Below are 144,179 nucleotides of genomic sequence, written 5' to 3' on the forward strand. Positions count from 1 at the left end.
AAGGAAGAAGGTGTGAAATAAGTTGTGTGGGATCTGTGGATAGGCATGGACAAATTATTGAAAGTTGCAGGGGTCAATTGGGATGCTGGGCTTATAATGCAAAGAGGTTCTGATATAACACTAGCTAGGTCTTAACTATAGTGTTCAGTTCTGGACACCACACTTTATGAAGGATGTGAAGACATACAAAGGAGGCACAGAATGTGCATAAGAATGATTCCAGAGATGAGGAACTTTAGTTACCTGGTTACCTAGAGGTCACCCTGTTGGGAGTTTTCTATAGGCCTCTGAATAGTTCCAGAGATGTAGAAGAAAGGATAGCAAAGATGATTCTCGATAGGAGTGAGAGAGACAGGGTAGTTGTCATGGGGGGCCTCAACTTTCCAAACGTTGACTGGGAACACTATTGTACGAGTACTATAGATGGGTTAGTTTTTGTCCAGTGTGTGCAGGAGGGTTTCCTGACATAGTATGGAGACAGGCCAACAAGGGGTGAAGCCACATTAGATTTGGTACTGGGTAATGAGCCCGGACAGGCGTTAGACTTGGAAGTAGGTGAGCATTTTGGTGATAGCGATCACAATTCTGTTATGTTTTCTTTAGTGATAAAAAGGGATAGGTGTATACCACTAAGCAAGAGTTACAGCTGGGGGAAAGGCAATTACGACGCGATTAGGCAAGATTTAAGAAGCATAGGATAGGGAAGGAAACAGCAGGGGATGGGCACATTAGAAATGTGGAGCTTATTCAAGGAAAAGCTCCTGAGTGTCCTAGATAAGTATGTACCTGTCAGGCGGGGAGTAAGCTGTAGAGCGTGGGAGCCGTGGTTTACGAAGGAAGTGGAATCTCTGGTCGAGAGGAAGAAGAAGGCTTATGTTAGGATGAGATGTGAAGGCTCAGTTAGGGCACTTAAGGGTTACAAGGTTGCCAGGAAAGACCTGAAGAGAGAGCTCAGAAGAGCCAGGAGGAGACATGAGAAGTTGTTGGCGGAAAGGATCAGGGTAAACCCCAAGGCTTTCTCTAGGTATTTAAGGAATAAAAGAATGACAAGAGTAAGATTAGAGCCAATCAAGGATAGTAGTGGGAAGTTGTGTGGAGTCAGAGGAGATAGGGGAAGCACTAAATGAATATTTTTCGACAGTATTCACTATAGAAAACAACAATGTTGTTGAGGAGAATACTGAGATACAGGCTACTAGACTAGGTGGGATTGAGGTTCACAAGGAAGAGGTATTAGAAATCCTGCAGAGTGTGAAAATAGATAAGTCCCCTGGGCCAGATGGGATTAATCCTAGGATCCTCTGGGAAGCCAGGGAGGAGATTGCCGAGCCTTTGACATTAAATCATCATTGTCTACAGGAATAGTGCCAGAAGACTGGAGGATAGCAAATGTGGTTCCCCTGTTCAAGGAGGGGAGTAGAGACAACCCTGGTAATTATAGACCAGTGAGCCTTACTTCAGTTGTTGGTAAAGTGTTGGAAAAGGTTACAGGAGATATGATTTATAATCATCTAGAAAAGAATAATTTGATTAGGGATAGTCAGCACGGTTTTGTGAAGGGTAGGTTGTGCCTCACAAACCTTATTGAGTTCTTTGAGAAGGTGACCAAACAGGTAGATGAGAGTAAACCGGTTGATGTGGTGTATATGGATTTCAGCAAGGTGTTCGATAAGGTTCCCCACAGCAGGCTATTGTACAAAATGCTGAGGAATGGGATTGTGGGAGATATAGCAGTTTGGATCAGTAATTGGCTTGCTGAAAGAAGACAGGGGGTGGTGGTTGATGGGAAATGTTCATCCTGGAGTCCAGTTACTAGTGGTGTTGGGTCCACTGCTGTTCGCCATTTTTATAAATGACCTGGGTGAGGGTGTAGAAGGGTGGGTTAGTAAATTTGCAGACGACATTAAGATCGGTGGAATTGTGGATAGTGACGAAGGATGTTGTAGGTTACAGAGAGACATAGATAAGCTGCAGAGCTGGGCTGAGAGGTGGCAAATGAAGTTTAATGCAGACAAGTGTGTGGTGATTCACTTTGGTCGGAGTAACCAGAATGCAAAGCACTGGGCTAATGGTAAGATTCTTGGTAGTGTAGATGAGCAGAGAGATCTCGGTGTCCAGGTACACAGATCCTTGAAAGTTGCCACCCAGGTTGACAGGGTTGTTAAGAATGCATACAGTGTTTTAGCTTTTATTAATAGAGGGATCGAGTTCTGGAACCACGAGGTTATGTTGCAGCTGTACAAAGCTCTGGTACGGCCACACTTGGAGTATCGTGTACAGTTCTGGTCACCACATTATAAGAAGAATGTAGAAGCTTTGGAAAGAGTGCAGAGGAGATTTACTAGGATGTTGCCTGGTATGGAGGGGAGGTCTTACGAGGAAAGGCTGAGGGACTTGAGGCTGTTTTCGTTAGAGAGAAGAAGGTTGAGAGGTGACTTAATAGAGACATATAAGATAATCAGAGGGTTCAATAGAGTGGACAGGGAGAGCCTTTTTCCAAGTATGGTGACGGCGAGCACGAGGGGGCATAGCTTTAAATTGAGGGGTGATAGATATAGGACAGATGTCAGAGGTAGTTTCTTTACTCAGAGAGTAGTAAGGGTATGAAATGCTTTGTCTGCAATGGTAGTAGATTCACCAACTTTAAGTGCATTTAAGTCATCATTGGACAAACATATGGATGTACATGGAATAGTGTAGGTTAGATGGGCCTGAGATTGGTATGACAGGTCGGTGCAACATCAAGGGCTGAAGGGCCTGTACTGCGCTGTAATGTTCTATGTTCTATGGATGAATAAGAGAAGCTGGAGCTGTTCTTGGAGAAGAGGATAAACCAGAGGAAGTTTGACAGAGGCATTCAAAATTACAAGGGAGGTCGGGACAGGGAGAAACATTCTTTTGGTGGCAAAACCAATATGCAGGGAGGTAATAGAAAGTGATTGAAAAACATGGTGATGGCTACTTGAGGAAAGCTTCTTCTTATGCAGCAAGTGGTTAGGATCTGGATTACCTGAGGGTGTGGTGGAGACAGATTCAAGAGCATAGGATAATTATCTGAAGAGAAACATTTGAAGACGCCAAAGGAGAGTAAGGGAGTGGATCTCGGCAGGTTGTTTTTGCAGAGTTGCTATGGCCACAGTTGGTCAATGGCCTCCTCCTGTGCTGAAAGCATTCTAGAATTCTCTCATGTTTTGGACATCCTACATGCACAAAGCATTCATTTCTGAGGCAGAGAAAGGCAGATTGGTAGTAAGTTTTTCTGCAATTTTGAAACAGTTCAGAGACAGCTGAAACATCTTAGCTAATGAAAATCAATCAATGAAAGTGACGACAAACTATGAATAGCCACCAGTTCGAGTTTTCCTCATTTTCCATGACGTCCAGTTTTCCAAATCCTCAGAATGTAAAGAGAGAGAGAGAGAGAGAAAGAGCGCACCAAGGTGATAGTCAAGAAACAAATCCCTGAATCACATTAGGTCATATCACATGATCATCACAGATGAGTCCTGATTGGTTTGGGAATGGCCTTGACTTAACTCATATTGTGGTGAAAATCTCAGTTGGATACTGATATTCATTTGTAAAGAGTTCTTTTAATGAAATAGAAATTGTAGATGTGTATTGAGTTCCAGAGAGGGAGGAGCTTATCTCCAGCTATGCACTTCAATATACTTCGAAGGGGATTCAGTTTGTAAAGATGTTCTTCAGTAGAGGTTAACTGGTGTCTATCTGATCTTAGTGCTTTCTCAAATTGTAACACTGTAAGAGCTTCTGGAGGTTATGGGAACGAACTCCAGACCTGAATTCTCCAAATGAGAAAATGCAAACTAGGAAGATATTCCTTATTGGGATCACGTTGAGAAGCTCCTTGGAACCTCCTTCTGATTTGGGCTATGGATCTGAGTTAATGTATGCAAAGGAACATTGAATCACACCCAAGATTAATGCCACTCTTGCTCTGTTGCTTGCTCCCTTTGCTATTTTTAAATTCCTTCTTGGGCTTACCATTCTCTATCTCTGTAATTTCTTCTTCCAGCCCCACAGCTTAAGATATTTGCACTATTCCAGTTCTGGCCTATTATTTGATTTGATTTGGTTTATAGTAGTCACATGTAGCTCAGTACAGTGAGAGCTTTGTTTTGCGAGTAGTACAGGCAGATCATAGCAAAAAAGGACATACAGATCATAGGGTGCTCAGACAGTGAGCACACAAGATTTACGGCTCTACAGAAGGTGTGTAAAGCAAGATCAACATTGTTTGAAGTTAGAAAGTCCATTCAGCAGTCTAATAACGGCAGGTAAGAAGCTGTTCTTGAACCTGTTGGTGCATGGGGTTCAAGCTTCTGTATCTTCTACCTGATGGAAGAGGTTGGAAGAGAGCATTACTGGGGTGAGAGACGTTTTTGATGATGTCAGCAGCCTTTCTGTGGTAACGAGAAGTGTAAATGGAGTCCAGGAATGGGCGGTTGGTTTCTGTGATGGTCTGTGCTGTGCACTCAACCTTCCGTTATTTGTTACGGTCCTGGGCAGGGCAGTTGATGTACCAGGCCGTTATGCACCCAGACAGAATGCTACTTCATATTAATTTGCTCCATTCTTGACTATGCTTTCTACTGCCATGGACCTAAACAACTGAATTCCTCCCCAAAAACTCTCACCTCTTCCTATCCTTCTTTCGATAAGATACTCCTTAAAACCCTGAATGTTTGAACAGGTTTCTGGTCATCGACCCTAACATTGTGTTATGTAAGGAGATATCCCAAGGCTGTGTTACCTTAAAAGTCGTGCAATAAGCAGAAGTTCTTGTTCTATGTTCCAAAACCAAGTGTCTGTCAATGATATGATTTTAACCGAGGGCACACGTCCATCTTTCATTCTGCATGGCATCCAAGTGCCCACATTTAATATCTGCTCTCCCCCAGATAAGCTCATGAAATTAGACTTTTTATTGACCTAAAAAGTAATGGTCTAACTGAACAAAACATTCCAAACATTCTTCCAAAGGTGCCAGCTATCCCATTGTTCTGATTAAATTATTACGAAGAGATAAACATCTCTGAATCCAGTTTTTGGCTTCCTGCATGGTTGGGATATCAAGGTTCTTGAAGGTTTTAGAGGAAGGAAGGTCAACTGGTATCAGGTCAGTGTTGGGGGAATGGGGAGTTTTACTTTGGAAAAGTGTGGGCACTGAGGAAACTACTGAAATTAAGTTAAATCCAAGCAGATGCATTTTCTTTTCATTATGGGATGCAGACATTTTAGATCCTGGCTGATCATCTACCTTAACAGTATTTCCAAAGCACTCACCATATCCTTTGATGCCTTTAATATTAAAAAATCTATGGACCTGTGCCCTGAACATATCCAATGACTGAACTCCCACAGTTCTTCAAGAATTCCAAACCTTCATTTGCTCTGAAGAGAAGAAATTCTTCCTCAGCTCAGTCTTAAATGGTCTGCCTATTAATCTGAGAATGTCTATCGGGTACTACCTGGTTGGCACAGTGGCTAGCACTGCTGCTTCACAGCGCCAGGGACCTGGGTTCCATTCCAGCTTTGAAGCTTTGACTAACTGTCTGTGTGGAGATTGCACATTCTCCTCCTGTCCCAAAATGTGCAGTTTGTGTGGATTGTCTGTGGGAAATTGCCCGATATAGTGTGGATATGGGGTGAAGACTGGGACTGGGTGGGATGTTCTTTGGCGGGTCGGTGCAGTCTTGATGGGCTGAATGGCCTCTTCCTGCATTGTAGGGTTCTATACTAAACCTTTTACCCATTGGAAGCCTCTTTCCTACATTCACCCTGTCTAGCCACATAATTCCCGTAAATTTCAATGAGATCGCATTTCATTAATCTCTTAAAAGGTCGATTGGTTACAAGATGGAAATATCATGTGAACACACATTTGAGAAATTATAACACATTGATGGACATTGGCAAGGAATGGGAGGCTGCAGGTGTTTTGCAAGATGAAGGGGTGAGCATGGACTTTTTCAGAGGCGTGGTAGTGGTAGATTTGAAGGGAGTGGGAGCCATCAACAATCTCAGTTAACCTGGGGGTCAGAAAGGGAACTGAGATGGTCTTTTATTTGGTGGGAGTAAAGTTTCATGAAATATATGCCAATGAAGTTTGTTCATGTGGTCACTTTTGCAGTCTAAGAACTTCAGTCAAATAATGCAAAAAGACCACATGGCAGACCTCTATAAGCAACTGTGACAATGACAAGTTATTTTTTGTTTCAGTAATGCAGGTAAATATTTGCTAGGACACCAGGGATAATTCTCCTGCTCTTCTTCAAACCTGGGGCTTCAGTTTAAACTGAAAAACCAGGACTTCTGCCAGTGCAACATTCCCTCAGTACCACAGTGCAGTGTTAGTTTGGATTGTGTGCTCAAATCTCATGAGTGGCCTTTGATCCCATGACCTTCTGACTGGGAAATGGAGTCAGCAACTGGGGCACAGCTGCCACCCATCTCGTGCATGTTTCCATGACCACAATTAACATTCAGTAATGGAAGTTAAATTACAGTGCTTTTTTTTCTTCCCACCCCCCCCCCAGATTATGTTGTTGAGACTAAAGTTTGTTTGCACAGTTTTAATGAGCAGAATTGTAAAGTTTCACAGCTTTGTGCAGCTGCTTACTGACTGCTCGTTTAGGCAAGACCTCATTTTTGGAACTTATGATAAAATCTAACTTTCAAAAGACCTGCTATTCTCAAACGATTCAATATTTGTCAACGAACAAAGGGAGATTTGTTATGCCAGCCTTTCTGAAAATAAAACCCTCATTATTGTGTCAAACACACACAGCTGACATTGTGTATTGTGGAAATACGGTATCCTTGAGTACATTATGGACTGGCAAATATTCAGTGCATGAAAGTGGTGAACACATTTTTTCAATATTGCTGTAATTAATAGTGCATTGAGCAATGTGTCATTCGTTCACATCTGGTGTTGTCTGCCAACTTATGAACATATGCAACCTGCACCGGGTTAAAAAAAACATTGATTTCAAAGCTGAGTTTGAGAGACCCAAGACACTCTGTAAATTCTGCTGGACTATGTGCTCTGTGCGGCTGTTCCTCCATTGCATCAGGAATCCTTAGCATTTCCTTAATGGACTTCAGTCCATGTTAACAACAAATACTCTGACGTTCTGCAGCAGGCTGAAATTATGACTCACCTGGGCTATTGTAACACGGTCTTTATAACAGCTTGAAAGAGCAATTAAATGCAGTAAGAACTGGAGAAACTCAATAAGTCTGGCAACATCTGTGGTGGGTGAAATGAAGCTAATGTTTGGAGGCCAAAGATTCTTTTTTTACTGTTGGAATCGGAGAGATTCTCCAATAGATATTGCTGGACAGCCTACATCCAGAAAAAGGTAACAGAGAAGTCTTAAGAGGCATTTGGATGGGTATATGAATAGGAAGGGTTTGGAGGGATATGGGCCGGGTGCTGGCAGGTGGGACTAGATTGGGTTGGGATATCTGGTCGGCATGGACGGGTTGGACCGAAGGGTCTGTTTCCATGCTGTACATCTCTATGACTCTATGACTCTATGTATCAGTGAAAGGGATGTAAGTTAGGGCCTGACTAGGATTGGAACCAGGAATACTCTACAAACAGACAGACACAACCCATATGATTACCCACAGCCACACTTTTGTCTTGAGGAAAGTTAAAGGAGAAACTGTTCAAAGTGAGATCGAGCTCAGCCAGGCCGAGGAGGATGGTAGGTGGATGGGGACTGTTCAGGCCTTCTTTCACAGGAGAAGCAGAGAGCCTCAAGACTGTCCTGTTGGGGGCAGATGTGTAGAGGGGTTGCACATTCATGGTAATGCAGTGGTGGCTAGGACCAGAAAACTAGACATTGTGCAACCAATGAAGAGTCACAAACGTAAGACTGAACAAGCGGGGAATAAAATAGAGTCAAGATAGGAAGAATTGGCACCTGGTGAGGACAGTGCAGGAGAGAGAGAGAGAGAGAACCTGCATATTTACTGCCTTTGCTGTTTTTGAATTCATGTGTCGCTGGACATCGGCATGCATCTGGGAAAATTAACAAACAGTGAATTTCACAACTAATCTTGGAGGAACCGGTTTGGACGAAGTTCACAACACAAAATCAGATAAGTTCCAAGAGAAAGGCTATATTAGTGAGTACAGTGGGTTCTTTCTTGATTATATGTTTTTGGAGATAAGTCTCTTGACTAAACTGAAAATATAAGCCATCACTATTAATTTAACCTGGGAGCAGTGTTTTGTAGAGGAACAAGACGGTGTTATTTTCTGGGTCTGTAGATTGTGAAGGAGCTAGGATGGCCTTTACAGTGATATGTACTACTTGTCAGATGTGGGAGTTTAAAGAGAGTTTCAGGGTTACTGCAGATTATATCTGCCATAAATGCTATTGGATGTGAATCTTATCAGATCGAGTGGATCGGTTGGAGAGACAGATAGAAGCAATGAGGAATCTGCAACAGCAACAGTACGTGATGGATGGCAGTTATAGGAAGGGGGGAAGTCTCAGATACATTCACATAGATGGGTTAACTCCAGGAAGGGTAAGAGAGGTAGGCACCTCGTGCAGGAGCCTTCTGTGGCTATACCCATTTCAAACAGGTATGCTGTTTTGGAAAATGTAGGGGGTGATGGATTCTCAGGGGAACGTAGCACAAACAGCCAAGTTTCTGGTATTGAGACTGGCTCTAATGCAACGAGGGGTATGTCGGCTTCCTAGAGATCAGTTGTGTTAGAGGATTCTGTAGTCAGAGGTACAGACAGACGTTTCTGTGGCCAGCAGAGAAAAAGCAGAATGGTGTGTTGTTTCCCTGGTGCCAGGATCAAGGATGTCTCAGAGAGGGTGCAGAATGTTCTCACGGGGGAGAGGGGCCAGCAGGAGGTCATTGTCCACATTGGAACCGATGATATAGGAAGGGAAAAGGTTGAGATTCTAAAGGGAGATTACAGAGAGTTAGGCAGAAATTTAAAAAGGAGGTTCTCAAGGTTAGTAATATCTGGATTACTCCCAGTGCTACGAGCTAGTGAGGGCAGGAATAGGAGGATAGAACAGATGAATGCATGGCTGAGGAGCTGGTGTATGAGAGAAGGATTCACATTTTTGGATCATTGGAATCTCTTTTGGGGTAGAAGTGACCTGTACAAGAAGGACAGATTGCACCTAAATTAGAAGGGGACTAATATACTGGCAGGGAAAGTTGCAAGAACTGTTTGGGGGAATTTAAACTAGTAAGGTGGGGGGTGGGACCCAGGGAGATAGTGAGGAAAGAGTTCAATCTGAGACTGGTTCAGTTGAGAACAGAAGTGAGTCAAACAGTCAGGGCAGGCAGGGACAAGGTAGGACTAATAAATTAAACTGCATTTATTTCAATGCAAGGAGCCTAACAGGGAAGGCAGATGAACTCAGGGCATGGGTAGGAACATGGGACTGGGATATCATAGCAATTACAGAAACATGGCTCAGGGATGGGCAGGACTGGCAGCTTAATGTTCCAGGATACAAATGCTACAGGAAGGATAGAAAGGGAGGCAAGAGAGGAGGGGGAGTGGCATTTTTGATAAGGGATAGCATTACAGCTGTGCTGAGGGAGGATATTCCCAGAAATAGATCCAGGAAGGTTATTTGGGTCGAACTGAGAAATAAGAAAGGGGTGATCACCTTATTGGGATTGTATTATAGGCCCCCCAAAAGTCAGAGGGAAATTGAGAAACAAATTTGTAAGGAGATCTCAGCTATCTGTAAGAATAATAGGGTAGTTATGGTAGGGGATTTTAACTTTCCAAACATCAACTGGGACTGCCATAATGTTAAAGATTTAGATGGAGAGGAATTTCTTAAGTGCGTACAAGACAATTTTCTGATTCAGTATGTGGATGTACCTATTAGAGAAGGTGCAAAACTTGACTTACTCTTGGGAAATAAGGCAGGGCAGGTGACTGAGGTGTCAGTGGGGGAGCACTTTGACCAGCAAACATGATTCTATTCATTTTAAAATAAGTCCTTATGAGCATAGATGTTAACCCATCTATGTGCCTGTATCTGAGACTTCCCCCCTTCCTATAACTGCCATCCATCACATACTGTTGCTGTTGCAAATTCCTCATCGCTTCTATCTGTCTCTCCAACCGATCCACTCGATCTGATAAGATTCACATCCAACAGCATTTATAGTAGATATAATCTGCAGTAACCCTTAAACTCTCTTTAAACTCCCACATCTGACAAGACGTACATATCACTGTAAAGGCCATCTTAGCAGGACTTATACACTTAATGATAAGGTCCTAGGGAGTGTTGCTGAACAAAGAGACCTTGGAGTGCAGGTTCATAGCTCCTTGAAAGTGGAGTCGCAGGGAGATACGATGGTGAAAAGGATAGACCAGATCGAAAGGTTGAAGTTATAATTTGGAGAAAGGCCAATTTTGACGGTTTTAGGCAAGAACTTTCGAAAGCTGATTGGAGGCAGATGTTCGCAGCTAAAGGGACGGCTGGAAAGTGGGAAACTTTCAGAAATGAGATAACAAAAATCCAGAGAAAGTGTATTCCTGTCAGGGTGAAATGGAAAGCTGGTAGGTATAGGGGATGCTGGATGACTAAAGAAATTGAGGGTTTGGTTAAGAAAAAGAAGGAAGCATATGTAAGGTATAGACAGGATAGATCGAGTGAATCCTTAGAAGAGTATAAAGGAAGTAGGAGTATACTTAAGAGGGAAATCAGGAAGGCATAAAGGGGACATGTGATAGCTTTGGCAAATAGAATTAAGGAGAATCCAAAGGGTTTTTACAAATATATTAAGGACCAAAGGGTAACTAGGGAGAGAATAGGGCCCCTCAAAGATCAGCAAGGCGGCCATTGTGTGGAGCCGCAGAAAATGGGGGAGATACTAAATAAATATTTTGCATCAGTATTTACTGTGGAAAAGGATATGGAGGATATAGACTGTAGGGAAATAGATGGTGACATCTTGAAAAATGTCCAGATTACAGGGGAGGAAATGCTGGATGTCTTGAAACGCATAAAAGCGGATAAATCCCCAGGACCTGATCATGTGTACCCAAGAACTCTGTGGGAAGCTAGAGAAGTGATTGCTGGGCCTCTTGCTGAGATATTTGTGTCATTGATAGCCACAGGTGAGGTGCCGGAACACTGGAGGTTGGCAAACGTGGTGCCACTGTTTAAGAAAGGTGGTAAAGACAAGCCAGGGAACTATAGACCGGTGAGCCTGACCTCGGTGGTGGGCAAGTTGTTGGAGGGAATCCTGAGGGACAGGATGTACATGTATTTAGAAAGGCAAGGACTGATTCAGGATAGTCAACATGGCTTTGTGAGTGGGAAATCATGTCTCACAAACTTGATTGAGTTTTTTGAAGAGGTAACAAAGAAGATTTCTGAGGGCAGAGCAATCGATGTGATCGATATGGACTTCAGTAAGGCGATTGACAAGGTTCCCCATGGGAGACTGATTAGCAAGGTTAGATCTCATGGAATACAGGGAGAACTAGCCATTTGGATATAGAACTGGTTCAAAGGTAGAAGGCAGAGGTTGGTGGTGGAAGGTTGTTTTTCAGACTGGAGGCCTGTGAACAGTGGAGTGCCACAAGGATCCTTTTTGTCATTTACATAAATGATTTAGATGCGAGCATAAGAGATGCAGTTAGTACGTTTGCAGATGACACCAAAATTGGAGGTGTAGTGGACAGCGAAGAGGGTTACCTCAGATTACAACAGGATCTGGACCAGATAGGCCAATGGGCTAAGAAGTGGCAGATGGAGTTTAGTTCAGATAAATGCGAGGTGCAGCATTTTGGGAAAGCAAATCTTAGCAGGACTTATACACTTAATGGTAAGGTCCTAGGGAGTGTTGCTGAACAAAGAGACCTTGGAGTGCAGGTTCATAGCTCCTTGAAAGTGGAGTCGCAGGGAGATACGATGGTGAAGAAGGCATTTGGTATGCTTTCCTTTATTGGTCAGAGTATTGAGTACAGGAGTTGGGAGGTCATTTTGCAACTGTACAGGACATTGGTTAGGCCACTGTTGGAATATTGCATGCAATTCTGGTCTCCTTCCTATCAGAAAGATGTTGTGAAACTTGAAAGGGTTCAGAAAAGATTTACAAGGATGTTGCCAGGGTTGGAGGATTTGAGCTATAGGGAGAGGCTGAACAGGCTGGGGCTGTTTTCCCTGGAGCATTGGAGGCTGAGGGGTGACCTTATAGAGGTTTACAAAATTATGAGGGGCATGGATAGGATAAATAGTCAAAATCTTTTCCTGGGGTGGCGGAGTCCAGAACTAGAGGGTATAGGTTTAGGGTGAGAGGGGAAAGATATAAAAGAGAGCTAAGGGGCAACCTTTTCACACAGAGGGTGGTACGAGTATGGAATGAGCTGCCAGAGGACGTGGTGGAGGCTGGTACAATTACAAGATTTAAGAGGCATTTGAATGGGTATATGAATAGGAAGGTTTTGGAGGAATATGGGCTGGGTACTGGCAGGTGGGACTAGATGGGGTTGGGATATCTGGTCAGCATGGACAGGTTGGACCGAAGGGTCTGTTTCCATGCTGTACATCTCTATGACTCTAAATCAGTTCAATGGGACAGGAGCAGGCTGGAGTGATGGGTCTGCAAAGATAGTCCCATTATGTAGATTTTGGGAAGGAATTAGAAGCAAACTGTGGGACAATGAGGTGGGAAGATCTCGGGTGGAGATGAGGTCAATGAGAGTCTGAGAAAGGATGGCTTAATGTTGAGTGGTGGGCTCAGCGTTCAGTGGGAGGTAGGAGAAGCTGTCTGAGAGTTGACATCAGCCTCTGCAAGGTTGGGTTCACACACAACCCTTGTCATAGAAACCATCATACAGTATGGAAGCAGGCCCTTCAGTCCATTAAGTCCACACCAATCCTCTGAAGAGCATCCCACCCAGACCAACCCACCTACCCTATCCTGATAACTCCACATTTCTCGTGGCCGATCCACCTAACCTGCCCACCTTTGGACTGTGGAAGGAAACTGGAGCACCCAGAGGAAACCCACGCAGACATGGGGAGAAGGTCCACACAGACAGTCACCTGAGGATGAAATCGAACCTGGGTCCCTGGTGCTGTGAGGCAGCAGTGCTAACCACTGAGCCACCATGTTGGATAACAAAGTCAGGATTAGATCTGAGAGAAAAGTGTGTAGCAAATTTAGAGGGAGACAGAGTGGGGGAGAGGCGCAAATAAATTAAGGCAGTCCATGTCATGTTAAAAGCCAGAATGAGGGTCCAAGTGGGGTGTTTGCTGGTGTGAGTGGGGGAAGACTAGTGTGGATGGGTGAAAGGATCTGTGTGGAAGCCAAAGAAGCAAATATGGAGGCCAGGGCGATGGAAGGAAAGCTTGATGTTCAGATCTAAAACTAAGTACTTTGCTGTGTGTTGGTCATTCAGCGTCAGAAAGATCAGAGGAATACACGAATACATGACAAAAGGTGAGATTAGAAGATGGGATGGAATCAGAAGAAAAGGGGAGTGTTGTAAGAATCCAGAGATGTATCAATGCCTGCGAATGGTTGGAGCTTGTGTTCTTTAAGCCATTAAAGGTTGAGAACATGTTTCTTATTAAAGCATTGAACGAGATGATGAATAAAATAGGGGACCGGGACAGCATAGAGACAGCACTGATGGGGAGAGAGGCTCGGAATGTGCATGTGGTGGCTCATAGTATACAGTGTAGATCTCAGGTTAGCAAGGGAGCAGCTGTCTCAGACAGGCACTGGCTGTGAAACCAAATTTTGGCAAATACTTTACCAAACACCAGGAGGGAAGTGGAAAGCAATGAACATGAACAAACTGAAAGATTAAAAAAGAAATCCATTGGAGAGAAGAACAGACATTCTACAAGATAGACATACCTGGAAAAGAAGTATGAATGCTTAGATTACTTACAGTGTGGAAACAGGCCCTTCAACCCAACAAGTCCACACCGAAGCTCAACCCACCCAGACCCATTCCCCTATTTTACCCCTTCGCCTAACACTATGGGCAATTTAGCCTGGCCAATTCACCTAACCTGCACATTTTTGGACTGTGGGAGGAAACCGGAGCACCCGGAGGAAACCCACGCAGACACGGGGAGAATGTGCAAACTCCACACAGTCAGTCGCCTGAGGCAGGAATTGAACCCGGGTCTCAGGCGCTGTGAGGCAGCAGTGAATGTGATGAATTAAACAAAGGCATAATAGGCAATTCGGGATGGGCAATAAATGCTGGCCATGACCCAATCCGTGAACAAATACAAGAATCTTGCAGAGGCTGGAGATCTGAAATAGAAGCAAAGAATGTTCATTTAGGTCAATGCTAGTATTGGAAGGATCTATTGACACGCTGGTTCAGCGGTTAGCACTGCTGCCTCACAGTGCTAGGGATGCAGGTTTGATTCCAGCTCAAGTGACTGCCTATGTGGCGTTTGCATGTTCTTCCTGTATATGTGTGGGTTCCCTTCGGATGCTCTAGTTTCCTCCCATAGTACAAAGATGTGCGGGTTAGGTGAATTGGCCATTCTAAATTGCCCACAGTGTATAGGGATGTGCAGGCTAGGTGGGTTAGCATGGGAAATGCAGAGTTATACGGTAGGGGGCTGGCTCTGGGTGGGATGCTCTTTAGAGGGTTGGTCTGGACACAATAGGCTGAATAGCCTCTTTCCGCACTGTCGGGATTCTATGATTGCCCTTTTCAAATGGGCACCAACTTAAGGGATTTAAACTATTAAATGTCAGAAGTCACAAATGATTGACTGCTCTAGTTTATATATTATTCAAAAATTATCTGGAGAAGACACTGCTTTCCTAGATTATAGGATTATCACAAGAATGATGATGGATGAGCAAGTAATGCAAATTGTTCCTGTTCAGTTGCTTCCATGGGAATGTTGCCTGTGGGATTTGACTTTTCAGTGTTGAATAATGCAGATAATATTACAGCAAGACCCTGAAGTTTTCATTCAATCATTTTGGCAAGTCAGAAATCAGTTACAAACGCTCTATCCTCTGCTTGTGTCTAGAATGCTAAGGGATTCGGACAGTTAGCGTGACTTGCATTGAGGGTTGTATTTTGTATTAACAGAGATTCAAAGATGTATTAATAGACACTGCAACAGCATTGTTAGCATTGCCTGTCGTAGTTGTGGACTGTTAGACACAGTGAATCAGTTCGATCCTCAAACTATTGTGAGCTCCCGCATTCGTAAGAAAAATTGAGATTACATTTGTATAACTACTTTCACTCGAACAGTACAGCCCAAAGAGTTGCTCAAATAAGAAAATACTTTGCAAATGCAAGTCAGTGCTGCACTGTAGGAAATGGGCAGTCAAATTGCACACAGCATGTTTCCATGAACAGTTATGAGATAATGATCAGGTCAGAAGTTACTGGAGAAACGTAGCAGATCGGGCTGGATCTGTGGAGAGAAACAAGGTTAATATTTTGAGTCCAAAGACCCTTCTTCAGAATTAATAGGAGTTGGGAAAAGGAGGTATTTATGCTGATGACAGTGACTTATTATCAGTCTGCCTTTCTCTCTCTTTCTAGGCTCTGTGTCCAACTACCTATTTACTCCTTTACCACCCTTCCCCTCAGCTCCTTGCCATCTGCATAAATACCACAGTTGCCCATCTGCTATCAGTTCTGAAGAAGGGGCACTGCACTCAAAACGTTAACCCTGTTTTCTCTCTGCGGATGCTGCCAGACCTGCTGAGTTTCTCCAGCAATTTCAGTTTGTATTTCAGATTTCCAGCGTCTGCAGTTTTGTTTTTTGTTTTCTGTGAGCCAGGGTGTCTGTTTTACCTGGCGGCTGAGGGATCAATAATGTGAAGGACACAGGGAGAACTCTGCAGCCCTTTATCAAAAGATGAGGATGTTTTACATCTAACAGAGAGGAAAATCAGGGACCCAACTTAAAAATGGCATCTCTGGTAGTGATGCAGTTCATCAATACTACACCGGCAGTGCCGGCCTTGGTTTTTGTGCCCAAGCCTGTGAGGTGGGATTTGAAAGTGTCACTGAGCCCCATCTGACAGCTGTGATTGTATTATTGGTTTAGTACCACCCAACAGGTTGATGCTGGGACAATAGAAACTAACTTCCACTCCACTTCATCAAATCCTATCACCATTTCCTTCTATTCCTTTTTCTGTCATAAACAAAACTTGCTTTCCAGGAAATAGATAAACCCCAACCATTCCACGTTCCATATTCTCAGCACTCTCTATGTTAAAAAAAACAAGGTTTCTCCTGAATTCTCCACTGGATTTATTTGTGAGTATCTTATATTTTTATGGCTATTGGTTTCCAGAAGATCATTGTTTTTTTGTATCGATCCTAACGAAGCCCTTCATTATTTAGAGAGGTCCATCAGGTTATCTGTCAGCCCTCTCTTTCCTACGGCGAATTCACAAAGTACAAGCTTAATAAGTACGGGGTCAGAACACCCGACCAGAGAGCAACAATGGTCGGAGAGGAGTTCGGGAAATGTTTGTTATGGACGTGCTCGATGATGGTCGTCACAGCAGCCATGGTTTCCTCACAGGTTGGCTGGATCTGATCCTCTGGGAGCAGAAACTGGTAGGTCCCATTGTCTCGGAGCTCAAACGTATAGGAAAAGTCAATCCCGACTTCCCCTGCCCAGTCCCGTGAGGAGCCAGACGAATAATCTGAAAGGGGAGATGTTTCAATACATGAGCCGACCGGATGTACCATCCTCCAATGATTAAACACCAACTTATACAACCTCCTTTAATGAGTACCATCATTCCAAAGACAGCACCTGCCTAGGCCCCAAACTCTGGAACAAAAGCAAACATTGCTAGAAAAAAAATTCAGCAAGTCTGGCAGCATTTGTGGAGAGAAAGCAGAGTTAAATTTTCCCATCAGAACCCTGAATCTGAAATGTTAACTCTGATTTCTCTCCACATATGCTGCCAGACTTGCTGAGCTTTTCCAGCAATTTGTTTCTGGTTTTCAGCATCCGCTGTTCATTGGTTTTTTTGTTATTTAGTCCCAAACTCTGGAAGCTCTCTCTCCCAACACTTGTTTCCCCTCTAGATCATGCTCCCCCTTTAAGTTAACGATTAAAACCTCGGGGTTTTTGACCAAGTGTTTCACCTCTGTTCTGACATCATCTTTGTGGTCCCATGTTAAATTACCGCCTTTCTGAAAACTGCCTTGGAACCAGGGCCAGGAAGAGAAGTCTTGGGTCCTGGTTCTTCTCCAGTTTCCAGGTCCCCTTATCCCACCCTTCTTCTTTTACCCCTTGACAGACCATCTGGTCTGTGCTCATTCTTTCCAAGAGAAATCCAGTCAGTCCTACCCTCTCCAAGATGTGCAAATTGTGGTGGATTGGCCATGCTAAATTGCCCGTAGTGCCTAGGGATGTGCAGTTGGGTAGATTAACCATACAAGATTACAAACATAGGGTAAGGTCTGGGTAGGATGTTCTTCAGAGGGTTGGTGCGGACTCGATGGGCTGAATGGCTTGCTTCCACACCGTAGGGATCCTAAAATTCTCTCCTCACCACCGTCCCACCCATTCTTTCCTTTTTTTTATCTCAAAGTATTTATCCATAAAGCCATCAAATCTCCTCAGGCTTCTTGGCTTTGAGCCCTAGGTACTTGTACCTAAAATGGCATCATAAGAGGGAGACATTGTAAAAGATTTTCACTGTTCTTCAACAATGGCATGCACGTGAAAGTAAAAGGATATTCCATATTCAAGCCAACCCAGCTTCTCTGCACTTGCTCATCCCTACTCAATTTCTAGTCAATTCCTTCTGTGGCCTTAACAAAGCCTTTGGCACCTCCTGGTCAAAGCCCTGAATATTTTCTTTTGTCTGAAGGGTCCTCATCAAAATCCTCAATCGTTGTCAATCTTCCATTGAAATTTAAAGCACAATACACATTAATTTCCTAGACAGCACAGTTTTCAAATTGGCACAGGACTACAGACATAAATTAACACTAGAATTTTCTTTTATACATGCACTTCTATATACAAAAACTATCACCACAAACACACCTTCTGGATTGATGAGGTTCAAGTTAAAGTGGTTGTATCCCATAGTCACAGTGCTGGAATATTTAAATCAGATACTTACTGCCCTTTTTACTGTATTGCATTTTGTGGTCTCAGATTTAAATCGAACAATGTGCTAATGTTCATTACAATAGCATCCACTGGACTTTCCCATATAGTAGCTCCTGAACGTTTGTAGCGTTAAGGAAGCAACTCCACATCCTTTTGTAACTAGTTATTTACCTGAGTGATCTCTCAAACCCAGTGAGCAGTTTGTTATTTTTTTGTCAGGTTTGAAATTGTTCTTTCCTTTTTGTACAAAGTTAAAAATCACACAACACCAGGTTATAGTCCAACAGGTTTAATTGGAAGCACACTAGCTTTCGGAGCATCACTCCTTCATCAGGTGACAGTGGAGGGCTCAATCCTAACACACAGAATTTATAGCAAAAATTTACAGTGTGATGTAACTGAAATTATACATTGAAAAATTGATTGTCTGTTAAGCCTTTCATCTGTTAGAATACAGTGATAGTTTCGCTTCTTTCATGTGTAAACCACAAAACCTTTTTTAAAAAAGTTGCATTCTCAGGTTAGCTGTTAACAATGGTGATAGCTAGACAATATGTTGAAGGTGTTAGCCCCCTGTGTTCTCTGTTTATGCCATGATGTTTAGATTGATTCTAATCTAAAAAGTGAGATAACGGAGTTTTACATGAACTCATGCAGTTTTAGAGCTCAGAGTTCTACATGAATGTATGCAGTTTTTGAGCAAAGTATAATGCAAGTACAAATTCACCACACAAAATATATGTGTGCACGTCGGTCTTTGTCTGTGTGTGTCTGTTTGGGTTGGGGGTTTTGAGTGTGAGAAAGTGTACGTGTGTGTGTGTTTGTGTGTGTTTATCTGTGTATAGTGCAATGGTGGTCACATGTAATGTGACATGAACCCCAAGGTCCTGGTTGAGGCCCTCACTATGGGTACTGAATTTAGCTATCGGCCTCTGTGCACCCTCATCCCACGTACTTCATGTGTAGGCGACTTTTACTGCCTTCCAAAGGTATACAAAGCCAACACACCAGGCCGTCCCATCATGTTGGACAATGGGACCCTATGTGAGAATTTCTCCAGCTATGTTGAAGGCATCTTGAAACCTATTGTACAGGGGATCCCCAGCTTTTGTCGCAACACTACGGATTTCTTACAAAAACTCAGCACCCACGGACCAGTCGAACCGGGAACATTCTTCGTCACAATGGACATTTCCGCACTCTACACCAGCATCCCTCACACTGATGGCATCACGGCAACAGCCTCAGTACTCAACACCAACCACTGCCAATCTCCAAACACCATCCTACAACTCATCTTCTTTATCCTCGATCACAACATCTTCACCTTTGACAACCAGTTCTTCATCCAGACACACAGAGCAGCCATGGGGACCAAATTTGCGCCCCAATATACCAACATTTTTATGCACAGGTTCGAATAAAACTTCTTCTCTATGCAGGATCTCCAACCAATGTTATACACCAGGTACATTGACGACATTTTCTTCCTCTGGACCCACGGCGAGGAGTCACTGATAAAACTACACAGTGACATCAACAAGTTTCATCCCACCATCAAACTCACCATGGACTACTCTCAACTATCTGTCTCATTCTTGGACATGTGCGTCTCCATCAAGGATGGATGTCTCAGCACCACAATCTACCGCAAACCCACAGACAACCTCACAATGCTACACTTCTCCAGCTTCCACCCAAAACATATTGAAGCAACCATCCCCTATGGACAAGCCCTGCGTGTACACTGGATCTGCTCAGATGAGGAGGAATGTGCCGGGCATCTGGAAGTACTCAGGGATGCCCTCACAAGAACGGGGTACGATGCCCAACTCATCAACCGCCAGTTCCGACGTGCCACAGCAAGGAACTGTAATGACCTCCTCAGGAGACAGACACGTGCTGCAACTGACAGGGTACCCTTCGTTGTTCAGTATTTCCCAGGGGCTGAAAAACTACGCCATGTTCTTCGTGACCTGCAATGCATTATCAATGAGGATGAGCACCTCACCAAGACCTTCCCCACACCTCCACTACTTGCCTTTAAACAACCTCCAAACCTCAAACAGATCATTGTTCGTAGCAAGCTGTCTGGCTCTCAGGATAACTCCATACAACCCTGTCATGGTGGACGCTGCAAGACGTGTTAGATTGTGGACATAGATACCACTATTACGCGTGGGAACACCTCCCACCTTGTACATGGCAGGTACTCATGTGACTCAGCCAACGTTGTCTATCTTATACGCTGCAGGCAAGGATGCCCGGAGGCATGGTACATTGGGGAAACCGAGCAAAGACTACGACAACGGATGAATGGGCACCGCACAACAATCAACAGACAGGAGAGTTCCCTCCCAGTTGGGGAACACTTCAGTGGTCCAGGACATTCGACCTTGGACCTTTGGGTGACCATCCTCCAAGGTGCACTTCGGGACAGGCAGCAGAGAAAAGTGGCCGAGCAGAGGCTGATAGCTAAGTCCGGTATGGACAGGGAGGGCCTCAACAGGGACCTTGGGTTCATGTCACATTACAGGTGATCACCATTGCACTACACACACACAGATACTCCTACACACACACACTCTCACACACACAAAGACACTCCTATATACACATACACACGGACACACATATACACAGATGTGCACACAGACACCCACACACACCCTTACAGACACACACAGTCCCACACTCACACATGCATACCTTCACGGACTTAAGACACTCTACACTCACTACACACACACACACACACACACACACATACACTTTCTCACACTCATAATCCCCACCCCAGATAGACACACACACACACACACACACAGACAAAGCCCCACATACACACATATATTTTGTGGGGTGAATTTGCACTTTCAGAGTTACATTGTACTTTGCTCAAAACCTGCATACATTCATGTAGAACTCTGAGCTCAAAAACTGCATGAATTTATGTAAAACTCCGTTATCTCACTTTTTAGATTAGAATCAATCTAAACATCAGGTCATAGACAGAGAACACAGGGGGCTAACACCTTCAACATATTGTCCAGCTATCACCATTGTTAACAGCTAACCCGAGAATGCAACTTTAAAAAAAAGGGTTTGTGATTTACACATGAAAGAAGTGAAACTATCACTGTATTCTAACAGATGAAAGGCTTAACAGACAATCATTTTTTCAATGTATAATTTCAGTTACATTCACACTGTAAATTTTTGCTATAAATTCTGTGTGTTAGGATTGAGCCCTCCACTATCACCTGATGAAGGAACAGCGCTCTGAAAGCTAGTGTGCTTCCAATTAAACCTGTTGGACTATAACCTGGTGTTGTGTGATTTTTAACTTTGTACACCCCAGTCCAAGATCGGCATCTCCAAATCATTCCTTTTTGTAGTTTCCCTTTTATGCTCTTCCCTCCACTTGAGGTTCTCTCTGTCTCTCTCTCTCTCCCCCCCCCCCATATCTTCTGCATTCTTCCAATCTCCTTGTTGCGTGCCTCACTCACCACCCTTGTGCCCCCCCCCCCCCCCAGTCTCCACCCCCTCTGCCTCCCCATCTATATGCCACTCCTGCCTCTCCTAGGCCCCTTGTGGACCCCTTCTTCACCCTGGTTCCCACGTCTCTCCCCAGCCCTTTTGCAATTCCTTGTCACATCTCAGTCCCTTTGCTGTTCTGTGTGTCACCCCACCATCTCCCTTGTGGCCCTAACCCTCCAGCACACTGCTCCACTGACCCCTTTGTTCAGCTCCCCCCCCCCACCATCCTACCCAGTCCATTATCACTCCAAAACCCAATTACATCCTCCCTGTCCTTCCCACCACTCGTAATCTCCATTGCTCCCCACTCAACCCACCCCAGACCTAACGGGCACCTTTGCAAAAGGACTCGCAACACCCCAACCCAGCTTCAGCAAAATGGCATCTGGTACCTGACCTTTGCTCCAGGGAATTCCTACCCTAAGCTCTCAGGCACTCAATCTTGACTCACGGCCTGTGATCTAATCCTCAAGGCCTCATGTGTGGCCTCATCTTCAGCACCCCAGTTCTCAGTCTCCATTTCCTGGTCTTTCCCTTGGTACAACAATCCCAGCCCTCCCCACCTAACTAACCACCCCACGAGCATTTAGAGATCATAATTCTTTACTGCCTTTCACATCTCATCTTTGCTTACTCATTTTACAATTTTCTTTTCTATTAAATGTACACAGTGGACTTTGCTTCACTGCCTGGTTTAGATTTGCCAGGTATTATCACCTCACGTTACAGCTTTCCTTAATGCACAACACTGCACTCTTAAAGTTACGAACATTTTATAACCTGACTCAATGTCTTTGGTGCCCCATTAGTATTTGCTGGACTATTTGCACTTCCCGCAAGAGTTTTCAAATGAATAATCATTTCAATCTGGGGCTTGCCTTCAAGGGGGAGTTCACCCTTCTAAATGATATTGACCATTGTAATGCAAAACAGCTCTTTCCTTTGTGATAAAATAAGCTGAATTGCTTTGTAGTTCAGCTTCAGAGAAGCTTATATTGGGAGAGGCTCTAGATCTGAGCTGATCAAAGCGAGATGCACAAGGAGCAAACAGCCAGGTCAATAGGATAAATGGTGAAACCTACAGAGGATCCAGGAGGAAGGCCCCACTTTGAACTTGGTCCCATGTTTCCGTTCCAAAGCATCGGCTGCTTTTTCTCCAACTCTCATCTGCAAAATAACAGGACAGCGTTGCTCAAACAGGAGGCCCTTGCAGAGAAGAACTCAAGAATTCAGAACAAGTTCAGCTCTGGTCAATATACAGTCTCAGGGGAAGGCATCTCCAGTTCTATTGTGAGCTGACCGTGCATATTTATAACAATGATTTGAACCATTTTCCCTTTTCTCTCCCGTTGAGACCTCTCTTACCCATGCAGGTCTCCTTCTTTTCGACACAGGTACTAATGCAAGAAACTGTCTTCTCACAAAAGAAGGTAGACAGGGTGGTTAACAAGGCATTTAGCACACATGCTTTCATCGCTCAAACATTTGAGTATATGAGTTGCAATGTCATATTGAGGTTACGCAGAACATTGGTGAGTCCTCTTCTGGAGTACTGTGTGCAGTTCTAGTTGCCCTTTTATAGGAAAGATGCTATTAAACTGGAAAGATTTACTATATTTACTATACTACAGTTGCTGGGACTGGAGGGTTTGAGATATAAAAATAGACTGGAAATACTGGGACTTTTTTCCCTGGAGTGTAGGAGGTTGAGGGGTGACATTGTAGAGATTTATAAAATCATGAGGGGCACGGACAAGGTGGATGGCAAGGGCCTTTTCCCTTGGATGAGGGAGTTCAAAACTAGGGGGCATATTTTTAAGATGAGAGGAGAATGATTGAAAACGGACACGAGGGGCAACTTTTTTAACACAGAGAGTGGTTTGTGCGTGGAATGAACTGCCAGAGAAATTAATGGATTTGGGTACATTTACAACATCTAAAAGACATTTGGATAAGTTCATGAATAGGAAAGGTTTGGAGGGATATGGACCAATCGCAGTCAGACTAGTTTAGATTGGGAACATGGCATGGACTGGTTGGACCAAAGAATCGGTTTCTTGTGCTGTACGACTCTATTATTTTATGACTCTATTACCTGCATTGTGAGTGTGAGTCCTGCAGCTAGGTGGAAGAAGCCTTTCTTGATATGACTGGGTCTTTGCAATGTTGGCACAACTTTGTGAATGGCACATGAAAGCAGCAAGCTCTGACCCTGGCAGTGAAAGTGTCCATGCAATTCAGGAATGGTCCCTGCTAGTCATGTAAGAGAAGGGCTGGATTTGGAACATGGGTACCCCGGATTTCCTTCTGGGACCTGGACATACAAGCCCACCTCCCACTATCACTTCCCCAAAGAAAACTATCCCACAGGAAAAACTAGTGAAACAGCAATTGAAAACTCTCCTGCCAGGATCTCCTTCAGTCCCATGACTTTGCTGATTGGCTCCCAAAGAGGTGATCAGATCCTGGCAGGAAGGCATTGGAGATAGTGAGAATTGCAGATCCTGCAGAGTCAGAGTGGGTAAAGAGTGGAGCGGGAAAAAGCACAGCAGGTCAGGCAGCATCAGAGGAGGAGGGGAGTTGCCGTTTCAGGTCGGAACCTTTCATCAGCACTCATGGAAGGTTCCGGCCTGAAACATTGACTCCCCTCCTTCTCTGATGCCATCTGATTTGCTGTGCTTTTTCAGGCTCCATTTTTTACCCACATTCCCCTGCCAGCTCTGGTGAATGGCCTTGCTAGCAGCAATTTATCATTGCAGATCAGGGATGAAGCAAAGTGAATATGTTGTCTCCATTTCACTTTAACTGTTCTCCCTTTTCCCAAAGCACACATACCCCTGCAATCACCAACTCACTGCTGGTCTACCTCAACCTGAATCAAGTCCTATATCTCCAAATACTTGCTATCTGGAGATAGGGTGAAATAAAATGCTTTACTGCTTCTCTCATTCCCTGTGTCTTGGTCATCAGAATTTTATTCCTGATGAAGGGCTTTTGCCCGAAACGTTGATTTCGCTGCTCGTTGGATGCTGCCTGAACTGCTGTGCTCTTCCAGCACCACTAATCCAGATGTTTCAATGAACAAAGACTTGCAAATGGTCACAGTCTAACTCTTTTTGAAGCCCTGGTCCCTGATACCAGAATATTTTCAAGAAGATTTAAAATTATCCTGGAAATGGGTCACTAGATTGTTTTAAAATGGACAGTTTTTGTAAATGATCCAATATGGATTGTAATTATAACCTGCTTTGGACTAGATACTGAGTGAGCTTGTGTCCCGTCTCTCGATACAACACAAATTGTCCAAGTGATTGACTGTCAGTCGCTACATCTGAATGGAGCTGAAGATCAAGAAGTGCTAGTCATAGCTCAACATTGTGGGCTCAAAGTCTATTCTGGAGACCTGGATGGGTAATCTCTGCTGACACCTCAGTGCAGTGTGAGACAGGCAATGTCTTTCAGGTGAGCTGTGGACCTGAGGATCCACCTCTCCCTCAAGTTCTGGTCAGCATTCATCCCTCAATCCACTTCACCAGAACAGATGACCTGCTGGTTAATGTTTTGCCTTTTGTTGGATCCCAATCAGTCACCTTATTTCCTGCAGTTGTGATTACACTTTCAAAAGCACATCACTGGCTGTAAAGCACTTTCAGGTATCTGGAGGTCAGAGTAGATTCTACACATATGCAAGTCATTTTATTTCTTATTATGAATGTACTCAGTTATTATATGACGTAGGAGCCGACATTAAACTGTGTGTTAACTCATCCCTTAATCTGCATTACAGTTTGGAATATCCATCATTCCCAGGGTTTGATGGTTTCTGGACTATGCTGACTACAAATAAGGTTCCTTTGTCCCAGATAATCTACAGAGCGACTGGGTAGTTGCAAAATCCAAAGTTTAGACTGCCAATCCACGCTGCCTAGTGAAAAGGTCTCACCATTTCCTCGTGGTTGTTAGCTGTTGTATTTGTGTACCCATAGGGGGTAAGAATCAGCTGTCCGTAGGAGTGAATGGTCAGGTAGCACAAAATATCGTGCAGATGGTCCCGAAGAAAAGTAGCAACTGCAACAGTCTCTGGTTCAGACTCTGGTGCTGAGCCGCAGTGGGTGTTCGAACAGCAGTTTCTTGAAGCGCCAATACCTGAAGCAAAGATTGAAATGCACAGTTTCAAAGGAAAGCATAAATCGATGTATCCATCCCTTTGTTTCTCTTATTCTGGCCAGTGCTGTCCCCAGAACCTTCACCGTGAACCGTTACCCCTCAGCGGCTGAGGTCACAAGTTGTGCAATTTTCTCCATGTGAACCTCTTTGCATCATTCTGGTTCGGGAAGAAGCTCCTTAAAAACTGCCTGTTCAAGCCAGCCATTATACACCTGTCCTGACATCTCTTTGGGTACCAAGGGTCACGTGAACATTGCTCTAGAAAGCTCTTTGGGATGCTTTACCACATTGAAATGTCTTGTGAGTGGAAGTTGCTGTTGCGTGACTCTTTGACGTGAATAAACAAGGAACACAGCTTCTATTTCACTTTGCTTCCCTGTAGGGGTGGAGTGAGGATTCTGAAAGGGGGCCGGCTTGTGTTTGTAAAGGAAGGGGTCAGCAGTCCTGGGAGAATGCAGTGTTTTGCTTTCATTCCAGATCCCTTCCTATCATTGTTAGGGGTGCTCATCTATCTGAAGGAGTACAGCACATTCAAGAAGGCAGCCCATCTCTTCAGAATGAGCAATAAATGCTGGCCCAACCAGAGACACCTGCATTCCCTTAGACAGATAAACAAACAAGAGCATCTGCAGGACAAGTAGCAGTCTGAATTTTGGATTTTGCAACTACCCAGTCGCTCTGTAGATTATCTGGGACAAAGGAACCTTATTTGCAGTCAGCATAGTCCAGAAACCATCAAACCCTGGGAATGATGGATATCCCAAACTGTAATGCAGATTGAGGGACGAGTTAACACAAAGTGTAATGTAGGCTCCTATGTCATATAATAAATTGGTACATTCATGATAATTCAGAGTGAACTTTCTTGGAACAACATCCCACATTCCCGGTAGGAGAACGGGACCAGTGTGAAGTATTTCGAACACCACATGGACTTTCTAGATGGAATTGAATGCCAGCTCAGTTTTATCGCATCATGGGGATTTTGTCAAATAGAGACAGCAGCAACTCTAGCTCAACTGAGGCTCTTCTAGGCCTATATTTTCCATTTGGGATTAGGACTAAAGGCAATAGGTTGTGGGCCAACTGCAGACAGGTAGAGATCTATAAAAGCATGGAGTGGCATGCACAGGATATATAGACAAGGTCTTTTCCCTGCAGTGGGGGAGTCCAGAAATAAAGGGCATAGGTTAGCGTTAGAGTGGGAAAATTTAAAAGGGACCCTAGGGGCAACTTTTTTCACATAGAGGGTGGTCCGTGTATGGAATAAGCTTCCAGAGGAAATGGTGGAGGCTGGTACAATTACAACATTTAAAAAGCATCTTAATGGTATATGAATAGGAAGGGATAGCAAGTATTGGCAAATGGGACAAGATTAGTTTATGAAATCTGGTCGCATGGACGAGTTGGACTGAAGTGAATGTTTCCATGCTGCACATCTCTATGACTCTATTTAAGTTTAGGATTATGGTTGGCATGGACTGGTTGGACCTAAGGGTCTGTTTCTGTGCTGACTGATTCTTTGACTCTGTGACTATGACATCTGGATCAAATTTGAACCCAACTGAGAACCTTGTCAGGATTAATCACCGAACACAAGTTTGCCAAGCTATAATTATTGGGTAGAGGATGTTAAATCAAGGTGAGAGTTCTCCTAGGTCTGGAGGGCCAGAGAGAGGTCCTCCAATGATAACTAATTGGCAGTGCCAACATCTGAACTGGCATCTGCCAGTGCCTACACCGAGAGAGAGAGAGGGAAGAGGCCACCTCCCAACAGGGGTTCCTCTGAAGATTAGGTTAAAAGAAAACTTATTTTAAACGGCCACAGCAGCCAGGCTGTGATCGTGGAGAGGGGGTCCATGATTTTAGAGCCTTGGCAAGTGAACACCATCGAGGTAAGTCTCTAACGAGATGATTCACTGACTGTAGCTAAACACAATCCCACCAGGAGGTTGCTCCCACTGACTGACCATGAATCAGCCTCAGTGTGGGGGTCTGTTTGCGATGGGGGTGGGAGAAGGGTCTTAATTGTCCCTAATTGCCTCAATTGAGAGGGTCACCTCTCCTCCCCAGACCGAGTTTTCCTGAAAATTAAACTGAGAAACACTAGCCAATGCTGTGGAATTCCTGGCCCGCTGATCTCCGATCTGGTCTCAATCAGCTTTCGGAAGCCCTCCCTCTACAATAAAGCAAAGGTCTAAAATAAGACAAAGGACTGCAGATGCTGAAGATCTGAAACAAAAGCATAAATTGCTGGAGAAACTCAACAGGTCTGGTAGCATCTGTGCAGAGAAAGCAAAGTTAACTTTTCAAGTTCCAGTGACTCCTTCATTATAGTTCCTGTCAGACTTGCTGAGTTTCTCCAGCAATTTATATTTTTTTGTTTCAGATCTTTGGCACCTGCAGTCCTTATGGAGAAGAGTCACTAGAGTTGAAATGTTACATCTGGTTTCTGTGCACAGATGTTGCCAGACAATATTACAGAGGAGGAAGCGCTAGATGTCATGAAATGCATAAAGGTGGATAAATCCCCAGGACCTAACGAGATGTACTAGGGAAGTGATTGCTTGGGCCCCTAGCTGAGATATTTGTATCATTGGTAGTCACAGGTGAGGTGCCGGAAGACTGGGGGTTGGCTAACATAGTACCACTATTTAAGAAGGGCGGTAAGGACAAGCCTGGGAATTATAGACTGGTGAGCCTGACATCGATGGTGGGCAAGTTGTTGGAGGGAATCCTGAGGGACAGGATGTACATGTATTTGGAAAGGCGAGGACTGATTAGGGATAGTCAACATGGCTTTGTGCATGGGAAATCATGTCTCACAAGCTTGAGTTTTTTGAAGAAGTAACAAAGTGGATTGATGAGGGCAGAGCAGTAGATGTGATCTATATGAACTTCAGTAAGGCATCCGACAAGGTTCCCCATGGGAGACTGATTAGCAAGGTTAGATCTCATGGGATACAGGAAGAACTAGCCAATTAGATACAGAACTGGCTTGAAGGTAGAAGACAGAGGGTGGTGGTGGAAGGTTGTTTTTCAGATTGGAGGCCTGTGAACAGTGGAGTGCCACAAGGATTGGTGCTGAGTCCACTACATTTCACCATTTATATGAATGATTGAGATGTGAGCATAAGAGGTATAGTTAGTAAGTTTGCAGATGACACCAAAATTAGAGGTGTAGTGGGCAGCAAGGAAGGTTACCTCAGATTACAATGGGATCTTGATCAGATGGGCCAATGGACTAAGGGATGGCAGATGAAGTTTAATTCAGATAAATGTGAGGTGCTGCATTTTGGGAAAGCAAATCTTAACAGGACGTATACACTTAATGGTAAAGTCCGAGGGAGTGTTGCTGAACAAAGAGACCTTGAGTGCAGGTTCATAGCTCCTTGAAAGTAGAATCGCAGGTAGATAGGATAGTGAAGAAGGCGTTTGGTATGCTTTCCTTTATTGGTCAGAGTATAGAGTACAGGAGTTGGGAGGTCATGTTGCGGCTATACAGGACATTGGTTAAGCCACTTTTGGAATATTGTGGGCAATTCTGATCTCCTTCCTATCAGAAAGATGTTGTGAAACTTGAAAGGGTTCAGAAAAGATTTACAAGGATGTTGCCAGGGTTGGAGGATTTGAGCTATAGGGAGAGGATGAACAGGCTGGGGCTGTTTTCCCTGGAGTTTTGGAGGGTGATGGGTGACCTTATAGCGATTTATAAAATCATGAGGGACATGGATCGGATAGATGGCCTCTTTGGGGTGGGGGAGTCCAGAACTAGAGGGGCATAGGTTGAGTGGGTGAGAGGGGAAAGATATAAAAGAGACCTAAGGGGCAACTTTTTCATGTATGGAACGAGCTGCCAGAGGATGTGGTGGACACTAGTCCAATTACAGCATTTAAAAGGGGTCTGGATGGGTACATGAATAGGAAGGGTTTGGAGGGATATGGGTCAGGTGCTGGCAGGTGGGACTAGATTGGGTTGGGATATCTGGTCGGTATGGACGGGTTGGACAGAAGGGTTTGTTTCAGTGCTGTACATCTGTATGTCTCTATGACCTGCTGAGTTTTTGTTTCTACCCTGACAATCTGTTGGGCTTAAAGCCATTCCCCGCATCATAGCCACTAGATGGAGGCAGTGTACCATACATATTTAACACCAAGCACACACAGCTGAAACATTAAGCTAAAGAGCACAAAGTACAGCCTGGGGTTTCCCGAAGTGACTGAGACAGTCCAGTTTATGCTATTAAAGCTGACTTGATGTGTCTGCCTGGTGCGGGTCCTCTATTTGGAGGAAGACTTGTACAATCACTGGAAGAGGCCAGCTAATTGATTGTCCGATCTGTGAAGCGAGCTCAGCAAGATTATGATTCCATGAGCAAATAGCGTGCTAATTAAAAATTCAACACAACCAATTCACCAGAAAGAACAATGAGTGATGTATGTGCTGAAAGATAAACACCCTGTTGTTCTTGCACTACCTCACACTGACAAATTCTAACCTCTCACTGCTCCACTTTCCCATTCTGACTCCTGCACTTAAAATTCTGGGAACCTGAAATACTAAGCAGCCACAATCAGAACTGGATAAACAGGAAGAAAATGGCCAAGTACACTCAGAGCACTGGGTCAGCAAATATCTTTACAGATATTTTACTTCAGAGCGTTTCTGTAGATATTAAATAGATAGTGTTACATTGCTCAATTGGAGCAGAGCTGAATAAATAATGTAGGTTGAAGTGTGTAAGACAGTCCTATCTTTCTTGGTGCCAAAAATTAGGTTTTGGCCCACATTTGGTTTTTAAGTCAGCCCCCTCCCTTCTTTCTCTGGTGAGAAGTGCTGTTTCTCACGTTAACCATCAGCTTCAATTTTCCACTTTCTAAATGGATACTTTACAAGTATAAATACATATTTTACTCACTTTATAAATCAACATATGGAATCAAGCAGGCGTTTGTCACCAAGATTCTGCGCAGGGGTTTAAAGACAAGGAAGAACGTGCAAGGGAAAGGATCAACTGAAATGCATCCTTGACTTGTTTCAAAGTAAAAGTCATATCATTTGCTATCTACTTTCCAAAGCCAAAGTCTGATGGAATTCTCCCCACTTGCCTGGATGGGTGCAGCTCCAAAAACACTCAAGAAACTCAACACCATCCAGGTCAGGGCAGTTGCAAGCATCCACTCTCTCCATCACCAGCACTCAGTAGCGACAGTGTGTGCTATCTGCAAGAATTCACCAAAGATCCTTAGGCAATGCTTTCCAAACACATGACCACTTCCACATAGAAGGACAAGGGCAGCAGATAGGTGGGAACAACACCACATTCAAATTCCCCTCCAAGTCACTCACCATCCTGACTTGGAAATATATCGTCGTTCCTTCACTGTCACTGGGTCAACGTCCTGGAATTCCCTCCCGAAGGGCGTTGCGGGTCTAGCTATAGCAGCGGTTCCAGAAGGCAGCTTACTGCCACCTTCTCAAAGGCAACCTGGAATGGGTAATAAATGCTGGCCAGCCAGTGACACCCATATTCTAATTAAAAACAAATCACCAAACAATGGTGTTGCACTTTAGGAATTCAGTGTTCCTGCAAAATTGGTGAGAGAATAGAAGAAACTTGTCCAAAGGAGGATTCCCAAGACCAATTCCTTCATAAGAATACAGACCAACCACTTCTCTGATCTTGAGAAGAACAGATAGGGATGCATCTTTGAAAATTGTCCTTTTGTCAGCATAAGTGCAATGCCGATATACACATTTGAGTGGGCCCAATCAACTCCTGCCTCCAGCGAAGATTTCAGACCAATGCATAGCTGGTGCAGCCAGAAAGTCTATTATTGCAGCAGAAGACCAAGATTATTTTAAGACTACCAACGAACCTCTAGTTGACCAATGTTTAGCAATTCATCGTCATACAAGCAGCATAAACAACAAGTGCTCATTATGTCATATCAGCAACCTGGATGGCTCAGAATCCTGGAATTCCCTCCAGAATAGCATTGTAGGTCAATCTACAACAAATAGACTGCAGAGATTCACGGAAGCAGCTCGCCATTGCCTTCTCAAGGGCAACTAGGGATGGACAACAAAATGGTGCCAAGCCAGTGAAGCCCACATCTCACAATTGAATAAAAGAAGAATAAAGAAACACCCATGAATAGGCCCAGAAAACAAACTGTGGAGTGGAAAGGCTTGAAAGCAGTTCTAGTGAAAACCACAGGCATAAACATTATGGGAAAGGTATCTATAATAGCATATATTTTATAGTTTGGATTTCAAATGTAACAGTTGGGCATGAGTCTGCATCTGTGAACTAATTGATTCAGTATTTCTGGAACTATAATCTTTTAAACCAGTTTATGCCTCCTGGCATATTGATGCAAGTTTATTTATAAAGTAGGGTTTAATGATGAGCGAGAGAAAGCTTTGAATAAAATTAACTTACTTATGGGATTGGAACAAGCAAGAATCAATCTCAGCCTTGAAAAATGAGGAAATTGGAAAAGTTTGGGGAACTTTGAAGGCGATTTGGGTGAAATCAAGTGCCAGCATAGCCCCTTCCAGAAAAAGGAGTTTGTTCAGATCAGTTAAGAAATAAGTTACTTCAATGTAACAATGTATTTTGCGAAAGGTCCAGATCAGGAATGTTTCGAATTTTGTAGGTTGTTCAGGGCTGAGAAAGTTTAAGCTCTTGTTCACGTGAATATTCACTCACAGCTCACAGGGAAGGATCTGAGAAAAAACAGTTAAGGCAAATCATGGACAAGGAAGGAAGATTTTCTTTGGTTTTTGAATAAGTCTAAAGAGATGGCATTGGGGAATAGATAGGATTTTCTTTTGTCTTGTGTTTCAAATTCTTTTAAATTCTGCTGAACTTAGATAGCTTGGATTGTTTTTATTTTAGTTTTCATTTGTGTAAACAAATCAAATTATTTTTAAAACTATATCTGCAGCCTACGTGCTTATGTTTCAGTGAGAGATAGCCACATTAAATTTAAAAATAATCAAGCCAGATTTCATTCTGGGATCAGTCTAATCAGCATTAACTGGGATGATAACAGAAATCAAGGTTCAGGCCTGCAACAAAATTAAAAACTACAGTCATTTTCAAACATAAAATCAAACTAAAATCCAAATCCCTGCAGGATGTGTGCACGCCCATGACAACAGTTGGATGAATGAGGATAAAGTGAAGAAATGGATCCATTGTGTGGTACATATGTAAGAATGCAGCTATCAGTGTGTGGTATGATCCGGTTCCATAGAACCAATGACATCAAGAAATGCCTATGAAGAAATAACATTTGTATAACAGTTATATCAGTCAGTTTTAATACTGTAGTTCAATCTTTGAATGTGAACTTAAACAGGCTATTCAAGGATTATGTTTGAGCCAGTTCGAATAGCTGGATGGTTGATGGAGATAAAGGTTTCCAAAGAATGGAACCATTTGCATTGCCCCAACTTGATCATCATCAAATTTAGATGGGTGGCACGGTGGCACAGCGGTTAGCACTGCTGCCTCACAGCGCCAGAGATCCGGGTTCAATTCCCACCTCAGGCGACTAACTGTGTGGAGTTTGCACGTTCTCCCCGTGTCTGTGTGGGTTTCCTCCGGGTGCTCCAGTTTCCTTCCACAGTCCAAAGATGTGCCGGTCAGGTGAATTGGCCATGCTAAATTGCCCGTGGTGTTAGGTAAGGGGTAAATGTAGGGGTATGGGTGGGTTGCGCTTCGGCGGGGCGGTGTGGACTTGTTGGGCCGAAGGGCCTGTTTCCACACTGTAAGTAATCTAATCTAATCTTAACCATGTTATTAGCACACAAACTGCTATCAGATCATTCAGAAAAAGAGAAACATGTAATTTAGAGAATGGAGAATAGGATGATTTGGAGATTCACCAATGTCTTATGAGGAGAGGTTGAGTAGGTTGAACATACACTCATTGAAGTTTTGAAGAATGAGAGAAGACCTTATTGAAACATACAAGGCTCTTAGGGGACTTGACATGGGGACAGGTTGTTTGCTCTTGTGACTGAGTCTAGGATCAGTGGACATTATCTCAGAGTAAGGGGTCACCCATTTAAAACAGAGATAAGAAGGAATTTCTTCTCCCTAAAGGTAGTGAATCTGTGGAATTCTTTGCTGAGGAGACCAGTAGAGGCTACATAGCTAATTATATTCAAGGCTGAGGGAGATTGTTAATCAGTAAGAGAATCAAGGTATGGTGGGAAAAGGCAGGAAAGTGTAATTGAGGATTATTAGATCTGCCTTAATCTCATGGAATGACAGAACAGACTCAGTTGGCTAAACAACCAACTTCTGCTCCTCCATCTTATGATTGGTTGTGAAGGGATGATTCTGAAACTGAAAGCACCAAATCTGTTCCAGAGTGGGATTGATATGATGATGCCACAGCTAATGCAACTCAGAATGCAGAGACTTTTGTCAGATGCTGAATTCAATTAATTTTTTACAAGTTTTGACTGTGGGTGAAAGTATCCTTGTAAAATTAATTCATTCAACAGGAGCATGTCATATTAATTCAATTTGAATTGCCAGTATATTTGTTCAGCATTTCAAAATGACAACCATCTCCCACTCCATGCCCTGTGCCAGAGGTTCTCATTTTATACTTAAACTTGACCCCAGTTTGTGAAAGGCTTTTTAAAAGATTCAAATAGGTTAACTTCCACACTGTGATCTACAATAGTAGCAAGGTCAACAGATTGATTGATGGGAAGACAGGAACCAATCGAGGGAGAGGATGGCTGATTCCTAAATAAAGAATAATGTAAATGAGATGGACATACATGCAAAAGAGAAGATTTGAGAACACCACTTACTGCACCAATGTGAATCAAAATTCCTGTTGAGATCAGTTCCAAAGCAAGAGCTGTTGTCACATGGAGACATGGATTTTCTCCATAAACGGTCCTAGAAATCGAGAAGGATTTTAGACTTAGTGTAGAATGACGAACTACACTGAGGCAAGTTTCACAGACTTGCAGGTAGGAATTGTGTTTCAGTAGGCGTTACATAATTACAATTTGGGTTTGTACTTACTGTTGTCCAGGAGTAAATGTAACCATCAATATTCAGAACGGGCAGAACATAGAAGTCAATATGTTGGAGGAAACGATCTTTTTGAGGGTCTGCAGTGTATGTCTCTAGTACCTGGCACATAAGCACACAAACAAAGTGAGATTATAGAAAGAGAAGATTAGAAGTATTTAATGGAGCTTTATTCAAGGAGCCTCATCCTGACTATAAGCAGTTCTGTTGATCAGTGTTGGTTGTCTAGGCCGGACCCAATTCCTGATGAAGGGCTTTTGTCCAAAATGTCGATTTTCCTGCTCCTCAGATGCTGTCTGACCTGCTGTGCTTTTCCAGCACCATTCTGATCTAAACTCTGGTTTGCAGGCCTCACTTTTGCCCAGGAGTTTATATGCGTGCCAATGAAATGCAACCACAGGCACCAATGCTAATGATTAAATTATTATTATAGACAGAAAACCATGAGTGGGAGGGTGAGGAGGATGCAGAGATGCTTCAGTGTGATTTAGACAAGTTGAGTGAGTAGGCAAATGCATAGTAAATTAATACAATGTGGATTGATGTGATGTTATCCACTTTGGTAGCAAAAACAGGAAGACAGACTTTTATAGGAATGGTGGTAGATTGGGAAAGGGGGATGTGCAATGAGATCTGGGAGTCCTTATACACCAATCATTGAAAATAACCATGAACAACATCAGGCAGTGAAGAAGGCAAACAGTAAGATAGCCTTTGTAGCTACAAGATTCGAGTACACCAACAGGGATGCCTTGCTGCAGTTGTACAGGTCCTTAACCACTACTGGAGGATTGCGTGCAGTTTTGGTCTCTTTATCTGAGAAAGGATGTTCTGACTGTGGAGAGAATGTGCTGAAGGTTTTCCAGACCAATTCCTGGGTTGAAAGGACTAACATATGAAGAGACAGTTGAATGGTTAGGACTATATTCAGTGGAGTTACAAAGAATAAAGGGGGATCTCATAGGCCCCTGTAGAATTCTAACAGGACTCGACAGAGTAAATTCAGGAAGGGTATTCCTGATGATTGGGAAGTCCAGAGCCAGTGATTATAGGCTAGAAAGGCTGTTACACTTCATTGAACAGGGGTTAATTCTTTATGGAGCTTCTAATATCGATAGTGGAGACCTTGTGACACAGTGGATAGCATCCCTGACTCTGTGAGAAACTTCAGGTGTAAGTTCCTTCTCTGGGACTCGCTGCTCATCGGAGCACATCTGAGAAAAGGCACACCTGCTTGTCAATCTGTAAATCCTTGCAATTTGCCTGTGATGGGTAGTTACAGTAGCACAGACTCCTGATCAACCACCCTTGATGTGGAACAATGCCTCTCAAACTGAAGCCTCTGGAGGTAGATAGGAGGCCTGTTCCAGGAAAGATCTAGTCATGGGTACACAGGTAAGCACATGCTTTGTTTACCTTCACTGAGAGATGGTGAAAGCTCCTAAACTCGATATAGATAATAGAGTTCAAAAGGGAAAACTGTCAGATCAATGATTGCTGGCTTCATGGGGCAGTGGAGTTGCAACTGGAGGGAGGGTCCACATTGCAATCTTTGCAGATCAGCAAATGACAAATCCCAGCTTCAGTATTTTGCACTTTAATCTGCCATGGCATTAAATCCCGAGACAAAGGTCAGATTCCAAGAGGTAAATGCCATTAATGTTAACAGTGGGTGTTGTCAAAAATTATCCAAATTCTAGGCCATTCGGTTCTGTCCTCCCTGAGTTTCGACCAGCTGCTCTCTATACTAACTTTCCTTATTATGAAATGACTGGATATAATTATATTTGTTGTTAGCTCAACTGGCTTGAACTATCTTGGACTCTCAGCATTAATCTCAAATGCTATTTATCTTGAGGTCTCTGAGCAATGCCTTTTTATTGGAAATAAACTGCTTTCTCTGCATGATCTGATATTATCTGTGACTTTGTACATTCTTTTGCAAAGCAGCTGCCATAAAAAAAAGAACTGTCACCATTATTCTGTATTATCTGTAAAGCCAGTTCATTATCTGCTCATTGATAATACCCAGGACAGATTTTCCTGCAGTCTCCTGCAGATTTTATCACTCTAGCCCTTCTTTTTAAAGAAAGAAGGAAGGCCTGCATTCCTCAGAGGAGATTCTGCTCGGAGTAGAGCAGGGGTCTCTCAGTAATGCGGAGCCATACTTTCATTCCAACAGTTCACTTGTAGCATAGAACTGTCAGAGGAAGACAAGCCACATCCCCTTTTCGCAGCCATCAGCTGCTATGTTGCGAAATGTGAACGTACACATTGACATCTGTAGTCAAGCCACCAGTACTAGAGGTTTGTGTGATGTTAGGGTGCTGGGAGGGTTGGTTGCCAGGTGGGCAGGGTGCCAGGATGTAAAAGGGTGAAGGCAAATGTTTAGGGCAGGTCGGGGTGTGGAGGAGAAAGCAGGTCCAACAAGGGCTAAGGATGGGTAATGGGTCTGGAGGGTTTGGGTTCAACACTGAGAAGGGACAAGGTTAGATCCAGCTAGGTCTGTGGGGGAGAAGGGACAGGTCAACAGCAGAGGCAAGGGGGTTTTAAAAACCATGCACTTATCTGCTCCTGTGCTGTGAGCTCTCTGACACATGCTCCTCCACGTCAGCAAAGGCAGTAGCTGTGCAGATCCACTGCTGTGTCAGACAGCACTGTAGGTTTCTTTCTCTCCCCCTCTCACTGACCGGGTGATCTCTACCTTTCTTCCCTTCCTCCTTTTTAAAGTTCCATTATTTTGATCTTTTTCTCCCCAAAGTTCCAAAACAATGGAACACCATATAAAGCAGTAATTGCTGCTCCTGGAATTGGAGGAAATCACCTCCAACACCTAAAATACCTCAAAAAGGAGGAGCTCTCACAGCCACAATTTGTTCCCATCCTCCGTCACAAAATCCTCTTGTGACAATACTACAGCTTTAAGAGATGCATTTTGTCCTGAGTTTTTTACATGAAGAAAGGTTAAGACAGAGGTGAACAGTGGTATGCTCAAAGCCAATTAAGTAAGCATCTTCTGAAGCCTTGGGTTTTCCTTTCAAGTTGGAACAATAGACGCAGCCTGAATGGGCGGGATCAAGCTCCCACAGAATGACAGTTTTTAGTTTTATCTTTTTGCAGTTACCGGGGTTTTGAAAGTGGATGTGGAAGCTTTTATTCCTCTCTCTGTTACAGCTAAAAACTGGAGTTCTCTTCCTGTTGCTGGAATGACAATGGAGACTTGCCATTTTCCTGAATTTAAAAATGTGTTGCTGGAAAAGCGCATTAGGTCAGGCAGCATCCAAGGAGCAGGAGAATCAACATTTCGGGCATAGGCCCTTCATCAGGGCTGATTTTCAGCTCTGATCTCCAGCATCTGCAGTTCTCACGTTTTCCTGAATTTGTCTTTGCCAAGGGCTTAATTATGGGATGTTACTATACTGATGTAAATATATATATATTATTTTTTTAAGCATTTTGACTGTATTTTAACTACAGTGCAAAAATAAAGTGTGTTTTGCTTAAGGTTGAGTGGTTTGAGCAATCGAATTGCAGCTGGAATGTAATGCCTTACACTTACTTTTAAAATAATAAAAAGTTAAGGTTCAGGCTATCTTCTTAATATATTTTGAGGCGATTTGGTCTGGTCCATAACAAAGTGTTCATCTCAATACTTGTTATATATGTTGAGAGTTCCTGCCTCTGCCGCACTTATAGGCAGTGAGTTCCAGACACCCGCCGCCCTCTGGACGAAAAAACATTTCCTCAAATCTCCTCTAAGCCTCTTGCACCTTACCTTAAAGGTGTACCCTCTGGTTATTAATGCATCCAGTAAGGGGGAAGGTTTCTCCTGATCTATCCTGTCTATTCCCTTCCCCCACCTCCACTCTCCCAACCCCACCCTGCACCCCGCCCCCTGGCCCACCCATTCAGTCTCCTGTTGTAGATCTCCAGTAAGGGGACACTCACCTCCTTCACAAACCACTGGCAGAAAGCAGGAGCAATCCACTCCCTGGCGTGAATTCCGCAATCCATCCAGATAATCTTCTTGGGTTTATCAGATTTTTTACTGATCTGCAAACAAAACAGATGGAAGATGAAGGGGCCACTGGTTCGGATGTTGATCTGTGTGGGGTGATTGGGATCACAGCATCTCGCAGGAGGAAGAACGATGTGTAGCAATGGCTCTGGTGCCAGTGCGATAGAAAGACAGACATTTGCCAACTGGAAATTTCCAGTGTCCACCCAGAGACCAATATCTTGGCTGGAGGAACCTTTGTAGAGGACATGAATGGCCTTGTTACAAACTTTAGGTTTCCTGCTTGGATGATATCTATTGTCTTAATAACATCTTAAAATGTATACAACACATGTCTGTCATTCGCTGCAGTACAGCAGACCAAGACTATTTCTATCTAATGGGTTCAGACAATCAAAGAGCTCCATTTGTGACCCAGTGATGTTCTGAAAGGTAATCTTCACCCCAAGGTACTAACTTCAAAGCACGTCCCTTCCAAATCCCAATCATTCCCAATTCAACTGGTATCTATTGGAAATCCAATTCTACCATTCCAGTGACCAGGGTTGAAGTGAATCCCAAGATCTTGATATGAAAGTTTCCTTTTCTCAATGGTGTGAGTAGGAGAGATGTTGTCACATTACTTTTTGAGTTCCTGAGATTTGAGCTTCAAATCCAGTAAAAGTCTAGAGGAACAAAGGCCAAATTTCTCTGCAGGATGTTTAACACCAACTAACTGAGCTCAGATAGACATGATAAGTGTGTTCTCACATGCAGTATCAACTATTCATCTCAATTATACAACATTGTACTTGGCAAAAGTACCCTAAGTAATTGGGAAGCTGACTGAGATGATCCAGGGGTAGAACATATGGGGAAGTATTGTCACATGGATTGTAAAAAGGTTGGTGGGAAAAATGACGACGGCAGATGCTGGAGATCAGAGTCAAAACGTATGGCGCTGGAAAAGCACAGCAGGCCAGGCAGCATCCGAAGAGCAGGAGAATTGATGTTTCAAGCAAAAACCCATCACCAGAATTGTAATGGAAGGGAATGGGGCTAGGAGATTAATAGGAGGGTGGAGGGTGGGCGTTGGGGATGTGGGGTGGCTGGGGAGGTGATAGGTAAATGTAGGTGAGAGGGGGTGATGGTGATAGGTCGGAGCGGAGGGTGGAGCAGATAGGTAGGAATGAAGATGGGGAGATAGGACAGGTCAAGACGGCGGTGCTGAGCTGGCAGGTTGGAACTGGGATGAGGTGGGGGGAAGGGAGATGAGGAAACTAGTGAAGTCAACATTGATCCCGTGTGGTTGGAGGATCCCAAGGCCAAAGGTGAGGCGTTCTTCCTCCAGGCATTGGGTAGCTTGGATTTGGCGGTGGAAGAGGCCCAGGATTTGCAAGTCCTTGGTGGTGTGGGAGGGGGAGTTGAAGTGGTCGGCCACAGGGCAATGGGGTTGTTTGGTGCGTGTGTCCCAGAGATTTCCCTGAAATGTTCCGCAAGTTGGCGTCCTGTCTCCCCAGTGCAGAGGAGACCATATCAAGAGCAACTGACACAGTAGGTGACATGTTTGGATATGCAGGAAAATCTCTGCCAGATGTGAAAGAATCCTTTGGCGCCTTGGACGGAGGTGAGGGGTGGGGGAGGGGGGAGGTGGGGGTGCAGGTTTTACACGTTTTGCGGTAGCAAGGAAAGGTGCCAAGAATGGAAGGTGGGTTGATGTGGGGTGGGGGGGGTGGGGTGGGGGGGAGGTATGGATCTAACGAGGGAGTCATGGAGGGAATGGTCTCTGCAGAATGCCAATAGGGGTGGGGAGGGAATACAGCACATCTTCCTCCGCCATTTCCGCCACCTACAATCAGACACCACCACCAGAGATACATTTCCCTCCCCACTCCTATTAACATTCCACAGAGACCATTCCCTCCGTAATCCTCCAACTCAACACCACTCTCTTGATTTGTCCTACTTGTTCATCTCCTTTCCCTCCTATCTGCTCCACCCCCTCGACCTAACACCATCACCCCCTCACCTGCATCTACCTATCACCTTCCCAGCTACCTCAATTCCATCCCCATCCCCACACTCCTACGTATGTCTCAGTTGGATTAGTGGTGCTGGAAGACCACATCTATCCATCAAAGTTTTACCTGCACATCCATCGATATCATTTATTGTATCCATTGCTCCCGATGCGGTCTCCTCTACATTGGGGAGACTGGATGCCTCCTAGCAGAGCGCTTTAGGGAACATCTCTTGGATACCCGCACCAATCGGTCACACCGCCCCGTTGCCCAACATTTCAACTCCCCCTCCCATTCTGCCGAGGACATGGAGGTCCTGGGCCTCCTTCACCGCCGCTCCCTCACCACCAGACGCCAGGAGGAAGAACGCTTCATCCTCCACCTCAAAACACTTCAACTCCAGGGCATCAATGTGGACTTCAACAGTTTCCTCATTTCCCCTTCCCCCATCTCACCCCAGTTCCAAACTTCCAGCTCAGCACTGTCCCCATGACTTGTCCGACCTGCCTATCTTCCTTTCCACCTATCCACTCCACCCTCCTCCCTGACCTATCACCTTCATCCCCTCCCCCACTCACCTGTTGTACTCTATGCTACTTTCTCCCCACCCCCACCCTTCTCTCATTTATCTCTCCACCCTTCATGCTCTCTGCCTTTATTCCTGATGAAGGGCTTTTGCCTGAAACGTCGATTTTACTGCTCCTTGGATGCTGCCTGAACTGCTGTGCCAGCACCACTCCAATCCAGAATCTGGTTTCCAGCATCTGCAGTCATTGTTTTTAACCTATGTATGTCTCAGCTGCCTTCCCCCCTTCACGTTCCTGAAACTCTCCTGCTCCTCGGATACTGCCTGGCCGGCTGATCTTTTCCAGCGTCACCCTTTCAACATGGTTGGTGGGGATTGAACTGCTGTCTGGTGAAGTCCATTGACGGGACAATCTATTGGTCAGGGAGCTTAATTCTGAACCAGTAATAAAATAGAAGAAGAACACTTGAGTACAACACTCACTAAATACCTTTAGATAATACATTGGCCGTTTCTGGTAGGTTATCCCCAGTAGATGCTGTGACACCAGCTCCTTATAGTTTTCCTTCATTTGTTCCATCCACTGGTAGATCTGAGTATTTGAGAACAAAACAGTGAAGGATGTTTTGAAGTGTGAAATGGAAAAAGATTTAATTCACTTCTCCTCTTTGAAAAGACTTACCTCTTCCATTGGATGATACTTAGTATAGCTATGTACATTGAAAGGCTGCTTATCCTCACTCTGTATTTGACTGTCCAGGAGATCTTGAACATTTTGTGTCAAAACACTGTTGAATGAGAGTGAGACACAATGGTATAAAATATAATGGGAAAGGATGGCAGGGCTGACATATGAAGAGAGACTGGTTTGGTTGGAATTATATTCACTCGTGTTTAGGAGAATGAGGATGATCTCCTAAAAACCTATACAATTCCAACAGGACTAGAAAGGATAACCGCAAGATGTGTGTGCCTGTTAACAAGGAATCGTTGGGGGGGGGGGGAATTCAAGATGGCGGCGAATCAGCAAGTCTGAGTCTGTAGTACTCTGCCCAAGACTCAGGCAAAGTGGGGTACCCACCTCCACCACACCCTCGAATCCATTTAAAATAACTCTTACCCAGCATATTTCGTCATTTGAACAGTTTGGTGCTGTGCTTAAAATGACTAAAGGTTAAAATGCCCGCAGCTCGCAACAGGCGGGGACCCCCTCCCCCACCCCCTCCCGCAGCAGACAGAGACATCCACGGCCGCCTCAGGGGACTTACCTGCAGAAGCGAGCCTGGTCTCCGGAATCAACAAGCTGCAGGAGAGGATCGACGCCTTTATCGAGGAATCCAGGAGCAGGTGGGAGTCGCTCTCGGTTGTGCTGCAAAAGCACGACCGAGAAATTGAAAAACTTGAACATCGCGTTGGAGGGGCAGAGCTAAAGGCTGAATTGGCCGTGGGCTGGATCCGGGCTCTCGAACAGCGAGTCCAGACCCTTGGAGGAGCACATCGACGACCTTGACAATCGGGGTCGTCGAAAAAATATTCGGTTGCTGGGGCTTCCCGAATGGGAAGAGGAAAGCGAGCTGGCAGTTCTTTTGGAGCAATGGCTCCCTGAAATGTTAAAGTTAAAGTCCAGACCAGACCAGCTGCAGGTAGAGTGGGCCCACTGGGTTGCTATACGCAGACCCGGGTCAGACCAGTGCCCCCGCCCGATCTGTTCTGGCTCCAATGCTGTAGAGAGAAACATTTGCTCCTGGAAGCCTCTAGAATCCTGGGGAAGGATCCCCAGGCCATGGTGTACAAGGGCTCTAGGATTATGCTATCCAGGCGTGGTCCGCAAGAGGAGGGCATTCGATGAGGCGAAGAAGCGTCTGAGAGACTTAAACATCCAATATTCCTTGCGTTACCCAGCAACGCTGCGCCTCAGCCATGAAGGATCCGTTTATAACTTCAGATCACTGGAGAAGGCTAAAGAATTTTTGGACTCTCTTAAATAGACTGAAAGAATTAAACCGTATGGCTAATGATGCTATTTTGCACCCCCTCCCCCAGTTTACCTTTTCTTTCTCTTTTCATCCCATTTATTGTTTAATATCATCTCTGGGGGGTAGGGAGCGGGGCTTATTTGTTATCTATTATGTGATGTTCTTTTTTTTAACAGGCCAGGCAGCTTAGCTGATTCATGTGTGTGTGTGTGGGGGGGGGGGGGGGGGGGGTGCGGGGGGAAGGCGTTTGCTCTGTCCTACCTCAATTTTTTTTAGAAGAGGTTTTTTTTTCTTCTGTTATTATCCTTAATTATCTATTACTTGCTGGTATTGTAACTTTATAGTTTTATATGTTTATACTTTGTATTATCTTTACTAAACGCATTCAAGTGTTGGTGTGGGGCACTGCCTTTTAACTTTGGTTTCATAGTACACTTGAATTTGTTTATTCTATTATGTGGTGCCTGGGTCGAGGGCGGGGTGCTGGTTGGGAGAGGATATGGTGGGTTTATTGACAGGTAATGATGGCCCCTGGGAACAAGGGGGAAAATCTCCTTTTAAATTTGTTTTATATTTTTCTTATTTAGAAATAGTTTTTAACTGTATTGGCGTTAATGTATTAAAGAATTTCCACTTTTGTGAATTTTCTACGGTCTATGCTCGGGGTGTTTTGGGTGGGGTTCCTCCTCCCGGGGGTCTCGGACTTGCCTGGATGATCAGGGTTAGTCATTTGATTAGGTGGTGCACCTGGAACATTAAGGGGAGTAATTCACCAATCAAAAGGAAGAAAATATTATCAAACCTCAAAAAAGAAAGGGGTGATATCGCTCTCTTACAGGAGACACACCTACTGGATAAAGAGAACTTAAAATTACAACAAGGAGGATTCAACCAGGCCTTCTTTTAATCTTTTAGTTCAAAAAGTAAGGGAGTAGTCACTCTCATTCAGAAGAACCTTCCTTTCAAAATCTTAAGTCAGATAAAAGATGAATCTGGATTGTATATACTGACCAAAGCCCTCATAAATGGAGAGGAGTATGGAATTTTGAATCTTTATTGTCCCCCGGCATACCCCTTCAAATTTATAACGGAAACGTTCTCCAAACTGATGGCTTTTGGGGCTCGTCACACAATTGTAGGAGGAGATTTTAATTGTACTATGGACCCAGAGATAGAAGGGTACCCAAGGGTACTGTGGATATATCTCTTTGATCCAGACAATTGGCGGATTTGAATAAGGAGCTAGGGTTAGTAGATGTGTGGAGGTGCCTTCATCCGCAGGGCAAAGACTTTACTTTCTACTCTAACCCACATAAGTGTCATACTAGAATTGATATGTTTTTTTCTCCCTCAACCTTTTTGAACTCCATATTATCCTGCAAAATAGGTCATATAATAATCTCTGATCATGCCGCAGTGTATATGGAAGTTAAGACTAGGGATGATGAGATAAGGCCCCAACATTAGCGTATGGATTCCTTTTTAATGAAGGATAGCAAATTCGTAAAATATTACTCAAAACCTTTTTGGAAATTAACTCAGGTATGGCCAGTAACCCGTCGGGAGACCATTAAGGCTTATGCACGAGATCTCATTATTTCATACTCGGCGACACAGGAAAAACAAAAGGGAGAACACCAGCGTCTACTCGAGGCTCGCTTGAAGGCAGCTGAGACAGCGTATGTTGAGATGCCCTCTATTGCTAAGTTACAAAGGATTACAGCCCTTAGGACAGCCTTGGATACCGCACTTACCAAAACAGCAAAGAGGGAAATATTATTTGCAAAGCAACGATGATATGAATACGGCGATAAGCCTGGTAGATGCCTAGCATATCTCGCAAGGAGAAAAAAGGCCCCTCAAGCTATCACGTCCATTAGGGAAAGTGCTGGTACTTTGACTCATGACTGCAAAAGGGTCAATACAGCCTTCAGAAAGTTTTATTCTGATCTGTATAAATCACAGGATTGTGAAGACAGAGCTAAGAAGATGGAGTCCTTTTTAAAAAGCCTGGCCTTTCCGGACTTAACAGGTGTCGATCCTGAATGCTCCCCTGACAACCCAGGAAGTACTTGATGCAATCAGGCAGCTTCAGAGCAGTCAAGCACCTGGCCCAGATGGACTCCAGGCTGAATTCTACAAAGAGTTTATAGGGGTACTGGATGGTCCACTTATAGACACGAATAATTATTCATATGGTCAGGGCTGCCTCCCGCCTTCAATGAGAGAAACAAATATTTCTCTCATTCTTAAAAAAGGAAAGATCCCAGAAGATTGTACATCATACAGACCAATATCTTTGCTAAATGTAGATTTTAAAATTCTTTCTAAAACATTAACATTAAGGCTGGAGACGGTTTTACCATATATCATAAAAGAGGGTTTATCAAGGGCCGTAGATCATCTAATAATATTAGAAGAGTTTTGAATGTGATTCAAGTCTGTCATCAGGAAGGAATAGCAGGGATAGTAGTCTCTTTAGATGCGGAGAAGGCATTCGATCGGGTTGAATGTTCGTATCTGTTTTACACACTGGAAAAGTTCTGTGTCGGAAAGGTATTCTCTAAATGGGTCTCAATATTGTACAATGATCCCAAAGCAGCCATGATTACTAATGGATTAGGCTCGGATAGCTTCAGTGTGGGTAGGGGCTGTCATCAGGGATGTCCTCTCTCGCCATTATTATTCACGCTAATAATTGAACCACTAGCGGAAGCTATATGGGCCGATTCTAATATAATGGCTCCGAGGGTTAGTTCAGGTAAACATAAAATTACCCTTTATGCAGACGATGTTCTCCTTTTTCTTAGTAATCCTTTGATGTCCGTGCCCTGCCTGATCCAAGTAATCAATTTATTTAGTGCGTTCTCAGGTTACAAAATCGATTTCACAAAATCAGAGGCCATGCCGATGGGTGGTCTCGCTAGTATGTCCAATTTATCGGACGGGTCTTGCTTTCCCTTTCGGTGGTCTCTGGAGGGTTTTTTAAATTTAGGTATTTTTATTACCCCAGTATTTGGTCAGCTGTACAAAGCCAATTTTGTGCACCTATTATAGAGGATAAGGCAAAACTTTCAACACTGGGGGGATCTCCCGATATCTTGGTTAGGCAGAATAGCTGTACTTAAAATGAATATTTTGCCACGTCTCTTATACCCTGTGAGAATGCTCCCTGTGATGTTGCCGAGGCTGGCCTTGCGTAAACTATATGGTTGGCTTGGTTCTTTCATTTGGAGTCATAGACGGCCCCTTATTAAATTAAAGAAGCTGTGGCTTCCACAAGCAAGGGGAGGACTGGATTTTCCAGACTTTAGGAAGTATCAGCTGACTTCTCTATTAAGCTACGTAGCTGACTGGGTCTCATGTGACCCGCAATCAATCTGGCTGGACATTGAGGCTTCTCAAGCAAAGTGTCCCCTCATTAATCTCTTATTTTTAGATAAGATCAAAGTTATTATGGACCATTGTAAACACCCTATTGTATTAAATACAATTAAAGCCTGGAAGATAATGTGGCAAGGCGAGGGTAATTCACAAAAAAACCTCTCCTTATACTCCTGTAGTGGGAGCATGGGATTTTCAACCGGGGCACACAGACACTACATTTAAAACTTGGAGGTCCAGGGGTATATCTTGCTTAGGGGATCTGTTCGATGGGGAGGTTATGATATCTTTTCAACAGCTGCACCAGAAATTTGGACTGCCGAATAGAAACCTTTTTCGATATTTCCAAATTCGAGATTATATGCAGAATAAGACCACATTATTAGATAGCTCTTATAAATCGTATAGGGAAAGAAGAGTGTTATGGCCAATGGGTCCACCTTTGGTCAGCACTCTCTATCACTCATTACAAAATGAAGTATCGAAAGATATGGAACAATTGTTTAAAACATGGAATCAGGAATTGGGGTTGGAAATCCCTTCAGAAATGTGGGATGACATCTGGGAAAATGCCAGAAAGATCTCCATTTGTAATGGAACCCAAGCTATTCACTTAACGATTCTCCATAGGACTCATATAGCACTGGAACAACTGGCAAAATTTAGGGCAGGAACATCTCCAATGTGTCCTAAATGTAAAATAGAAGTGAGCATTCTCACACACTGCTTATGGACATGCCATAAGATCCGCAAATATTGGATCAGAATAGCAAATGCGCTAACAGAAATCTTGGGAGCAGAAATTGGAGTAGGTCCAGTATCTCTTCTCCTGGGCTTCTCGAACTTGCCCTCCCTGGATGTGCACGGGAGGAAATTATTTTCCATTCTCTCCTTTTATGCAAGGAAAAATATCTTAGTAAATTGGGTAGCTGAGGGCCCTCTAGGGCTTTCGAATTGTCCCAGGTTAATCATGGAATGTATTCCCCTTGACTTCCTTACAAATATGGTGCACCAAAAACTGAATTATTCGATAAAATATGGCAGCCCTTCCTGAACTATATAGATACAGATATTTCGACCATATATCAAGGGCTTTTATCTAGTTGTGGTCGTGGCTCTGGCTGGTCTGAGGGCCCCCGAGAGGAGGAATCCTGTATGAATACAGCTTTTATTATGACTTGATGTTAATTCATTCTGAGTATGTACTTCATTATTTAATTACTACGTTTGGTGGTGTCAAGCTTCTTGAGTGTTGTTGGACTGCACTTATCCAGGCAAGTGAGGAGTATTCCATCACACTCCCGACTTGTGCCTTGTAGATAGTTTTGGGGAGTCAAGAGGTAAATAAGTCACAACAGAATTCCTAATCTCTGATCTGGTCTTGTAAGCCACACTATATATATGTCATCCAGTTCAGTTTCTGGTCCATGGTAATGTCCAAGATGTTGATAGTGTGGGATTTAGTATTGGTAATGGCACTGCATGTCAAGGTGTGATGGTTAAATTCTCTCCTGTGAGAGATAGTTTTTGTATGCTCCAAATGTAATTTACCAAGCCCAAGTTGACAGCCCTAGTTATCCGCCCAACCTAAGTGTTGTCAAGATCTTGCTGCATAAATTAAAAATCACACAACACCAGGTTATAGTCCAACAGGTTTAATTGGAAGCACACTAGTGTGCTTCCAATTAAACCTGTTGGACTATAATCTTAGTGGTGTGTGATTTTTAACTTTGTACATCCTAGTCCAACACCGGCATCTCCAAATCATTGTTGCATAAAGACATGGACCACTTTTGTATCAATGTTGTCATGAATGGTGCTGACACTGTGGAATCATCTGTAAACACCTCTACCTCTGACCTTCTGAAGGAGGGAAGTTCATTCATGAAGTTGGACCATCACTTACTTGGGTCTGGGGCAATCCCCTGAGGAACTTGATACTACATTTGGTTAAATGCTGCCATCCTGTCAAGGGCAATCATTGTCACTTCACCTCATCTTTCAGCTTGTGTTCATCCTTTACTGTCCAAATATGTGAAAATATTATGGGCTGAGTGGCTCTGGCAGAACCCAAGCTGAGTGTCAGTTAGCAGGTTGGGACTGAGTAAGTGCACTGTCAACAACACCTTGTACCACTTTGTGGATGGCCAAGGATCCTGTTTATTTTGGAGAGGACGTAGATGGGGAATATTCCATCTACCATCTGTGATGCTGTGGTCCTCAGGAGGCAACTGAGATGAAACATCTCGATATTTCTAAGTGAGGATGAATACATGAAGATGAGTCCCCCCTTGGGCGACTGTCTGTGTGGAGTTTGCACGTTCTCTCTGGGTCTGCGTGGGTTTCTTCTGGGTGCTCTGGTTTCCTCCCTCAGTACAAAGGGAGGTTGGTAGATTGCCTATGGGAAATTACCCCATAGTGCTCAGCGATCTGTAGGTTTAGTGGGTTAGCTGTGGGAAATGCAGGGTTACAGGGACGGAGTGGGTCTAGGTGGGCTGCTCTTTGGAGGGTTATTGTGCACTTCATGGGCCAAATGACCTGCTTCTACATTGTAGGGATTCTGTGAAGAACAAATTCTCCAGCTTTACCTTTTGCACTGATGTGAAGGGCTTCCCCATTGTTGAAGGTAAGCGAATTTGTGAAGCCAACACCTCAGGTTAGTTGTTTAACTTACCACTACCAATCAGGATATGGCAGGACTGCAGAGCTTAGCTTCGATTTTCTGGTTGTGAGATCATTTAGCCTAATGGTAATGTTAAAGTGGGAGGTATATTGGATTGTGAATTTGCACATTGCTGATGAATACAATTCTGCTGCTGCTAATGGCTCACCCTTCTTCACGAATACTCAGTTTTGAGTTGCTGAATCTGTTTGAACCTATTTAGCATGGTGATAGTGCCACACAACACAGTGGAGGGTTTTTTTTATATGAAGATGGAATTTTGTCTCTGCAGTTACTGTGCACTGAGTACTCCTATCAGTGCTGCCTTGGATAAATATATACCTGAAACAAACAGATGAGTGAAGTATGTTCTTCCTTCTTGTTGATTCTCTCTAGCTGCAGCAGAGCCAGTTTAGCATTTATGTCCTTCAGGACTCACCTAGCTCAGTCAGTAATAGTGCTACCAAGCCAATGAACGATGAAAATTGAAATCTCCTATCCAGAGCATATTCTGTGCCCTTAACACCCTCAGTGCTTCCTCCAAATGTTGTTCAACATGGAGGTGAAATGATATGGGGCAGATGGTGACAGGTACTAATCAGAAGGAGGTCTCCTTGCCCATGTTTGACTTGATGCCATAAGATCTAATGGGATCTGGAATCGATGTTGAGGTTTCCCTGAGAAACTTCCTTTTGACCGTTTATCACTGTGTCGCCAGCTCTGCTGGACCACTCCTGTTGGTGGGACAGGACATATCCAGTGATGGTGCTGGTAATACCTAGGACATTTTCTGCAAGGTATGATTCTGTGAGTATGACGATGTCAGGCTCTCGCTAGACTCGCCTGTGGGACTGATCTCCCAATTCTGGCTTGAATGCCATATGTTAGCAAGGAGGACTTTGTTGTGCTGAGTGTGCCATTGCATTTTTCTTGAAAGGTCCACCCATCTTCATTCTGATTGTCTCTTCTGTAGCAGTTTGGCACAAATTGAACTGCTTTCTATGGCACTTCAATAGGTAATTAAGAGTCAACTAATTTGCTGTGGCTCTGGAGTCATATTTAGGCCAGACCAGTGAAGGAGGGTAAAATTGCTTCCCCAAAGGGCTTTAGTGAACTAGTTGGATTATTATGATAATCAATTCATGGTCTCCATTACTGAGATTAGCTTTAGATTAATTAATTCTATTTAAATTCCATCAGTCACTATGGTGAGAGCTGAACCTATGCCCCCAGAGCATTTTGCCTGAGGTGGTTTGTCTAGTGAAACTTCCACTACACCAGCCACACCCCCATAAGCATGGCAGCAGGAAAGAAAACTTTACAATCATTTAGATTCTTGATTCTCAAGGGGGTGTAAGGTTCCTGAGTGGGGTAGGTGGGAATAGGGAGTAATCTAATTTGTCGTGATCTTATTGAATGAAGAAGTAGGCTGAAGGAACCGAGAGAGTCCAGCCAAGGTTCACTAGACTGATTCCTGGGATGGCAGGGCTGATATATGAAGAAAGACTGGATCCACTGGGCTTATACTCACTGGAATTTAGTAGAATGAGGAGGGGGATCTCATAGAAACATATGAAATCCTGATGGGACTGGACAGGCTAGATGCAGGAAGAATGTTCCCAATGTTGCAGCAATTTGGAATTAGGGGTCACAGTCTAAGAATAAGGGTTACGTCATTCAGGACTAAGATGAGGAAGAACTTCTCCACTCAGCGAGTTGTGAACCTGTGGGAATTCTCTCGCATTGAAAGCTGTTCTCTAGCATTGAAAGTTTGTTCGATATATTCAACAGAGAGGTGGGCATGGCCCTTGCAGCTAAAGGGATCAAGGGGTATGGAGAGAAAGCAGGAGTGGGATATTGAGATTACATGATCAGTCATATTCATATTGAATGGCAGAGCAGACTCGAAGGACCAAATGGCCTATTCCTGCACCTGTTTTCTATGTTTCTACATAAATAGCCTTCATCCGCTCTTAATCTGTATGCCTTTGATCATTCAGAGTTACACGTACTTGTATTGGATGGTCCTTTTCTTCAGTTCACCTCTGACTGTGCCGAGTGTTGAGGCTGGAACCCGAGCGTGAACCTCACCCTGAGGTTGAATTCCCTCCGGGATCTGGGGCCTCCATAAATCGATCTGTGCAAAATATCACAATGTAGATCAGGGGTGGCCAACCCACAGCTCGTGAGTCACATGCCTTTCTGTCACCATAGAGTGCGGCTCACAGAAATCCATCTCCATCTCTGTGGGTCAGAGGGAGAGCTTGGCGGGGAGGAGAGCTGAAACTCCCACTCATGGAGATTGTAGTTGAAAAGTGTGGTGCTGGAAAAACACAGCAGGCCAGGCAGCATCCGAGGAGCAGGAGAATCGACGTTTCCGGCATAAGCCCTTCTTCAGGAATGAGGCTGGTAGGCCAAGCGGGCTGAGATAAAAGGTAGGGGGAGGGGATGTGGGGGAGGGGCACTGGGAATACAAAAGCCGGAAGAGGTGAGGGTGAGGGTGATAGGCCGGAGAGGGGGTGGGGCGGAGAGGTCGGGAAGAAGGTTGCAGGTCAAGAGGGCGGTGCTGAATCCAGGGGTTGGGACTGAGTTAAGGTGGGGGGGGAGGGGAAATGAGGAAGCTGCAGAAATCTACATTCATCCTGTGTGGTTGGAGGGTTCCTAGGCGGAAGATGAGGTGCTCTTCCTCCAGGCGAACTCATCTCTGCATATCTCGACCTATCCTGACCCCCTTAGTCCAAGAACTCCCCATCTACGTTCGGGACACCACCCACGCCCTTCACCTCCTCCATGATTTTCACTTAACCAGCCCCTAACACCTTATCTTCACAATGGACATCCAGTCCCTATACACTTCTATCTGCCATCACAAAGGCCTCCAAGCCCTCTGCTCCTTCCTATCCCGCCGACCCAACCACTACCCTTCTACTGATACCCTCCTTTGACTGACTGAACTGGTCCTCTCTCTTAACAACTTCTCCTTCCAATCCTCCCACTTCCTCCAAACCAAAGGAGTAGCCATGGGCACACGCGTGGGCCCCAGCTATGCCTGCCTCTTGTTGGATATGTGGAACAATCCATCTTCTGCAGCTACACCGGCACCACCCCCCACCTTTTCCTCCGCTACATCGATAATTGTATCGGCACTACCTCGTGCTCCCACGAGGTGGTTGAACAGTTCATCCACTTTACTAACACCTTCCACCCCTACCTCAAATTTACCTGGACCATCTCAGTCTCCTCCCTCCCCTTCCTAGACCTCTCCATTTCTATCTCGGACGATCGACTCAACACAGACGTTTACTACAAACCGACCGACTCCCACAGCTACCTAGATTACACCTCCTCCCATCCTGCCCCCTGTAAAAACGCCATCCCATATTCCCAATTCCTTTGTCTCCGCTGCATCTACTCCCAGGAGGACCAGTTCCAATACCGTACAACCCAGATGGCCTCCTTCTTCAAAGACCGCAATTTCCCCTCAGACATGGTTGACGATGCTCTCCACCACATGTCCTCCACTTCCGGCACCTCTGCCCTTGAACCCCACCCCTCCATTGCCACCAGGACAGAACCCCACTGGTCCTCACCTACCACCCCACCAACCTCCGGATACATCCTCCGTCATTTCCACCACCTCCAAACAAACCCCACCACCAAGGATATATTTCCCTCCCCACCCCTATCAGCATTCCGGAGAGACTACTCCCTCCGCGAGTCCCTCATCAGGTCCACACCCCCCACCAACCCAACCTCCACTCCCAGCACCTTCCCCTGCAACTGCAAGAAATGCAAAACTTGCGCCCACACCTCCCCCCTCACCTCCCTCCAAGGTCCCAATGGATCCTTCTATATCCGTTGCAAATTCACCTGCACCTCCACACACCATCATTTACTGTATCCGCTGCACCCGATGTGGTCTCCTCTACATTGGGGAGACAGGCCACCTACTTGCCGAACATTTCAGGGAACACCTCTGGGACACCCGCATCAACCAACCCAACCGCCACAGGACTGAACACTTTAACTCGCCCTCCCACTCCGCCAAGGACATGCTGGTCCTTGGCCTCCTCCATCGCCAGACCATGGCAACACGACGCCTGGAGGAAGAGCGCCTCATCTTTCGCCTAGGAACCCTCCAACCACAAGGGATGAATGTAGATTTCTGCAGCTTCCTCATTTCCCCTCCCCCCATCTTATCTCAGTCCCAATCCTCAGACTCAGCATCCCCTTCTTGACCTGCAATCTTCTTCCCAACCTCTCCGCCTCCCCACCCCCTCTCCGGCCTATCACCCTCACCCTCACCTCCTCCACCCTATCGTATTTCCAGCGCCCCTTCCCCGAATTCCTTCCCCCCCTACCTTTTATCTCAGCCCACTTGGCACACCAGCCTCATTCCTGAAGAAGGGCTTATGCCCGAAATGTCGATTCTCCTGCTCCTCGGATGCTGCCTGGCCTGCTGTGTTTTTCCGGCACCACACTTTTCAACTCTGGTACTCCAGCATCTGCAGTTCTCACTTTCTCCTCATGGAGACTGTAGTCAGGCTAATGTTCACTGCTCTGACCCCCCAATGAAATCCAAACCCCATGAATCTCCAAAATCCCACCTAACCAATGCCTGCCTACGTTTTTATTCTCCATTTAATTAGATTTAGTTTGAATTTGATTGGGGCGATGCTGTGCCCTGATGTGAAGCCACTGCATGGCCAAGCCTCGTTGATCACAGAATTGTTAAAGAGCAGAAGGAAGCCATTCGGCCCATCGTGTTTGCACAGGAAGTAGATACAATGAGAGTTGCAGTTCCTTGTCTGGTTGACGGTTGGTTGGACGAGCTGTGGCTGAGAAGAATCCAAATTGAAAGGACAATGCTGAGATGCCTATTCAATCAGGTATTTTCTTGGTCGGTGTTGTGGGAACTGGGCAGAGGTGACAGCAAAGACAGGAACACCCAGACAAAAGTGAGAGACAGGCAGACAAGGACAGTCTGGCAGACACAAGACGGACAGACATGAGAGTGAGAGAGACAGGTGGAAAAACAGAGACTGACAGACAGGGAGAGGCAGATAAACAGGAGAAGAACAGTCAGACAAGGACAGATAGAAAGAGGCACACAGAGATATACACTGACTGTGAAGGAGATAGAGACAGATAAAGAGAGGGCTAGGCTGACAGACAGGATTGAGACGGACAAGAGATAGAGAGAGATGTACAGAAAGACAAGACAGGGCAAAAACAAGAGAAACTAGCAGACTGAAAAGATAAGAGGGAGACAAAGGTGAGAGACACAAACAAAAGCGATAGACAGAGAGAGAGGCAGACAGTAGAGAGACAAACAGTCAGATAGAAACAGACAGAGACAGAGAGAGAGAGAAAGATTGGCTGTGTGTGAGAGAGAGAGAGACTGACAGACAAACCGATAGACAGATGGACAAAAGTGAGAAAGAATTACATATGAGGCAGCTAGGCAGAAGTATAAATTATGGGTTGATTTCTTAAAACATTGTTTTTAAATCTCCAGATTGCTTTTGAGGGCACTGGAGGAGTGGTGTTGATTCTGGCTGTTTCAGGAGGGATTCACAAGGCATCCCCCCCCCCCCATTTGTGATGAGCCTTGATAACTCTCCACATTATCTAAAATGTAACATTAATTCGAACTTAGACACTTGGTACATGTACATCACTTATTGATGTTAACGGAAAATTTAAGGCTCATAACATCTTCAAGCAATAGTAATAAAAATGCATTCTTCCTGGTTTTCTGGGTCTTGCAGCTCTCATTTGTTTGCAGTTTATTGTATTTGGTTCTAAGGTTCGGAAAATTCAGTCATCACTGACATAGATCCTCAAGAATTGTTATAACTAATAATGATAATACAATCATTTCATATCACTGCTATCTGGAATAGTAAATATTTAACAACCAATTTCAACATCACGTGACTATAATCATCATTGAATCCAAGATCTTGTCTTTGTTTAAAGTCATACTCAGGAGCCTTGATTTATAAAAACATTTTACACTGCAAGGGAGCCCCATCTATATAATGAAAAAAAAGGCTTTGTTGATTTTTGCAATGACAAAAGACGATGATGAAAAAGCGGTGGAGTGAGACGAATTGATCCCTAATAAAGCCTCACACGTAAGACACGAGCATACAATTGAGACTGACTCTTCAATGTCATACTGGGAATTGTCAGACTGCCAAGTTACATGAGCTATTAAACCTAATCTCAAACTACATTCTCGGCTTGCATGATAGTGTTACAAGATGGACTATCAACTTTGGACGGCCATCTGATTTAATACGTTGGGCTTTCGTGGACTGATGTGGAGATAATGTGGAATTGAGGTAAGTGATCAGCCATGATCTAACTGAGTGGTGGACTAAACTTGACAGGCTGAGTGGCCTACTCCTCATCTCACATTCCCATGAAATGGTTTCAAAAAGGAAAAAATGCTGACTTAAAATTGGTCACACTATGCACCTGACCACACGTTGAGGCAAGATTCATGAAACCATCATTACCAAGAACTCAGCTGAACTGAAAATAAAACTTTCATCAAACAAGACTCAAACCAATCAACCAGACCTGTATCTCAGTGCTCCCCGCGTTTCTTCTCATTGTCACCCCAATGGGATGTCTGAACATTATCCTGAGTGGGGTAAATTTACCCCATCACAGGAGTGGAAGATGTCTGTGAGAGCAGAGGGACAACGTGCCTATGATATGACAGTGGAGGTGAGTCAGGAATGAGTCCATGAAAATCCAACGTGATAAATCAGATGGCCGTCCAAAGTTGATAGTCCGTCTTGTAACAGTATCATGCCGAGCCGAGAATGTAGTTTGAGATTCAGTTTAATATCTCATGAAACATGGCAGTCTGACAATTCCCAGTGTGACATTGAAGAGTCAGTCTTGATTGCGTGCTCAAGTCTTATGTGTGGGACTTTATTAGGGTTTAAGAACAGAGGGGAGAAAATCTGTTTACCCCATAGGGTTTTAAGGGAAAAACACCAACCTTCCCTTTAGGGCTCTTTTTCAACAGGATTCAGACCTACAAGATTGAACACTTAGGCCTCAGCATTATTTAAACATCTGTGAGATTTAAAGGGGCCTCATAGTTGTTAGAACTTGCTCAGAATGGCAGCTGACACCCACCCCCCCTCCCCGGGACAGCATGACCCACAGTTTGAGAAACACTGTTCTATCTCCTGTTTGCGATACAGCTTTATGGGACGTTCTGGTTTTGGAGAATAAAACAACAACAACCTATGACTATCTCATTTGAAAACAAGAAAATTGAGACATTGAAATACACAAACCAGTTATATTTCTGGGGAGACCAGAGAAGATCGATTTGTGACCAGAATGAAAATCTCCATTTCCCAGATTACTGAAGGGCTGAGCAAACTGGCAAAAAAAATCCACCTGGGATCTACAATATTAACAGCTACCTTGGATCCAGAATATTGTTAGCTAACCATAGTCTCAGGTTAAAACCTCACATTTCAAGAACACCTAAGCACTTTAAATTGTTGATTCTTTGGTGTTCTTTTTGTACAAGATGCTATCCCCCTTTTTTAAAAACTTTTTGCCTGTCTTTGTGTGTGTATTTGATGTTGGGTCTTTATTATTTCTGTCAGGTGATAAAATTGCTTTTCCCTTCACTCAAGAAAACCTTGTAATTGGCTCTTTATTTTTTTTCTGGTGAATCTCTGTTGTAACAAGCTGAGAAACTTGAAACGAGGGGAACTGATTTGATTTACTTCTCCTCACTTGATCGTAACAAGGTGGACATTAAAAGATCCCTGGGGCATTAATTTAAGAATAGCACGGGACATCTTTGGGTGAACTAGCTGTCACAAAAGCAGACAATCTGATCATTATAAATGCAGCAAACATCTTATTAACAGGCATTCTATGGGACCAGGAGAGTGCCAGATGATCAAACTTACCACTTAATCAAGAGGTCAACATAATCAATGTAAAAATCCACACTAAATAATAGAAACATAACGCAGGGGTATCTACATCACTGTTATACTTTTACATACAGCATGAATCACTTAAATAATAATGTAACTTTGCCTTAAATAAAACCTACCAGCAGAGAGCCTTCTCACTCAACATTGACTGACGACTCGGACATTGCAGTATTTGAGGAGAAGTTGACTCGAAATTTAATCAACTGGTTGATATTTCGTGTGGCCATTCAACTGAGGCCAATACATTTTATCAATTATGATAATTGTATGGAATTATATAGTAAACATTGCTGTATTTGAGGTACATATTTTTTGTCAATTTATTGAGAATGCCGACTCATAAAGTACTGGTTAAAATAAAGTTTGCAAAAATAAAGTTTGCTATATATATATGTCTGATAAGATTCACTCCACCATTTTATAAGCAGTAATAAAGGCCAAGACGACACAGTGGATACAATGTTAGGTTAGTGTATTAAGTGTATTGGGAGTGGACAATGTGCTGAGTGATAACTTTGGAGACTACCTAATTAAAACCCAAACCAGAATACCAACCACACAGACTCGTTGCTGAACATACCCAGTCGTTCTCCACGAGTTGTCTCAGAAACTGCATCTGCTCGAAATCCCTAGGGATGAGTTGGAGTATTTGGTCCCTGAAATGAGAGACAAGATTCATTTACCTAACTTTGGTTTCTTCTTGTATTTAGCATGTTACAAATACATGTTCCCATGGTGTGCTTAGAAAGATAGATTGAAGTAGTTGGGCTTATCCTCCTTAGGAAAGAAAAGGCTGATAGAAAAATGATCAATAATCATGAGGAGCAGCATTTTTATGGCAGCAGGGAACTTTGTGGAGATGTGAAAATGGAGGCCGGAACCTGATTCTATTATTCCCTGCCCCATTCCCAGCACCTCCGATTTCCGCCAAGTTAAGGGTGTGACCTAGTTTGGGAGTGGCCATTGTGCACACCAGACCTGGCTGACTCTATTACTTGGTTCAGCATGTCCCAGGTCCTCAGAATTAGCTTTTAATGGACGCCTGCTTTGTGGCACCTCAGAGGTACCATGAAGGAACCTTTGGAAATGTAAATTCAAAATACCCACTCCTTTCATGCTCTCATGGACACCCTATGAGCCCCATACTCTCTTTGCTAGCTTATGATATTTCCATGCCTATTCACTTCTGATACACTCTGTGAGAGCCAATTAATCTCTCAGTGACAATAGGACATATTTAAGAAGTTTATGATTAAAACATTAATGCATCATCATCCAATTTCTTTAAAATATTATCAAGATAGCCCAGTAACAACGTCAACCATTTGGATTTTTAAAAAGTCAACAGCAGAAACTGCAAGCACCTGAAACCTCTTTACTTGTCCGTTTAACCATCCTGCAATTTCCAATTCCTTTTTGGGGCAGCTCCCTCCCTCTTTCTCTACCTCTCTCTCATCTTTGACCATCTGCATTTCCCTTGCTGGGGATTGCAGTAATTTGATTCATTGGAAACACATTGAGTGACTTATTGGTGCCAGGTGAAAAGTACGACAGGTGGTTTGGTGGTGTGAAGGAAAGTTGCGTGTGCCAACCCAAAAGAGAGAAAAAAAGATCCATTGTTTCAATCGAGGGGATAGATCAGAGAACCAGAACTGTCAATCGAGCAATATTTTCTCGGGGGTGGGGTGGAAGGGAGGGGCTTGTGGGGGTGGCAGGTGTTTCAACAATCAACTGGATGCTGAGACTCTCAGCATAGAATAGCTTCTTACTTTACAGAGTCTGAATGAGTGACACTTTTATTGGGTTGTCGCGATAGACTTCCTTTACAGAAACACATTACTATCGGCTCCATTCCTTCAAAACAGAGTGTATGGTATGCAAATGGGCTTGTGAGAGTCAGAGCTTGGCATGGATGGTGTGAAGGTCCGTGGGGATGGGTGAAGAGGCAAATCTTGGCCTGGAGGGTATGAGGCACTCATCCGGGAGATGGAAGGATAAAGTAAAATAAAAATTGAGCGCTGGTTTAAGATGAAATGGCAGAGGAGTCAAAGATAACATTGGAAAATAGGTTTCTATCCAGTGGGTGGCTGGGATCTGGAATCTACTGCCCAAGAAAGTGGTGGAGGTAGTTTCAATCAGGGCTTTGAGAAGGGAATCGGATATCAGCCTGAAGGGATGATATTTCCAGGGTTAGGGGAAAGGGCAAGGGAGTGAGACCAGCTAAATCGCTCTCCTAAGGAGCAAGCTGACTTGACAGGTCAAATGGACACTTTCTGTGCTGTGAGCATTTCTATAGTTCCAAAATGTCTTTAGATTAGATTACTTACAGTGTGGAAACAGGCCCTTCGGCCCAACAAGTCCACACTGCCCCGCCTAAGCGCAACCAACCCATGCCCCTCCATCTACCCCTTACCTAACACTACGGGCAATTTAGCATGGCCAATTCACCTGACCTGCACATCTTTGGAGCGTGGGAGGAAACCGGAGCACCCGGAGGAAACCCACACAGACACGGGGAGAACGTGCAAACTCCACACAGTCAGTCGCCTGAGGCGGGAACTGAACCCGGGTCTCTGGCACTGTGAGGCAGCAGTGCTAACCACTGTGCCACCGTGCCACCCATGAGCAGAGCTTAACAGGAGTTCTTTTCAAAACATGTCCCTATCAAGCTGCATTAACAGGTACTTGGATAAGTGACTTAAAGCTTTACAAAAGAGATGATTCATTCAGGAGGGAAGAGTGGAGAGGCACAAGTGTTTTGGAGGAAGAATTTCAAAATCTAAGGCACGACTGCTAAAAGGAAGTGGTTAAATTTGGGGACCAACAAGAGACTGATAGTGGAGGAATGTCAAAATCCTAAAAGATACAGAAGGACAAAGCCATGGTGGGATTGGAAAGCAAGGATAAGAATTTTAGAATTGATCTTTGCAGATCCAGCAGCCAATGTGGATGAGTGAGAACAGTGACAGTGGGTCAGCTGGTCTTGGGCATATCAGCATATGGATAGCAGGGTTTTTGTGTGAGGTCAAGTTCATGAAGGGTGGAATATGTGGTAAAAGGTATGTAATTTGACTTTGTAATGGACTATTGAGGCCCTAAGTCTCAATACCAAGGGTTATGTGATCTTGATTTCCCTTGTGGAAAGATAAAGCCGCAATAAGATCTTTTCTTTTAAAAACACGATAAGATTAAAGCTTTCCCTATCTCAGCAAACAGTGTCAATACTAATTTTTTAGCAGCACAGCAAAACCAAGAAGATCGTAGGCCACCAGGACAGGGTTGGAATATTCAATTCTCTCACCAAATGCTACACTGTGTAGTCCCGGAGTAATGCTTAGAATTGGATTGGCTTATAACACTTTTGCTGAATATGTTTGCCTCAACCAACATTCTTCACCCCAATAATGTTAACCAGAAATCCGTTTTCGTCTGTAATTTGCCCATACTCCTAGGCCTTCATCAGTGCTTACCTTGGAATATTGAGTGCCCGGTGGCAGCACCTGACTGCTTTTGATGCAATGCCCAGCTGTTAGCCTCATTAGTTTTGTGCAAGAAGAACTGTGAGGGGAATCTTAATGTCTGCCAGAATTGGATGACGAGTGCCATTAGGCACAGCGAGATCGTCCCGCTCCATCTTGTATGATTTTCAGAAGTGGTGTGACTAGATTCACGCAAGGCTGGTGGTCAGATGTTAATTGACAGGGACTAATGGTTGTTAAGTGCTTTGCCTTGCTAATATTCAACCTCCTGCAACCGATGAGACTCACCAAACGAGTTAGACATTCGGAAAACTCACCAAGGAAACCAAAGTGTGTACCTTGTTCCAAATCACCTCCACGTTGCCCAGCATTGGCCGAATGCACTCCTTTTCCAACGACATTAGCATCCAGTCTGTGCTAACCCATCACAGCCACCTGGCACTTCTGCTGTACACCAGCTGTGTGCTCTGGTAGCACAGACTTGCATTGCAGGGCAGACTGACAATGAGTGTTGAAAGGCAATAGCGAAGAGACTCGGTGCAAAGGGACAGACGCCAGGTTCACGGACCAGACCAGGCATTCACTCACTTAATGCCTATCTGTGTGCTCATAGCGTCACAACCATGACGTGCAGTCACGCAAACAGGCAGCTGACTTTGTTGCTGTGCAGTCATCTGCCTAGGTGGGGGGTGTATGTCTTGCAGTACAACATCAATCTCACATTTGCTCTATGTGCCAGCGGCTTACCTGGTAAGCATACCCAGTGTGTGGGTGGCAACCAGGCCACCATGTCTCAAAGTCTGAGGTGACTGTCCTCAATGGAGTTCATGGAGGCATCCATCAGTCAGCAGGTCCTCACACAATAAGGCAAATGCAGCCTCCCATACCTGTCGGCTGAACTGCCTACAATCACATAGGTATCTGCTGAGGAGCGATTTGATCTGGGAGCAGCACGTGGTAAGGTGGGGTGGAAAGTGGGCATGAGAGATGCCATAGGCACGGTGTAGGTAATTAATGCTGTGAGTTTGGTAAACCAGGGTGAGAAAACTCCATCTGAAAACCATCCAACAAACCCAATGCATTGCGGACTTAGCCAAAAAACATAATGGCAGGATTTGTTGGCAATGTCTGCATGCTAATGTTTGCTCATTAACACACACTGGGCAGACCACAGACTTGTTAAGTGAGTAGATTTGCCAGTGAATTACTTAAACACAGACAAGTGCTCCAAAAGTCAGCTGATGCATCTCACCGTACCAGATGAGAGACATTAAAAATAATTGGTGCTTTTAAAACAATTGTAAACATCAGAGTACTTCAAAAACACTTGCCAATCAACAACATACTGTTTGAAGTGTATTCATTGGTGTTAATGAGGAATTGATTGTGGACATGAATTAAGTAAGGGCAAAGATTATTCAAAAGTTACTTTAACAACAGATAGTGAATGAGCAACATTTGATACATCAAGCTTCCAACCTCAATCACTTCAGTCAAGTTATGACTAGATCCTACCAGCAGCAAAATCAGATGGATGTTTACCATACCTCTAATGGTATTATGCAGTAGGAATATTGAACAAGGCACCATGGGATCTGTTGCATTAACCCAAATGAATGGACAATACCCTGGTTTTACATTTCAGCTGTAGGGTGGTACCACCGACAGTGTTGCACTCCCGCAACACTGCATGGCAGCGTTGGTTTAGATTATGAGTTCAATAATGCCCAGATTTGGCGGATCATTGTCACTGGGTGGGGGAGCTCCACCAGAACTATGGATTTATCGTCATATATTATTGACATTAGGCAAATACCAACCGTCTTCTTCACTGATAATACAACAGTAACATTTGATGGACTTACCCATTGTATCGTGCCTGGAAGCTGTCTGTAAGTAGTGGGATTAACTCCAGGATAAAGATGCACTTTGTCCACCGTTTCATGATCATTCAAATTCACTGCACCTTCACAAATGGACTTGGGATCTGAGAGCTGTGCATAGCACACAGTCTAATAAAACTGTCTTCGGTAGCACCCGCAACACGCCCACATTTTTAACCCACAAATTACCATCTTGTAGCTTCTTTGCATTGTAAGTAAAGATGATGAAAGGTTAGATTAACTTCAGCTATGTGGAGAAGGTGGAAAAAGTAACCTAGTTCCCCTTAAAAGCAGAGAATTTATGAGGAGATATAATAAACATTATCAAGATTATAAATTTTAAGAGGGAGAAACTCTTCCATTGACAGGAGAATTGGTAACCAAAGGGCTCATATTTTAGAAAATGGGCAAAATAACTAGTAGGGAGATGAAGTGATTTTTTTCTCTGAGCACGTTGTCACTTGCCTGCCTAATGCAAGTGTAAAGTCTGTAGCAGCTTTCAGAAGGGAATCCAACAAATATTTGGAAAGGAAAAGTTTTTGGCTGAGAAAACAAATCAAGAGGTTGGAGTTAGTTCAGCCATGACCCAAGGGGCAGCCTCTGCATTATAAAGTTATGGGTTTTAAATTCTTGTTCCAGGAGTTCAGTACAAAAAGCAAGGGGACACTTCAGTGCAGTGGGTGAGGCAACATGTTTCAAAGTTAGCTTTGAACTAACCATTTGCCAGCCCTTTCAAGTGAATGCATTTTGTAGAGGGACACATTATCGCTGGGTAAGTGTTGCCTGATAGCACTATCCATGGCACCTTCTGTCTCTTTGTGGTTAATTGACCAAATTGTATTTGTCCTGAACTTTCTTTTAAGACAGAAGATACTTGGCAACATATTTGGGTAATTACAGGATCCTTACAATGTGGAAGCAGGCCATTCAGCCCTTCAAGTCCTCACCAATCCTCTGAAGAGCATCCCACACAATCCAACCCCTACCCCTTATTCCTGTAACCCTGCATTTCCCATGGCTGATCCACCTAGCCTGCACACTATGGGCAAGTTAGCCTGGCCAATCTACCTAACCCACACATCTTTGGACTGTGGGAGGAAGCCCACGCAGACCAGGGGAGAATGCACAAACGTTACACAGAGTGTCACCTGAGGCTGGAATCAAACCCAGGTCCGTGCCACTGTGAGGTAGTAGTGTTAACCACTAACCTTCCCTTTGCCTCTCCCTCACAAGCACTGTCCAGAGAGCTTGCTGGGTCCCACAATGCCATTACATAGAGCAACAGGCACTTGACCATGGAAAAATAAGACTTCTCCAACAGGCCAGCTAATTCACCCGCCTTGTCCGAGTGCAAGCTCATTTAGAGCTTCCCTATACACACTCTTCATCTGAGTCCCAGGCAGCAGTGCCTGTTTGCCATCTTGACCTCCAAGATAGCTGGCATTTGGACCTTCCTTTGCCCTACAACAGAGAGGGTGAAGAATGGAAGTGATTGTGCTGCCACTGTGTTTGGTTGATGTGCCCACGAAAGTTGATCAGCTGGAGGTATCTGGAGACACTGGGAGGTGGCTGTGGTTTTTGCAGCATGGATAAGGGTGTGAGGGTGAGGGGGGGGGGGCAGTATCTGGCGTCAGGTATGAGCTCAAGTGTGTGACTGATGGGGGCATGCACCTTTTAAAATGTTTTCACAGGACGTAGTCATTGCTGGCTAGGCCAATATTTATTGACCATCTCTAATTATCTCAGAGAAGGTGGTGGTGAGCTGCCTTCTTAAAGCACTGCAGTCCTTGGGGTGCAGTAACCCCCATAATGTTGGGGAGTCAGTTCAGGGATTTTGACTCGGTACCACAGGTGGAACAAGGTGATATATTTCCAAGTTGAGGTGGTGAGTGGCTTGGAGGGAGCTTGCAGTTGGCAGTGTTCCCATGTATCTGTTGCCCTTGTTCTTCCTGATGGTAGTAGTTGGTCATGGGTTTGGAAGCTGCCTTGGTGAGTTCTTGCAGTATGTCCTGTAAATGACACCAGCTGCTGCTGGTGAGAGTTGGGGGATGTGGATGTTGATGATGGTTGGCATGGCTCAGTGGTTAGCACAGCTGCCTTACAGGGCCAGGGACCCGGGATTGGCCGTGGGAAATACACGCTTACAGGGATAGGTTTGAGGGGGCGGATCTGTGTGGGATGCTGTTTGGAGTGACAGTGTGGACTCAATGAATGGTCTGCTTCCACACTGTAGGGATTCTATGGTGATGGACGGGGAGCTATTCAAACATGCTGCTTTGTCCTGGATGGTGTGGAGTTACTTGAGTGCTGTTGGAGCTCTAGGCAATAGGACAGATTTCTATCATTCCTGATGAAGGGCTTTTGGCTGAAACGTCAATTTTCCTGCTCCTCGGATGCTGCCTGACCTGCTGTGCTTTTCCAGCACCACTCTGATCTTGACTCTAATCTCCAGCGTCTGCAGTACCCACTTCTGCCTGGAATTCTATCATACTCCAGAAACTTATGTTTTATAGATGGTGGCCGGAATACGGAGGTGAGTTATTTATCTCAGAATCACTACCTTTGGACTTTCTCAAGTTATCACAGCACAAGTCAGGAGTGTGATGGAATACTGAGATATTAGAGATTAGAGTGGCGCTGGAAAAGCACAGCAGGTCAGGCAGCATCCGAGGAGCAGGAAGATCGACATTTCGGGCAGGAGCCCTTCATCAGGAGTACTCCCTACTTGTCTGGATGAGTGCAGCTCCAACAACATTCAAGAACAGTGACTCCATCCAGAAAAAAGCAGCCCACTTGATTGGCATCAAATCCACAAATATTCATTCCTTCGAACACTGATGCTCAGTTGCATCAGCGTGCACTTTCTGCAAGATCTCAGGAATTCAAGAAAGATCCTTAAGTAGCATCACCCAAACCCACGAGCACTTCCATCTCAAAGGATAAGGGCAGCAGATGCATGGGAACACCATCGGCTCCAGCCGCTCACCATCCTGACGTGGAGCCATTCTTTATTGTTGCTGGGTCAAAATCCTGGAATGCCCTCCCGAACAGCATTGTGGGTCAGCCTACATCAAGCAGTTCAAGAAAGCAGCTACCACCACCTTCTCAAGGGCAATAAAATGCCGGCCCAGCAGCAATGCCCATGTTTCCTGAATCATTTTAAAATCCATTCAAAAAGCCAGCTCACCAGTTTAGGAGTGAACTCAGTGCAAACCAGCCTAAACACTTGTACCTTGTCTAAATGGTTTGCAGCTTGATCAGGACAGTCATGAGTGATGAGGGATGCATATCCTCAAGGCCAGGGGATATCTGCAACTCTCTCCCTGGAGAAACCGTTGACCCTTAGTAAGCAGGGGTGAGGATACTGGGGGATGACTCATAGGGCACACACTGGCCTGGCAGTTTCAATTGATAAATTTCAAATTTGAATGAGGAGATTTCAGATTTTTAAAAGGTATTAGTCCAGGTCTACAGGGTGGTGAAGAAGGAGTTTGGCATGCTTGCCTACATTGGTCCGAGCATTCAGTATAGGAGTTGGGACATCATATTGAGGAGCTGTACAAGACATTGGAAAGGCCACAGTTGGAGTACTACATACAATTCTAGTCACCACTGCTTTAGGAAGGATGTTATTAAACTGGAAAGGGTGCAGGTTGAGAGGTCATATTGCGGCTGTATAGGTCATTGGTTAGGCCACTGTTGGAATATTGCCTGCAATTTTGTTCTCCTTCCTATCAGAAAGATGTTCTGAAACTTGAAAGGGTTCAGAAAAGATTTACAAGGATGTTGCCAGGGTTGGAGGATTTGAGCAATAGGGAGAGGCTGAACAGGCTGGGGCTGTTTTCCCTGGAGCGTCGGAGGCTGGGGGGTGACCTTATAGAGGTTCATAAAATCATGAGGGGCATAGATAGGGTAAATAGACAAAGTCTCTTCCCTGGGGTGGGGGAGTCCAGAACTAGAGGGCATAGGTTTAGGGTGAGAGGGGAAAGATATAAAAGAGACCTAAGGGGCAACTTTTTCATGCAGAGGGTGGTATGTGTATGGAATGAGCTGCCAGAGGAAGTGATGGAGGTTGGTACAATTACAACATTAAAAAGGCATCTGGATGGGTATATGGATAAGAAGGGTTTAGAAGAATATGGGCCAAGTGCTGGTAAATGGACTAGATTGGGTTGGGATATCTGGTCGGCATGGACGGGTTGGACCGAAGGGTCTGTTTCTGTACTGTACATCTCTATGACTCTATAAAAATGATTTCCAGGGAGATGACTGAGACTCGAATACTTGGCTTACAACGAGGGCCTGGTTTGGCTGGGACGTTTTCCCCTCGAGCGTTGGAGGTTGAGGGGGGTGACCTCCAAGATGCTTATAAAATCATCTGGGGCATAGAAAAGGTGAATAGTCAAGGTCTCTTTCCCAGATCAGGGGAGTTCAAAACTAGATGGCAAAGATTTAGAGTGAGAGGGGAAAGATTTAAAAAGGGCCTGAGGAACAACTTTTCCACAAAGAGGATGGTACGTACATGGAAGGAGCTGTCGGAGGAAGTGATAGAGGGGAGTGCAATTACAGCATTTAAAAGATAAGTACACAGATAGGAAAGGTTTAGAGGGAGATGGGCCATATACAGGCGAACAGGATTAGTTCAGTTTGGGAAACCTGGCCAGCATGGACAAGTTGAACTAAAAGGCCTGTTTCTGTGCTCTATGACTCTGTGACTCTATTTGTTTATAATGGCTCGTTCAGTTTAGTTTCTGGTCAATGGTAGCCCTCAGGGGACTGATTGAGAGAGGTGCAGTGATGCTAATGCAACTGACTGTCAAGGGGTGATGGTTAGATTCACTCTTGTTGGAATTGGTCATTGTCTGCAAAACTGTTATTTGTGAGACATCAATTTTAACTTGAGAGTTATCAGCCGGAGGTGATAAGCAAACATCACACTCAACAGTAGAATCGAACCCGAGTCCCTGGCGCTGTGAAACAACAGTGCTAACCACTGAGCCACCACGCCATCCTGAATATTATGTACAAATCAGTGGATTCTCCCATTTCTGATGTGATGATCAAAGGAAGGTCGTTGATGAGGTAACTAATGATGGAAGCCTGGCCTTGCTTTTAAGAGACAACCTCCCTTTCAAAAAAAAAGCATTGGCTCTATCACAGGATTGGCAAATAATTTTATGGGTGCCTCCTGGTCTGTGCAAACCACACCGGCAGTATTGCCAAGAGAAGACCAGCACTGTGGGCATAGAAATACAACAGATGAAGTGAGTTGTCCAACTCTGTGCCTCATACATTTGATCTGAACAAGTAAGGCCATGACATGAATCCCAACCCTGGGGCCCAGAAGTATCTATGCTCACTTTTTTAAAAAGTCCTTCAGAAATAACATGGTAAATGTACAATGGGCCTCCCCCAGCGATTGGTGTTGTGACCATTACACTTTAGGATTCATTGAATGAAAGAGAGACAGGTTTCTGTAACTTTCCATCTTGTATTCATGAGGCCAAAACACAAGAATACCAAATTTATAACATAGAATGTAGAATAGAGAACATGACAGCACCGTACAGGCCCTTCGGCCCTTGATTTTGTACCGACCTGTGGAACCAATCTGAAACCCATCTAACCTACACTATTCCATTTTCATCCATATGTCTATCCAATGACCATTTAAATGCCCTTAAAGTTGGCATATCTACTGTTGTTGTAGGCAGGACGTCCAACACCCTTACTACTCTCTGTGTAAAGAAACTACCTTTGACATCTGTCCTATATCTATCACCCCTCAATTAATAGCTATGTCCCCTCATGTTAGCCATCACCATCTGAGGAAAAAGGCTTTCACTATCCACCCTATCTAACCCTCTGAATATCTTATATGTCTCAATCAAGTCACCTCTCAACCTTCTTCTCTCTAATGAAAACAGCCTCATGTCCCTCAGCCTTTCCTCATAAGGCCTTTCCTCTATACAAGGCAACATCCTAGTAAATCTCATCTGAACCCTTTCCAAAGCTTCCACATCCTTCCTCTAATGCGGCGACCAGAACTGTACACAATACTCCAAGTGCAACTGCACCAGAGTTTTGTACAGCTGCAACATGACCTCATAGCTCTGAAACTCAATCCCTCTACCAATAAAAGCTAACACACCATATGCCTGCTTAACAACCCTATAAATCTGGGTGGCAACTTTCAGGGATTTATATGTATATGGGTACCAAGATCTCTCTGCTCATCTACACTACCAAGAATCTTACCATGAGCCCAGTACTCTTTATTCCTGTTGCTTCTTCCAAAGTGAATCACCTCACACTTTTCCACATTAAACACCATTTCCCACCTCTCAGCCCAGCTCTGCAGTTAATCTATGTCCCTCTGTAACCTGCAACATTCTTCCACACTATTCACAACTTCACCAACCTTAGTGTCATCCATAAATTTACAAACCCATCCTCCTACGCTCTCATCTAGGTCATTTATAAAAATGACAAACAGCAGTGGTCCCAAAACAGATCCTTGCGGTACACCAGTAGTAACTGAACTCCAGGATGAACATTTCCCATCAACCACCACCCTCTGACTTCTTTCAGCTAGCCAATTTCTGATCCAAACCACTAAATCACCCTCAATCCTATGCCTCCGTATTTCCTTCAATAGCCTACCGTAAGGAACCTTGTCAAACGCTTTACTGAAATCCATATACACCACATCAACCACTTTACCCTCATCCACCTGTTTGGTCACCTTCTCAAAGAACTCAATATGGTTTGTGAGGTAGAACCTACCCTTCACAAAACCATGTTGACTACCCCAAATCAATTTATTCCTCTTTAGATGATTATAAATTATATCTCTTATGACCTTTTCCAATACTTTACCCACAACTGAAGTAAGGTTCAGAGTCTATAATTACCAGGGTTGTATCTACTTCCTTTCTTGAATAAGGGGACAACATTTGCTAACCTCCAGTCTTCTGGCACTATTCCTGTTGACAATGATGAAATAAAAAAACAAATACAAAGTGTCTGCAATCTCCTCCCTGGCTTCCCAGAGAATCCTAGGATAAATCCCATCCGGCCCAGGGTTCTTATCTATTTTCACACTTTCCAGAATCACAACGAGTTGTACTCCACAAGAAAAATCATCTCTCAGTAATAACATGAGAGAAATAGGCAAGGGAGCAATGCTGACTCAGCAAAATTAGTCAGGTGCTCAGTTTTCTTTTCTGTGAAAGTAGAGCTCTCCCTCTCAGTGTCTATATATTCCAAATGATCTCCCAATTATAGGCTGCAACCAGTAATGTGCATTGTCTATACACTGGCTGTCATGTGCTGACCACCCTTTGGTATATTGAAGGTTTCAAATCTCCTCCATTTGATGTTGAGAGGTTTAATGAATTTTGGGTGTGATAAATAAGTCAATGATATTGTCAAAGTGTGCAGATTTGGTACGCATAAATTGAGACTTGGTTAAACCAGCAGTGAATAACATAGCTTCCTGTTTTGGTTATAGGCGACGGAGTATACAAACATCTGACTGGATTTATCTTGTGAACTTGTCCTTCTGACATTTTCTTAAACTTCTGTAGTCTCTTTGAACGTCCGTATCTTACTCAAACTTCAGACATACTTCTTAGATGCTGCCAGCCCCTCTTGTAGGAGCTTGTTTTCTCTCTGCTGCAATGATTATGATATTGACTCCTTTCTTATCACCTATTCAGTTCATTAGGCCTTTCGTTTTCAAACTATTTGAGTCAATTTGCCAGTTACCAGGCTGAGAAATTTATTTTTAATTTTCCCTGAGCATCGAGTGGTAGCTTCTAATCTATTGCATTGCTGTGAAAGGAACAACTCTTAAAGACGTAGGCAATATGAAGAATAGAAGATGCCAAATAATCTCTGGTAAATTAACGATTGAAAGGAGAAGTATATATGCGGGGATAGAAGTGCAAAGATCACTAATGATGGATTTCCAAAAAGCCTTTCATAGGATAGCACATATTAGACTCTTGATTAATGTTAGACCATGTCAAATCAGGGAATTAATATTGAAACAGAGTAAACCAGGCTTCAAACCAGAAGAATTAGCGCTCAGGATGGTCACTCAGACTAACATCAAGCAGGAAATGGTCTTCCTCAAATGGTCTTCCTAGTGGTGCTGGGACCACTGTCGTTCACCAGTTAAGTTGGACTCAGGAATTTGGAAGTACATTGGGTGGAATCCTATTAAAATGTGGACGTCTCAGCAGCTCCTAGAGAGTTGGCAAGAGAGTGCGCTGAGTCTTGCAGGGAGGGCCTGCCAAATTGTACTTCAATCAGACATTTATGAGGCCAGTCACCTTGTTCCCTTGGGATCGAGACCTCAGGCTAGGAGCCAACAGAGGAATGCTGAACAGGCTGGAGCTCTATTCTCTAAACCAGAGAGAAACGAAGGGTGCTACGGTTTGAAAGATTATGAATGGTTTTGAACAGATGTCAACAGAGGGCCTTAAACATGGTCACTAATAAATCAAAACGGCGTTTAGATTAGGGAATGATTAGAATCTGGAATCCAATAATAAGAGGAGTATTTGAGGTGAATTCCATAGGCACAGTTAATGGGAAGCTAGATAAGTACCTGAGCAGGAAAGGAACAGAAGGGCACATTGATAGAGCTAGATTAAAAATAAAAGTTGGCAGGTGACACACTCTGGTGGAATAGAAAGACTGGCATGGACCAGTTGGGCTGAACGGTCTGTTTCTGTGCTGGAATTTATTTGCATTACTTGACAACTTTGCTCTACTCCAGAGAGTTGTCAGTTTGCCCGTACGACTACTCTCTGGAAATGGCATTTCATTTCACTTAATCTGAGCACCTTTGTCATGTGATATACCTAGCCCCTTTGGGAGGGCTGGGACGTAAAGGACAGGAATTTAGGAAGAGTGTTGTGATGTTGTTCTATTAAATCTCTCATTTCCTTCAATAAAGTACATAAGTGAAATGTTCCAAAGATGTCAGTCATTATGTATTGGTCAGCAGTCCTTCAACTTTGCCTACGATCGATTTCTGTGGGTGTCATCCCTTGTTTTCATTGAATATTACTGTTTTGCCATGACATATAATAACTGGAATACACACCTCCATTACACTTCTGATAATCCTCAATCCTCTGACCCTCTCAAGAATGGCCGAGCCACATGGAGCAATAGTACAAAACTGACTTACAAACATTGTCAGGGCATGTCCCTCTTCCTGCTCCTGGAAGTGATCCAGATGTGAACATGTGCAGACTGAGGGACCTGGAGGTACATGTGTATGGACCTTTGAAGGTCACAGGATATATTGAAAAAGTAATTAGTAAGGCAGATTAGATATTGGGTCTTACCAATGGTGTAGAGGTATTGAGTACAAAGGCAGTAATGTTATGCTGAATCTTTATCAAGTCCTAGTTATGATTTAAATAGGGTTTCACATCCAGTTTAAGTCACCACTGTTAAACAAGGGTGTGAAAGCCCTTGAGAGGATACAGTGGTGCTTGACCAGAATGTTTTGAGGGGTAAGAGATTTGAGCTACAAGGTTAGCTTGGAGAAGCTATGCTTGTCCTCTTTGGGACAAAGCAGATTTGTATATGATAACGACAAAGAAACATAATTACCATTTTCTGTTAGCAGGACCAAGGAACTGATGTGGGGTAGGGGGTGGTGAGGAAGAACCTTTTTCTTAACAATGGGACTGGTAATGCTATAGGATGTTGGAAGACGTCTGATGATTTCAAAATGAAATTGGACAGGAAATTGAGCAAAATAAACTTCTGGATTATGGCAACAGAGCCAGGAGCTGTGGCTGACTGGATTGTTCTATGGAGTGTTCTGAGCCGCAGAGAGCCTATGACTACATGTGTTTGTGTACCCATTCCTCCATCCCAACATTTCCCTCAATAACACCACTCACCCCAACCCACTGTCCCACTTCTTTGGTCTCACCCCTGGTTCTAGGAATTATTTGACAAAGTATATGGTTAAGAAGCTGGGGACCAACACACTGGACCACAGGGCTAGAATGGTCAGAGTGGAGTTCGGGAAATATTTGTCATGTACGTGTTCGATGATGATCATCACAGCAGCCATGGTTTCCTCACAGGTTGGCTGGATCTGATCCTCTGGGAGGACAAAGTTATAGGTTCCATTGTCTCGGAACTCAAGTACGTATGTAAAGTCGATCCCAAGGTCAGCTACCCAGTCACAAGAAGTGCCAGCAGCATAGTCTGTGAAATAGAACTACATTTTAACAGATTGAATTATGCCACATGGTTCTGCACTTTTAAAGAAACCAAACTTTATTGTACATTATGATTAAATACAAAGAAAACTCTTAACACTATAAGTTATAACTATATATGGTATGCACTGTTTTACTCTTTACTACACCCCAAAGCATTTCCTTATAAGACACATCAATCTTAAATTTCTGTAGGGACCACCTGTAAGTAAACCACAATCCTCTGGGAATGATTTTAATTATCCTCAGTTCCAGCTAGTCTCAGCAAAATTCGCATTTATTACATTCTGACCGTGGTTATCTCAGACCCTTGTTCTGGTTGCCTTTTCAATAGAATATAGGACAGTGCAGCACAAAAGTAGACCCTCACCCCATGGTCTGCACCAACCATGATGCCGTTCTGTACTAATCCCAAGTGCCTGCACATGCTCTATATCCCTCTATTCCTTGCCCATTCATGTGTCTTAATGTCACTTAAACACTGCTATTTTACCTGCTCCTACCACCTCTCCTGGCAGCACATTCCAGGCACTTTACCATCCTCTGCATTAAAAAATACTTGCCTTGCACATCTCCTTTCAACCTTCCCCCTCTCTTCCTAAACATATGCCCACTAGCATTTGATATTTCCTCCAGGGGACAAGGGCTCCAATTATCCACCTCATAATTTTAAGTACTGCTATCAGGTTGCTCCTGCAAAAGCAATCCAAGTTTGTCCAATCTCTCCTTTGGAACATAGAACATAGAACATTACAGTGCAGTACAGGCCCTTTGGTCCTCGATATTGCGCCAACCTGTGGAATCAATCTGAAGCCTATCTATCTTACATTATTCCATTATCATCCATATGTTTATCCAATGACCATTTAAATACTCTTAAAGTTGGTGAGTCTACTACAGTTGCAGGCAGGCCGTTCCACACCCTTAAAGAACCTACCTCTGACATCTGTCCTAAATCTATCACTCCTCAATTTAAAGCTATATCCCCTCGTGCTAGCCTTTATAGCTAATATGCTCCAATTCAGGCAACATCCTGGTAAACCTCATCTGCACCCTTTCTAAAGCTCCATATCCTTTCTCTAGGGTGGCCAACAGAACAGCGTGCAATGCTCCAAATGTGGCTTAACTATAGTTTCACACAGCAGCAACATGACTTGCCAGTGTTTATACTCAATACACCAACCAATGAAGGCAAGCATACCATATGCCTTCTTTACCACCTCATCCACTTGTGTTGCCACTTTCAGGGAGCTATGGATTTGCACCCCTAGATCCCTCTGTATATCAATGTTCATAAGGTTCTTGCCATTTATTGTATACAGTGGTGCCTCGGAACCCGAATTTAATTCGTTCCAGGAGGCTGTTCGGATTGCAAAAAGTTCGAATTCCGAAACTATTCTCCCCATAGGAAATAATGGAAAGTGAATTAATCTGTTTCTGGACCCAATAAAAAACATTTCCAAGACAGTTTTAACTGTAAATACACATGGTTAAGGTAAAATAAGATGAGTAAATGACCTAAATATCAACTAATAATAATAAAAACAAGAAATAAATGTACTAACATGAAAATAACTTCATTTACCTTTGTGAGGAGTGCTAATGGTGCATGTGAAAGCTGGAGAGGTGGAAGGAGGGAGAGGGTTTACTGCTTGGAAGATGAGTCCCCTTCCATAATAACATCAGGTAACTGTGCTCCTGCTGTTTGCTGTCTTTGTCTCTTCATTGCCTTAACACTAAGACCACTTGTAGAGGGCTGGGGCTCACTGGACAGACTTTCTTTCGAGAACCACCTTTCCAAAATTGTCTGGTGTTGGCGACTTTTCTGAATTTTTCTGACGTGGTCAATCGCATTGTCATTGAACATGTTTATGCTCCTTTTGACCACTGCCTTGTTAGGATGCCACTTTTCAACAATAGCCTGTGCTTTAGACCACAGGAAGCACAGTTCCTGAATTTCAGCACTGGAAATGTTCCCACAAGTTCCTCTTCCTCCTCTGAAAAAATTTCCTCTCCCATTTCTTCTTGCTGCGTCTTATGGAGGTGCTGAAGTTCTTCTGTGGTGAGTTCATTCTTGTGATCCTCCACTAACTCCTCCACATCCTCTTCACTCATCTCCAAGCCCATGGACTTGCCCAGAGACACAATAACAGGCACAACAGGTGGTTCTTTGAAGCCTTCAAAGTCTCCCCCTGCAACATATTCAGGCCAGAGTTTCCTCCAGGCAGAGATCATTGCCCTCAGAGACACTTCCCTCCATGTCTTGTCTATGATTCTTAAGCAATGGAGGATATTATAATGATCTTTCCAAAAGTCTCTGAAGGTCAGTTCAGTCTCGTTTGTCACCTCAAAGCATCTCTGGAACACAGCCTTGGTGTACAGTTTTTTGAAATTTGAGATAACTTGCTGGTCCATGGGCTGGATGAGAGGAGTGGTATTGGGGGACAAGAACTTCACCTTGATGAAGCTATATTCACCCCCAAATCTTCTTCCAAGACGGGAGGATGAGCAGGAGCATTGTCCATCACAAGAAGAGCCTTCAGGGGTAGATTCTTTTCCTCAAGATAAGTCTTCACAGAAGGGGCAAACCCCTCATGAATCCACTCCATGCTTTCATGTTTGCCCTCCACATAACATTAAGCTTGCTCTTCATAACATTGTTCTTTTTGAATATACATGGATTCTCTGAGTGGTACACAAGCAAAGGCTTTATCTCGCAGTCTCCACTAGCATTACAACACAAGGGAGTAAGCCTGTCTTTCATTGGCTTATAGCCTGCTAAAGACTTTTCTTCCTTAGTTATATCGGTCCTCCTTGGCATCTTTTTCCAGAAGAGGCCTGTCTCATCACAATTGAACACTTGTTGTGCCACATGCCCCTCAGTGTTCACAAACTCACTAAATTTCTTCATAAAATTTGCCGCTGCATCCACATTTGAACTAGCAGCCTCTCCATGCATAACAACACTGTGGATCCCAGTTCTCTTCTTAAAGTTTTCAAACCACCCCCTACTAGCCTTAAATTCATCACTATCAGCACTACTTCCAGGCACATCTTTTTTAAGGTGAGCATACAGGAGCCTGGCTTTGTCACAAATTATGCCCTCAGAGATGGGATCACCAACCAACTGTTTTTCGTTGATCCACACTAAGAGGAGTTTTTCCTCTATAAACTTCGATCTCTTAGAGGTCAGAGTCGTAACACTTTTTGCCACATCAGCTGCTTTTATCACTTCTTTATTTTTCAGAATCGTACACACGGTCAATTTAGGCATCTCAAACATGGCAGCGAGATCAGACACGCGCGTACACACGAGAGATGCGTTCACGACTACTTCCGGGGACAAACTGAACAAACAATGTGGGACCTGAATGGTACGTGGTGTTCGGATTCTGAAAATGTGTTCACATTTTAGGGCAAAGTTTTCTCAAAATAATTATTTGGATTCCAAGTTGTTCAAACAATAGGGCGTTTGGATTCTGGGGTCACCACTGTATTTTCCTGATATATTTGACTTTCATCTGCCATTTCTCTGTCCAACTTTCCAACTGATCTATATCCTGTTATATTCTTTAACAGCCTTCCTCACTATCCACGACTCCACGAATTTTCATATCATCTGATAATTTACTAATCAGACCATCTACATTGGATCCCTGTCGAACATCAATGATAATAGACCTTTGGTCAGAAAAACATCCCTGCAAAACCAGCCACTGTCGTCTATGACCAAGCCAATCTTGTATCCAACTTACTGACTCACCATGGATCCCATGTGACTTAATCATTTGGAGCAGCCTATCATGAGGGACCTTGTCAAATGCCTTAATAAAGTCCATGTAGAGTACAAGCACTGTTGTACCCTTAATGGTTATCTTTGTCAATTCCTCAATAAACTCAATTAGATTTTTCAGACAAGTCTTCCCCTACAGAAAGCCATTCTGACTTTCCTCAATAAGTCCAAATTTTTCCAAATGTGAGTAAATCCTGTCCCTAAGAAACGTCTCCAATAATGCCCCTCCCACCGATATATGGTTTACCAGCCTATAATTTCCTAAATTATCCCTATTGCTCTTCTTAAACAAAAGAACAACATTGGCTATTCTCGAATCTTCTGGAACTTTGCCTGTGGCTAAAGAGGATACAAAGATCTCTGTCAAGGTCCCAGGAGTCTCCTCCCTTGCCTCCCTCAATATCCTGAGACAGATCCCATCAGACCCTGGGGACTTACCGACGTTAATGTTTTTTAAGACACCCAACACCTCTTCCTTCTTAATGTCGACATGCCCCAGAATATCAACATTCCCCTCTCTAATCTTACCAGCATCACTGTCCTTCTCCTTGGTCAATGCCAATGTGAAGTACTCATCAAGGGCTCACCCACTTTCTCAGGCCCCACATATAAATTCCCTTCTTTGTTCTTGAGTGGATTTGTCCCTTCCCTAACTATCCACTTAACCCTAATAGACGTATAAAATACATAGAGAATCTTCTTAATCCTACTTTCCAAGGTTATTTCATGGCCCCTATTAGCCCTCCTAATTCCCTGTTTAAGGTCTTTCCTGCTTTCATTACGTACCTCAAGAGCCTTGCCTGATGTCAGTTTCCTTAACCTTACATATGCTTCCTTTTTCTTTTTGACTAAGCTTTCAATTTCTCTTATCATCTGGGGTTCCAGAATCTTGCCTTTATTATCTTATATCCCCACGAGATCACGCTGGACCTGAACTCTGGTCAAGTTCCACACTTTCGTGGCAGATTTACCCTCAAGTAGCCATCCCAATCTAATTTCTCCAGTTTCTGCTTAATGTTGTTGTAATTAACCTTCTCCCAATTTAGCACTTTCACCTGAGGATCAAGATTGTCCTTATAATTAGAATCCCTACAGTGTGGAAACAGGCCATTCGGCCCAATAAGTCCACACCGAACCTCCAAAGATTATCCCATTCCCCTACCGTATTACTCTACATTTCCCCTGACTAATGTACCTAACCTACACACCCTTGAACGCTATGGGCAATTTAGCACATCCAATTCACCTGACCTGCACATCCTTGGATTGTGGGAGGAAACCGGAGCACCCGGAAGAAACCCGCACAGACATGGGGAGAATGTGTAAACTCCACACAGACAGTCACCCAAGGCTGGAATCGAATCTGCATCCCTGGCACTGTGAGACAGCAGTGCTAACCACTAAGCCACTGTGCCACCCCCACGATCCTTATCCATAAGTGTCTTGAAATTTGCGAAATTATGATCACTGTTCTCAAAATGCTCCCCCACTGAAATGTCAATCATCTGGCTAGGCTCCTTTTCCAATACAAGATGGAGCACAACCCCTTCCCTAGTTGGGCTATCTTCTTATTGTTCCAAGAAGCCCTCCTAAATGCTGGGCAACACAGTGGCTCAACGCTACTGCCTTACAGTGCAAGGGACCCTGGTTTGATTCGAGCCTTGGGTGACCTTTTGTTTGCACGTGGAGTTTGCACATTCTCCCCGTGTCTGCGTACGTTTCCTCCAGGTGCTCCGGTTTCCTCCCACAGTCCAAAGATGTGCAGGTTAGAGTGAATTGGCCATTCTAAATTGCCAATGGGATGTGTAGGTTAGGTGCATTAGACAGGAGAAAATGTAGAGTAATAGGGTAGGGGAATGGGTCTGAGTGGATTATTATTCAGAGGGTCGGTGTGGACTTGCTGGGCTGAAGGGCCTGTTTCCACACTGTAGACATTCTATTCACCAAAGAAATTTTGCCCTGTCTAAGCCCATGGCATTAAGAAAGTCCCAATCAATATTGGGGAAGTTAAACTATACTATCCCTGTTGGTTTATAATTTTCCGTAATCTGCTTATATATCTGTTTCTCTAGTTCCCACTGGCTACTGGGAGGCCTGTAGTATAACCTCATCATAGTCATTACATCTTCCTATTTCCTGAGTCTTACCCATAAGGCCTCGCTGGATGAGCCCTCCAAGATGTCCTCTCATAGTGCAGCTGTGACATGCCCCTTAATCAGTAATGTAACCCTCCCCACTCCTTTTACGTCCCTCTCTATCGTGTCTGAAACATCTAAACCCTGGAATGTTGACTTACCAGTCCCGCCTTTCTCTACACCAGGTTTCTATAATGATTACCCCATTGCAGTCCCATGTTCTAATCCACACTCTAAACTCACGTGCCTTACCCGTTCTACTCCTTATATTAAAATAAATGCACTTCAAACTGCCAGTCCCACCGTGTTCATGAACCTGGTCCTGCCTGTTCTTCTGAATAGACTAACTTGATTTAACCTCTAGCTTCTCCTCAATCACTCCCCATGGTGGCCTATTGCTCTGGTTCCCACCCACCCCCACCGCACTAGTTTGAACCGTCCCAAGTTTGCACTAGCAAACCTCCCTGCGAGGGTACTGTGGGGTGTCCCTCCAGTTTAGGTGCAACCTGTCCTTCCTGTACAGGTCCTTCCTGCCCTGGAAGAGATCCCAATGATCCAGGTATCTGATGCCCCCCCCTCCTACACCAGCTCTTTAGCCACGCATTCAACTGGATTACCTTCTTATTTCTGGCCTCACTAGCACGTGGCACAAGGAGAAATCCCAAGACTACAGGCCTAGAGTTCCTGCTTTTCAACCTAACGCCCTAAATTCGCTTTGCAGGACCTCATCTCTTTTCCTGCCTGTATCATTAGTCCCGATATCAACCACAGTGTCTGGTTGCTCCCCCTCCCTTTATTTCAGGATATCCTGTGACTGCTCAGAGACCATCCTCAACCCTGGCACCATGGAGGTAACACGCTATCCTGGAGTCTCGTTTGCAACACTGAAATGTCTATCTGTGCCCCTGGTCCCTACCACTACTGCTCGCCTACACTTCAACCCTCCCTGCTGTACAACACCGCCAGTCATGGAGCCACAGGTCTAGCTGTTGCTGCTTTCTTCTGCAAGGCCATCTTGCTCAACAGTATCCAAAGCAGTTTAATTGGTCAAGAGAGGAATAGCCACAGGGAAGTCCTGCACTGCCTGCCTGTCTCTGCTGGTAGACACCTCTCTATGTGACTGAACGATTAGTGTGACCACATTCTTGAAACTCTTATCTATAAAACTTTCTGCCTCCTGTATGCTCTTCATTGAGTCCAGCTACCACTCCAACTGGTGGTTTGAGAGGAGCTGCGGCTGGACACATTTGCTGTAGACATTGTTGTGAGGGACATTTAACCTCTCTCTGATCCCCCACATCTCTAATGAGGAGCATACCACTCCAGGTGGTATCCTTCCCAGCTACTTCCTCTCATTGTTTTCTTTTGCCTCAAGACTCTGTCTGGACTCTGTAGATTCTTCCACCAACTTCACATTTGGCAATTTTACAATTCTCCACAAAAGGGTTAGACTCAAAGAGATCACAGCACAGAAACAGATGCCTCGGTCCTACTCATCCATGCTGACCAGATATCCTGATCTGACCTAGTCCCATTTCCTAACGTTTGTCCCATATCCCTCCAAACCCTTCCTATTCATATATCCATTCTGATGCCTTTTAAATGTTGTAATTGTACCAGCCTTCACCACTTCCTCTGGCAGCTCATTCTATACAGGCACCAAAGTCAAACTGGGATCAAATGTCATCCACATTCCATATGGTAAATGTTGAAGTTAGTTTCTGCTACTGAAGTTAGTGTCTGCTACTTTGGCTATCTTCCCACAGTGAGCTCAGGGTCCAGGCTGCAACAAACTCCAATAACAAACACCCCGATAAACTTAAACCATAAAACCCCTTATGCTCCATCCAACTCCATGATGATATAGCCTGCTCTGGGATTCACCTGCGTGCACCTTTATTCTTCATTCCTTCTTTGATCTGATTAAATAAATGGATTGCACTACCCTTCGGGGCTTACCGAATGCTTCAAAACTAAGTTAACTCTAATTACAAAAGGAAAACATTTATTTGTACTGCAATTAGTGAAATTATGTCAGATGCCATGTCTACTTAGCTATGCAAGCTCACCTGCTGTTTTATGAACTTACCTTCTAGACATTAGCCTGTTAAATCGACAAGACCTCAATGTTGTAAATGTAACAGACTTCCAGCATGTTATAGCTGCATTTACTCCATTTTCTACAGTTAAAACTTTGTCCTAAAAGAAAAAGCTGTTTACTCATACACATAAATCATGAACTATGTATTTGCAATGGTACCCTCGCCAAGGCTAATCTATCCTTGGTGAAGGGCATTGCCTAGAACTTGACTTCCATTGTTCATGTCTTTTGCCTCTTGTCCATATTTCACCTTACATAAGCGAGTTATTTTACGTTTAGTCACAAACACAAGAACCCCAACCGTTTGGGAATGCTTCACTTAAATGCCAAGACAATGAAATTCAATCGCTATTTGCCTGTGTCGGCATCATAATTAAAACAGATCAGTCCTATCCCTGTATGACTACTGTAATTAGTCTCTCTGCAATGACATCAGTAGCCCCCTTTTTGATTTAGATGAAAATCAGTCCACAAATAGTGTCAGTCAGCTGAGTGAGCAACACCTGAAGCGAGTTGGGATTATTAACAGAAATAAAGATAAAATGTGGGGGTTAAACTTACAGAGAACCTCTGATAAGGGTCCCACTTTATATTCTGTCCCATGCTTCTGGTACAAAGCATCAGCTGCCTTTCGTCCAACATTTATCTCGAAGATGGCAAAGCGGATGATCGAACAGGATAATGTTTAAATGTTTTTAAAGATAAAAACTTTTAAGTATTTTCTTCTTTTTCTCTCTCCATATTCGTAAATCTGGAATCAAAAGCTAGTAATGAATAATGGTGACCAGAATGACTACCATCGATTGATGTAAAAACCTATCTCATTCACTAATCTGCCATCCTTACCTGGCCTGGCCTTCATGGGACTCCAGACCCACAGCAATAAGATTAACTCTTAATTGTCCATTGCAATGTTCAGCTCATGAGGCATGAGACATCCTACCCTCCTGGGGAATGTGAATAGAGTTAATTATACATAGATGATCTGCAGTGAGTTGCAAAGATCAAATTGATTGAAATATTGAATAGGTCAGCCTACTTTTAGGTTTATTTATTAAATCAAACAGGAGCGTTTGGTCTAAGTGTTTCACTGTATTGTTCTTGGTGATTATAATGAATAGTCGAAAAGTGTGGTGCTGGAAAAGCATAGCAGGTCAGCAGCATCCGAGGAGCAGGAGAATTGACGTTTCGGGCATAAGCCCTTCATCAGGAATGGTGGGGGGAGGGGGCTGAGAGATAAATAGGAGGGTAAGGGTGGGGGTAAGGTAGCTGGGAAGGCAATAGGTAGATTTGGTTCTGGGTAACGAACCAGGCCAGGTATTAGAACTAGAGGTAGGTGAGCACTTTGGGGACAGTGACCACAATTCGGTGATTTTTACACTCGTGATGGAGAGGGATAAGTGTGTACTACAGGGCAAGAGTTATAGCTGGGGGCAGGGAAAGTATGATGCGTTGAGGCATGACTTAGGATGTGTGGATTGGAAAAGTAGATTCCAAGGCAAGAGCGTAATTGATATGTGGAACTTGTTCAAGGAGCAACTATTGAGTGTCCTTGATAAGTACGTACCTATCAGACAGGGAGGAAAGGGTCGTGTGAGGGAGCCGTGGTTTAATAAGGAATTGGAATCCCTTGTTAAATGGAAGAGGGCGGCCTTTGTAAAGATGAGGCGTGAAGGTTCAATAGGGGCGATTGAGAGTTATAAGGTAGCCCGGAAGGACCTGAAGAGAGAGCTAAGAGCAGCAAGGAGGGGACATGAAAGGTCCTTAGTTGGTAGGATTAGGGAAAACCCTAAGGCTTTCTATAGGTATGTTAGGAATAAAAGAATGACTAGGGTAGGAATAGGTCCAATCAAGGATAGTAATGGGAAGCTGCGTGTGGAGGCTGAAGAGATTGGGGAGGCACTGAATGAATACTTTTCGTCAGTATTCACTCAGGAACAGGACATTGTTGTCGATATGAATACTGAGGCACGAATAAGTAGAATGGATGGCTTTGAGATATGTAGAGAAGAGGTGTTGGAAATTCTGGCAAGGGTGAAAATAGATAAGTCCCCTGGGCCTGATGGCATTTATCCTAGGATTCTCTGGGAAGCAAGGGAGGAGATTGCAGAGCCATTGGCCTTGATTTTTGTGTCCTCTTTGTCTACAGGAGTAGTGCCAGAGGACTGGAGGCTAGCAAACGTGGTTCCCTTGTTCAAGAAGGGGAGTAGGGATAATCCTAGTAACTATAGGCCAGTGAGTCTCACTTCTGTTGTGGGCAAAGTCTTAGAGAGAATTGTAAGGGATAGGATTTATGCACATCTGGATAAGAATAATGTGATCAAGGATAGTCAGCATGGTTTTGTGAAGGGCAGGTCGTGCCTCACAAACCTTATTGAATTCTTTGAGAAGGTGACTAAGGAGGTAGATGAGGGGAAAGCGGTAGATGTGGTATATATGGATTTTAGTAAGGCGTTTGATAAGGTCCCCCATGGTAGGCTACTGCAGAAAATACAGAGATATGGCATTGAGGGTGAGTTGGAGGTTTGGATTAGGAATTGGCTCTCTGGAAGAAGACAGAGGGTAGTAGTTGATGGCAAAGGTTCATCTTGGAGTGCCGTCACTAGCGGTGTTCCGCAAGGATCTGTTTTGGGACCATTGCTGTTTGTCATTTTTATAAATGACCTGGAGGAAGGGTTAGAAGGTTGGGTGAGCAAGTTTGCGGTTGATACGAAAGTCGGAGGAGTTGTAGACAGTGAGGAAGGATGTGGCAGGTTACAGCGGGATATAGAGAAGCTGCAGAGCTGGGCAGAAAGGTGGCAAATGGAGTTCAATGTAGCTAAGTGTGGGGTGATTCACTTTGGTAAGAGTAATAAAAAGATGGGGTACTGGGCTAATGGTCGGATACTTGGTAGTGTGGAAGAGCAGAGGGATCTTGGTGTCCATGTACACAGATCTCTGAAAGTTGCCACCCAGGTAAATAGTGCAGTGAAGAAGGCATATGGCGTACTGGCTTTTATTGGTAGAGGAATTGAGTTCCGGAGTCCTGAGGTCATGCTGCAGTTGTATAAGACTCTGGTGCGGCCGCATCTGGAATATTGTGTGCAGTTTTGGTCGCCATACTATAGGAAGGATGTGGAGGCACTGGAACGGGTGCAGAGGAAGTTTACCAGGATGCTGCCTGGTATGGTAGGAAGATCCTATGAGGAAAGGCTGAGGCACTTGGGGTTGTTTTCATTGGAGAAAAGAAGGTTTAGGGGTGACTTGATAGAGGTGTACAAGATGATTAGGGGGTTAGATAGGGTTGACAGTGAGAGCCTTTTTCCACGTATGGAGTCAGCTATTACAAGGGGGCATAGCTTTAAATTAAGGGGGGGGTAGATATAGGACTGATGTTAGGGGTAGGTTCTTCACTCAGCGAGTCGTAAGTTCATGGAATGCCCTGCCAGTAGCAGTAGTGGACTCTCCCTCTTTATGGGTATTTAAGCGGGCATTGGATAGGTATATGCAGGATAGTGGCTTAGTGTAGGTTAGGTGTGCTTTGATCGGCGCAACATCGAGGGCCGAAGGGCCTGTACTGTGCTGTAATGTTCTATGTTCTATGTTCTATAAGTGGAGGGGTGATAGTGACAGGTGGGAGGTGAGGGTGGAGCGGATAGGTGGGAAGGAAGATGGACAGCTAGGACAGGTCAAGAGGATGGTGCTGTGTTAGAGGGTTGGAATTGGGATATGGTGGGGGGAGGGGAGATGAGGAAACTGGTGAAATTGATGTTGTGAGATTGGAAAGTCCCAAGGCAGATGATGAGGCATTCTTCCTCCAGGTGTCAGTGTGGCTTGGATTTGGTGGTGGAGGAGGCCCAGGACTTTCACATCCTTGGCGGAGTGGGAGGGGAGTTGAAGTGGTTAGCCACAGGGCGGTAGGGTTGTTTGGTGCGTGTCCCAGAGATGTTCCCTGAAATGTTCCGTGAGTTGGCGTCCTGTCTCCCAATGTAGAGGAGATCATATCAAGAGCAGTGGACACTGCCTAGAACATAGAACAATACAGCGCATAACAGGCCCTTTGGCCCTCGATGTTGGGCCAACCTGTGAACTATTCTCAGCTCGTCCCCCTACACTGTCCCATCATCATCCATATGCTTATCTCAGGATTGTTTAAATCTCCCTAATGTGGCTGAGTTAACTATATTGGCAGATAGGGCATTCCACGGCCTTATCACTCTCTGGGTAAAGAATCTGCCTCTGACATCTGTCTTATGCCCCCTCGTACACACTGACGTCATCATCATAGCAAAAACACTCTCACTGTCTACCGTATCTAATCCTCTGATCATCCTGTGTGTCTCTATCAAACCCCCTCTTAGCCTTCTTCTTGCCAATGAGAACAGACCCAAGTCTCTCAGCTTTCCTCATAAGACCTTCCCTCCAGACCAGGCAACATCCTGGTAAATCTCCTCTGCACCTTTTCCAATGCTTCCACATCCTTCCTGAAATGTGGGGACCAGAACTGTACACAATATTCTAAGTGTGGCCGCACTAGCATTTTGTAAAGTTGCAGCATGATATTGCGGCTTCAGAACTCAATCGCTCTATGAATAAAACCGAACACACTGTATTGCCTTCTTAACAGCACTATCCACCTGGGTCGCAACGTACATGGATTCCAAGATCCTCCTGCACATTCACACTCCCAAGAATTTTTCCATTGATCCAGTACTCTGCCTTCCTGTTATTCTTCCCAAAGTGCATCACCTTACATTTAGCTACATTGAACTCCATTTGCCACCTCTCAGCCCAATTCTGCAATTTATCCAAGTCCCCCTGCAACCTGTAACATTCTTCCAAACTGTCCACTACTCCATCGACTTTAGTGTCATCTGCAAATGTACTAATCCATCCACCTATGTCTGCATATGAAAATAACATACAGCAGTGGTCCCAAAGCAGATCCTTGTGACACACCACTAGTAACCGGACTCCAGGCTGAATATTTTCCATCAACCACCACTCACTGCCTTCTTTCAGAAAGCCAGTTTCTAATCCAAACTGCTAAATCACCCTCAATCCCATGCCTCTGCATTTTCTCCAACAGCCTACCATGTGGAACCTTATCAAAGGCTTTACTGAAGTCCATGTATACCACGTCAACTGCCCTACCCTCATATACATGCTTGGTCACCTTCTCAAAAAACTCAATGAGGTTTGTGAGATGCGACCTGCCCTTGATGAAACCATGTTGACTATCTGAAATCAAATTGTTGCTTGTTAGATGATTATAAATCTTATCTCTTATAATCCTTTCCAAAACCTTTCCTACAACAGAAGTAAGGCTCACTGGTCTATAATTACCTGGGTCATCTCTACTGTCCTTCTTGAACAAAGGCACAACATTTGCAATCCTCCAGTCCTCTGGTACTAAACGTGTACACAATGACGACTCAAATATCAAAGCCAAAGGTTCTGCTATTTCCTCCCTGGCTTTCCAGAGAATCCTCGGATAAATCCCATCCGGCCCAGAGGACTTCTCTACTTTCACTCCATCTAGAATTGATGGCACCTATTCATAACTAACCGCGATCCTTTTCAGTCTAATATCTCGTACCTCATTCTTCTCCTCTACAATATTCTCCTTTTCCTGAGTGAACATCGATGAGAAATGTTGGTTTAGCACCTCTCCGATCTCTACAAGGTCCACACTCAACTTCCCACTTCTGTCTTTGTCTGGCCCTATTCCTACCTGAATCATCCTTTTATTCCTCACATACCTACAGAAAGCATTAGGGTTCTCCTTTATTCTATTTACTAAAGACTGCTCGTGTCCTCTCTTTGCTCTTCTTAACTCTCTCTTTAAATCCGCCCTAGTTGATCTGTAACTCTCCATCTCCCCATCGGAACCATCTTGCCTCATCAACACATAAGCCTCCTTCTTCTTCGTAACAAGAGATGCAATTTCTGTTGTAAACCACGGTTGCCTTACCTTATCACTTCCTCCCTGCCTGACAGGGACATACCTATCAAGGACGTGCAATATCTGTTCCTTAAACCAGCTCCACGTTTCCATTGTCTGCATCCCCTGCATTTTGCTAACCCATTCTATACATCCTAATTCTTGCCTAATCGCATTATAATTGCCCTTGCCCCATCGATAACTTTTCCCCTGTGGCATGTACCTATCCCTTTCCGTCGCTAAACTAAACGTACCTGAATTATGGTCACTCTCTCCAAAGTGCTCACCTTCCACTAAATCAAACACCCGGCCTGGTTCATTACCAAGCACCAGATCCAGTGTGGCCTCCCCTCTTGTCGGCCCTTCAACATACTGTGTCAGGAAACCCTCCTGTACACATTGGACAAAAACTGATCCATCCAACGTACTGGAGTTATAGCATTTCCAGTCAATGTTGGGGAAGTTAAAGTCCCCCATGATGACCATCCTGTTCCTTTCACTCCTACCCAGAATAATGTTGCTAATCCTCTCTTCCACCTCCCTGGAACTCTGCGGAGGCCTATAAAAAACCAAGCAGTGTCATAAAAGCAAATTACTGCCGGCGCTGGAATCTGAAACCAAAAGAGAAAACGCTGGAAAATCTCAGCAGGTCTGGCAGCATCTGTAAGGAGAGAAAAGAGCTGACATTTTGAGTCTAACTGACCCTTTGTCAAAGCTTTGACAAAGGGTCAGTTAGACTCGAAACGACAGCTCTTTTCTCTCCTTACAGATGCTGCCAGACCTGCTGAGATTTTCCAGCGTTTTCTCTTTTGGTTCCAAACAGTGTGACCTCTCCTCTCCTGTTTCTAACCTCAGCCCACACAACCTCAGTAGACGAGTCCTCATCAAAAGTTCTCTCAGCCACTGTTATACTATCCTTGACTAACAAGGCCACGCCCACGCCCACCCCACCCCCTCCAACCCCCACCCCCATCCCCCTTTTACCGTCTTGCCTGTTCTTAATGAAAGATCTAAACCCTGGAACCTGCAACATTCCTGACCCTGCTCTATCCATGTCTCCGAAATGGCCACAACATCGAAGTCCCAGGTATCTATCTGTGCTGCAAGCTCACCTACCTTATTTCGGATACTTCTGGCGTTGAAGTAAACACACTTCAAACCACTTTGCCATCTGCCGTCACATTCCTGTGACCCTGAAATCCTGTCCCTGTCCTTCCTACTCTCATCCTCCTGTGCACTGCAACTACACCTCCGGTTCCCATCCCCCTGCTGAGCTAGTTTAAACCCACCTGAATAACACCAACAAATTTCCCACCCAGGATATTAGTACCCCTCTGGTTCAAGTGAAGACCGTCCTGTTTGTAGAAGTCCCAACTTCCCCAGAATGAGCCCCAATTATTCAAGAACCTGAAACTGTCCCTCCTGCACCATCCTTGCAGCCACGTGTTCAGCTGATATCTCTCCCTATTCCTTGCATCGCTGTCACGTGGCACGGGTAGCAAACCAGAGATAACAACTCTGTTTGTTCTAGCCCTCAGCTTCCACTCTAGCTCCCTGAAATGCTGCCTTACATCCCTATCCCTCTTTCTACCTATGTCGTTAGTACCTACATGGACAATGACTTGAGGCTGGTCACCCTCTCCCTTCAGAACCCCAAAGATACGATCCAAGACTTACGATCTAGCAGATGAGGTACTTGGATATGCAGGAAAATCTCTGCTGAATGTGATAATATCCTTTAGGACCGGGGGGAGAAGGAGGAGGGGATGCAGGTTCTACATCTCATGCAGTGGCAAGGGAAGGTGCCGGGTGTGGAGAGTGGGTTGGTGGTGGGTGGTGGGTGGTGGTGTGGACCTAACGAGGGAGTCATGGAGGGAAGGGTTTCTGCAGAATGCCGATAGGGGTGGAGAGAGAAATATATCTCTTGTGTCGGAGTCTGATTGTAGGTGGCGGAAATGACGGAGGATAATGCACAGTATCCAGATATTAGTGGAGAGGAAGATGGGACTGGGGGGGGGGGGGGGGGGGGTTTCTATTCTTGTTGTGGTTGGAAGGGTGGGGTTCAATGTGGAGATGCGGGAAGTGGAGGAGGTGCACTGGAGGGCATTGATGATCAAGGAAATTACAGTCCTTGAAATAGGAAGCCATTGGGGATGTGCTGGTGTGGCACCATCGCCCACCTTTTCCTCCATTCCATCAATTACTGTATCAGCTCCACCTCATGCTCTCATGAGGAGGTTGAACAGTTCATCAACTTCACTAACACCTTTCAACCTGACCTCAAGTTCACCTGGACTATCTCGGACACATCCCTCCCCTTCCTGGGCCTCTCCATCTCCATCTCCGCCGACTGACCCAACACAGACATTGACTTCAAACCCACCGACTCCCATTGCTACATGGACTACCCCTCCTCCCACCCCAACCTCCTGTAAAAATGCTATCCCTAACTCCCAATTCCTCCACCTCTGCCATATCTGCTCCCAGGAGGAGCAATTCCACTTCAGGACATCCTAGATGGCCTCCTATTTCAAGGAATGTAAATTCCCCTCCCACAGGGTCAACAATGCTCTCTAGCGCATCTCCTCCACTTCCTACATCTCTGCCCTTGAACACCACTCCTCCAACCTCAACAAGAATAGAACACCCCTGGTCCTCCACCCCACCAACCTCAGGATACAAGATATTATCCTCCACTATTTCCACCACCGACAGTCAGACCTCACCACCAGAGATATATTTCCCTCCCCACCCCTATCAGCATTCCGCAGAGACCATGCCCTCCGTGACTCCCTTGTTAGATCCACACCACCTACCAACCCACCCTCCACTCTCGGCACCTTCCTTGCCCACCAAGACCCCAAAGGATCTTTTCCCATCCAGCAGATATTTTCCTGCACGTCCAAACACCTCATCTACTGTGTCCGTTGCTCCCAATGTGGTCTCCTCTACATTGGCGAGACAGGATGCCAACTCGAGGAATGTTTCAGAGAACATCTCTGGGACACACGCACCAAACAACCCCACTGCCCCGTGGCCAAACACTTCAGCTGCCCCTGCTATTCCGCCAAGGACATGCAAATCTGATCTCCAGCATCTGCAATCCTCACTTTCTCCTGGTTGTAATGAATATTCTGGCTTATTAAACGATACAGAGGGGCTGCAATTACACATTATACTCAACACAGTTCTCAATCCATAATCTGGGAATGACCATCTTTACCAGGGTTTCCAGAGTGCATTTACTGTAAGTAAGGGCCCTCCGTCCCAGTCAGGCTGATGCCTTACCTAAGGAGCATCTGGCTTAAATACGAAACAACGTCGACTCCCACCAGCCCCCTTCCCCAAGTCGCTGATGTTGATATCTCACCATTTCCTTGTGGTTTTTGGCCATTATGTTTTTGTATCCGTAAGGGGTAAGGATCATTTGACCGTAGGAGTGAATGGTCAGGTAGCACAGTACATCACTGAGAAGCTTACGGAGAAAAGCAGCAACTGCAACAGTCTCTGGTTCAGACTCAGGTGCTGAACCACAGTAAGTGGTTGAACAGTAGTTTCTTGAAGCTCCAATACCTGTAACAAAAGATGACGTGCATGATTTCAAAGGAAAGCAACAAGTAGGTGTGTGCTTGCTTCTATCATTCTGGTCACTTGTGAATGCTGTACTACATTACTCAACCATTGGTAGCTGTGTACTCAGCTGCCTCGGCTCTAAGTGACTGTTCTCGAGACAAAGCAATCCTTGACTGAGTACAGCATCAACAAATGCAAGCAAGATCGAAGCCAATGGGAATGAAGGGGTAACTCTCCACTGGTTGGAGTCATGTGACCTACCGGAAAGATAGGAGAGAAGGAAAAGGTTGTGCAGTACCACTGTTAAAAAGAGATGAAAAGAGGACAATTGTGAGAGATGACCTAAGCTCGGATGATGAGGAGTCCATTCAGGAGGATATAATTAACCTCAAGCGAAAAAAGTCAAGGGTAAGAGTAGTGTATAGACCCAAAACAGTCGCCACACTGTATAAATCAACAAATAATAGGAGCTTGTAAAAATAATAATGGTTATTACAGACAAGTTAAACAGGTATTTTGTATTACAAATTAAGCGTCATCACCATCACTTGAGAAGTAAATTAATCAAACTACTAGGGCTAATGACAGATAAGTCCCCTGGGCCTGGTCCGTGGATTTAAAAGGGGTAGCTACAGTGATAGTGGATGCGTTGATTGTAACTTTCTAGAAGTCCTTGGATACTGGAGAAGTACGGGAGAATTAGAGAACTACCGATGTGTCATGCTTATTCAAAAACAGAGGGAGGCCAAAAGGCTAACATATAGGTTAACATATACTGTTGGAAAAATTTCGGAATCAGTTTATTTTAGAGAACCAGTTGATGTGTTGTGTTTGGAGTCCCAGAAGGCATTTGACAAGGTTCCTTACAAAAGGTTAAGTCTTAGATGGAGGGATCATGGCAATGGATGTAGAATATTGACCAGGTTGGAGTACTGGCTGATGAGCAGGAAACAGCAAGCAGAATTCCACAAGGATGAGTGCTGGGATCGCGACTGTTCAGAATATATATTAACAGCTTGGAGAAATGAAATGAATGCACTGTAGCCAAATTGCAGATGACACAAAAATAGATGAAAAAGTAAGTTGTGAGATGGATACCAAGAGTTTGCAGATATTGATGGGTGAAGTAAGTGGGCAAAAACTTGGCAAATGGAGTATAAGATGGGAAATGTGAAGTTGTTCATTTTGGAAGGTTGAACAAAAGAACAGAGTATTACTTAAATGTAGAAAAACTGTAGAAAGCTGCAATACAAAGAGATTTGTGGGTGGGTGGGGGAACTTGTGCACAAAACACAGAAAGCTACCACATAGGCACAGCAGGTAATCAGGAAGGTGAATGGACTATTGACCCTTATTTCAGTGGGATTGGAGAATGCAAAGCCTGACTGCAACTGTACCAGGTGTTAGTGAGACCACATAAGCAGTACTGTGAGCAATTTTGGTCTCCTTGTCGAGAGAAAGATATTACTTCATTGGAGGTAGCTCAGGCAAGGCTCACTGGGCTGATCCCTAGGATGGTCCCCAGTTTGGGAGAATTTTCTATGAGCAAAGCCTAAATAGAATGGGATTCCACACACTGGAACTGAGAAGAATGAGAGGTGATCTCATTGAGACATGTCGGATTCTTAAGGGGCTTGTCAGGGTAAGTGTTGAGAGGATGTTTCCCCTCTCTAGGGCGAGAGGGCACAGTCTCAGAATAAAATAGTGCCAGTTTAAAACTGAGATAGGGAGGAGGTTACTCTCTCAGAAGTTTGTGAATCTTTGGAACTCCTTGCCACAGAGAGCTCCAGGGCAGAGTCCTTGTCCGTATTTATGGCTGGAATGGATGGACTCTTGATCAGCCGGGGAATCAAGGATTATGCGGAAAGGGCAGGCAAGTGGATGTGTGGAATGGCTGATGAGCCATTTCATATTGAATGGAGGAGCAGGTTTGAGGGGCTGAATGGCCTACTCCTATCCTTGGTTCTTATGGTCTTATTGTCTATTGTCTTATTTAAGTGTAATTTTTAAAAATCTGTTGACTATTCCCAGTGGTTTCTATTCTTAGTTCAGATTCCAGCACACGCTCTGCATCATGGTACCAACTACTGGTGATTCATGGTTGGGATACAATAAGGTCACCCATCCTCTTTTCTGGACATTTTTAATCAACCTGCTCAAAAATTTTATGACACACCTCTGGAGCAAATGGGACTTGAACCCAGGACTTCTGGCTCCAAGGTATGGACAGTGCTACTGCACCACAAATGTCCTTACAATCCTCTTTTCCCACCTTGTAAAATAAAACTTTAGTCAGGTTGGAGAAGCCCTGGTGACGCAAAAAGAAAATCAAATAGCCATAAGCCTTGCAAAACTGGAATGGACACTTACCAAAATGAAATCAAAATCTTGTTCTCAAGAGTAATAGAAAATACACACAGGTGTCATAGCGATGGGCTATTTGGCCCGTCCATGTGCTCCAACCACTGTGGTGCCCACCGGTCTCTAAAGGCCTCTATTGTGCCAGTGAACATTGCATACTCCCTCGCAATGAACACCTGAGGCATGGACATAACCACAGAGAAGGAGACTGTCCTATCAGCAGTGCTGGAGGATAGGCCAATATTGATTCTTAACAAGAAGAGGCACTTATCTTGCACATGATGAAGCCTACTGCATGACAGAAATAGTTAAAAGTTATGTCTTCTACCTATCGGAAAGATGTGAAACTTGAAAGGGTTCAGAAAAGATTTACAAGGATGTTGCCAGGGTTGGAGGATTTGAGCTACAGGGAGAGGCTGAACAGGCTGGGGCTGTTTTCCCTGGAGCGTCGGAGGCTGAGGGGTGACCTTATAGAGGTTTACAAAATTATGAGGGGCATGGATAGAATAAATAGGCAAAGTCTTTTCCCTGGGGTCTGGGAGTCCAGAACTAGAGGGTATAGGTTTACGGTGAGAGGGGAAAGATATAAAAGAGACCTAAGGGGCAACTTTTTCACACAGGGGGTGGTACGTGTATGGAATGAGTTGCCAGAGGAAGTGGTGGAGGCTGGTACAATTACAACATTTAAAAGGCATTTGGATGGGTATATGAATAGGAAGGGTTTGGAGGGATATGGGCCAGGTGTTGGCAGGTGGGACTAGATTGGGTTGGGATATCTGGTCGGCATGGACGGGATGGACCGAAGGGTCTGTTTCCATGCTGTACATCTCTATGACTCTGTGATTCTAATTACAGAGACTATCAAGAGCATGGTAGGACTCGACTTTCTCTCTGTCAGGACCTTGGGCTGGACCACCTCCCCCTGAAAGACAATAAGATATTGTCATATTGGATGGAGGTTCATGCAGCTTCAACATTATATTGTTTGGAATCATTACCATATACAATACTCTGCTGTACAGAAATTTGGAGATAGGCACAGACAGTGTGGGAATTTTACTTACTGCACCATTCTATATTAAAATTCCTGTTGCGATCAGTGCCCAAACAAGTGCTGCTTTGACACGGTGACATTGATTTTCTCTATAAGCGGTCCTAGAGATAGAAAAGGACACAGAAATGGTGAACTAGACTGTGACACATTTCACCGAATTGCCTTTGAAAGCATTTTGCGCCAGCAAGGCAATGATGCACGATCCAGGAGCATACTTACTGTAGTCCAGGAATTAACATAACCGTCAATATTCAGAACTGGCAGAATGTAAAAGTCAATGTGCTGGAGGAATCGGTCCATCTGAGGATCTGCAGTGTAGGTCTGTAATATCTGGCACACACACAAAAGTTAGGTCATGAAAAGTTCATCCTGATTGCAATTAATGCTATCAATGATTGGAGACTCTGTTTCAACAATCAGCAAGTGCTCCATTCCTCAGCACTGCTGACATTTCTCATCATGTAAAAATAATAATTTAAAGAGTATAATTCTATGTGTTAATAATAGTATATTGGAATTTGTCGCTCTTGTACGTCTCACTGTTAATCTAGCAGACTATCTCACAGTTTCAAAGTAATTCCTTTCTATAAGGAGCAGCCACGTTCTCTACATGTGTTGGCAATACATGTGACCCTAAAATTAACAAAACCCTCAGCAAGATTGCAAGCTACGCAAGAAAGATTCGCTCTGTCAGCCTTTGCAATGTTTACATCATTCTGAAACCAGGTTTATTATTTGTCATTCAGTCTGGATCTCAGTTCCCATTTCTCGAGACTTGGCCTCACCAGTGTCCAGAGGGCTTGAACCTGAGTGTTTCTGTGGTGGATCTCCAGTAAGGGGACACTCACCTCCTTCACAAACCACTGGCAGAAAGCAGGAGCAATCCACTCCCTGGCGTGAATTCCGCAATCCATCCAGATAATCTTCTTGGGTTTATCAGATTTTTTACTGATCTGCAAACAAAACAGATGGAAGATGAAGGGGCCACTGGTTCGGATGTTGATCTGTGTGGGGTGATTGGGATCACAGCATCTCGCAGGAGGAAGAATGAGGGGTAGCAAAGGCTCTGGTGCCAGTGCAATAGAATGACAGACATTTGCCAACTGGAAATTTTCAGTGCCCACCCAGAGACAAATATTTTGGCTGGAGGAACCTTTGTAGAGGACATGAATGGCCTTGTTACAGGTTTTAGGTTTGTTGCTGTCTGGATGATATCTATTGTCTTGATGGTACCTTAAAATGGTTCCATGAGCATTTCTATTAAATGATTTAAGAGGATAAAAGAGCTTGCGATTCAAAAATTTCACTGAGCTCCCGTGAAGCAATGTTCTTTCCAATTTTCTAAATGCTAACAAACAAAATAAAACACTGAAAAGTCATCCTACAGGTACATCAAGCAATTAGAGAATGGGGAAAGAGAAAAGGAGTCCGTCATTAAGGACTAAGACACGGATGCCCCTATATTGAGTGTATTTAAAGTTGAGATGGATAGGCTGTTGGTCTTTCAGGGAATGAAGTAACCCGGACATTGGCAGGAAAAAGGATTTGAAATTTAAAGTTGACCATGACCATGGTGAATTGCAGTGCAGACTCAAAGGATGAAATGGTCTGCTCCGTCTCAATTGGGTATCATTGCCCATCCCCATTTGGCCTTGAGGAGCTATGGTGAGCTTACACCTCTGCAGTCAGTTTGCTGTGAGTAGACCCAAAAGAGAGGGAGTTCCAAGATTCTGACCTGGCAATGTTGAAAGAGCAACAGGACGATGACCGGTTTGGAGGAGAACTTGTACTTGGTGGTGTTCCCATGTATTTGCTCCCCTTGAACTTCTAGATGGTAATGATCATGGCTTTGGAAGATGCTGTCTCAGGTGCCTTAGCCAATTTATGCAATGCACCTTGTAGGTGGTACACACTGCAGCTACTGAACATCGGAGGTGACGGGAGTTGGATGTTTGTGAATATGGAGTCAATCAAGTATCCTGGATGCTGTCAAGCTTCTTGATTGTTACTGGAGCTGTACTCATCCAGGCAACTGGACAGTACTCAATCACACTCCTGACTTGTGCCTTGTAGATGATGGACAGGCTTTCGAGGAGTCAGGAAATACGTTACTTTCTACAGTATTCCTAACCTCTGACCTACTGTTGTAACCTCTGTGTTTATGTGGTGAGTCCAGTTAAGTTTCTGGTCAATGGTAACCCACAGGATGTTGACATTTAGTGATGTAATACCATTGAATGTCAAGGGGCAATGGTTAGATTCTCTCTTATTGGAGATGGTCATTGTCTGGTACTTGTGAGATGTGATTATTACTTGCCACTTGCCAACCCAAGTCTGGATATTGTCCAGATCTTGCTGCATTTGGTTATGGACTGATGTAATGGGGAGACATGGTGCTACTATTAAAACCTTATTCGTCTGACCTCCCAAGACTTTAGCTCAAATCCAGGCATGATCGTGTGGAACATATGTTCAACTTTGAATATCTGGTTGGCATGGACAGGTTAGACTGTTTCTACACTGTACATCTCTATAAATTCTGTACAGGATATTCAACACAAATTGTGCAGAAATCCTAGTCTTTCAGTTCTAATCATTAACTGAGCCCAGACAGACATGATAAATGTCTTTGTTCACACAATTCCAATACCTAATCTCAACTTCTTTTACATTGCTGTCTGGTACTCCAACTATTTCAGTAATTGGGAAGGTGACTGAGATGGTTCAAGGATAGGAAGTATGAGAAATTCTGTAGCCACATGGATGCAGCAGGGTCAGTGAGCTGCTATGTGGTGAAGTCCATTGCCAGGACAATTATTGGTAAGGGAGGTTATGAGAGGGCTAGTAATGAGATAAAATAGGAGGCAGAACATTTAAATACACTCTCTGAATACCTTCAGATAATACATTGGCCGTTTCTGGTAGGTTATCCCCAGTAGATGCTGTGTCACCAGCTCCTTATAGTTTTCCTTCATTTCTTCGATCCACTGGTAGATCTGAGTGTTTGAGAAAGAAACAGTGAAAGATGTTTTTGAAGTGTGAAAAGGAAAAGATTCAATTCTTTCCTCTTACGTAAGACTTACCTCTTCCATTGGGTGATACTTGGTGTAGCTATGTGCTCCAGTGTCGAAAGGCTGCTTATTCTCACTCTGTATCTGCCTGTCCAGGAGATCTTGAATATTCTGTGTCAGAACGCTGATTAATAAGAACGAGACACATTTTTGCATAGGGTTACAGAGGCTAAAATGGACCCCACCAGCCATGCCAGTGATTATGTTCCACTCGAAAAGCCTCCCTCATTGTGATCCTTTACCCTTATCTGCTTGCCCAGTTTCATCTTAAATGCATCTGTACCATTCACTTCAATCACTCACTGGAACTGAGCGTTCCACATTCTCCTTACTTCTTAGGTAATCTAGCTGCTTCAGAATTCCCCATTGGATTCTTTGGTGACTATCTTATATTGAAGGCCTTTAGTTAAACTCTCCCCCACAAGAGGCAATTTTCTCTCTGTATCCACTCAAACAAAACCTTTCACAGTTTTAAAGACTTTGGTTGGCTCACCCTTTGGCCTTTCTCTCAACAGGAAAGAGATCCATTTCTGGATATCTAAACGCACACATAAGGAGGAATGTCTCCTCATTTCCATTCTAAATTGACCTCCTCTAATTCTAAGGCTGTGCCCATGGGTCCTAGTATCTGCACCTGACGGAAACAATTTCCCAGCATCCACCCTTTCTAAGCCATGCATTATCTTGTAAGTTTCTATTAGATCCCCCCCCCCCCCCCCCCCCTTAAACCTTCTAAACTCGAATGAATACAATCCCAGGATCTTCAGCCATTCATCGTATGTTAGGCTTAACATTCCAGGGATCACCTGTGTGAATCTCAGCTGGACATGCTCCAGTGTCAGTATGTCCTTCTTGAGGTGTGGGGCCCAAAACTGGACACAGTATTCTAAATGGAGCCTAACCAGAGCTTTATAAAGTCTCAGTAGCACGTCACTGCTTTTACATTCCAATCCCTCTTGAGATAAACATTGCTGGTGTTATGTCTGTGAATCTTCTCTGAAGCCTTGACAGTGTCTCAATATTTTTTAAAATTCTAAACAGTACTGCAAACAGTACTGTACAACAAAAGGTAAGTATGGCGGTTTAGATTAGATTACTTACAGTGTGGAAACAGGCCCTTTGGCCCAACAAGTCCACACTGACCCTCCGAACTGGAACCCACCCAGACCCATTCCCCTACATTTACGCCAGACTAATGCACCTAACACTACGGGCAATTTAGCACGGCCAATTCACCTAACCTGCACATTTTTTGGACTGTGGGAGGAAACCGAAGCACCAGGAGGGAACCCACGCAGACACAGGGAGAATATGCAAACTCCGCACAGTCAGTCGCCTGAGTTGCTAGAGATCTGAAAGAGAAACAAAACATGCAGGAGAAACTCTGAGGTCTGGCAACATCTGTGGACAGATTGTACAGCCAGAGTGTGATGGGCCTGTGGAATTCATTGCTACGGAGCGCAGTGGAGGCCGGGATGTTAAATGTCTTCAAGGCAGAGATTGATAAATTCTGAATCTCACAAGGAATTAAAGGGTACGGGGAGAGTTCGGGTAAGTGGTGTTGAAATACCCATCAGCCATGATTGAATGGTGGAGTGGACTCGATAGGCCGAATGGCCTTACTTCCACTCCTATGTCTTATGGTCTTATGTTCTCATGTGTGAGTTTAGATATCCAGAAACGTTGATAGACTGGATCTCTTTATAGAGCCTTATAGTGCCAGGGACTATGGTAAATATGAATATATAACTACAAAATAATACACGTAGGGGTGTTGCGTAAGTGTAAAGCCTAGATTGTGTGCTCAAGTCAGCCTTGTGTGACTGCGGCCTGCCAGGTGACAAAAGATGAATTTAGTTTAAAAATTTTAGAACTGAAAGAATAAAGATAGATCCAAAATATCCCAAGCTAATAATATTGTTTGCATAATATTATACTGGCAGAAATATTGTTTTTGTTTCAGACTCATTTGTTTCCATTTAAGACTGCTGCATCTCATTGGTGATTATGGAGTGCCAGTTGTGGCTTTATTCTATATCAATTTCCCTCCCTCACTGAGAATCGAAGTTTGGGTTGAATACTACATTGTGAAAATCATGTATCAAAACTTAATATCCTATTGTTAATATCTGTGTCTTTGGATTCAGCCATTATTTGTGCATTAGAGGTATTAGGAGTAGACAAGACCTTATAATGCAGCTGCAGGTTGATTGAGACCAGCTTACCCCACTAGGGGCGGAACCGACCTCAAATGCTCACCAAGCGACCACTGCTGAGCAACCTTTTCCTGAGGGGACCCTGGAAGTGGAGACAGGCAGGTCCCACTGCTACACCTTTGGGACTGGGAACAAGACAGCAGATTACATCCTGTCACAATGCTCAGAATAATGTTAGAAAGGGAATGTTGACGCCTTTAGGTCACATACCAGTGCTCGAAGGACCGTTTACACATTGGGTTATTGTCTATGTGGACATGATAAAGACAGTGAGAGGGAAAAGATATATGTTGGTGATTAATAGATTGGATGGAGGCAACACCCTCTGAAGACTCAGGTGCTAGAACAGTTGTGAAAGTTTTTTAACAAATGAGCAGAGATCAATATTGTAGGCAATGCCCCAATGCGATTACACCTTGTAGAAGGGAATGCTGCCTCGTAAATGACCTATGTTACCTCAACTGTACTAGCAATGTGCCCTATTGTCCATATTGGTGTATGTTGTACCAGGCAACTCCCCAAATTGATCAAAATGAACTCATCCGAAAATGTAATTACAGTCCTCCTTCATCTACCAGTAAAGACAACAGAAATTACCAATACAGGCCCTTGGCCTCCTTCACTATCTGGCTTTGAGTGTTTCACGTGGTGTGGTGACGTCCTGGTTGGCCACTTTGTGAGAAGGTGCACCCGGGCATGGGACGTCACACCCAGTGTAGTGCCTGTTGCAGGTGTTGCACTCCCAGGTCGTGCATTGGATGCCCAGCTTATCTCGTTAGCAGAATCTTGGTGATTACGTGGCATGGAAGGGGAATGGGGCCAACACTTCCCCTGGAATGAAGAGCCACCTGCACCTGAGTGATGCTACTACAACAACTTGCTATCTCCCCGAAGGCTCAGTTTAGCACACCACTTTAAGGAATACTACATCACCATAGGAGAGATTATGTCCCAGACCTGGCAATCTGCATTGACAGTATAGGGTGGCCAAAGGGCATCCCTAATGAATTCAAGGCAAGAAACAAGATTGCTGCAGGCTGGGAAATATTTATCCCAGCCATTGGTGTTAGCAAAAATGCTGAATGGATTCATTATATTCACTATAACCAGCAGAGGTTTATTAATTACACTGATGCTGCCCTCTCAGCATTAGGTGAGCAGTTGGATGCAACCAGCAAAATGTCATGGCAAAATAGGCAGGTCTTGGGCTAGCTGTTGGCTGAGAAAGGTGGTGTCTGTGTAATGTTTGGGGAATACTGTTGTACCTTCATACCTAATGACACTCGTCCTGGGGGGCCGTTTACTAAGACAATGGATAAGCTGAGAAGTCTGAGAACAGAGCTTAAGGAAAATGTGGGGTCTGGTCATCAGTTCTTTGACTGGTTAGACAGCGTCTTGGGAGGTTGGGAAGGGGGTTTGGTTTGCCAAGATTGGAATCGTTGCTGCTATTGTGTTACTGGTCCTTGCTGTTGTGCTTTACTGTGCTTTACCTCTCATTAAGTCTTCTTTAGTGCGCATTGCTGAACAGCAACTCCTCGTCATGCCAGTCTGTTCAGAGTTGTCTCCCATCACAGAAAAGGTTCCAATGCTCTATTATTATGACCCGCTTTCCACTGAAGTGTAGATGGCTTGTGGGACGTTTTGCATTTTTCTTTTCCTATTTCTTTTTTCTTAGAGTTCATCTGTAAGGGTTTCTGGGTCATTTTTCCTGTTCTAGACAATGGGGGACGGGTTGTTAGCCCAGATACTCCAGGGATAAAGGAAGAACCATTTGAGAACTGAACCTCTAAATTTTCTTCTGCCCGCTTCCGGGCGGCAGCTACATAGATTGGGTTCTGAAGGTCTAGCGTGATTGTGTTCTTTCTTTGTGTGAGACCAATAAGTCTCAAAGGATGGAAAATATGAATATTAAACTACAAAGTAATACATGTTGAGATGTTGCATAAGTGTAAGGTCTGGGTTGTGTGCTTGAGTCAGCCTAGCGTGACTGCGGCCTGTCAGGTGACAGAAGGTACAGAAAGATAACCATGGCACAAGGTGATGGTCTGCAGCAATCCAGAAGACAATTGTGGCAGAGTATGATTGGTTTAGGGGATATAATGTAGGCTTAGTGCGATTGGTTATGCTAATATAATGGGGATAGGGCGTGGCTTTTAGAACAACCTAACTTTAGAGAACTCTCGCTGTTCAGGGGCTTTCGGAGTTGGCTTCTCTGATGGTCACAGCTTTTGTTTGCAAATAAAGGTTTATCATCTTGAGGGATTCTCTGCATCTCCTGGTCATTCCTAAAAGGTGCTCTCAACCACAACAGGGCCTGCAATCGATTCCAGCCATGTGGAGTTTGTACATTTTCCCTGTATCTGCGTGGATTTCTTCCGAGTGCTCCAGTTTCCTCCCACAGTCCAAAACTGTGCAGGTCAGATGGATTGGACATGCTAAATTGCCCATAGCGTGCAGAGATGTACAAGCAAGTTGGGTTAGCCTTGGGAAACACAGGGCTACAGAGGTATGGGAGTGGGTCTGGATGAGATGCTCTTTGAAGGGCTGGTGTGAACTCAATGGGGCAAATGGCCTACTTCCACACTGTAGAGTTTCTATGTGCCAGACCTGCTGAATTTCTCCAAAGAGTTTTGTATTATTAAAGTTTAGTATGGGTGTAGCAAAAACCTTTAAGTTTTATTTCATCAGAAAAAAAGCCTAGAGTTTGGTTTGTTAATTTCACAGTCTTGCTAGCCTGTGATGCAAATTTTAATGACGTTCCCTCAGGGATCCCTGTGCTCCTCTGCCCCAAAAAAGATTTGCACCATTTTCTATTTATTCCTTCATGGGATTTGGGTGTCCGTAGCATTTATTGTCCATCCTTAATTGTACCAACTTCTCAGGGGCAATTAGGAATGGGCAACAACCGCTGATCTAGCCAGAGACACACACATCCCATGAAAGAAGAATGAAGGCAGTGAGTGTGACCTATTCTTCCTCCCAAAATGTACTTCCTCACAGTTATCGGCATTGAATTTCATTTGACTAGTAATTGCCTATGTGTAAGTTCATTAATGTCCTTCTGCAATTTGCTGCAATCCTTCTTAATATGGGGTCTTAGAAAATTGGAGAAGGAGTAGGCTATTAGGCCCCTCAATACTGGATTAGTGGTGCTGGAAGAGCACAGCAGTTCAGGCAGCATCCAACGAGCAGCGAAATCGACGTTTCGAGCAAAAGCCCTTCATCAGGAATGCAAGAGGATTCGCAGTAGGGTTAAAATCAACAAGGTAAAAACAATGACTGCAGATGCTGAAAACCAAATACTGGATTAGTGATGCTGGAAGAGCACAGCAGTTCAGGCAGCATCCAACGAGCAGCGGAATCGACGTTCCTGATGAAGGGCTTTTGCCCGAAACGTCGATTTCGCTGCTCGTTGGATGCTGCCTGAACTGCTGTGCTCTTCCAGCACCACTAATCCAGTATTTGGTTTTCAGCATCTGCAGTCATTGTTTTTACCTTATTGGGCCCCTCAAGTCTACTATGCTGTTTAACTGGTTGATCCTCGAGCTCTTTGCCAATTTCCTGGACTATCCCCATGTCTCTGGATATCTTGAAAGAAAGGAATCTATTGATCTACGTCATGAATTGATCATACCCTACCCAATTTGGAAAATGGGGAATGGCCAGCTATCACAGTGTAAGAATGATAAGAACAATGCTGCAGCACTCGTCTTGTGGTCTGATCATGTGTAAAGTGGCTGCGTGAGCAACACTGCAGTAAGATAAAACAAATTTACTATCACTTGATCATTCAGAGTTGCTCCTACTTGTATTGGATGGTCCTTTTCTTCAGTTCACCTCTGACTGTGCCGAGTGCTGAGGCTGGAACCCGAGCGTGAACCTCACCCTGAGGTTGAATTCCCTCCAGGATCTGCGATCTCCATAACTCGATCTGTGCAAAATATCACAACATAGATCCTCGGGAATTGTAAAAACAATGATAATATGATCATTTCATATCACCCTTATCTGCAACATTTAACAACCTATTTCTACACAGGGCCATTAACATCGGGAATCTAAGACATTGTCTTATTTAAAATCCTGCCCAAAAACATATTTCAAATTGCAAGGAAGCTCCACCCATATAAATAAAAATAGAATTCTGTCCTTGTTTACAATGATGCAGGGATGACACACAAACAAAGAACAAAGGTTGGTCACGCTGCCATTCAGTAGGATAACCCCTGATCTCGTTTTAACCTCATCTCTACATTCCTGCATATCCCCCCAATAATCTTCCGATTCCCTTGATAATCAAGAATCTATCTACCTCTGCCTTAAAAAAACAGTTAAAGATTCTGCATCCTCTGGCTCTTGAAGAAGGGAATTCCTAAGACTCGCAATATTCAGGGAGAAAAACATAGTTCTTCTTTTCTATTTCAAATGGGTCCCCTTTATTTTTACACTATGACTCTTCGATATAGATTTTCACACAAGAGGAAACATCCTTTCAACATCGACCCAGTTATGTCCTCTCGGGGTCTTATATATTTCAACTAAGCCACTTCTGACTCTTGTAAACTCGAGGCCTGACTAGCCTTTCTTCATAAGGCATTCCACTCATTCCAGATGTTAGTCTGATAAACCATCACTGAACTGCTTCCAATACATTGGCATTCTTCTATATGCACAGTGACTACTGCTGTGCACAGTACTTCAGTTGCGGTCCCACCCATGCATCAAAGCATAATTTCCCTACTCTTGCATTCAACTCTCCTTGCAATGAAATGTAATATAATTAGATTGCCCTTTCAGAATTCTCTTCAGAAGTGCTTTTCACTGTTTTGTCCTCATATCATATTATGTCATTTGGTGTCAAGCATCTGACTATACTCCTATGGTACTACTGTATCCAATCCTAATGGGTACCCATGGAAATGACCTCAACCTTGGGTTCATGTCACACTATGGGTGCACTGCAACACACACACACACACACACACACGCACACACGCACACACGCACACACACAGACCCATACACTCATGCAGACCCTCTGTCATACACAAGCTCTCTCTCATACGCTGATATGTACATAACCACACTCACACCCCCACATGCACATTCTCACGAACTTATACCCCTTTATACTCACACTCGCACACATACACATACACACTCTCTCACAGACTCTCATACCCTCCCACACACACACCCGCATGCACACATACACATATAGGTTTGTGGGTGAATTTGTACTTGCAGAACTACATTTTATTTTGCTCAAAAACTGCACGAAACCATATAAGATTCTGTAAATCCCTTTCTTTAGAAATAGAATCAGTCTGAACACTGGTGCACAGACAGCCTCCAACAGGACACCTTACACCTTCAATGCATTATCTAAGCTGACATGTCACCTATTGTTAAAATTCATTTGAGAATGAACTTTAAAAGAAAAGTTTTGCGATTTACACATGAAAGAACTGAAACCAACATGATCATTCTAAAAGATGAGCGACTTAACAAACAATCCAGGTCTTTTTCAATATATAATTTCATTTACATCACGCTGTAAACTTTTGCTATAAATTCTGTGTCTTACAATCTTATTCTCCACAACCACCTGATGAAGGAGCAGCACTCCGAAAGCTAGTGTTTCCAAATGAACCTGTTGGACTATAACCTGGTGTTGTGTGATTTTTTTTTAACTTTGTCCACCCCAGTCCAACACCGGCATCTCCACATCAATCCTAATTGGACGTAGACAATGAGCCTGACAATACCTGGACAGTTCAGTCAGAAGCCCACCTTGTTTATTCTTGTCAAAAAAAAAAGCAAACATCAGAATGTCAATTCTACATGATAAATGCTGATCAGGTTGCACACACGCATTCTGTAACCTACCAACTCTTCCTCCACCAGTTCCATTAGAAACTCCACCTGCTTGGAATCTATAGGGGTGAATCGGAACAATTGGTCCCTGAAATGAGAGGAGAAGTTCCTTTTCACGATTCCTATTTTCTTCTGATTTGTAATACATTAATTAATAACCCCTCTCCCCCCCCCCCTAGCAGGAATCATTTGGCCAGACATCCTGGCTGTCGAGTGTTTGAGGGGCAGCGAAGGGAGCCTCACCAATACAACACCTTCCAAAGTAAATTAAGAAGTGCTTTTTTTTGCATTTATCTATTTTTAACAGGCTGCACAATGCACCTGCTGACCAGTCATCCAGTAACTGCAAGATGTTATCCAGAGGTGAGTCAGCCGATTCACATTATTGTTGTATCTTTCTGTGAGAGGATGTGTCAACTTCAAACTGTATAACTCCCATCAGTCAGAAGTCACACAACATCAGGTTATAGTCCAACAGGTTTAGTTGAAATGTTGTGTGATTTCCACTTTGTCCACGCCAGTCCAACACTGGCACCTCTACATGAGAGCTTCCCATCAAGGAATTAAGGAGTGTAGCTACAAGTTAGTGGAAACACTGGTGGTTATAATCCAAGGATTCTTAGTTTCTGGAAAAGTCCCAGAGAATTGGAAAACTGTCAATGTAATTCCATTTTTTTAAAAAGAGCAGGAGACAAAAGAAATATAACTATAGGCCACCAACTTAAACAGAAATTCAGGAAAAGCTCAGCAAGTGTGGTGGCATCTGTGGAAAGAAATCAGAGTTAACGTTTTGGGTCCAGTGACCCTTCCTCAGAACAGTTGGTAGCTTGGAAAATGTTGGTTTTTAATGCAGAAGTTAGGGTGGGGAGAGGGGCTAAGGAATAAATGATAGGTGGAGAGAGAGCCCAAAGAGAGAGATGGACAATTGGACAGGCAAGGAATGGATAACGATCTGGCTAGGAGGATGAATGGCTATCAATGGGGACTGTTAGTAGCTAACAGTCTGATATAGACTTAATTATAGGCCAGTTAGAGCCTTCACTAACTTTTCATTATATTTAATTTATTCTTTCAACAATTTTGGGTCCTGATCAAAATGTTCTGCACACACTTTGTCATTGGAGAAGGGCATTATGTTTAAACAGATCGCACAAGCTGACAATTAACTTGGTCAATGCCTGAGAATTGATTGTAGCAAGTCTTGAAAAGACCTTTTACTCCAGATGGCAGATGCTGAATTGTAACTTGGACTTGGTAAAGGAGATGGCCAGTCTGTCAGGGAGTGGTCAGAGTTTGAATTGGGTTTTGGACTGCTGTCGATGCTACATCATGAAGATTTGAAAGCTCTTAGCCTAACCTCCATACCAACTCTTGGAAGCTCAGAGATTAGAAAACTGAGTTAAAACTATCATTTATGCCTATGGAACAATGCACTGTGAAAATCACTCAAGTAATCTGCCAATTTTGTTCGCATCTTCTTTTTTTATCTGTTAATTGCATTTGCTTGTCTGACTGTTTTTGGCACAAATGGGGTTGAAAACAAAGGTTTAGGATTGAAAGCATAGATCAGTTACTTTGTTGTTTAATGTTGCTCTGCCTAAGTTACTATATTGTTAACAAATTGCTAAGATATTTATTTAAGACACAAACTGATGTCTAGAATTGGTTATTTACAGTGTCAGGGATTGTTTATTTTAGAAGTCTGCTTAGGCTCTTGGGAAGTCTTAATTTTACTGTGTTGCAAATGCAGAGGTAGAAAGGCTGATTTGGTTTGGCTGTCCATCTCTGTGTTGTAACAATCTGTATTCATTAGTGTTATGAGGAAATGGTTGTGGGCAAGGATCCAGTTGCATTGAGGGAAAAATCCATTTGCTCATTCAGCAGCAGTTACTTACAGCAGGACCCAGTGAAGGTGTTTGGCACAACCTCTGATTCACCAAGCTTCCAACGTCAGTCCCTTCATTCCAGCGTGTGTGTGACAAGATCCCAGCTGAACAAGCAGTTAACCTCTCCCGAAATTAAGTTTATCTCTGCCCGTCCTAATATCTTTTCATATGGGTCGCCGTCTAATTCTGCTTTATGAATTTCTTGGGCGGTCCCTCAGAATGTTCTATTACATTAAAGGTGCTATCCTTGCACCTTGCTCAATGTAAGGTGTGTTCAGTATTAATTGAGAATGTTATTCAAGCCAGGATACCTGTAGCCCTTTAGGAAATTTTACATTCAATCCAAATGAAGAGACAGTGACGTTGAGTTTTTCATCAGCTTCAGAACCATCATGTCTATTGGTTTATGCTTAACGTCCTACTTTCTTATGGCTGTCCTCTAGGACGCCCCAAAGAGCCAAAGTGACACCCACAAATCATGCTTGAAAAGATGGGAACGTTTACTAAGGTAAGTGTTATGAATTTGAAGTGTGTACTGTACCTTTAAGAGAGAATGAATGCTGTTCTCACTGAGAGCTCAGAAGGGCAGTCTCAGGGTGTACTGGAAAAATGAAAATATCTAACATTTGACTGTGAAATAGTTGGTTGCTGTTTTGACAACAATTCGAATTTAACCAATCAATTTAAATTATGTCCAAGGATACTAAAACCCAATTGAGTTTCAATTTATTGTTTTGCCAACATTGAGCCAATGAGACGATCTGATATTGGGGATGTAAAAAAGGCAGGCATTTTGAAAGTTGCAGACAGACCAACTGCCATTGAGAGAAATCCAAGAAATTACACAACACTCTCTGTCAAAGGTACCTTTTCATATGAAACACCTTCACAGTAAAAAGCAAGAATATGGCCCAAGAAGATCTTCAGCTGGAATACGACAGGCACCAAAGATGACAGGCACACATGAAAAGCTTATATCTCTTACTGCAAGAGGAAGTGGTGGAGGCTGGTACAATTGCAACATTTAAAAGGCATCTGGATAGGTATATGAATAGGAAGGGTTTAGAGGGATATGGGCCAAGTGCTGGCAGGTAGGACTAGGTTAGGTTGGGATATCTGTTTGGCATGGATGAGTTGAACGAAAGGGTCTGCTTCCATGCTGTACATCTCTATGACTCTATGACAGCTGTTGTATGGTTTAGAAATTAAGTTGATGTAATTTTAATAAGTGTCTTATCGGAACAGCATATTATTATAGAGTTGGAGACAGGTAGTAAGCAGTTAAGAGAAAGGGGAGCTTAGAATTCTGAATAGCTGTTGTTTAATGTTCGCTTTAAGAGTAAAGAATAAATTGATATTATTTTCTTTAAATAGTGGAATTTGGGAGTTCTCTGTCACTCATATTTTAACAGATTACGAGGTGAGGTGAGCTTTTCTGGGTGTTTAGCTTAATTAGCAGAGGAGTTCACTGCCATATCATAACATAAGGCATCAGCTTGCTTTGGCATTCAATCAGTAAGGTGAACTTCTGCGTCATTTTTATGTCATTTCATGATTCTACCTATAGTCCTCTGAAATTCATGGGATGATTCCAACTTTGTGGAGTTTTCACATTCTTCCCATGTCTCTGTGGGTTTCTGTTGGGCGCTCTGGTTTCTTCCTAAGGATGCGCAGGTTCGATGGATTGGGTATGCTCAATTGCCTCTTAGTGTCCAGCGATGAGCAGGTCAGGTGGATTAGCCATAGGAAATGCAGGTTATAGGGATAGAGTGGGTCTGGATGGGATGTTCTTCAGAGGGTTGGTGCAGCCCCATTGGGCTGAATGGCCCCTAGCTGCACTGAAGGGATTCTATGGCTCCTTGTGAGCATTTGTTGCCCATTCCTTACAGCATTTCAACTGACTGGCTGTAGACAAGATAGAGAGCAGATTTCTTTCCTGAAGGAGAATTGGTGAATCAGATTTTTTCTTTCACAGAGAAATTACTGACTTCATAGTCACCAGCCCTGAAATTAGTAATATTTCAGATTTATTCACTAAGTTTCAGTTCCACCAGCTGCCAGAAATGGGAATTGAACCCATGCTCCCGACTGCCTTAGCCTGGGAGTCTGGTTAAAATCCAAAGCCAATCTGTCAGTATATGCATATAGAGATTATTTTGTTGAACTTAATATCTAATCTGTTTATTTATACAGAAAGGTCACTCAGTTTTGTTTTGGTTTCCTAACTGTAGGAGATGCCATAAATTGCAATCGTATTGGAGGTGGTTCTGTTTTGGTCATTAGTGTTGAGTAGAATGCAGCTTGCTCGTTGCACAATATGTAATAAGACAGGACAGAAAAGTCTGCGGCTTTATTTTTTACAGTTTTCGCTGCTTCCTATAAGATTGTAGAATCCTTACAGGGCAGAAACAGGCCATTTGGCACATTGAGTCCACACTAACCCTCTGAAGAATATCCTACCCAGACCAACTTCTCTAGCCGATCCCTGTAACCCTGCTGTGAGTCTGTAAAATCATGTAATTCCTTCAGATCTGCTGTCCATGCCCACAGGTTGACACTTTCCACGTGGTCCTGAGGTGCTCTCCAATGTAAGTTCTAATTTTGACAATCGTGACACCACGATTTAAGCCAATACTTCTGTTTAATGCCTCGGCTGAAAGCCAACTCCTCCAAAGAAAAATATATTTAACTTACCCATTGTATTGAGCCTGGAAATATCCACATGTCAGAGGGAATATCCCCAGGATAGAGATACACTTTATCCACCACTGCATAGTATTCATAAACAGATTCCCCTCGGACTTTCACAAACTCTCACTGAAGGATTTGGAAACTGAGAGCTGTGTAGAGCACAGGGTCTGGTAAAACTATCTGCCGCTACGCATGCCCCACACCCACATTCTTAACACACAAACAACCAAATTGCAGCTTCTTCACATTGTAAATAAAGACAATGGCAGACTAGATTAACTTCAGCTATGTGGAAAAGGCAGGAAAGCTATCCTCGAAAGCAGAGAAATTTAAATGCAGTTCAAATCAATGCATTCAAAGTTATGGAAGGTTTTGATTGATTGGGTTTGGAGAGACATTTTTCCAGTGGCAGAAGAGTTGTGAACACTGATCTAAGATAATCAACAAAGGAGATTGAGGGGAGATGAAAAGAATTTTATTTTGAAGTCTGAAGGGGAATCAGAAGCAGATTCGATCATAGCTTTCAAAAGCAAGTTTGATGTAAGTACCTCCAATGACCAGTTCAGGTACGTTATGAATCTCCTCTGGAGCAGGTGGGGCTTGAATCTCACACCTCCTGGCTTGAAGATTGTCACTATCACTGCAACTCAAGAGTTTTAAAGGTTGGATGCATACTTTTAAAAAAAAGCTTTGCAGCACCATGCGGCAAATCAGGCAAGTGGAACTAACTGAATAACTCTTTTAAAGTGTCTGCAGCTATCTGATGGGTGGATGACCTCCCACAGTACTGCCTCCAATTCTACAAATTGCTTTAATTCAATATTTAGACATCCGGGGGTGACATGGAGGGAGGTGGCATGGACTGGTGGAGGCAACATGGGGAAAGTGTCTTGAGTTCCCAATCAATGGTGACTCTCAATTATTCCAACTCTGATCAGGATGACAAGACAGTACCCATGAAGTTCTGCTCTTGGACATTGCCCAGTGAGGTTCCTGATACAGTTGTCTAGCTTGAAATGTTTAGCCCACTTTGGAAATATAACCAGTCTGATTCAAGATTGGATTACAGACAGACTCTAACCTCACACCTTTAATGCATTGTCTGAACTGAGATGTCACGTTTTTTCATAAAGTTATCTCAGGGGTGTGACTTAAAAGAAGTTCTGGGATTTACATATTGATTAATCGAGAAGTTGGTCTGGGTGGGATATTCTTCAGAGGGTTGGTGTGGACTCAATGTGCCAAATGGCCTGTTTCTGCCCTTTAAGGATTCTATAATCTTATAGGAAGCAGCGAAAACTGTAAAAAAAAAAGCCACAGACTTTTCTGTCCTGTCTCATTACAAATTGTGCAATGAGCAAGGTGCATTCTGCTCAACCCTAATGACCAAAACAGAACCACCTCCAACACGATTGCAATTTATGGCATCTCCTACAGTTAGGAAACCAAAACAAAACTGAATTACCTTTCTGTATAAGTAAACAGATTAGGTATTAAGTACAACAAAATAATGCCACCCCTTCTAAAAGACATAATAGTAATCTAGGTTTGTTCAATATATTATATCACTTGCATGACACTATGATCTTGTGCTATAAATTCTGTGCTATAGAGTCATAGAGATGTACAGCATGAAAACAGACCATTCAGTCCAACCCGTCCATGCTGACCAGATATCCCAACCCAATCTAGCCCCACCTGCCAGCACCCGGCCCATATCCCTCCAAACCCTTCCAATTCACTTACCCATCCAGATGCCTTTTAAAAATTGCAATTGTACCAGCCTCCACCATTTCCTCTGGCAGCTCATTCCATACACGTACCTCCCTCTGAGAGAAAAGGTTGCCCCTTAGGTCTCTTATAAATCTTTCCTCTCTCACCTTAAACCTATGCCCTCTAGTTTTAGACTACCATACACTGGGGGAATGACCTTGAGTATTCACCTTATCCATCTCCCTAATTACTTAAAAAACTTCTATAAGGTCACACCGCGGCCTGCAACACTCCAGGGAAAACAGCTCCAGCCTGTTCAGCCTCTTCCTGTAGCTCAAACCCTCCAATCTCAGCAACATCCTTGTAAATCTTTTCTGAATCCTTTCAAGTTTCACAACATCTTTTCTGTAGCAGGGAGACCAGAATTGAATGCAGTATCCCAAAAGTGGTCTAACCTGTACAGCCGCAACGTATGTTTTCAGTGTGGAAATTGATGATGTAATGGAATGTGTGGAAAAGGAAACTACAGGAAAAGTCACTCCACATCCAAACTTAAGGAACAGTTGGAGTCATTGCATGACATACCAAACAGTGAACATTTCTTAGAGAGCACTTTCTAGGAGATGGTCACCCCATAGCTACAAGGAGTTCAGGATAGTAATCCTATGGAGATAGAACACATCTTAGATTGTTGAATGAGGTAAATAAGGGTGGAAATTATGAAGGCTATAGCCACAATCTTCCAGTCAAGTGATGCAAGAGGTTTGATGAATTACAAACGTTGCTTCCTTGTTTAAAATAATGAGGTAGATGGATAAATTTGATGACATAGTGTGAATAGACAAAGAGGCATTAACTTGGGACAAAATTAATCAACTCTTTGTGAAATAACTGAAACTAGCACAGATATGTCAAAAGAAAATTGTGTTTTTATTCATTGACAGGGTGTGGATGACGTTAGCTAAGCCAGCTTTTATTTCCCTTTGCTAATTGCCCAGATGGCAGTGAAGAGTCAACCACATTACTATGGGTCAGGAGTCACCCATATAGGCCAGACCAGATAAAGTTGGCAGCTTCCTTCCCTAAAGGACATTGGTGAACTGACCAAAACAGTCGACCAATCTGACCGAAAGGTCATCCATCTCCTTCCATAGATTCTGTCTGAGCAATTGTATTTCTAGTACTTTTTACTTTGATTTTTAATTTGACCATCTCGATTGAGTTCATTGGTCAATTAATAACAAGGCTTGATGAAGGCAGTGTGGGATGATATGGCATCTATGGACTTTCAACAGGTTTTTGTTGAAGTATCACATAGTGAACTTGGGATTAATGGGACACTGGCAGCACCATAGAGTAATGGTGAAGGGTTCATTTTCTGACTCGAAGGAACTTTCCTCCAGGAGTGGATTGGAGGACCACTGCTTTATTAATATATATTAGCACCCCGCATTTGGGTCGACATGACATGATTTCAAAAGTCTGCAGCTGAGACAAAATGCAGAAACGTAAAAAGCAGTGAGGATAGTGTCAGTGCTTGAGAGCAGATAGGTTGACTGATAAAATAAGTAGATACATGGCAGGTTAAATTTAATGATGGAAAGTTTAAAGTGAATCATTTCAATAGGAAAAGTGAGGCTGAGTAGAAATGATTTTCCTCAGCTCACCTTTGGCTGTTTTGGTAATCAATGTCCTCTGGTTCCCGAACCTTTTGACAAAGGGAACAGTTTCTGCCCATCTGCCCAGTACCTCATACGTTTGAACAGTTCAGTTGAATATATTTTTAATGATCCCTTCACAAGAAAAAAACACAACCCCAGTCTCTCCAAACTATCCTCATAGCTGAAGCCCCTCATCCCTGGAACCATTAATCTTTGTTGCACCCTCTCTAAAGCTGTCTCATGCTTCCTAATTGGTGGCACCCAGAAGAGTACACAGTGCTCTGACTGATGTTTAACCAGAGTTTCATAAAGTTTCATCATCATTTCCTGTCTTTTGTACCACTGTCACTATTTATAAAGCTCAGAATCCCCAAGTTTTTTTTAGCCACTTTCTCAAATTGTCCTAACTCCTTCAATAATGTGTGTTCACATACCCTCTGCACTTAGACCCACTTTAAGTTGCACATCTTAGTTTATAAAACCTCTCCTCACTCTTTCAACCAAAATGCATCTCCTCTTATTTCAAAATAGCTTAAATTTTGTCTGCCACTCATTCTACCAGCCTTGTTCAGTTCTCTTCAAATCTATTGCTATCCTCCTCACGTTTCCCAATTCTTCCAAGCTTTGAGAAATTGTGGCCTGCACATTCCCTGACAATGGGAAAGATAAATCTGCATTGTCACCCTAAAGTAATTTTGATGTCAGGGCAATGGAACTACAGTTGGAAAATGAAGCAGAGCATGCTGGGATTGTTGACTAAATTCGTAAAGAATGCTGGGATAGTTGACCAACACTGGCTGACGAGGGTGACATTGCAGGAGCAGGTGAGGTAAGCTTTTGGCCTTACCAAGAAGACCATAAACCCAAGATTCACGGAACTCTTAATCATTGTTAGTGTATCAGAAGACAACATCTGCTTGGCTCATATGAATGTGTGGCTCTGTGTACGTAACTAGTAAAATGTAATCAAGGGTATAAAAGATAGCTGCTCCATGTGACAACTGAGAAGCTGGTTTGGCCCCGTTGAGGTCACATGCTCCTCTCAAAAGCTTTCGCTCAATAAACTGTTCACTGCTAAATTCATATTAGTTTTACCTACAACAAATTGGCACTACGAGCAGGGTCCTGTCTACCAGACCGGGCAGGTGGCCATTGCCCAGGCATCGGAGAAGGATACCAAACAAAGTTTAAGTGAATCAGATGTCAGTAATTGCTGATCTGTTATGAGTGACTGTGAGAGTGTGTGTCCTGTGGGGTCTGAGTTGAGTGCAAACAGAGAAGGAGGTATCCATCTCTAGCACCTGGCCTGAGCCGTAGTTAAGAAGATGTTGTGAAACTTGAAAGGGTTCAGAAAAGATTTACAAGGACGTTGCCAGGATTGGAGGATCTGAGCTATAGGGAGAGGCTGAACAGGCTGGGGCTGTTTTCCCTGGAGCATTGGAAGCTGAAGGGTGACGTTTTTGAGGTTTACAAAATTATGAGGGGCATGGATAGGATAAATAGACAAAGTCTTTTCCCTGGGGTTGGGGAGTCCAGAACTAAAGGGCATAGGTTTAAGTTGAGAGGGGAAAGATATAAAAGAGACCTAAGGGGCAACGTTTTCACGCAGAGTGTGGTACGTGTATGGAATGAGCTGCCAGAAGATGTGGTGGAGGCTGGTACAATTGCAACATTTAAGAGGAATTTGGATGGGTATATGAAGAGGAAGGGTTTGGAGGGATATGGGCTGGGTGCTGGCAGGTGGGAGTAGATTGGGTTGGGATATCTGGTCAGCATGGACGGGTTGGACCGAAGGGTCTGTTTCCATGCTGTACGTGTCTATGACTCTATGACTCTCTGACTCTAAGAGGGGAAGTCCCCCATGCGAAAGCCAGGACCGTGAAGTAGGAGTGGAGACTGGAAAAAGGATGCCTGGGATGTGATACTCAGATGTCAGCGTGGTTGTTGAGACCCTGCCTAGGGGAAAGTAAAACAGGATATGGAGAATTGATCACCCTCCATTTAGGTATCCCCAGACTCTGAAAGGGACAACCACGAGTGAGACGTGGCCGGTGGGAAAAATACGAGTATGAGGTGGCCAGTGTGTTAAATGCAGTCAAGAGATCAGAGGCATCATGAGTCTAAGCCTATCATTAATTATGGAGGGCCAGGAAGGTCAATGGGGACACCGAGGGTCTCTCATTAATCGGTATGTGACAGAGAGACATTCACTTATTAAACAGATGGAAAAGGGAGGTTGGGATCTGTCCCAGGCACTGAAACAACCATGAAATTGGCTCTTCGAACAAAAAGAAAGATAGGACCAAGAAAACTGGGGTTCTTTTGTTGCATCAATTGGCCAGCCTTATAGGCCGAGACCTCAGAATCTACAAAGAGGCAGACAGAGGAGAGAAGAATCTTACAGTGACGAGTTAGAGATATAGAGATGAAAGGCTCCTCTGAGAAATTGGACAATTTGGAACTTCTTTGTGTGCATTGGTCAACTTGCTAAATCGTAATATTTGCATTAAAGGATCTCCAGTTTGAATAATTGCATGTGTATCTGTGTGTGTGTCTGTGTGTCTCTATGTCTGTGCGTGTGTGCACGCGTGTGTTTGCATGTGTGTGTCTGTGTGTGCATGTGTGTGTGTGTCTGTATGTGTGCGTGTGTCTGTGTGTGTGTGTGTGTGAGTGTGTGTCTGTGTGTGCACGCGTGTGTATGCATGTGTGCCTGTGTGTCTGTAAATGTCTGTGTACACGAGGGTGTGCATGTGTGTATGTCTGTGTGTGCATGTGTGTCTGTGCCTGTGTGTGCATGTGTGCGTGTGTATGCACACGTGTGTGCTTGTGTGTGAGAGAGAGAGAGAGAGAGACAGTTGTCAAAAGAATGGGCAACAGGTTATCTCATGAAGTAAGTATTAACTCTTTGTGGTCTGTTTTGAATGTACTTTTGTTCGATGGTGGTTACATGCGGGCTAGTGTAATATTCATTTTTGTTCCCTGGAACTTGAGATCCGGAATGTTTTGAATTAAGTCTACATTTTGGAAATCCATGATGATTTGAAAATGTAGTCTGTGTTTGTATCAGTGTTGGTAGAGACACCAACTGGGCAAAAATAACTCTCGCTAAACAGCAGAAAGGGGAGGTCACCTCCAAGTATAGAGAGCGACTCTTTAAAGTCCATTAAGAGTGTTCAGGGATTCCACAGACAGACTGGGTGTGAAGGAAGAGATGGGAGAAAAAACCCCGCACGAATAAAACAGGAGAATGTGGGCGCCGTGACAACGTCAAAATCCACTTGCCACAATTGCGGCAAGACGGGTCACTTTGCCATGGAGTGTAGGGCCCCAAAACAGAACAAAGTGATGTCCGGGTGTGTCTGTCAAGGCTGTGGCAAAAAGGGCCACTCTGAAGGCACTTGATGAGGAAAACACAGCAAACCAACAACCACCCAGACCACATCGGACTGACATCCAGCTACCCCCACAGGCATGGGTAATAAGGAGGGTAGGATTTACATGTCTGCACTAGTAGGGGGCAGACAGCGTGAGTTGGTAGTGGACACGGAAGCCCCCATATCCATTACTGACCTACCTTTGCCCACAACTAATAAAATGTTTTATGTAACAGGGATTAACAGATGATGAACGCCATGTGTATTTGAGTGAGAAAACTCTGGTAGAAATCAATAATCCGTTTATACCGATGTGATTTTATGTGTGTAGCAACAACGAAGGAACTATTATGGGGAATGATTTAATGAAGGAATATGAAGTCCTTACAGAGTGTGGGGAAGGTGAATTAATCTGGCCCCGCCCCGATAGGAGAAAGGAAAAAAATGTGTACCTATGTGAGACACTTGGGCATCATCCAAGCCACATCCACCACGGGACGCAATTGACAAGGAGGGGCAATGGCTTCACTGCCATTTGTGCCTCCGTCGGTGAAAATGGGCAGAAAATAAATTGGATAGAGGTCTAATTACAACCGGCCCCATTACTGTCAAGAGTCCAGAACCCAAATCGCGCAGTCAATACCGGAGAAAACCTGAACGCCAGAAGGGATGTTGGAGAAATTGTGGAAGGACTGGTGGAGAGGGGAATTCTCCAAGAGACCACAGGTACCACTAATTCCCCTATCTGGCTGGTCAGTAAACCTGACTGGAGTTACTGTCTCACAATTGATTGCACGGCCCTAAATAGGGTCACTCATAAATTGTACCCTATAGTCGCCAATCGATCCACAATCTTAATTGGGCTCTCCCCTATCCATAACATCTTTACTGTACTGGATATTGCAAATGGATTCTGGTCCATCCCCCTCCATCGTGACTCCCAAGATAAGTTTGCATTTACCATCGGGGATAAACAGTATACCTGGACCAGACTTCCCCAAGGATTCCATAATAGTCCAGCCATCTTTCACCGTGCAGTGTGTGATGTGCTCAGGGAGATCAATCTGCTGCATGGCAGTACTATACTCCAATAGGTCAATGACATCCTATTGGCTTCTGAGTCCAAACCAGGACTTCAGGAGACACTATACTTTGTCCTGTGGAACAGAGGGTTAAAGGCAGTCTAAAGAGAGCCCAGATTAGGAAAACTGAAGTTCTTTACTTGGGGCATTGAATCTCCCATGGCACAAAAGAAACGCCTGTAGACAGGAAGACTGCAATACAGCAAATGCCACAACCTGTGACAGTCCGTGGTGTGAGAAAGGTCTGGGGCTTGTTTAACTACTGCAGGAATTTTAGCCCTGAGTTTGCCGAATTGGTCTAGTCCATTTAACGATTGGTAAAAGAGGGGAACCTGCAACAGACCACTTTGATTGGGGACCAGGAAGACGATGACTCCAATATAAAACTGAACGTGGAGTAAATATCATCCCCAGGACTGGGATTGCCAGAAGCCAGTAAAGGCTTCCAGATTTATTGCAACAACAAGGGGGCGGGGGGGGGGGGTGCTTTTACTTGGTGGTGGTAACCTTGATCCATGGCGACAAACAGCGACCTGTAGGGTACTGTTCGACTGCAGAGGGACCCATAGTTCACGGCTTGCCCAGATGGATGGTCACCTTAGACTCTGCCGCATGGGCATTAAGAGTCAGTGAACCTATTGTGATATTATTATTTTAATATTATTTTACATACCAAACATACCCTGTGGAAATGCAAAAAAAAAACCAGGAAAATTACGGTCAGTCTCGAACGTGAGAATCCTTTTGCCACCCACCAAATCCATTACTATCATCCAAGATACCGGGGAAAACTCAGAAGAAAGAGATGCATAAACCAGTTAGGGACAAACAGGAAGGGCGGGTTCATCAGAGGCAATCAGGGGATTGTTCTGATGTCCCATCAGCAACTGGTAAAGTTATGGTTAAGACTCTACTCGAGAAAACTGGTTTTGCCCCTAAGTGGAATTGTACCGATGAGTTTAACAACAGCTGTGACACGTGCATTTGTATTGACATGTAAGGGAAGGGGGTCAGCAAACACTGGTCCCAGCTGAAAGAATATACAGGCACTGACGAGGGATCCTCACCCTTTGCTTTCTTTTCACATGAATTCCTCTCGGGCCCTGCTGACATCATCTCTGTGAGCGCCGATTGTTGTGTACAGACCATGAGCATGGGTTGTTGTGTCAGACCATGAGCGTGGGTTGTTGCGTACAGACCATGAGCACGGGTTGTTGTGGGCAGACCATGAGCACGGGTTGTTGTGGGCAGACCATGAGCACGGGTTGTTGTGGGCAGACCGTGAGCACGGGTTGTTGTGGGCAGACCGTGAGCACGGGTTGTTGTGGGCAGACCATGAGCACGGGTTGTTGTGGGCAGACCGTGAGCACGGGTTGTTGTGGGCAGACCAGGAGCACAGGATGTTGTGGGCAGACCATGAGCATGGGTTGTTGTGTACAGACCACGAGCGCAGGTTGTTGTGCACAGATCATGAGCGCGGGTTGTTGTGTGCACATCATGAGCATGGGTTGTTGTGTACAGACCATGAGCACGGGATGTTGTGTGCAGATCATGAGCGCGGGTTGTTGTGTACAGACCATGAGCACGGGTTGTTGTGGGCAGAACATGAGCTTGGGCTTTGTGTACAGACCATGAGCGCGGGTTGTTGTGGGCAGACCATGAGGCAGGGGTTGTTGTGGGCAGAACATGAGCACAGGTTGTTGTGGGCAGACCAATAGCATGAGTTGTTGTGTACAAACTATGAGCGCGAGTTGTTGTGTACAGACCATGAGCGCGGGTTGCTGTGGGCAGACCACGAGCACAGGTTGTTGTGTACAGACCATTACCATGGATTGTTGTGTGCAGACCATGAACACCGGTTGTTGTGGGCAGACCAGGAGTGCAAGTTGTTGTGGGCAGGACATGAGCACGAGTTGTTGTGTACAGACCATGAGCGCAGGTTGTTGTGTACAAACCATGAGCGCGGGTTGTTGTGGGCAGACCATGAGTGCGGGTTGTTGTGGGCAGACCATGAGTGCGGGTTGTTGTGGGCAGACCATGAGCGTGACACTTTGTATACAGACCATGAGCGCGGGTTGTTGTGGGCAGACCTTGAGCATGGGTTGTTGTGTTTAGACTTTGAACACCGGTTGTTGTGTACAGACCAAGAGCTGGGGTTGTTGTGTACAGACCATGAGCGCGGGTTGTTGTGAGCAGACCATGACCACAGGTTGTTGTGTGCAGACCATTACCATGGGTTGTTGTGGGCAGGACATGAGCGTGGATTGTTGTGGGGAGACCATGAGCACGGGTTGTTGTGGGCAGAAGGTGAGCACAGGTTGTTGTGTACAGACCTTGAGCACCGGTTGTTGTGTACAGACCATGAGCGCAGGTTGTTGTGGGTAGACCATGAGCACGGGTTGTTGTGTACAGACCTTGAGCACCGGTTGTTGTGTACAGACCATGAGCACCGGTTGTTGTGTACAGACTATGAGCATGGGTTGTTGCGTACAGACCATGAGCGTGGGTTGTTGTGGGCAGACCATGAGCACGGGTTGTTGTGGGCAGAAGGTGAGCACGGGTTGTTGTGTACAGACCATGAGCGCAGGTTGTTGTGGGCAGACCATGAGCAGGGGTTGTTGTGTACAGACCATGAGCATGGGTTGTTGTGTACAGACCATGAGTGCGGGTTGTTTTGTGCAGATCATGCGCATGGGTTGTTGTGTACAGACCATGAGCACAGGTTGTTGTGGGCAGACCATGAGCATGGGTTGTTGTGTACAGACCATGAGTGCGGGTTGTTTTGTGCAGATCATGCGCATGGGTTGTTGTGTACAGACCATGAGCACAGGTTGTTGTGGGCAGACCAGGATCACGGGTTGTTGAAGGCAGACCATGAGCATAGGTTGTTGTGCGCAGACCATGAGCGTGGGATGTTGTGTGCAGATCATGAGCACAGGTTTCTGCGTACAGACCATGCGCATGGGTTGTTGTGAGCAGACCATGTGCATGGGTTGTTCTGGGCAGACCATGAGCACGGGATGTTGTGTACTGACCAGGAGCTCGGGTTGTTGTGTGCAGACCAGGAGCGCAGGCTTTTGTGTACAGACCAGGAGCGCGGGTTCTTATGTACGGACCTTGAGCACCAGTTGTTGTGTATAGACCATGAGTACGGTTGTTATGTACAGACCATGAGCACAGGTTGTTGTGTATAGACCATGAGTACATTTGTTGTGTACAGACCATGAGCACTGATTGTTGTGCGCAGACCATGAACACGGGTTGTTGTATGCAGACCATGAGCACGGGTTGTTGTGTACAGACCATGAGCACTGGTTGTTGTGCGCAGACCATGAACACGGGTTGTTGTATGCAGACCATGAGCACGGGTTGTTGTGTACAGACCATGAGCACGGGTTGTTGTGTACAGACCATGAGCACAGGTTGTTGTGGGCAGACCATGAGCGCGGCTTGTTGTGGGCAGACCATGAGCGCGGGTTGTTGCGGGCAGACCATGAGCATGGGTTGTTGTGTACGGACCATGAGTGCGGGCTATTGTGGGCAGACCAGGAGCATGGGTTGTTGCGTGCAGATCATGAGCATGGATTGTTGTTCAGGTTGTTGTATACAGGTCTTGAGCGCCGGTTTTGTGCACAGCCCATGAGCGTGGGTTGTTGTGTGCAGACCATGAGCACGCATTGTTGTGTGCAGACCATGAGCGCAGGTTGTTGTGTACAGAACATGAGCGTGGATTGTTGTGTACAGACCATGAGCATGGGTTGTTGTGTACAGACCATGAGCGTGGATTGTTGTGTACAGACCATGAGCATGGGCTTTGTGTGCAGACCATGAGCACGGGTTGTTGTGTGCAGACCAGAAGTGCGAGTTGTTGTGGGCAGGACATGAGCACGGGTTGCTGTGGGGAGACCATGAGTGCGGGTTGTTGTGTGCAGAACACAAGCAGAGGTTGTTGTGTGCAGACCATGAGCACGGGTTGTTGTATGCAGACCATGAGCCCGGGTTGTTGTGTACAGACCATGAGCGTGGGCTTTATGTGCAGACCATGAGCGCATGTTGTAGGCAGACCAGGATTGTTGTGTGCAGACCAGGAGCACGGGTTGTTGTGGGCAGATCATGAGCGCGGGTTGTTGTGGGCAGACCAGGAGCACGGGTTGTTGTGTACAGACCATGAGCATGGGTTGTTGTGTGCAGACCATGAGTGCGGGCTTTTGTGGGCAGACTAAGAGCACGGGTTGTTGCGTGTAGATCATGAGCATGGGTTGTTGTGGGCAGACCATGAGCGCGGGTTGTTGTGTACAGTCCATGAGCACGCATTGTTGTGTACAGACCATGAGCGTGGGTTATTGTGTACAGACCACGAGCGTGGGTTGTTGTGTGCAGACCAGGAGCATGAATTGTTGTGTACAGACCATGAGCATGGGTTATTGTGTATAGATCATGAGCGTGGATTGTTGTGGGCAGACCATGAGCACGGGTTGTTGTGGGCAGAAGGTGAGCACGGGTTGTTGTGGGCAGGACATGAGCAGGGGTTGTTGTGGGCAGACCATTAGCATGGGTTGTTGTGGGCAGACCATTAGCATGGGTTGTTGTGGGCAGACCATTAGCATGGGTTGTTGTGTACAGACCATGAGTGCGGGTTGTTGTGTGCAGATCATGAGCACAGGTTGTTGTGTAGAGACCTTCAGCACATGTTGTTTTGTGCAGATCATGCGCATGGGTTGTTGCGGGGAGACCATGAGCACGGGTTGTTGTGTACAGACTAGGAGTGCAGGTTGTTGTGTACAGACCTTGAGCGCCAATTATGTGTACAGACCATGAGCATGGGTTGTTGTGTACAGACCATGAGCATGGGTTATTGTGTACAGATCATGAGCACGGGTTGTTGTGTGCAGACCATGAGCACGGGTTGTTGTATATACACCATGAGCGCAGGTTCTTGTATACAGACCATGAGCACGGGTTGTTGTGTACAGACCATGAGCACAGGTTGTTGTGGGCAGACCATGAGTGTGGGTTGTTGTGTACAGTCCATGAGCACAGTTGTTGTGTGCAGACTGTGAGCGCGGGATGTTGTGTATAGGCCATGAGCAGAGGATGTTGTGGGCAGAGCATGAGCACGGGATGTTGTGTACAGACCATGACCACGTGATGTTGTGGGCAGAGCATGAGCGCCGATTATTGTGTACAGACCATGAGCACAGGTTGTTGTGTGCAGACCATGAGCACAGGTTGTTGAGTACAGACCATGAGCACAGGTTGTTCTAGGCAGACCATGAGCACGGGTTGTTGCGTACAGACCATGAGCGCCGATTGTTGTGTACAGACCATGAACACAGGTTTTTGTGTACAGACCATGAGCACGGGATGTTGTGTACAGACCATGAGCACAGTTTGTTGTGGGCAGACCATCAGCACAGGTTGTTGTGTACAGACCATGAGCACAGGTTGTTGTGTACAGACCATGAGCATTGGTTGTTGCGGGAAGACCATGAGCGTGGGTTGTTGTGTGCAGACTATGAGCACGGGTTGTTGTGTAAAGACTGTGAGCACAGGTTGTTGTGGGCAGATCATGAGCACGGGTTGTTGTGGGCAGACCATGAGCGCGGGTTGTTGTGTAAAGACCGTGAGCACAGGTTGTTGTGGGCAGATCATGAGCGCGGGTTGTTGTGGGCAGACCATGAGCGCGGGTTGTTGTGGGCAGACCATGAGCGCGGGTTGTAGTGGGCAGACCATGAGCGCGGGTTGTTGTGTACAGACCATGAGCATGGGTTGTTGTGGGCAGACCATGAGCACGGATTTTGTGGGCAGACCATGAGCACATGTTGTTGTGTGTAGACCATTAGCGTGGGTTGTTGTGTACAGACTAGGAGTGCAGGTTGTTGTGTACAGGTCTTGAGCGCCAATTTTGTGTACAGACCATGAGCACGGGTTGTTGTGTACAGACCATGAGCACGGGTTCGTGTGTGCAGACCATGAGCACAGGCTTTTGTGCACAGAACATGAGCACGGGATGTTGTGGGCAGCCCATGAGCACAGGTTGTTGTGTACAGACCATGAGCGCGGGATGTTGTGGGCAGCCCATGAGCACAGGTTGTTGTGTACAGACCATGAGCGCGGGTTGTTGTGGGCAGACCATGAGCGCGGGTTGTTGTGGGCAGCCCATGAGCACAGGTTGTTGTATACAGAACATGAGCACGAATTGTTGTGGGCAGACCATGAGCGCGGGTTGTTGTGGGCAGACCATGAGCGCGGGTTGTTGTGTACAGACCATAAGCACGGGTTGTTGTGGGCAGACCATGAGCACGGATTTTGTGGGCAGACTATGAGCACATGTTGTTGTGTGTAGGCCATTAGCGTGGGTTGTTGTGTACAGACTAGGAGTGCAGGTTGTTGTGTACAGATCTTGAGCGCCAATTTTGTGTACAGACCATGAGCATGGGTTGTTGTAGACAGACCATGAGCACGGGTTGTTGTAGACAGACCATGAGCACGGGTTCGTGTGTGCAGACCATGAGCACAGGCTTTTGTGCACAGAACATGAGCACGAATTGTTGTGGGCAGACCATGAGCACAGGTTGTTGTATACAGAACATGAACACGGGTTGTTGTGGGCAGACCATGAGCACAGGTTGTTGTGTACAGACCATGAACATGGGTTGTTGTGTGCAGATCATGAGCACAGGTTGTTCTGTACAGACCATGAGCACTGGTTGTTGTATGCAGACCATGAACACGGGTTGTTGTGGGCAGACCATGAGCACGGGTTGTTGTGGGCAGACCATGAGCACGGGTTGTTGTGGGCAGACCATGAGCGCGGCTTGTTGCGGGCAGACCATGAGCACGGGTTGTTGTGGGCAGACCATGAGCGCGGCTTGTTGCGGGCAGACCATGAGCACGGGTTGTTGTGGGCAGACCATGAGCACGGGATGTTGTGGGCAGACCATGAGCACGGGTTGTTGTGGGCAGACCATGAGCACGGGTTGTTGCGGGCAGACCATGAGCGCGGCTTGTTGCGGGCAGACCATGAGCACGGGTTGTTGCGGGCAGACCTTGAGCACGGGTTGTTGTGTACAGACCATGAGTGCGGCTTGTTGCGGGCAGACCATGAGCACGGGTTGTTGCGGGCAGACCTTGAGCATAGGTTGTTGTGTACAGACCATGAGCATGGGTTGTTGTGTACAGATCATGAGCATGGGTTGTTGTGTACAGACCATGAGTGCGGGCTGTTGTGGGCAGACCAGGAGCACGGGTTGCTACGTGCAGATCATGAGCATGGGTTGTTGTTCAGGTTGTTGTATACAGGCCTTGAGCGCCGGTTTTGTGCACAGCCCATGAGCGTGGGTTGTTGTGTGCAGACGATGAGTACGCATTGTTGTGTGCACACCATGAGCACGGGTTGTTGTGTACAGAACATGAGCGTGGATTGTTGTGTACAGACCGTGAGCGTGGGTTGTTTTAGACAGACCGTGAGCACGGGTTGTTGTGTGCAGACCAGGAATGCAGGCTTTTGTGTACAGACCATGAGCGTGGGTTGTTGTGTGCAGACCATGAGCATGGGTTGTTGTGTACAGATCATGAGTGCAGGCTTTTGTGGGCAGACCAGGAGCACGGGTTGTTGCGTGTAGATCATGAGCATGGGTTGTTATGGGCAGACCATGAGCATGGGCTTTGTGTGCAGACCATGAGCGTGGGTTGTTGTGTACAGACCATGAGTGCGGGCTGTTGTGGGCAGACCATGAGCATGGGCTTTGTGTGCAGACCATGAGCGTGGGTTGTTGTGTGCAGATCAGAAGCGCGAGTTGTTGTGGGCAGGACATGAGCACAGGTTGCTGTGGGGAGATCATGAGTGCAGGTTGTTGTGTGCAGAACACAAGCAGAGGTTGTTGTGTGCAGACCATGAGCCCGGGTTGTTGTGTACAGACCATGAGTGTGGGCTTTATGTGCAGACCATGAGCGCGTGTTGTAGGCAGACCAGGATTGTTGTGTGCAGACCAGGAGCACGGGTTGTTGTGTACAGATCATGAGCGTGGGTTGTTGTGGGCAGACCATGAGCACGGGTTGTTGTGTACAGATCATGAGCAGAGGTTGTTGTGTACAGACCATGAGCGTGGGTTATTGTGGGCAGACCATGAGCGCGGGTTGTTGTGTGCAGATCATGAGCATGGGTTGTTGTGTACAGACCATGAGTGCGGGTTGTTGTGTGCAGATCATGAGCACGGGTTGTTGTGTACAGACCTTCAGCACATGTTGTTTTGTGCAGATCATGCACATGGGTTGTTGTGTACAGAGCATGAGCACAGGTTGTTGTGGCCAGACCAGGACCACGGGTTGTTGAAGGCAGACCATGAGCATAGGTTGTTGTGCATAGACCATGAGCATGGGATGTTGTGTGCAGATCATGAGCACGGGTTACTGAGTACAGATCATGCGCATGGGTTGTTGTGAGCAGACCATGTGCACGGGATGTTGTGTACTGACCAGGAGCTCGGGTTGTTGTGTGCAGATTCAGGAGCGCGGGCTTTTGTGTATAGACCAGGAGCGCGAGTTCTTATGTACGGACCTTGAGCGCCAGTTGTTGTGTATAGACCATGAGTACAGTTGTTGTGTACAGACCATGAGCACAGGTTGTTGTGTATAGACCATGAGTACGGTTGTTGCGTACAGACCATGGGCACAGGTTGTTGTGTATGGACCATGAGCACTGCTTGTTGCGGGCAGACCATGAGCACGGGTTGTTGTGTACAGACCATGAGTGCTGCTTGTTGAGTACGGACCATGAGTGCGGGCTGTTGTGGGCAGACCAGGAGCACGGTTTGTTACGTGCAGATCATGAGCATGGGTTGTTGTTCAGGTTGTTGTATACAGGCCTTGAGCGCCGGTTTTGTGCACAGCCCATAAGCGTGGGTTGTTGTGTGCAGACCATGAGCACGCCTTGTTGTGTGCAGACCATAAGCGCAGGTTGTTGTGTACAGAACATGAGCGTGGATTGTTGTGTACAGACCATGAGCGTGGGTTGTTGTGTGCAGACCAGGAATGCAGGCTTTTGTGTACAGACCATGAGCGTGGGTTGTTGTGGGCAGACCATGAGCATGGGTTGTTGTGTACAGATCATGAGCGCGGGTTCTTGTATACAGACCATGAGCACAGGTTGTTGTTTATAGACCATGAGCACGGGTTGTTGTGTACACGCCATGAGCACGGTTATTCTGTGCAGACCATGAGCGCGGGTTGTTGTGTACGGACCACTAGCACAGGTTGTTGTGGGCAGACCATGAGCGTGGGTTATTGTGTACAGACCATGAGCGTGGGTTGTTGTGTACAGACCATGAGCACGGTTGTTCTGTGCAGACCATGAGTGCGGTTGTTGTGTACGGACCACTAGCACAGGTTGTTGTGGGCAGACCATGAGCGTGGGTTATTGTGTACAGACCATGAGCGCGGGTTGTTGTGTACGGACCACTAGCACAGCCATGAGCGTGGGTTATTGTGTACAGACCACGAGCACGGGTTGTTGTGTGCAGACTATGGGCACAGGTTGTTGTGTACAGACCATGAGCACGGGTTGTTGTGTGCAGACCATTAGCGTGGGTTGTTGTGTACAGACTAGGAGTGCAGGTTGTTGTGTACAGATCTTGAGCGCCAATTTTGTGTACAGACCATGAGCACGGTTGTTGTGTGCAGACCATGAGCGCGGGTTGTTGTGTACGGACCACTAGCACAGGTTATTGTGTACAGACCATGAGCATGGATTGTTGTGTGCAGACCATGAGCGTGGGTTGTTGTGTACAGACCATGAGCGCGGGTTGTTGTGTATGGACCACTAGCACAGGTTGTTGCATGCAGACCATGAGCACGGGTTGTTGTGTACAGACCATGAGCGCGGGTTGTTGTGTACAGACCATGAGCGCGGGTTGTTGTGTACGGACCACTAGCACAGGTTGTTGCCTGCAGACCATGAGCACGAGTTGTTGTGTGCAGACTAGGAGTGCAGGCTTTTGTGTACAGACCATGAGCAAGGGTTGTTGTGTATAGACTATCAGCATTGTTTCTTGGGTACAGACCATGAGCACGGGTTGTTGTGTGCAGACCATGAGCACAGGTTGTTGTGTACAGACCATGAGCATGGGTTGTTGCAGGCAGACCATGAGCATGGGTTGTTGTGTGCAGACCATTAGCGTGGGTTGTTGTGTACAGACTAGGAGTGCAGGTTGTTGTGTACAGACCTTGAGCGCCAATTTTGTGTACAGACCATGAGCATGGGTTGTTGTAGACAGAGCATGAGCACGGGTTGTTGTGTGCAGACCATGAGCACAGTTTTTTGTGTACAGACCTTGAGTGCCAGTTTTGTGCACAGACCATGAGCGCGGGTTGTTGTATACACACCATAAGCGCGGGTTCTTGCATACAGACCATGAGCACGGGTTGTTGTGTACAGACCATGAGCACAGGTTGTTGTGGGCAGACCATGAGTGTGGGTTGTTGTGTACAGTCCATGAGCACAGTTGTTGTGTGCAGACCGTGAGCGCGGGATGTTGTGTATAGGCCATGAGCGTGGGATGTTGTGGGCAGAGCATGAGTGCCGATTATTGTGTACAGACCATGAGCACAGGTTGTTGTGTGCAGACCATGAGCACGGGTTGTTCTAGGCAGACCATGAGCACGGGTTGTTGTGTACAGACCATGAGCGCCGATTGTTGTGTACAGACCATGAACACAGGTTGTTGTGTACAGACCATGGGCGTGGGCTGTTGTGGGCAGACCATGAGCACGGGTTGTTGTGTGCAGACCATGAGCACAGGCTTTTGTGTACAGACCTTGAGCGCCGGTTTTGTGCACAGACCATGAGCGCGGGATGTTTTGGGCAGCCCATGAGCACAGGTTGTTGTGTACAGACCATGAGCGTGGGTTGTTGTATACAGAACATGAGCACGGGTTGTTGTGGGCAGACCATGAACACAGGTTGTTGTGTACAGACCATGGGCGTGGGTTGTTGTGTGCAGACCATGGGCGCGGATTGTTGTGTACAGACCATGAGTGCCGATTATTGTGTACAGACCATGAACACAGGTTGTTGTGTATAGACCATGGGCGTGGGTTGTTGTGTACAGACCATGAGCACAGGTTGTTGTGTACAGACCATGGGCGTGGGTTGTTGTGTGCAGACTATGAGTGCCGATTGTTGTGTACAGACCATGAACACAGGTTGTTGTAGGCAGACCATGAGCTCGGGTTGTTGTGTACAGACCATGAGCACGGGTTGTTGTGTACAGACCATGGGCGCGGGTTGTTGTGTACAGACCATGAGCACGGGTTGTTGTAGGCAGACCATGAGCTCGGCTTGTTGTGTACAGACCATGAGCACGGGTTGTTGTGTACAGACCATGAGTGCCGATTGTTGTGTACAGACCATGAACACAGGTTGTTGTAGGCAGACCATGAGCTCGGGTTGTTGTGTACAGAGCATGGGGGTGGGTTATTGTGTGCAGACCATGGGCGCGGGTTGTTGTGTACAGACCATGAGTGTCGATTGTTGTGTACAGACCATGAACACAGGTTGTTGTGTACAGACCATGAGCACGGGTTGTTGTGTACAGACCATGGGCACGAGTTGTTGTGTACAGACCATGAGCTCGGGTTGTTGTGTACAGACCATGAGCACAGGTTGTTGTGTACAGACCATGGGCACGGGTTGTTGTGTACAGACCATGAGCTCGGGTTGTTGTGTACAGACCATGAGCGCGGGATGTTGTGTACAGACCATGAGTGCCGATTGTTGTGTACAGACCATGAGCTCGGGTTGTTGTGTACAGACCATGAGTGCCGATTGTTGTGTACAGACCATGAGCACGGGTTGTTGTGTACAGACCATGAGCGCGGGATATTGTGTACAGACCATGAGTGCCGATTGTTGTGTACAGACCATGAGCGCGGGATATTGTGTACAGACCATGAGTGCCGATTGTTGTGTACAGACCATGAGCGCGGGATATTGTGTACAGACCATGAGCACGGGTTGTTGTTGGCAGACCATGAGCACAGGATGTTGTGCGCAAGCATCATAGCCTTTGGTCCATTCTGTAATTCTGTTCAGTAAACTTCGGAATGTTTTTGTTCATTTTGGCCTTTGCCCTTTGCCTGTTCACCCTGGGGTATGTGTGTGTGGCGGGGTGGGGAGTATCAATGGAATTGTGCTGACCTAGGTACCATTCACCGTAAGCACCTTTGGAATCACGACTCTGTCTTTTGTCCTGTCACACGCACAGGCTGGGACCAATATCTCTAAACATATGAGAAGTACTATTGTTATAGAAGGTCTCAAATCAGAATTTTGAATTTTGCTTAAAATTGCATTAGAATATGTTTAAGATATGTGGGTAAAACAACTGAAGATGGATTGAAATGGCAATTGAGGTTATCAGTCATGTTCATGGAAAATAAGTTTAGGTGAGAGTACTGACCGGATAGCTTTCTCTTGCTGATGCTTGCGTCCTTGCTATACTTGGTGATCAAGCCACTACCCAAGGCATTGGGATTGTACATGGAGAGATTAGTAAAATCTCACAGATCTTTTGAAAAGATCATATTGGATTCAAGAATGCGTGACAGTCTTGGCATATGGATGTGAGAAAGTGGTCGTTACCTCAGAAGCAACGAACATGCTGTAAAAACGTTTTTGCACTGAAGAACAAGTCTTAGACATGTGCACCTTACTTGACAAATGGATAAGTTTGGCTTGAAAGGGCCCAAGACCATAGTTTGAACAATAAAACATTGACGGATACTCCATGGAGAAACTGACGTTAAAACAGTGATAGTGAGCTGGAGTGATAAAAGAGAAAACAAAATGATACTCCTGTCACTTTGCAGAACCGTCTGACCCTTGACTATTTACAAGAGGCACAGGGTGGCTCCTGTGTTGTTATTGGTCCCGAGTGTTACATCTGCATTCCGGACACTTTGAGCAATATAACTAATGTAGTGGATCACATACGCCTGAAGGTTGATAAGGTCCAGCAGGAAAGGAAGCAATTTCATGATTATAATTCCCCACGGTGACTAGGATGGCTACTGGGCAGTTCATGAGGCTCATACCTTTTACATGCCTTAAACACATTCATTGTTATCGTTATCGCTTGTTGTATTGTTATGGCTGTCTTTAGTTCATGCTGTAAAGTTTTGACTGCAAGGATAATACTGGGTACCAGTGTTCAAGCAGATGGGGAACAAGGAGGCATTTGAAATATGGCTGGAAGTGGTCTAGAGTCCATAGCTGACCATGGTCGTTCACCATAAGGAGGGACTGAAGCAGAGCATGTTGGGATTGATGACTAAATTTGCAAAGAATGCCAGGATAGTTGACTAATGCTGGCTAAAAGTGCTCACCAGCATGACTTGGCCGGAACAGGTGAGATAAGCTTTTGGCCTTACCAAGAAGACCACAAACTCAAGATACACGGATCTTTTCATCATTGTTAGTGTATCAGAAGACAACATCTGCTTTGTTCATATGAATGTGTGGCTCTGTGTACTTAACTAGTAAAATGTAATCAAGAGTATAAAACATAGCTGCCCCATGTAACTATCAAGAAGCTGGCTTGACCACGTTGAGGTCTTATGCTCCTCCCGAAAGCTTTTGCTCAAAGAAACTGCATCTGGTTCACTGCTAAATTCATCTTATTTTTACCTACAACAGCATAAATGTTAAGTTGGAACCAATCTCAGGAAGATCTTCAGAGTTGATCAATAATGAGAATAGACTTGCAGAAATAAACTAGTGGAAACAATTTATTTATTTATTTGTGGGATGTCGGCATCTCTGGGCTGGGTGACCGTTGATTGCCCGTCCCTAGTTGCCCTTGAGAAGGTGGGAGTGAGCTGCCTTCTTCAACTGCTGCAGCTCACCTGCTGTGGGTTGACCCACAATGCCCTTAGGGAGGGCATTCCAGGATTTTGACCCAGTGACAGCGAAGGAACGGCAATATATTTCCAAATCGGGATAGTAAGTGGCTTGGAGGGGAATTTGCAGGTGGTGGTGTTCCCATATACCTACTGCCCTTGTCATTTGAGATGGAAGTGGTCGTGGATTTGGAAGGTGCTGCCTGAGGGTCTTTGGTGAATTTCTGGAATGCATCTTGCAGATAGTGCACACTGCCACTACTGAGTGTCGGTAGTTGAGTGAGTAGATGCTTGAGGATGTGGTGCCAATCAAGTGGGCTGCTTTGTCCTGGACAGTGTCAAGCTTCTTGAGTGTTGCTGGAACTGCATCCATCCAGACAAATTGGGAATATTCCACCACATTTGTCCCATGTAGATGGTAGCCAGGCTTTGGGGCATCAAGCGATGAGTTACTTGCCACAGTATTCCCAGCATCTGACCTCCAATTACTAAAATGGATGCTGTGATGGAAGCAATGTGCTGTCTTTCTGAATAGATGCATTATGATGTATCCAATAGCTTCAAAATGGATAAGGATACCCCACACACGTTCTCAGTAATGTGTCTGCCTGGGACTGAACCTCTGTTAATACCATTGCAGTTCAATCATATAATCTATTTGCTTTGGTAATCTTTGATATCTTTTTCTTTATCCTGAGCTGCCTCATTTATTGCATGTGAATTTTGCTCATCCTGTGTAAATTGCCTTATGTGTGGCTTCCCCCTTTAAAGCCTAACCTACTGCTTCTCTTACCAACTCCATCCGCTGAGGAACATTGCATTTCTCACACACAATTCCTAATTATCCGCAAATTGGGACACTCCAGAAGCAGCTCACCCTCATTACGGGCGAACAGAAGAGAGCGTGACCAGTCCCTCGGGAGCTTTTAACTTTTAATCCGATGGATATCTGACACGCGCAGAAGCCTATCACCTTTTCAAAAATAAACTTCCGACTTTTTCCAGCATCTGCAGTCATTGTTTTTACCAAATTCCACCCCATCTCAACCCTTACACTCTGGCAATCCCAGTTTATGTTAGGAAAGTTAACATCCCCTTCTATGACAACACTTTTGCTCCAGCAATTCTCTGCAATCTCCATGAATATTTTTCCTCTAATTCCCGTTGACTATTTGGGGACCTATAATACAATCCTTATAATGTCACCACCCCCTTCTTATTTATTAGTTCCACCCACAAAGCCTTACTGGATGATCCTTCAGATTATTTCACCTCTGATTATCACTGTGATACTCACTTTAATTAAAAATGCAACTCCTCTTCGTCTCCTTCCACCACCTCTGTTCTGCCTAAAGCACCGGTACCCTGGCACATTAAGCTGTCAGTCTTGTCCTTCCCTTAGCCGTATTTCTGTAATGGCTATAATATCCCAGTCCCACATATTGATCCATGCCCTGAGTTCATTGGCCTTACCTGTCAGCTCTCTTGCATTGAAATAGATGCAATTTAATCCAACAGGCATTCCTTGCTCCCTGTCATGTTCCTGCCTGACCTGTCTCTTCACTTTACTATTTCTGATTACTGCATCTCATTCCAGCCTCCCACTTGCCTCCTTGCTGTTGAGGATCCCACCCCCTGCCAATCTTATTTAAACCCTTACGTGTAGCATTAGTAAACCTGATCGCCAAGATATTGATGTTTCTCTCTGGGCTCCATCTCCACTTATCATTTACTACTCTCCCTCCCCCATTCCATCTTCAGCCTATATACTAACCTTTTCTCAGCCACAATCAGTTCTGAAGAAGGGTCACAGGACTTGAAAATTAACTTTGCTTTCTCTCCACAGATAATGACAGATAGAGTCAGAGTCATAGAGGTGTACAGCATGGAAACAGACCCTTCGGTCCAACCCGTCCATGCCAACCAGATATCCTAACTTAATATAGTTCCACCTGCCAACACCCAGCCCATATCCCTCCAAACCCTTCCTATTCATATAACCATCCAAATGCCTTTTAAATGTTGCAATTGTACCAGCCTCCACCACTTCCTCTGGCAGTTCATTCCATACACGTACCACCCTCTGCGTGAAAAAGTTGCCCCTTAGGTCTCTTTTATATCTTTCCCCTCTCAACCTAAACCTATGTCCTCCGGTTCTGGTCTCCCCAACCCAGGGAAAAGACTTCTTCTATTTATCCTATCCATGCCCCTCATACTTTGTAAACCTCTATAAGGTCACCCCTCAGCCTCCGACTCTCCAGGGAAAACAGCCCCAGCCTGTTCAGCCTCTCCCTTGGATAGTGAGGAGGGCTGTTGTCGGCTGCAAAGGGACTTAGATATGATGTAGAGCTGGGCTGAGGAGTGGCAGATGGAGTTCAACCCTGTCAAGTGTGAGGTTGTCCATTTTGGAAGGACAAATAAGAATGCGGAATACAGGGTTAACGGTAGGGTTCTAAGTAAGGTGGAGGAGCAGAGGGATCTTGGGGTCTATGTTAATAGGTATTTGAAAGTTGCCACTCAGGTGGATAGAGCTTGTAAGAAGGCCTATGGTGTATTAGCGTTCATTAGCAGAGGGATTGAATTCAAGAGTTGTGAGGTGATGTTGCAGCTGTACAGGACCTTGGTAAGGCCACATTTGGAGTACTGTGTGCAATTCTGGTCGCCTCACTTTAGGAAAGATGTGGAAGCTTTGGTAAGGGTGCAGAGGAAATTTACCAGGATATTGCCTGGAATGGAGAATAGGTCTTACGAGGATAGGCTGTGAGTGCTAGGCCTTTTCTCATTGGAACGGCGAAGGATGAGGGGTGACTTGATCGAGGTTTATAAGATGATCAGGGGAATAGATAGAGTAGACAGTCAGAGACTTTTTCCCCGGGTACAACAGAGTGTTACAAGGGGACATAAATTTAAGGTGAAGGGTGGAAGGTATAGGGGGGATGTCAGGGGTGGGTTCTTTACCCAGAGAGTGGTGGGGGCATGGAATGTGCTGCCTGTGGGAGTGGTAGAGTCAGAATCATTGGTGACCTTTAAGCGGCAATTGGATAGGTACATGGAGAGTTGCTTAAGCTAGGACAAATGTTCGGCACAACATCGTGGGCCGAAGGGCCTGTTCTGTGCCGTATTGTTCTATGTTCTATGTTCAACTTACATGTAAAAAAAGAGACGGAGTCTGCATGCTGCTGAGAGTAAATGCACTTTTAATGAAGTTATATCCCACTTCAGCTAGATCCAGGACGCAAATTGACCCAGCTAAGGTTGATCAACATTGCCAAGCCCCATCTCAGCCATCCTCCCCAATTATGTGCAGTGATAATGATGGAGCTTAACTAACTTAACATCTACAATTTACTGATACAGACCACGAAATAGGTCTCGCCTGATTGATTGAAAACATAGTGTTCTGTAAGTAGACTGTTGTTTCCATTACACTGGATTCTGTCTACCTTCCTGAGATCGACTGTACTTGCAAACGTGCAGGCAATCTTGGCTGTTTGTCCCTCCGCACCTTAAGCTGCTGGTAATTACAGCCACTAAGGAATCCAGGAGGGAATTCTAAAGAAACATCTTTATCCAGAGAGCGGTGAAAACCTGAAGCTCACTAGAACGGGGAGGGGTTGAAAGAAATAGTAAAGGTGTAATTAAAGGGATACTAGCTAAGCATATAAGAAAGTTAAAGTCTAGAGACTTATTTATGTTGATAGATTTAGATGCAAAAACATAGGAGGACATGAACTTATTCAAACAAATGACCTGTTCGTGTGCTAATTACTGAAAAGTCAAATTACTTTGGAAAGGAGACAAGCAAAGCTTTCAAGGAAGATAAGGTGTTAGGATTATTTGTGGCTATAATTGACGGACAAATCTGATTTGGAAGAAACGCTCTTTTGGAGTTGGTGCCTGACTTTCCAGGACCTAGGTGTTGAAAAGTGTGGTTCTGGAAAAGCACAGTGGGCCAAGCAGCATCTGAGGAGCAACGTTTCAGGCAAGAGCCCGTCATCAGGTGTAATAGTCAAACAAACAACTGCAGAGTGTGCAGCAAGTAAGTCAGTTTCTCCGGAAAAGTAAGAGTAAAACTTACATCAGAACTAGCTGCACAGATCACCGTCAGTGAATATAATCTATTTAAACCGTATTCACATTCTCTGGTGGACAGCATTTCAATCTCATCAACAGGAAACTTGGTGAACTATGAGAAGTCATGCCATTTCACCTTTTGAATTCAGAACTTTGTCCCTCAGGGTTTTTTAAAACATCTTTCTGCCTTTTTACTTTAAATCCCATATCATCTTTGCAGAGCTGCAGTGCCCCTTTTGTTGTGTTAATGTGTTTGCCTGGAATTAAGGGAGCATTGTTTAAATCTGGAAGATAATTAGTTGCTCAAACACTTGTTTAAAGACACATTTTAACAACTTTTTCATACATTTGATACATTTCTAATAAACAAATTATTGGTCAGTTTATTACAAGCCTGGTGAAAGTGTCTTTTATTCTGGATAGTTGTTAATAAAGGGAAACAATTTGGTGACTGAATTGTGGGTTAAGGGCTTTAATACCAAAGCATTCCTCCCGTCAGAGTTGTAACACAAAGAGCAGATAATCTTATCATTATGACATTGCTGCTTGTGGGATCTTGCTGTCTGCAGATTGGCTGCTTTTGTTTCCTCCCTTACACCGTGACTGCAGTTCGAAAAGCACTTCATTTGCTGTAAAATGCCGAGGACTGCCCTGAGGGAGATGACAGCTGCTAAACACAAATCTTTCTTCTTTCTAAATTCAAGCTGCTATGATATATCAGCTTTCTGCTGCTTTCCTCAAAGACTTACTGAAAGAGTGGAACATTCAATGACTTGGTATTCCCCTCATTCAGGCAGATCAGCTGATTAGCTAGGAAGATGGCAGACGTTCAAGAGTGGAGATTGTTTCCTATAGCGATTCTTGGAGAAAACAAAAGGACTATCATAATTGTTCATTGCATCTGGTTTCGTCACTATGAATTCAACTCATTATACGCTGTTCGATCAGGATCGTCCCCACTGTTCAAGGAGGCCTGGCAGCATCTGCGGAGGGAAACCAGAGTTAACATTTTGGGTCCAGTGACCCTTCTTCAGAACAGTTCTGAATCAAAACTTCTGAGCTTTTCCAGCAATTTCTGGCTTTCTTTCCATTCCAGTGTTCCTTGAACGTGGGTGTGTCGGGGGATTTTACACTCAAAACCTGGCTGTGATTTTCTGGTTGGCAAACAGGGAAGGATGGACCTTTGGGTGGGGGAGGAGGCCGGATTTGCCTGTGGATGTCAGGAGTGGCCAAGAGTGAAATTCCCAGCTGTTGTCTGCTGTCTTTCTAACACCATGAGCTAATATTGGGATCAGTTCAGACAGAAACGTGTACCGTCAGGAAGCTATTTTTTGGCATTGAGCTTCGCCATCCCAATTGGGCGTTCTAGGAGATTGTCCCAGTCTTGCAATCTCAATGCATGCATCAAGTGGACACAGCAACAGCTGGAGGCCATTCAGCCCCTTTAGGCCGTTCTAGCTCAACCTGTACCAGAAGTTGCACATGCTCAGTGCCACATGTCTCTGAAATTTGTTCTGTCTTGGAAGTGATATCGTTTGGCTAAGGGGTCAGGAAAAAATTGCCCTGCTCTCCCCTGAAATGGTGATGTGGCAACATTTCCACTCACTAGAGGGGATCTCAGTTTAACATCTGTCAAGGGAGTTGCAACAACCTGATCAAGTTACTAAGGCAGTGCTTAAACCCACAACCTTCAAAGCCCGAGGCAATGATGCTGGCGCTGAGCCACAGCTGAGATGTAGCATAGCTGCAACCAGGGATGACAATGAGAACCTCCTCTGCTTTATTGTGGTCTGCTGGTTAATCAAGTGTCTTTGAAGAATGACACCGTCAGACTTGGGCTGGCGCTTTCACTGTGAAACAAGGCTGTAAGCAGTAAAGGAATAAGGTAAAAAAAAGTGGCCAGGAAATTGTGTAGTATACACAGTAGTTATTGAGTTAAACTATTTCCTAGTAAATAGAAAATAGCAAATGATATCACCACTGAGCTGAAGGATGTTCTATTTCTGTCAACCATGAACCTAATCTGCCCGACTACCTCCCTTCAGAGGTTTCAGAAAGATTCTCTATATTGACCAACCAAGATGCATAGAATGTATGGCACAGAAACAGAAATTCATTCCATTCATCCCCACTGCTCTATGCTACTGTTTATACTCCTCCTGACCCTCCTCCTACCCTTCATGTCATCCTATCCTCAGAGTATCCTGTTCCTTTCTCCTTCATGTGTTCACCAAGCATTACCTCAGATCCACCCAGGCCATTCGTTTGACAGTTATTTGACAGCACATTCCACATTCTCACCGCTCTTGATCACTAAGTACTTTCCAGCAAATGACCAGCACTAAACTACTTTATGTACTTGTTAGATTATGAAAGGAGAGCTATCAACAAAACAATATTTGATTAAATCTCACGAGATGTTTATATTTGAATTTGAGTGACGAGACAAAATGTCAAAAATCCAAAATATTTGCATCTAAATGAACCTGGCCACATTTCTCAGTGAGTGGAGCTAGTTTTTAAGCACAAATGCTCCTGTGATAACTCACAAAGTCTACGCATCTTAAGTGTCTGCTTTTTGTTGAGGGAACTGGTAACAAAGTACATCACTTTTGAGGCAATGCAGGAAGGTGCTGGTGGTGGATTATACACTAAGGGTGTGCTACCTATAATCCTTTGGAAATGTTGGGATTGAGTTTTCTCCCGCTGTTCAGCTCACCTGAAAAGTTTAACTTTTCCCCCATGAGCATGACCAAATGGTGCAGCAGACTCGATGGGCTGAATGGCCTAATTTTGCTCCTATATCCTATGGTCTTTAAGCATTTAGGAATTGAGACTTTCCATTCCTCTCCCACTTCATTGAACTGGTCTATTGGAGTCCAGCATCTCTGCAGGTCTGGCAGCGCCACCAGAAGTGGTGGCCTCTGCTGGTACTGCAAGAGGTCCAGAAAGGCGAGCAACCTTGGATGTCCTGGTAAGTAGGTCAGTCAGGAACCCAGCTGTAAATGCCTAATAAGTCTCTGGTCTGCAGGATAGGTAGGGGCTCATAACGGACAGGGTAGATAGAGATGGTGACTGTGGGGTGGGAAAACTTGACAGGGTTGGATTTCAATTGGCACCAGATATCTGGAAAGGTAGTAGCCTCCACTTTCACTGGCCAGAAGCCCATAGTGCCAAATTCAATTAGAGTGACAATGGGATGAGGCCACTCAATGGGTAGTAAATGCCAATTTAAGGACCTCAAAGGGACCCCATGTGGACAGTCCATGTGGTCTTTCTCCCACTGCTTGTAGAATCATGACAAGAGCGGGCAGGCAGAATGGGCAGACACTGGACACATTGCCAATGGCATGTTTGTTTTCCCACCTGTGAATGACCTGTTAAATGGAGCCCCATGCGAGGATATGAGATGCTACAGTGGTCAGGGTGCAGCTCTGTGGTTAAAGCTCAGAGTTGGGAGGAGATGATGAAAAATAGGAAACATAGGAAAAAGTAGAAGAAGAACAATGGCAAAAAGATGAGCTACATCGTACTGTCACATGGTGCAGAGGGGTCAGGCAGTGAAAAGATGGTGGAACATGTGTGATGGAGTTCATTGCTGGGCTAAAGATGACTGAGGGAGGTTAAGAACCAAAAATGAGATAAAAATATGAGGCAGAACACTGAGTACAACACTCTCTGAATACCTTCGGAAAATACATCAGCTGTGTCTGGTAGGTTATTCCTGGCAGATACTGTGTCACCATCTCATAGAGTCACAGAGATGTACAGCAGGGAAACAGTCCAACTCGTCCATGTGACCAGATATTCTTATACTTTTCCTTCATTTGTCCCATCATTATCTGAGTGCTTGAGAGAGAAACAGTGAAGGATGTTTTTGAAGATCTAAGTGGGGATAAAAAGCAATTCATTCCTCCTCTATGAGACGTACCTCTTCCACTGGGTGATACTTGGTGTAGCTCCATCATTGAAAACCTCTCTATCCTCACTCTGTATCTAGCTCTCAAGGAGGTTTTGAATGTTTTGTGTCAAGACACTGTTGAATCAGAGGGAGACACGTTGATACAGGAGATGAAAATTGATAAGCAGCATAGAAACAGACCCAATCAATTGATGCCAGCAATTATATTACTACTTGAGCCTCCTGTCTTTCTTTGTCAAAATCTAATCCTCTTTTCCCTTCCCTCTCATAGAAACATTGACATAGAAAATAGGAGGAGGCCATTCAGCCTTTCAAGCCTGCTCCACCACTTAATATGATCATGGCTGATCATTCACCTTTCTCCCCATACACTTTGATCCCTTTAACTCTCTGAATTACATCAAACCCCTCCCAGCTTTGTGTTATCTGTAGACCTGGTGGGTTTAGGGTGAGAGGGGAAAGATTTAAAAGAGACCTAAGGGGCAACTTTTTCACACAGAGGGTGGTACGAGTATGGAATGAACTGCCAGAGGAAGTGGTGGACACTGGTACAATTACAACATTTAAGAGGCATTTGGATGGGTATATGAATACGAAAGGTTTGGAGGGATATGGGCCAGGTGCTGGCAGGTGGGACTAGATTGGGTTGGGATATCTGGTCAGCATGGATGGGTTGGACTGAAGGGTCTGTTTCCATACTGTACATCTCGATGACTCTATGACTCTAACTAAATATATAGTTAATTACTGGGGTCCAACTACTGACCTCTGCAGTACCCCATCAATTGCTCACTGCTACACCGAAAAGGAAGCATTCATTCCTGCACTTTTACTCTCATTTGCTTGTCAACCCCACTCCTCCCACCCTTTAAATGCATCTATGCTATTTGTTTCAATCACTCTCTATGGCAGCTAGTTCCACATTCTCACCATTCTTTGAGTGAAGAGGTTTCTTCTGAATTGGCTGTTGGATTTCTTGGTGATCATCTAGTGATGCTCTTTCTCACAATAGGAATCCAATGCCTTCCATAATTTTAAAAGATGCTATTAGTTCACTCCTCAATTTGAGTTTGATCTGCTTAATTGATAGATCCCTTTTTTAATTTTTAAATGCACTTACCCCATTACTCATGTCATCATCCACTACAATGCCCATGTATTCAAACTTTCCAGTAAAAATCAAAGGTCAATAATTATTTAATAATTCAGTCTAATGACTTGAGTTGTCGAAAGGTATTTGCAGTATTTCTTTCTCCTACAGAACAATTTGATGAAATTATTCACTTTGGTTAATTAAATTGGTCAAATTAGTAAAACACTCCTCCCTTTCTGAATGGTGAGCTTGGGAACAGGAAATCGAGGCGTCAAGTGAGAAATATGACTGGCCCACTGCAACCATGGATCAATACAAGATACGTTGAATGCTACATAAAGGATCCTGAGAGGTGTTGATGGAGCAGATACAGAGATGTTTCCCCTTGTAGATAACACTACTACTTAAATACGAGGGCTTCTTGTAAGAATATCAGGAGATGAATTTATTTTTCTCTCAGAGAGTTGTCGGTCTCAGGGAATTCTCTCTTCCCGAAAATGTAGAAGGTTTTGTAATTTAATTAATTCGAGGCTGAGTTAAATAAATGTTTAATAGACAAGGGAGTTAAGGCTAACAGGGGCAGCTGGGGAAAGTGCAGTTGAGATCACAGCTAGATTAACCATGATTTTATCAAATGACGGAACAAATTCAAAAGGCTAAATGGATTAAACCTACTCCTATATTGCTCTCTGTTCCAATATTCCTATGATGTTGTGATGTTTTTCCCATTAGTCCCTTAGTCTGCAGGGGAAGGGAGTCAGAAAAGACCTGCATCGCTTAATGTTAGCCCTCTGCTTTAAGTGTGTCAGCATGGTGGTTCAGTGGTTAGCACTACTGCATCACAGCACCAGGCATCTCGGTCTGATTCCATCCTCGAGTGATTGTCTGGGTCAAGTTTGCACATTCTGCCTGTGTCTGCATGGGTTTCCTCTCACAGTCCAAAGGTGTGCAGGTTAGGTGGGTTGGCCATGCTGAATTGTCCGTTAGTGCGATTTACAGACACTGTCTAACATCAGTTGCTTGTCAAAATATCAATGATGGCTGTGATATTGCCATTGGATTTTTCTATTAAATACAGTCAACTCCCAACTTCAAACTGAAATCCCAAACTCTCACCTTTTGTACAGGTGAGATCCCAAGTTAATTGTGTTGCACCTAGTAGCAGATTTGCGATATACCATTAAGTAACATATTCAGGATATCATCACTGTACTAGGATCATGTGACCTAACGGTATGAACCTTAGTCTCCATCTTAATGAGCTCCACCCTTTGGCAGCATGACATACTAAGGGATGTATGTATGCTGTAGTACACCTAAAAAGCTTAAGTTGGGCCCAGACATGCCAGTGCCTGAGATTGTTGTGTACTTCTATAAATATTATAATTATATCAATATTATAATTAAAGTTAATTGAATTCGTCAGTACTACATAACCTACATCTCATATTTGTTATTAGAGTCAACCTTAGTATTATAGTGTGATAATTGCAGATCATTAGTATATCTTGCCACGTCACATCATAACTCTTAATAAACTGCTGAAATTGCAACCTTGATCTCCCGAAATCTTACCTTTTTAAACTGCTGGGATCTTGAACTTGATCTTCTGAAATCCAAACTTTTTAAACTGCTGGAATCCTGAAATCCTGAAATCTTACCTTTTCAAACTGCTGGGATCCTGAGGTCTCACCTTATTAAACTACTGGAATGCTAAACTCAGAAATCCTGGACTTCTTGTCTGTTGGATTCTCACCACAGTCATCTCAGTGAAAGTTGCATCTGATTTGCTGCCACCACCCTCCTATTGGGCTGGGACCTGAAGAATGAAAATCACCTATTAGTCTAACAAGAAGAGAAACTTGTTTTAAAGAAAATGTAGTTTATTGCATGGTGACAACTAGCTACAAGATTAGATTAGATGGTTAGATTACTTACAGTGTGGAAACAGGCCCTTCGGCCCAACAAGTCCACACCGCCCCGCCGAAGCGCAACCCACCCATACCCCTACCCCTTACCTACACTACGGACAACTTAGCATGGCCAATTCACCTGACCTGCCCATCTTTGGATTGTGGGAGGAAACCGGAGCACCCGGAGGAAACCCACGCAGACACGGGGAGAACGTGCAAACTCCACACAGTCAGTCGCCTGAGGCAGGAATTGAACCCGGGTCTCTGGCGCTGTGAGGCAGCAGTGCTAACCACTGTGCCGCCCACTGTGCCACCCACAAGTTACAATGATGTGATAAATAATCTTCCTATGAGGGAGACCAACATCATACATCAATCTCCTTTGAGGTCCACAGCTACTCTCCTGCCTGAGCTCAGATGAGATTATTATATTGGTCATAAACCCTGTCAGATCCTCACATCTTTGTACAGCAGAGACATCAGCTGGTTCTGTTGCTGTTTGATCCTTCTGCTTTTGCTCCTTACCTTGCTGGTCAGACAGTCTTCCTCAACACCAGCTGCAGCCAAAATGTGCCTCTCTCTCTAAAGTGGTGCAAGGCTGTAACTTTAAATGGTGTGGGGCCTTTCTCAAATTTGGGACCTTGCTGGTGTGTGCGGCCAGTCAGCTTGTTTAGCACTGAAATGCGAGCAGCATGACATTTGTGTGTCTCGCAATTAACGGGTGTGGATTAGTCATGCATCACAATCTATATCTCTGTTCACAAGTCTTGACTGATTACTCCCCTCCTTTATTTTTGGCCAGTCTTCGCTTTACCAGCTCCACGGCCTACAGACTCTCTGTTAGTTCAGAGTCTTCCATGGAGTTTCACACCGTAGCTGCTTAATATATATGAATGTGTCATTCTCTGGGCTCTCACCCTGACCTGAAATACTCCATTCTCCTTGTTAGTGTCATATTTACGGATCATGTCAAAATGGAGCAAAATTGCCCAAGGTCAGTAACATTTCAGTAGGTTTGTCTTGGATAATTATTTTATTACTTCTGCAGTTATTACAGTGCATCTCCTACATTCAGTTCTTCTGTGACCTTACCTGTGTTGATCTCTGCAACTTTCAGCAACCATCTGAAATTATTGTGTTGATCCAATGCTCAGACTCAGTACATCACCCACTCCCTTCAACTCATCGTTGGTGGCCATACCTTCCCTGTAATTCCTGGCCTGTCTCTCTCGACTTCACTTTCCACCCATTGGACACCCCTTAAAAACCTGCCAACTGAGCTAGTTTTGGCAATCAGACAAAACTTGTTCAGTTCCGTATCTAATTATACACTTGTGAATCACCAAGGGAAGCTTCTGTTACGTTAAGGTGCTATCTAAGTTTTGTTGTTAGTGCTAAATTGTATTAATGTAAACCTTGATCTGCATCGTAGTTCATTCGACTGTGAATGCAGTTCCTTCATATTCTAAAAATACAAAACAGACAGGGGGTGATGATCCATTCCCTGCATGGCCTGTTTTGTTGTAAATATCTCAGATAACCACCATTCCACAACACAAATTGTTATTATACATCATAGAGTCATAGAGATGTACAGCATGGAAACAGACCCTTCAGAACCAATCATCAACACCCTCACAATCCTTTTGCCTTTTCTCGGTCCACCCTTTTCAA

The 144,179-nt window shown here is 44.5% G+C and overlaps 1 protein-coding gene and 1 pseudogene across 1 annotated transcript; both read right to left on the reverse strand.

The window, feature by feature from the left end:
- Positions 1-16,346: 16,346 nt before the first annotated feature.
- On the reverse strand, positions 16,347-62,851 carry LOC140481766 (carboxypeptidase O-like). The gene is made up of 11 exons (XM_072578297.1): positions 62,820-62,851; positions 58,056-58,131; positions 51,500-51,624; positions 42,148-42,253; positions 41,956-42,057; positions 38,870-38,974; positions 34,913-35,023; positions 34,693-34,783; positions 25,624-25,826; positions 22,763-22,847; positions 16,347-16,710 (listed from the first exon to the last, which is right to left on the reverse strand). The coding sequence occupies exons 2-11, from the start codon at positions 58,089-58,091 to the stop codon at positions 16,439-16,441; spliced, it is 1,236 nt and encodes a 411-aa protein (XP_072434398.1). The 5' UTR covers positions 58,092-58,131; positions 62,820-62,851; the 3' UTR covers positions 16,347-16,438.
- A 9,965-nt stretch (positions 62,852-72,816) lies between these two features.
- On the reverse strand, positions 72,817-109,860 carry LOC140481767 (carboxypeptidase O-like; annotated as a pseudogene).
- Positions 109,861-144,179: the final 34,319 nt, after the last annotated feature.

This window comes from Chiloscyllium punctatum, chromosome 10 (assembly GCF_047496795.1).
Source record: "Chiloscyllium punctatum isolate Juve2018m chromosome 10, sChiPun1.3, whole genome shotgun sequence".
In the NCBI taxonomy this organism is placed as follows: Eukaryota; Metazoa; Chordata; class Chondrichthyes; order Orectolobiformes; family Hemiscylliidae; genus Chiloscyllium; species Chiloscyllium punctatum.

Bases quoted from the DNA above. Each gene is read 5' to 3' on its own strand.
- LOC140481766 (XM_072578297.1), bottom strand. From the start codon at position 58,091: ATGCAGTTTCTGAGACAACTCGTGGAGAACGACTGG. The intron at 42,254-51,499 runs GTACGTGTAACT...CTCATTCAACAG, and splicing joins AAAAGGACCATCCAATACAA to TGTTTTGACACAAAATGTTC. The intron at 16,711-22,762 runs GTAGGTTTCACC...CTCCCCTTTCAG, and splicing joins GCCTTCCTCCTGGATCCTCT to ATTATTCGTCTGGCTCCTCA.